Below are 144179 nucleotides of genomic sequence, written 5' to 3'. Positions count from 1 at the left end.
AAGTTCATTTTTCATTCCAGGAACAGTCAAAATTGGGTGTTCCTGCGCAGGAGCCGTGCTCCATTTAGTGATCTGTCCCAGGCTCTGTCTGTCTTGAGGCTCTGCCAGGAAGCCCTGGTGACTCATCATCTGCATCCAGGTGACAGAAGAGGAAAGCAAGAGTGAAGGAGGTATGGAAACTTCTTAACCCTTGGCCAGGACATGGCACACTTAACTTCCACTCAGTCTGATTGGCTGGGACTCAGCCGCATGGCCACACTCGACTGCAAGGCAAGATGGGAAATGGAGTCTACCTTCGTGCTCAGGGAGAAAAGGAGCCTTCATGTTTTAGGGAAGAGCTGGCAGTCTCTGCCAACAGGTGGAGCATGTACCCCAGGAAGCTGCCAGGTTCAGTAAAAGAGGAAACCTTGAGGGAAGAAGTGGAGGTTGGGAGGGTTTTCTCGCCACTGAATCGTGGTGTTTCCCTAATGGGGATTCTCTATTTCCCTCATTCCTTCTATACTTCTACACGTATTAATGAAGAACAGGTTGGTGGTTGCCAGGGGTACAGAGGAGGAGGTGGCTGTGGGAAGGAAGTGGATGTGTCTATAAGAGGGCAACATGTGGGATCCTTGCGGTGATGGAAATTTTTTGTATCTTTACCGAATTGCAGTCAGCATCTCCATCATGATATTGTACTACGGTTTTGCAAGATGTTATCATTAGGGGAAGCTGGCTAAAGGGTACACGGGATGTATTTGCATTATTTCTTACACCTGCGTGTGACTCTATGGTTAAGTCAAAAGTACAAGTTGAATTATACAATTCTCTGCAAATGATGCCCCTCTTTATTGCCTGCACCAGAGGTGACCTACTCCCACAGTGCCACCCTTGGTAGCCAACTACTCCATTCCAAGTTTTCTCAGCAAGAATGTGGCCAGAGAGTGACATCCACATCACGGCAGAGTGAACTTGCCCAGGACTCTCTCCCCTCCAACATACAACGAAAAGGGGCATCCATACTCCAACAGAGGACATACAAACAACACACAAACGTCAGAGAGACTCGAAGCCACAAGCTGGAAGGTGGAGAGTCTGGAGCCCCCCTTGGAGGAGCTGGAACGGGTTAAGAGAGAACTTTGCTCCCTCTGCTAAAGACTGTGATCGCGACTAGGGGTGGATCCGTGAGGGAAGGAACGGGGGAGAGGTCACTCGTTCATGGGATCACCAAGGACTCCCTAGGGCCCTTGCAGCCTAGAGGGAAGCCCTCTAATGGGGCAAAAGCTTTCACAGGGGGTGACTGCATCAAGCCAACACCCAAGGAGACCAGATAACGAGAGCAGAGGGTGAGAAAGCCCAGAGTGCACACACGAGAATGTGCCCCTCGCCCCCGCCCCCCACCCCCGTGCCACTTCACTGCCTAGGATCTCGGCTGAAGGCAGAGGGCTCAGAATACATGGCTCTCGGCCCCCATGCAGTGGCCATAGGTGGTAACTGCAAATGAATAATATCAGAATGCGAAAAACCTGACCCACCTCCTCTAACATCAGACAGTTCATCAAATCTCCAGACCAGAGAGAAAATGACAAACACCCAGAAATCAGTCCTGAGGGCACAGAAATATGTAAGCTAAGTGACAATGAATTCAAAATAGCTGTCATCAAACAACTCAGTGAGGTGAAAGAGAATGTAGAGAAACCATTCAATGAGCTCAGGAGCTACTTCACAAAAGAGATTGGAACTATAAAAAAGAATCAATCAGCAATATTAGAGATGAAAGACACAATGGAAGAGATAAAACAAAATACAGATTCCCTGAATGCTTGAGTGGACATCACAGAGGAGCATATTAGCGTCATCAAAGATAGGCATGTTGAAACGCTCCAGACGGAGGAGGAGAGTGAACTAAATTTAAAAAGAAATGAAGAAAGTCTCTGAGAAATATCCGACTCAATGAGGAAATGCAACATAAGAATGACAGGTATTCAAGAAGGAGAAGAGAAGCAGAATCGAGAAGAAAGCGTGTTCAGAGAAATAATAGCAGAGAACTTCCCAAATCTAGGGAAAGAGAGGGAAACCTGTGTGGAAGAGGCTTCCAGATCTCCTAGATTTGTCAATGTAAAAAGACCTACTGCAAGGCATATAGTAGTAAAACTGGCAAGAATGAATAACAAAGAATACTAAGGGCAGCAAGGCAGAAGAAAATAACCTACAAGGGAACCCCTATCAGGCTTTCAGTGGATTTCTCTGCAGAAACCTTACAAGCTAGGAGAGAAAGGAACGACGTATTCAAATCTTCAAGGGACAAAAATCTTCAGCCACAAATACTCTATCCAGCAAAAATATCCTTCAGATATGAGGGAGAAATTAAAACTTTCCCAGACAAACAAAAGCTAAGGGACTTTGTAGCCATGAGACACCCCCTCCAAACAAGAAATCCTCAAGAAGGCCTTCATACCCGGGGGGAAAAGAGAAAGGGAGAAAGAAGTCACAAAACACAGAGTAAGGAGATAAATAGGCAGACAGAATCAGAATAGGATAGCACATATTCAACTATAGCATTAAGCTACAGGGAAGGAAAATGCCAAAAACAAAGATAATCCTGTCATTTTAACCACCAACTCATAACACAAGTTGGAATAAGATAAGAGAAAAACAACCTAGGAGGGGAGGAGGAAAGGGACTGAATCGATTTAGAAATAAGGAAATAAGAGGCCATCAGAAAATGGACTATCTTATACACGAGATTCTGAATACAAACCTCAGGGTAACCACTAAATAAAAAAGCAGAACAGAGACACAGGGAATAAATAAGGAGAAAACAAAGAAACACGTCATGAAAAACTACATAATTCAATGGGTAGACCAAAACACACAGGACGAGAAACAAAGGAAATGCAGCAAAACTGGAAAACGAGTGATAAAATGACAGCATTAAGCCCTCAGACATCAATAATCACCCTCAAAGTAAATGGATTGAATTCTCCAATAAAAAGACACAGAGTGGCAAGATGGATCAAAGAACAAGACCTGACAGTTCGCTACCTCCGGGAAACACATCTCAGCTCCAATGACAAACACAGGCTCAGAGTGAAGGGATGGAAGACAATACTCCAAGCTAATGGCAAACAAAAGAAAGCAGGTGTCGCAATACTTATATCAGAAAAAGTAGACTTCAAGATAAGACAGGTAAAGAGAGACAAAGAGGAGCAGTATATAGTGATCAAAGGGACACTCCATCAAGAAGAAATAACGCTTATAAATATCTATGCACCCAACACAGGAGCACCAAAGTTCATGAAGCAACTATTAACAAACCTAAAGGAAAATATTAATAATAACACAATAATAGTAGGGGACCTCAACACTCCACTCACATCAATGGATAGATCATCCAGGCAGAAAATCAACAAGGGAACAGTGGAATTAAATGAAAAGCTAAACCAGTTGGACTTAAGAGACATATACAGAACACTCCATCCAAAAACAGCAGAATACACGTTCTTCCCAAGTGCGCATGGAACATTCCCAAAGATAGACCGTATGTTGGGAAACAAGGCAAGCCTCAATAAATTTAAGAAAATTGAAATAATAACAAGCATCTTCTCTGATCGTAATGCTATAAAGCTAGAAATTAATTACAAGAAGAAAAGCTGAGAAAGGGACAATGATGTGGAGACTAAACAACATGCGATTTAACAAGCAATGGATCATTGGAGAAATCAAAAAATATCTGGAGACAAATGAAAATGATAACATACCATACCAACTCGTATGGGATGCAGCAGAAGCCATATTGGGAGGGAAATTCGTTGCAATACACGCACACCTTAACAAACAAGAAAAACCCCAAATAAGCAATCTCAAGTTACACCTAACTGAATTAGAAAAAGAAGAACGAACAAAGCCCAAAGTCAGCAGAAGGAGAGAAATAATGAAAATCAGAGCAGAAATAAATGCTTTTGAAACAATAAAGGCAGTAGAAAGGATCAATGAAGCAAAGAGCTGGTTCTTTGAGAAGATAAATAAAATTGACCAATCCCTAGCCAGACTTACAAAGAAAAAAAAGACAGAAAGCTCAGATAAACAAAATCAGAAATGAAAGAGGAGAAATAACAACAGACTCCACAGAAACACAACGGATTATAAGAGAATACTATAAAAAACTATAGGCCAACAAAATGGATAATCTAGAGGAAATGGACAAATTCCTAGACTCTTACAACCTCCCAAAGCTGAATCAAGAAGAAACAGACAAGCTGAGTAGACCAATCACAAGGAAAGAGATTGAAATAGTAATCAAAAGCATCCCAAAGAAGAAAAACCCCAGGACCAGACGGCTTTCCTGGGGAATTCTACCAAACTTTCAGAGAGGATTCAGTACTTATCTTTCTCAAGCTATTCCAAAAAATTAGGGAAGATGGCACACTTCCTATCACATTCTACGAGGCCAACATCACTCTGATCCCAAAGCCTGACAAGGACAGCACAGGAAAGGAAAACTACAGGCCAATAACGCTGATGAACACAGATGCAAAAATCCTCGACAAAATTTTGGCAACCCGAATTCAGCAATACATCAAAAGGATCAAACATCACGATCAAGTGGGATTCATACCAGGGACACAGGGATGGTTCAACATCCGCAAATCAATCAACGTGATACACCACATCAACACACGGAGAAATAAAAACCACATGATCATCTCCACAGATGCAGAGAAAGCATTTGACAAGGTCCAGCAGCCATTTATCATAAAAACCCTTAACAAAATGGGGATAGAAGGAAATTACCTCAACATAATAAAGGCCATATATGACAAACCCACAGCCAATATCATACTCAATGGGCAAAAACTGAACGCCATCCCCCCTGAGAACACGAACAAGACAAGGATTCCCACTATCACCACTCTTATTCAACATAGTACTGGAGGTTTTGGCCAGAGCAATTAGGGAAGAGAAAGGAATAAAAGGACTCCAAATAGGGAGTGAAGAAGTGAAACTCTTGCTGTTTGCAGACGACGTGATCTTATATATAGAAAACCCCAAAGAATCCATCGGAGAACTGATAGAAATAACTAACAACTACAGTAAAGTTGCAGGGTACAAAGTCAACTTACAAAAATCAGTTGCTTTTCTATACTCCGATAACGAACTTACAGAAAGAGAACTCAAGAATACGAGTTCCATTTGCAATCACAACTAAAAGAATAAAGTACGTAGGAATAAATTTAACCAAGGAGGTGAAGGACTTATACAATGAAAACTACAAGACATTGCTGAAAGCAATTGATAATGACGTAAAGAGATGGAAAGAGATTCCATGCTCATGGATTGGAGGAATAAACATAGTTAAAATGTCCATGCTACCCAAAGCAATCTACAGATTCAATGCAATCCGTATCAGAATCCCAATGCCATTTTTCACAGAAATAGAGCAAAGAATCCTAAACTTCATATGGGGCAACCAAAGACCCAGAATTCCTAAGGCAATCCTGAGAAAAAAGAACAAAGCTGGAGGTATCACAACCCCTGACATCAAAATGTACTATAAAGCCATAGTGATCAGAACGGCATGGTACTGGTACAAAAACAGGCACACAGATCAATGGAACAGAACTGAGAGTCCAGAAATAAAACCGCACATCTGTGGACAGCTAACCTTCAACAAAGGTGCCAAGAACATACAATGGAGAAAAGATAGTCTCTTCAATACATGGTGTTGCGACAACTGGACAGCCATATGCAAAAGAACACAGGTAGACCATTACCTCACGCCATACACAAAAATAAACTCCAAATGGATCAAAGACTTGAAGACAAGTCCTGAAACTATGAAAGTCCTGGAGGGTAGTATAGGTAGTGCACTCTTTGACATCGAACTGAAGAGGATCTTTTCAAATACCACGTCTTCTCAGATGAGGGAAACAAAAGAAAAAATAAACAAGTGGGAGTTCATCAGACTAAAGACCTTCTGCAAGGCAAAAGAAACTAGGATCAAAACAAAGAGACAACCCACCAATTGGGAGAAAATATTTGCGAATCATATATCTGACAAGGGGTTAACCTCTATAATATATAAGGAACTCACACAACTGAACAATAGAAAAACAAACAATCCGATCAAAAAATGGGCAGAGGATATGAACAGACACTTTTCCAAAGAAGATATACAGATGGCCAATAAACACACGAAAAGATGTTCAACATCACTAATCATCAGGGAAACGCAAATCAAAACTACACTAAGGTACCACCTTACGCCTGTTAAAATGGCTACAGTCACTAAGGCTAAAAATAACAAATGTCGGAGAGGGTGTGGAGAAAAGGGAACCCTCATACACTGCTGGTGGGAATGCAAACCGGTGCAGCCGCTGTGGAAAACAGTATGGAGACTCCTCAAAGAACTGAAAATAGAACTACCATATGACCCAGCTCTCCCACTACTGGGTATCTACCCAAACAATTTGAAATCAACAATCCAAAGTAGCACATGCACCCCTATGTTCCTTGCAGCACTATTCACAATAGCCAAGACATGGAAACTATCCAAGCGCCCATCGACTGATGACTGGATAGAGAAGATGAGGTGTATACATATACAATGGAATACTACTCAGCCATTAAAAAAAGGACAAGGGGCCAGCTCTGTGGTCGAGTGGTTAAGTTCACGCGCTCCGCTGCGGTGGCCCAGGGTTCGGATCCTGGGCGCGGACATGGCGCCGCTCGTCAGGCCACGTAGAGGTGGCGTCCCACATCCCACAACTAGAAGGACCTGCAACTAAGATATACAACTATGTACCGGGGGGGTTTGGGAGATGGGGCAGAAAAAAAAAAAAGAGAGAGAGAGAGATTGGCAACAGTTGTTAGCCCAGGTGCCAATCTTTACAAAAAAATAAATAAGTAAAGACAAATTCATACCGTTTGTGATAACATGGAAGGGCCTGGAGGGAATTATGCTAAGCGAAATAAGCCTATGCTAAGCGAAAATAAGTTTGAGATAGACAAACACCAGATGATTTCACTCATATGTGGAATATAAACAAACACATGGACAAAGAAAACAGTTCAGTGGTTGCCAGGGGAAGGGGGGTGGGGGCTGGGCACAGGGGGTGAAGTGGAGCACTTATGTGGTGACAGTCAAGAAATAATGTACAGCTGAAATCTCACATTGATGTAAACTATTATGAACTCAATAAAAAAATTTTTAAAAAGAAAGTGGCCAAATCGGTGTTGGATTGGTGGTGTCCAAAGACTATCGTTTTAGTGCTTCAGATTGCTCTCGGTGACTTTTAGCACAGCAAGGATTTTGGTCCTTATGAGTGCCTTACATCTTAGGACTGGATTCAACAAACACTACTATGAGGTAGGTGGCCTGCAGGCAATTACTTTGTGTGCCTTTTTGGAGACTGGCACTGCCACCCCACAGAGGACACCTCTCCCCAACTAGGTCCACACCCCCCCCCCCCACACACACACACAGACACAGAGAAACACCAAGTCCTTTTCCTCTTCTCCCGTGGGAAGTTTTTCTTCAGTGCTGAGTCCTGGCCCAGTCCTTATCCCCCCTGTCAGGCTAACTGGACCTTCTGGTCTGACCCCCGACCCCGCAGGACTCACCTCCCTCCCCCTCACACAGCTGCCTCTTCCCTTCCTTCCCCGCTCCCCCCATGAGAGAACTCTCAGAGACACACACATTTTCACAACAGGTCCGTTTTATTTAAATCACCATCAGGGCACCCTGCTGCTGTCAAATGACGTCAACACCGTTGCCCATTTCTCAGGGGCCAGATCTCAGAGACTTCTCAGATGATTCCTCTCTGAGGTCTGTGGCCTCGCTCTGAAGTTACCGGCGGTGCAGGTAGGCACGTGAAGTGCTGGGCTTCTCCATGCTCTCTCCGTCCTCCTCTGGCTCATCTTGATTCAGCTCTTCATTCAGCCTGTGATAGTGACCGAATAGGGTTGTTCCTCTCGCTTCCTTAGATTTGACTGAAGAGGTGGGACGTTTTCTAGAGGCTTTTTTAGTGGATCTCCTTCGAAGGGGTCTTTCGGCCCCCGTGGTTTTCTTGGCCGCCTGGAAAGACAACAGGGTGAGCCCAGAAGGGCGCTGGTTTGAGGGAAGAGTGGGGGGGATGGGTGGGAACAGGGGCTTCCTGAGAAGGGACTTGGGCTGAGGAGGGGCTGTGGGCCAGGCAAGGACAGGGGAGGAGTCTTGGTGGGGGGAGTCAAAGGGGAAGAGGAGGAGCTTGGGCGGGGTCATCTCACCTTGACACTGCCTCCGGACCTGGGTTGACTTGAGGACTTCCTCATCTTCCTCTCTTTGTTCTTTGGCGACGGTTGTTCCGCGACTGTGCTAGAAGCTTGGGATTTCCCGGTCGCCTTCGGCATGTCAGTGCCTCCCAGTGGTCTGTCTACCCCAGGCAGGCTGACCTGCCTATATATACCCCTCTCCAGGACAGCGAGGGGCCACACCCTTCAGCTTTGTTTGGTCAGCAAGGCTCTCCTTTAGCCAATGGCAGCCGTGGGTGGGGCCTAGACATCACAAAGCCCCACCATGATGTCTCTTGGGGAGGATGGGGAGCAACCAAGTTGTTCTGATTGAGGAAAGGGGGCATTTTTTGACACCCCTAAAGAGCCTTCCAAACTGACCAGCTCCCCCCCACCCGCCCGCCCCATCTTCCCAGTCAATGCTGGTGGCGCACATGGCAGGGAGAGGGTGTTTCCTCCAAACTTTGCCCCACAGCCACCCTATTCAGTGCTTCATTCTCTTCTTTCCCCCTTCACCACTGCCTAGTGTTATCCGCAGCCCCGAAGGGCAAGGAATGACAGGTACCGCCAAGGCCACTTGGTTGTTTAAGCAAGCAGAGTTTATTGATAAAGGGGAACAGAGCGAGGAGCGGGGAAGCAAACAACAAATCGGTACTTACAACATGCACACCACAATCAGCCTGGGAAGTCCCAATAGTTTGTATGGCGGGCGGGAGTGTCGATTGTCCGGGTCTGAGGCAAAGAGTCCTCTCCTCAGTGAGACTCCCGCTTGTTCTATGCCTGTGACTCCCTTTTATCCCAATGTTTTTTGACTCAGGGTTTCAGACATTTAGATACTTTGAGTTATTTCTTCTTGTTCCCATGGGTGGGAAGATTTTATCTTTTTGTTCCCACGGATGGGATGTTTCTATAGTCCGGTCGGGCTATAGAGCCCGTCGGGGGTGGCCAGCCCAGACAAGGAACACGATGCAGGACATTTTCTTATTAACCTGTGCCTTGGGGTCACGGTCGAAGTGGCCATCTCCAGCTCCAAGCCCTGACACATTCTTTCACGTAGGCCCCAGATCCCAGTGTCCCTGGAAGGTGGGGAGGTCAATGAACTCTGTACCCCTAGTTTCTGTATGACTTGCCTAAAATCGACCCATGGTGCTGTGGCTGTGTTTAAGTCTCTGTGGAGATGTGAATCATCCCGCTTCCTGACTGCAAATTACTCTCATGCAGCTTGAAGACCCTTTACGTCTGCCAGGGACCTTTTCCATCCCACCTCCTTTTCTCGGGGTCCACGTTGCTCTCCTCAGTTTTTTCTTTTCCGGTTATAAATCACTGCCTTCATCCTGTCAGACTTCCATGAATAGACTTGCTCTACTCAGAATCGAGTCCCGTTTCAAATCTGGGACCCATGCCCACCTCAGTAGGTGGAGTACCCAGGCTTGGGTTTTCACAGGGTCAGGGGGATGAGGCAGACACACGCTACAAGTTGTGCTGGATGTTTGTATGCAGGAAACTACAACCTAAGGCTGGTGAGTTCACAAGGGGGAGGGAGGCGTTCAACATCGTGCTTGGTGTCCAGTGCAACAAGGAAGAAAACGGCATCCAGGCAGGAAAGGGAGAGGTAGAACTGTCTTTATTCACAGACCACAAGATGGTCTACACAGAAAATTCTATCAATCTAAAAACAAATGCTTCCAGCAGGAATAATTGACTTTAGCAAAGTCTCAGGATATAAGATCAACATATAAAAATAAAGTGTATTTTTATATACTAGCAATGAATAATGGAAAATTGAAATTAAAAACAGTGTGTTTTAAAACAGGATGAGAAAGCCTACAAATCTGACAAAATATGTAGAAGCTCTCTACACCAAAATCTACAAAACATTGCAGAGAGAGATTAATGAAGACCTAAACATATGTAGGTATACATCTTGTTTGTGGTTTGAAGGACTCAATATTGTTAAGACGCCAATTCTTCCCCAGCTCATCGATAGAGTCAACACAGTCCCAATCAAAACCCCAGAAGACCTTTGTAAAAACATAGAAATTGACAGGCTGGTGTTCTGTAGTGTAAGCCCTGACATGTATTTTTTTTTTCTTTTTTGTAATGCACGTGCCTGACTTAAGCTTTGATTGCCAAGGCGTCTACTTCAAAGAGAGATCCACTTCAAGAGGGCCGTCTCGAATAAACACATTGCCAGCCACAGGACTAGATAAAGAGCCAGGCCCCCTCCCCCCACGGAGGCTCCTTTGACTTAGAGAGCTTGGGTGATTTCAATAACTGATCACTGCAGCCACTTGCTTTTCTTCTCTTCCCGCGCTTTAAATTCCTGCTCTTATGTTTTACATTCACCAATAAAGAGTGAGCCCATGAAACCCTAGGCACCCACCCTCAACCCCAACGAAAGCAGAACCCCAGGCACCTGTGCTCTCTCTCTCCGGGCGACCTCATTGTGTGGCCCCAGGTATGCTGTGTAATTTCCAGGTCCTATGAGTAATAAACCTCTATTCTTTCAAAGTTTCCTGATGGTTATTGCTGAAGGGCATCTTGCAATCCTAATAAGAGCCACAAGGGCTGGTCCAGCCACAACACTGGTAAATGATAGGCTGAGACCAGCACAAAACATGTTCCCATTCATATGGAAATGCAAAGGACCTAGATTAGCCAAAATAACTTCTTTTTAAAGATTTTATTTCTTTTTCCTTTTTCTCCCCAAAGCCCCCCCGGTACATAGTTGTATATTCTTCGTTGTGGTGCCTTCTAGTTGTGGCATGTGGGCCGCTGCCTCAGCGTGGTTTGATGAGCAGTGCCATGTCCGCACCCAGGATTCGAACCGACGAAACACTGGGCCACCTGCAGCGGAGCGCGCGAACTTAACCACTCGGCTATGGGGCCAGCACCCCCCCAAAATAACTTTTAAAAAGAGAACAGAGTTAGAGAGTTTGTTCTACTTGACTGCAAGGCTTGTTATAAAGTGACAATAACCAAGACAGTGAGGAATCGGCATAACGTAACAACAGAAATATATTCATGGAACAGAGGAGAGAGTCTAGAAATAGACCCACACATACATGCATACACAGGCAACTGATTATCGAGAGAGATGCAGAAGATTAGAGGTGAAAGGGCAGTCTTTTCAACAATTGGATCTGGAACAACTGGATAGCCACATGCAAAAAGCACAGTTTAATCCGAACCTTGCTCCATATAAAAAATGACACAAAATGGCTCCCAGACCCCCGTGTCAAAACCAAAATTATAAAGCTTCTTGGAGAATCCATAGGAGAAAATCTTTGTTACCCTGAGCTAGTGTGGTAAGTTTGAGGATTTCGAGGTTGACCAAGGAAGAGACGGGACCACGAGAGGCCGGAACACAAAAGCTTTATTGAGCGGCACTTGGACAGGGCTGCATGAGAGGAGAAGTCCCTCCCAGGAAGAGACCTTCCAGAGACAGAGGCACAAGGCCACCACCCAGAAAGGGAATAAAGTAAGGGCCCTCCCAGGAGAGAAGGGGAAATGGGAGAGGGGCCTTCACGTATCTGGGAGATGGTGCTCAGCAGTATGGGGAGGAAGCCAATTCCTCTACCCTCTAGGTCCTTCTGGCTGGCCTAAGAAATAAATTGACATGAGACAGAATAACAGGAGAAAATCAAAGTTTAGTAACATGTATACATGGGAGAAACCCAGGAAAACTGAGCAACTCACCAGAATGGCCAAAACCACCACCTTAAATACCATCTTCAGCTAAAGACAAAGGAGGATGTCGGGGGTAGTGGTTTGGGTCTTCAAAGGGGAGGAAAGCAATTTACATGGAGATGGAAATGCAAATGTTTGTTAAACAAGTGTTTGCTATGACCCGAGAGACGCATTTTGGGGTGGCCAATTCTGATCCTCCACAGCAGCAAGGCGGGAGTCTCTGGGTCAGAGAACTCCAGAGGGCAGTAGCAGTCAGGGATATTTTATCGCTGCAGGCTTTGTCCTATCTACGGTCAGCAGGTGTTGACTGCATCTTTGTGGGACACGCAAAGTAGGCAGGCTCTAAATGGCTACAAATATGTTTGTTTGAAGTATATTTAAAGAAACTGGATCCATAATAATTTGACTTTGCCACCAGTAGACTTTGGGCTAAAGACCCTAGCCTGCTGTGAAGAAGTAAACAACACGGGGGCCAGTTTAGGCCAATACGTAGGGGCCATCGTTGGCCCATTTACATAACTTCTTAGATACAAGGAAAAAATCCATTAATGAAAAAAATTGATCAACTGGACTTCATCAAAACTCAAAACTCCTTTTCCTTTAAAGATACTGTTCAGAGAGTAAAAAGACAAGCCACGCATTGGGAAAATATATTTGCAAATCACATATCTGATAAAAATCTTGTATCAAGAATGCGTACAGAACTCCCAAACTTCAATAAGAAAGAATCAAACAACCCAATAAAAAATGGGCAAAGATTTGAACACTTTCCCAAATAGACATACAGATGGCAAAGAGTCATACGACTAGAAGCTCAGCATCATTAGCCATTATGGAAATGCCATTAAAAACCGCAATGAAGTACCACTACACACCTATTAGAATGCCTAAACTGAAAGACTGACCATACCAGATGCTGGCCAGGATGTGTAGAACACTGGAATTCTCACACCCTGATGGTGAAAGCTGACAAGAGATTTTCACATATTGAGGTATATGGGGTAACTATTCAGAAAGTAGAGTAGTGTTTCCGTGGGGCGGACGGTGAGAACAGGGTTTAATGACAAGCGGCACGAGCTATCTCATGCAGGTGAAGGGTATTTTCTAACACTTGCTGCGATGGTGTGTAACTCAGTAAATTTAGTACAAATACTTAACTGAACATTTAAAATGGGTACATTTTAAGGCAGACACCCCCAATCCCTACAGGGCCATTTGGCAGCTGGCTGCCGGCCTCCTAAGAGAGAGGCGTCACAGTCCTGAGGGGACTGAAGGGTGTAGCACAGGGGCCTGAAGGTGCAGGTGGCAGGGGGGGATTCCTGCAGCCAGCTTCCTGTGGGGCAGCTCCTCTTTTGAACAACTCCACACAATCTGGCATTTGGACACTAAAGGTCCAATGTGCATGGCTTAGGTCTCTCAGTGAGGAAACAAGAGTGGTCTGTGTCCTGTGTTGTCATGGCTTGAGAATTAATCCATGGCCCCCGTGGTGACCTTGCTTCCACTCTCAAAATCAACCCTGGAAAACTGTAAAATGGAGAAGGAAATTACCTACACACACACAACAAAACTCACAAAGAATCTCAATATCTGCACACCTGTTAAAATGTGCAAAATCTGGTACACAGGCATCACCAAATGCTCTCAAGGATGTGGAGCAGCAGGTGCTCTCATTCATTGCTGATGGGAAGGCAAAATGGTATAGCCACTTTGGAAGACATTTTGGCAGTTACTTATAAAACCAAACATACATTTTCTTACTACATGATCCAGCAATCCTATGGGTATTTGCTCAAGAGAGGTGAAAACGTATGTCCACACAAAAACATACACACAGATACTTAGGTCATCTTTGCTAATTATTGCCAAAACATGGAAGCAACCAAGATGCCCTTCAGTAGGCGAATGGGTAAATAACCTGTGATACACTCATAGAGTGGAATATGATTCAGTGCAAAAGAGAAATGGGCTATCAAACCATGAAAAGACATGGAAGAACCTTAAAGGCATAGTACCAAGTGGACAAAGCCAATCCGAACAGGCTGCCTACTGTATGATTCCAACTATATGAACATTCTGGAAAAGGCAGATGATGGAGACAGTCAAAAGAGCAGTGGTTGCCAGGGATTGTGAGGGGAGGGCGCAACAGTCAGAGCACAGGGGATTTTTAGGGCAGTGAAACTCCTCTGGATGACACTCTAACAATGAACACATGTCATTATACATTTGTTGAAACCCATAGAATGTAGAACAGCAAGTGTGAACCCTAATGTAACTCATGGACATTGAGGGATATGATGTGTTAATGTAGGTTCATCGATTATAAGAAATGTCCCATGCTGTCGGGGATGTTGATAATGGGGGAGGTGATGCATGTGTGGGGGCAGGGGGTAAATGGGAAATCTCTGTACCTTCCTCCTCATTTTTCTGGGCTCCTAAGAGGCTCTAAAAAAAGAAAGTCTCCAAAACCAACACACAATATGAATAACAATATCTAAACAACAGAACAGGAGAAAGCCCTGGGGGAGACTGAAGACTGTGGTGAGCTGGTGCTTGTGTTTGGGTGCGGATGTGGGCAGGGGCAGCCACGTCGGGAAGGGCTGTAGGCTGCATGCATGCAGATGACAGGATGGGGAGGAGGAAAGTTTTCAAACTTTTGCTCCTGCTTCACCGTACACATCTGAAGCAGACCCTCAGTCCACATAAGCCTGTGGCCTTGGGGCAAAACCAGGACAGTGGGAAAGACAGGTTGGTTGAGGCATTTGAGTCCAGAGTCTGTGCTAACAATCACCTGAAACCATCTTAGTGGGTGAGGACTGGTCTTTCAAAAGATTCTCATTTTAATAGAATATAAAGAATAGACAATACCAATTGGGATAAAACATCCACAAATCATTTATCAGGCAAGAGGTTGATCTCCAAAACATATAAAGAACTTATGTAACTCGACAAAACAAACAAACAAACAAACAACCCGATGAAAAAACGGGCAGAGGAAATGAACAGACATTTTTCCAAGGAAGATATACAGATGGCCAACAGACACATGAAAAGATGCTCAGCATCACTAATTATTAGGGAAATACAAATAAAACTACAATGAAATATCACTTTACACCAGTCAGAATGGCTATGATTACCAGGACAAAAACCAACAAATGTTGGAGAGGATGTGGAGAAAATAGAATCCTTATACACTGCTGGTGGTAATGCAAACTGGTGCAGCTACTATGGAGATCAGTATGAAGATTTCTCAAAAAAATTAAAAATAGAAACACCATATGATCCAGCTATCCCACTACTGGGTATTTATCCAAAGAAATTGAAATCAACGGTCCAAAGAGATTTATGCACCCCTATGTTCACTGCAGCACAATTCACAATAGCCAGGATGTGGAAACAACCCAAGAGCCCTTCTAAAGATGAATGGATAAAGAAGATGTGGTATATATATACAATGGAATACTACTCAGCCATAAAAAGGACAAAATTGTCCCATTTGCAACAATATGGATGGACCTGGAGAGTGTGATTTTAAGCGAAATAAGCCAGAGACATAAAGACAAAATACTGCATGATTTCACTCATATGTGGGAGATGACAAATACATGGATAAAAAAAACAGATCAGTGGTTACCAGAAGGGAAAAGGGTAGGGGTGGGGTGGGCGAAAGGGACAAAGAGGCACATATGTATGGTGATGGATAAAAATTAGACTACTGGGGATGAGCATGATGAAGTGTCTTCAGGAATTGATAAACAATAATGTACACCCGAAATTACACAATGTTAGAAACCATTATAATCCCAATAAATTTACTTAAAAAAAAAGGATAGACGAAACAGAATAGGGAGTATCAGAGCAAAACACATGAAGAGAAGGTTTTCTTTCATCAAATAAGCATACACACATATCTAGTCTTCATATAGCTATAAAGACCTAATAGGAACATACGTGCATATACACGTGCCTAGGTGCATTCTCCCGTGCCATGTCCACACACGCGTCTAGCAGCACATATCAGCTACAAATGTGTTCTAGATGTAGATACAGACTCCCGCAGCGGGCAGACATGTACACTGTATCTCTTACTAGGAAGGAGGATAAATGAGTGAAAATCCCTGCACTGAGCACGCAATAGGAGGTCACCATAAACCCGGAGGAGCATCCTGAAGCCCCCGCCGCTGCTCAGCCTCGTCAGCACAAACGCGATCCCGAAAAGAAATGGTTCGCAGAGTCCGGCTGGCTAGTGTCGAGACCCCACGGGAAGGGGGCTTCTCCTGTGACCCCCTCGGCCCTGGGTGAGGCAGCCCCCATCCAGCCCTTCCCCGGGACGGCAGCCCTTCTCGGCCAGGGTAGACGAGGACCCTCCCGAGGGAGGCCGGAGGGCTGCTCCCGCCCCAGAGCACAGGCCCACAGAAGCCCCGCGCCCCTCCTGTGCGCTCTGGGGGACCCCGGGCAGGGCTGTCAGCCGAGGGCTACCCGCTCCCTCCGCAGCCAACAGGGGGTCAGAGCCTGGGGGTGAGGGGCCTAAACACAGGGGGCAGGGGCGGGGGCCCAGGACCCGCCAGAGACAACGAGCAGAGCAGAGGGCTGGCAGAGGGACCCCCGGATGCCTCTCTGCCCGTGCTGTCAGCCCCGGGAGACCCGTGGCCATGGTGACCGGATGTGACGTCCCCTGGCTTCCGCCTCGGAGGCCTGGGGACGCCGAGGGCCTCGCTGAGGGAGGCCCGATTCAGGGCAGCAGAGGGAAGGAGCCCAGGCCCCTGCCAGGCGCCCAAGGGAGCCCCGGGGGGAGGACGCTGAGCGCAGGGCGTCTAGGTCGAGGACCCCAGAGAGTCCCTCCCGGCTCCTGTCATCAGCCCTTGGCGTCCCCCGGCTTAGTGGCCCGAAGTGACCTCCAGAGACTTCCCCGGGGGTCTCAGGGGAGTGAGGGCCTCGGGTCCACAGAGGGAAGATCCTGGGACCTGCCAGGGCTCAAGCTGAGGACCCCGAGGGAGGACACAAGGGGACGGCACAGAAACACGCCCCTGCTTTCAGCGCTGGGAGGCCCCAGGGTGCCATCACCAGAGGTGGCCTTTCCTGCCTTGGGCATCCAGGTCTGAGAGAGACTGGGGACTGGTCAAAGTGTTATAGGCTTTTAATTAATACCAGCCCTGATATCACCTCCTCTACATTAAACCCAGTGTATATGGGGTTAAAACCAAAAGCACTCATCCCCTTTCCCTGCTGCTTTAGTCACACTCATGTGTAAATATCTGTTTCTTTAATCCTTGACTAGCTGAGCTTTAGGACCAAATAGAAGCTGCAAATTGTTAAAGCCCACGTGGCCTCACACTGGGCTCACACTAAAATTTTGGCTAACACTGGGTCTTTGAAGTTTATTACAGGGAAACTGATGTCCAGAGAATATCCCAAAACTAAAGCTTCCCAGGCCCCATCTCCTCGGGTTCCTGGCTCTAGAATCCACCATCCACCATGGAAGCAGACAACCAAGGGCAGCCATCTGCGGATTCCCTTATCTCACAGGCTCCCCCTCGCTGCAAGCTGATTAAGGCTGATGGGAAAGTTCTGACCAGCAAGGTCACAGGCTCCACCCTCCCTACAAGCAGCATACCTTTAAAAACCCTGTAGCTATTTCTTAAGGGAGAGCCAGCAGTTCCTGAGGCACTAGCCAGCTGTGAGTTCCCTTTACCTGGTAAAGAAAGTAAAGCTGTTTTTCTTTTTCAACCAAGACTCTGTTCTCATTATTTGGATTGGCACCAGGTCCAGAGACTAAATTTTCGATAACAACTTGGTGACCCACATGGGACTCTTGGGTGGTCTCTGCTGAGACCCCCTCAGTTTGATTGGACGCTCCCAAGTCAATCTCCATGCCTGCCCCAAGTGGGGAAGTGGAGGGTTGGAGAAAAGCTCAGAGAGGAGAGATAGCTGAGGACCAATGTTTACTTGGCTGGACTCCACCCCAGGTCCAATCCAGGTCTGCTCCCTTGGCCAGACTCAGCGGAATGCCTTGGACAGCCAGAGAGACTGCTCCAGCAGCTGCAGAAGCCAGTTTTGCTTCGGGGTCCTTCCGTCCTGCTCCCTCCCCTTGGCAGTGCTTTGGATCTTGGTTACCAGGGAAACTGGTACCTTGGGGAAAAAGAAAGCAGCAAAAAGAGAAGTCAGGATGCCCAGGCCAGATTTTGGTAAGTCCCTAGGTGTGCACACTGAGGTCCCTTGTCCTTGCTCATTTGGGAAGATCTGTGGGGCAGATCTTCATTTGTTGGGTGCCGCCAAGTGTAGGACAGGGACTAAGCTGGGACTGGAAGCATTTTGGTTTGGGTTTTGGTTTGGTTTGGTTTTGGTTTCTGTGTTCTGGCTTCTATTTGGTGGCTGAGGGTTTTTGGGAAAGTGCACTTGTTTGGTCTCTGGTGGTTGTTTGTCTGTTTGTCTGCCCTCTTAAAAGTGTTAACATGATAGGCACCACATCTATTCCACCTAAGAGACCCTTGGGGAAGATTTTGGCTGATTGGTCAACCTGTAGTTATAAGCCAATGACAAAAAAATATGGTATTTTATTGTAACACCACCTGGCCGATGTGTGTCTTGGAAAGTGAGGAAAGATGGCCATTGAATGGAACTTTAAATTATAACACTATCTTGCAGTTGGAGTAGTTTTGTGAGAGGTCTGGAAAATGGGATAAGATTCCATACGTGCAGGCTCTTACGCAGTTGCGTAATCAGGAAGGTGACTGGCCAGGGACCAAGCTGATGGTCCAAAGAAAGCGAAGCCTCCAGCAGTCAAAGATGCTCAGACACCAGAAGAAAAACTTAATGAGGACATGGCTGCCCTAAGTGTGTTGAATCCTTTTAATACTAATCTCAATGTGACACAGCCGCCAATCGCAAGTGCCCCAGACATTAGAAGGAAGCTCAATAAGGTCAAAGGGGCCATAGCCATGAGTTCTGGTCAATTGCTGGAAATTGCTTTGAAAGTCGATAACGTTCAAGAGGAGCATGAGCCAAGCCAGTCAAGGTGCTTTACACAGCTCCCCCAGATGGGAGAAACAGAAAAGGGGATCCAAAGCCAGGGAGGAATTACACCAAACATTAGAGAAAAATCAATGTGCCTATTGCAAATAAGAGGGGCACTGGAAAAACAAGTGCCCTAAGTTAGGAAAAGGCATCAAAGAGAAAAAGTGCGATCCTCCAAAGAAGCTCATGACCGCTCAAGTCCAAGACTCAGAGGGGGAAGATGACAATTGATGGGGCCCAGGGTTCCTTGCCATGCTGGCGGCTCCCATTCCAATAGCCCTCCATGAGCCCCAGGTGCCAATGACAGTGGGGACACAATAGGCTGACATTCTAGTGGACCCTGGTGCCACTTATTCCGTGTTAAACTGCAAGTCGACATCATTAAGTAATTCCTTGGTTACCATTGGAGTCACTGGCGAAATGCAACCGAGACCCATGCTGCAACCGCTGGAGTGCAACTTGGAAAACAAAAGCTGAAACAGCCTTTTGTATATACTAGATTGTCCCATTCCCTTCCTTGGGCAAGATTCGCTTTGTAAACTGAATGCTCAGATAACTTTCTTACCAACAAAGAAGCAGCTCCACCTACAGGTGCCACTGGAAAATACACTCAGACTACAGGCCCTCCTGGGGGGGGAAAAAATGGCCATAAGAATGCCCTCACCAAAAATCTAGCATCTTAAGTGTCTTCTCCACAAATATTAATAAAAAAGGCTTAAAACAAAATTTGGATTCATAACTAGGGAGCTTTGTACTACTATGCCTGATTCATGGCTGTAATTTTAAAAACAATAACTATGGAAACTCTGTGTATATATGTCTATATGTATGCTATATATGTGTGACATTTTACCTCTGGATGGTATAGCCAAAATTAAAAGCTCTGTTTAATTAGCTTAAAGTAAACATATATATAAATTCTAAATGTAATAAAAAAGTAGTCCAAAGGTGTTTCAGGTTAAGATGATATAAAATGATCTTTGGTAAATAAGAACTTGTTTAAGTTTGTTGGTTTAGTTGAAATAAACATGTTTTGAGAGTTATCAACATTGGATGTGATACAAACGTTATCTCTGTTACAAAATTTATCAGCAAAAAGTAACAACTTAGAATAATAGCTGATTTTGTCTAATGCCTCATAAAGATTTCATTGGTAATCTGAACATAATTGTTAAAAATACGTAATTAAAATAAATAAGAGTTTTGGGATCCGATAGTTATGTTTTGCAGTATATATACTTGAAAAACAGCTTCCAGAATCTTTTTGAACAACTTAAAACTTTAAAATTTTGCTAAATTAAATGATAGAATTCTATTGAGTATCTAGGTCATTTTCACATAAGGTAAAATATTAGAAATTGATTACTAAGCATAGATTTGTCTGCCTTTGGTTTCTTATCCCAGAGAAACTGAAAGGTGATTAGGTTTATTGATAAACATGTTTTATGTATGCTGCAAAATTTTCTATGAGAAAGCACATATTTCTAAAAAGCCTGTATACAAGGAAAGTAAAACGTATGTTTCAAGTAAAAAAAGGTATAAAGAATGGAGATATTTTTGTTTGTTTTGTTAAGAAAGATAAATTTGTCCTAAAGTACTAGAAAAGAAAAAAAGGCAAGGCATGGAGAAAATTCTGAGTGTAAGAAGTAAGTGACAGAAAGTTTGTGGAAGTAAAATTCTGAAGAGTTTTATGCATGGTCAAGTTGGCTGAGATATAAATAAATTAAATTAAATAGATGAGTTTCAACATCAAGGGTAAGCTGGCGCAAAATTAAAATTTGGCATTCTCTCTCTTAAAAGGATAATCTTCTCAAACTTTTGGTCTGTTCTTGATAGGTTATAAAAGATTTTTCTTTATTTTTGAGTAATTTTTGACAAGCTCTCTGCCTAAAAATATTCAAATCCAGAATAAAGGCTTTCTTTTGACCTGGAAGAGGAGGGAGAGTTTCTCTGGGGATTTTCAGAGGGCCCCTGGGACTTCTCAGAGAGCTTTACTCTCTTCCTTTAAGGAGGGAAATACTAAACTAATTAGGCTTATTTGGTATGTTAGAATACATGAGAAACATTTCAAATAAGTAATAATAAATTTTCTTAGATGGTATGATGTGGATAAATGTTATTGATATAAAAGTTTAAAAATTATATAAAATTCCTAAAATTCTGATCTGTCTTGGTTATCAGTTGTAATTCTGGTTATTATCTCAAAGTGTTATATGTCACAGATATGGTTGAGTATCTTTGTCATTTGCCATTTTTGAATGTTTTGTTATTTCCAGACAATAATTGTTTTACTCTGATGTTTTTACAGATGTATTTCATCTTCAGAAAAATTCATGGAAAGGACTCTGACACTTGCTCTAAAATGTGAGTTTCTGATAACCTTTCAGGTTGTGAAACTAAACTGGGTAAAAAAAATTACAGAAATGTAACTGAAAAAATGATGGACTCATAAAATCACCAACAGAAGACCAAGAGTTGGTTACATGAAACTAAATGAACTGATAAAAATATTTATAATTTTTATTAATTTTGTTTAAAATATTACTAAATTTTAATGTTTTGTTTTTTCAGATTTCAGGAAATCTTTTTCTCTTAAGAAACTATAACATCACAATTTTCAAGCAAGATTGAAGCATTTATCTTCTTCTCCCTATCTTATCCCTCCAGAATTAAAAAGCTCTTGATAAGCAAGTATTCTTATTTTCATGGCAATACAGTTGTTTGCATAAGTTCTGGGAATACAGAAGAGAATGTGTTTAAACATAATATATGTCCCTGCCACCAATAGGAGTATAGATAAACCAAAATGTAAAATGTTAGGCATTATGGACTGGATTCCTCCTGGTATTCAGGAAAGTAAACTTCAAAACCAGTCACCAATACTTGCTTTTACACCATTCAGTATCAAAGTGTGATGGTCTGACGTTTGTTGTAACCAAGTATTTAATAAGAAGCATTTCTTTTTGAGGGGCTTATACAGCAGCAGACATGACTCTCTTAGTTTATTTCAAGTTCTCCACCTTCAGTTTGTAAGCCTTCAGGAAAAAGGACAGGTTCAGTTTTCAATGATTCCAAATGAAAACAGTGGGGAAAAAAATTGAAAATGTTAGTTTGGAGATTTCTAGCCAGATATTTCAGGAGATTAGAAGAATTCAGGATGCAGTCCAGTTAACAGATATAACAAAAACCTCGAAGGCAATTAACATAACCAGAATCCAACATTCAGAAATGTGTATTATAGTTTTCATTGAAACATAATTTTTTCTCTCTAAAATCACCCTCAATTTTTATAAAAGATAGCTAAGTTAAGACTTATTGGTTTACAAAGTAAGTCTAGTATTAATAACTTGGCCCAATTATTTACATAAGTAGATCTAGAATAGAAATTGATTATATATGTCTTTTTTTGTTTTTGTTTTTGTTTTGTTTTGTTTTGTTTTTGAGGAAGATTAGCCCTCAGCTAACTACTGCCAGTCCTCCTCTTTTTGCTGAGGAAGACTGGCTCTGAGCTAACATCCGTGCCCATCTTCCTCTACTTTATACGTGGGACGCCTACCACAGCATGGCTGCCAAGCGGTGCCATGTCCGCACCCGGGATCCGAACCAGCGAACCCCGGGCCACCGAGAAGCGGAATGTGCAAACTTAACCACTGCGCCACCGGGCTGGCCCCTATATATATGTCTTTTTTTAAAGCTGCTTTGCTGGAATTTTTTATAAGGAATCTCAGATTCAACTTTAAAGGCCTCTTTAGGCCAGGAAAGACAGACCAAGGACTTGTCATCAGACTCTGCCTGCAATACCTACAGATTTGGGTGCATTCCTCTATTTGTGAGGTCCCCCAAAGTATCCTGGGGTTCATTGCACCTGGAAGAGGGAGCGACATTCTTTATTCAACCTTACCTGGTTACTGGGAACCACAGAAGCAAGTACCAGGTCAATGTTTCCAAGTGGAATTGTTCCAGAAAGTCAACCTTCATTCCTCAAGAGCTGTCTGGCCATATCTGAGCCTGTATGTTTTTCTCAAATATGACATCCCAGTCAAAGCCTTGGTGGTATTATAACCAATGTTTCCAATTGTGTCCTGTTATGAGAAGAACAGATTCTTATTGAACTTATGCAAACAACTGTATTGCCATGAAAATAAGAATACTTGCTTATCAAGAGCTTTTTAATTCTGGAGGGATAAGATAGGGAGAAGAAGATAAATGCTTCAATCTTGCTTGAAAATTGTGATGTTATAGTTTCTTAAGAGAAAAAGATTTCCTGAAATCTGAAAAAACAAAACATTAAAATTTAGTAATATTTTAAACAAAATTAATAAAAATTATAAATATTTTTATCAGTTCATTTAGTTTCATGTAACCAACTCTTGGTCTTCTGTTGGTGATTTTATGAGTCCATCATTTTTTCAGTTACATTTCTGTAATTTTTTTTACCCAGTTTAGTTTCACAACCTGAAAGGTTATCAGAAACTCACATTTTAGAGCAAGTGTCAGAGTCCTTTCCATGAATTTTTCTGAAGATGAAATACATCTGTAAAAACATCAGAGTAAAACAATTATTGTCTGGAAATAACAAAACATTCAAAAATGGCAAATGACAAAGATACTCAACCATATCTGTGACATATAACACTTTGAGATAATAACCAGAATTACAACTGATAACCAAGACAGATCAGAATTTTAGGAATTTTATATAATTTTTAAACTTTTATATCAATAACATTTATCCACATCATACCATCTAAGAAAATTTATTATTACTTATTTGAAATGTTTCTCATGTATTCTAACATACCAAATAAGCCTAATTAGTTTAGTATTTCCCTCCTTAAAGGAAGAGAGTAAAGCTCTCTGAGAAGTCCCAGGGGCCCTCTGAAAATCCCCAGAGAAACTCTCCCTCCTCTTCCAGGTCAAAAGAAAGCCTTTATTCTGGATTTGAATATTTTTAGGCAGAGAGCTTGTCAAAAATTACTCAAAAATAAAGAAAAATCTTTTATAACCTATCAAGAACAGACCAAAAGTTTGAGAAGATTATCCTTTTAAGAGAGAGAATGCCAAATTTTAATTTTGCGCCAGCTTACCCTTGATGTTGAAACTCATCTATTTAATTTAATTTATTTATATCTCAGCCAACTTGACCATGCATAAAACTCTTCAGAATTTTACTTCCACAAACTTTCTGTCACTTACTTCTTACACTCAGAATTTTCTCCATGCCTTGCCTTTTTTTCTTTTCTAGTACTTTAGGACAAATTTATCTTTCTTAACAAAACAAACAAAAATATCTCCATTCTTTATACCTTTTTTTACTTGAAACATACGTTTTACTTTCCTTGTATACAGGCTTTTTAGAAATATGTGCTTTCTCATAGAAAATTTTGCAGCATACATAAAACATGTTTATCAATAAACCTAATCACCTTTCAGTTTCTCTGGGATAAGAAACCAAAGGCAGACAAATCTATGCTTAGTAATCAATTTCTAATATTTTACCTTATGTGAAAATGACCTAGATACTCAATAGAATTCTATCATTTAATTTAGCAAAATTTTAAAGTTTTAAGTTGTTCAAAAAGATTCTGGAAGCTGTTTTTCAAGTATATATACTGCAAAACATAACTATCGGATCCCAAAACTCTTATTTATTTTAATTACGTATTTTTAACAATTATGTTCAGATTACCAATGAAATCTTTATGAGGCATTAGACAAAATCAGCTATTATTCTAAGTTGTTACTTTTTGCTGATAAATTTTGTAACAGAGATAACGTTTGTATCACATCCAATGTTGATAACTCTCAAAACATGTTTATTTCAACTAAACCAACAAACTTAAACAAGTTCTTATTTACCAAAGATCATTTTATATCATCTTAACCTGAAACACCTTTGGACTACTTTTTTATTACATTTAGAATTTATATATATGTTTACTTTAAGCTAATTAAACAGAGCTTTTAATTTTGGCTATACCATCCAGAGGTAAAATGTCACACATATATAGCATACATATAGACATATATACACAGAGTTTCCATAGTTATTGTTTTTAAAATTACAGCCATGAATCAGGCATAGTAGTACAAAGCTCCCTAGTTATGAATCCAAATTTTGTTTTAAGCCTTTTTTATTAATATTTGTGGAGAAGACACTTAAGATGCTAGATTTTTGGTGAGGGCATTCTTATGGCCATTTTTTCCCCCCCCAGGAGGGCCTGTAGTCTGAGTGTATTTTCCAGTGGCACCTGTAGGTGGAGCTGCTTCTTTGTTGGTAAGAAAGTTATCTGAGCATTCAGTTTACAAAGCGAATCTTGCCCAAGGAAGGGAATGGGACAATCTAGTATATACAAAAGGCTGTTTCAGCTTTTGTTTTCCAAGTTGCACTCCAGCGGTTGCAGCATGGGTCTCGGTTGCATTTCGCCAGTGACTCCAATGGTAACCAAGGAATTACTTAATGATGTCGACTTGCAGTTTAACACGGAATAAGTGGCACCAGGGTCCACTAGAATGTCAGCCTATTGTGTCCCCACTGTCATTGGCACCTGGGGCTCATGGAGGGCTATTGGAATGGGAGCCGCCAGCATGGCAAGGAACCCTGGGCCCCATCAATTGTCATCTTCCCCCTCTGAGTCTTGGACTTGAGCGGTCATGAGCTTCTTTGGAGGATCGCACTTTTTCTCTTTGATGCCTTTTCCTAACTTAGGGCACTTGTTTTTCCAGTGCCCCTCTTATTTGCAATAGGCACATTGATTTTTCTCTAATGTTTGGTGTAATTCCTCCCTGGCTTTGGATCCCCTTTTCTGTTTCTCCCATCTGGGGGAGCTGTGTAAAGCACCTTGACTGGCTTGGCTCATGCTCCTCTTGAACGTTATCGACTTTCAAAGCAATTTCCAGCAATTGACCAGAACTCATGGCTATGGCCCCTTTGACCTTATTGAGCTTCCTTCTAATGTCTGGGGCACTTGCGATTGGCGGCTGTGTCACATTGAGATTAGTATTAAAAGGATTCAACACACTTAGGGCAGCCATGTCCTCATTAAGTTTTTCTTCTGGTGTCTGAGCATCTTTGACTGCTGGAGGCTTCGCTTTCTTTGGACCATCAGCTTGGTCCCTGGCCAGTCACCTTCCTGATTACGCAACTGCGTAAGAGCCTGCACGTATGGAATCTTATCCCATTTTCCAGACCTCTCACAAAACTACTCCAACTGCAAGATAGTGTTATAATTTAAAGTTCCATTCAATGGCCATCTTTCCTCACTTTCCAAGACACACATCGGCCAGGTGGTGTTACAATAAAATACCATATTTTTTTGTCATTGGCTTATAACTACAGGTTGACCAATCAGCCAAAATCTTCCCCAAGGGTCTCTTAGGTGGAATAGATGTGGTGCCTATCATGTTAACACTTTTAAGAGGGCAGACAAACAGACAAACAACCACCAGAGACCAAACAAGTGCACTTTCCCAAAAACCCTCAGCCACCAAATAGAAGCCAGAACACAGAAACCAAAACCAAACCAAACCAAAACCCAAACCAAAATGCTTCCAGTCCCAGCTTAGTCCCTGTCCTACACTTGGCGGCACCCAACAAATGAAGATCTGCCCCACAGATCTTCCCAAATGAGCAAGGACAAGGGACCTCAGTGTGCACACCTAGGGACTTACCAAAATCTGGCCTGGGCATCCTGACTTCTCTTTTTGCTGCTTTCTTTTTCCCCAAGGTACCAGTTTCCCTGGTAACCAAGATCCAAAGCACTGCCAAGGGGAGGGAGCAGGACGGAAGGACCCCGAAGCAAAACTGGCTTCTGCAGCTGCTGGAGCAGTCTCTCTGGCTGTCCAAGGCATTCCGCTGAGTCTGGCCAAGGGAGCAGACCTGGATTGGACCTGGGGTGGAGTCCAGCCAAGTAAACATTGGTCCTCAGCTATCTCTCCTCTCTGAGCTTTTCTCCAACCCTCCACTTCCCCACTTGGGGCAGGCATGGAGATTGACTTGGGAGCGTCCAATCAAACTGAGGGGGTCTCAGCAGAGACCACCCAAGAGTCCCATGTGGGTCACCAAGTTGTTATCGAAAATTTAGTCTCTGGACCTGGTGCCAATCCAAATAATGAGAACAGAGTCTTGGTTGAAAAAGAAAAACAGCTTTACTTTCTTTACCAGGTAAAGGGAACTCACAGCTGGCTAGTGCCTCAGGAACTGCTGGCTCTCCCTTAAGAAATAGCTACAGGGTTTTTAAAGGTATGCTGCTTGTAGGGAGGGTGGAGCCTGTGACCTTGCTGGTCAGAACTTTCCCATCAGCCTTAATCAGCTTGCAGCGAGGGGGAGCCTGTGAGATAAGGGAATCCGCAGATGGCTGCCCTTGGTTGTCTGCTTCCATGGTGGATGGTGGATTCTAGAGCCAGGAACCCGAGGAGATGGGGCCTGGGAAGCTTTAGTTTTGGGATATTCTCTGGACATCAGTTTCCCTGTAATAAACTTCAAAGACCCAGTGTTAGCCAAAATTTTAGTGTGAGCCCAGTGTGAGGCCACGTGGGCTTTAACAATTTGCAGCTTCTATTTGGTCCTAAAGCTCAGCTAGTCAAGGATTAAAGAAACAGATATTTACACATGAGTGTGACTAAAGCAGCAGGGAAAGGGGATGAGTGCTTTTGGTTTTAACCCCATATACACTGGGTTTAATGTAGAGGAGGTGATATCAGGGCTGGTATTAATTAAAAGCCTATAACACTTTGACCAGTCCCCAGTCTCTCTCAGACCTGGATGCCCAAGGCAGGAAAGGCCACCTCTGGTGATGGCACCCTGGGGCCTCCCAGCGCTGAAAGCAGGGGCGTGTTTCTGTGCCGTCCCCTTGTGTCCTCCCTCGGGGTCCTCAGCTTGAGCCCTGGCAGGTCCCAGGATCTTCCCTCTGTGGACCCGAGGCCCTCACTCCCCTGAGACCCCCGGGGAAGTCTCTGGAGGTCACTTCGGGCCACTAAGCCGGGGGACGCCAAGGGCTGATGACAGGAGCCGGGAGGGACTCTCTGGGGTCCTCGACCTAGACGCCCTGCGCTCAGCGTCCTCCCCCCGGGGCTCCCTTGGGCGCCTGGCAGGGGCCTGGGCTCCTTCCCTCTGCTGCCCTGAATCGGGCCTCCCTCAGCGAGGCCCTCGGCGTCCCCAGGCCTCCGAGGCGGAAGCCAGGGGACGTCACATCCGGTCACCATGGCCACGGGTCTCCCGGGGCTGACAGCACGGGCAGAGAGGCATCCGGGGGTCCCTCTGCCAGCCCTCTGCTCTGCTCGTTGTCTCTGGCGGGTCCTGGGCCCCCGCCCCTGCCCCCTGTGTTTAGGCCCCTCACCCCCAGGCTCTGACCCCCTGTTGGCTGCGGAGGGAGCGGGTAGCCCTCGGCTGACAGCCCTGCCCGGGGTCCCCCAGAGCGCACAGGAGGGGCGCGGGGCTTCTGTGGGCCTGTGCTCTGGGGCGGGAGCAGCCCTCCGGCCTCCCTCGGGAGGGTCCTCGTCTACCCTGGCCGAGAAGGGCTGCCGTCCCGGGGAAGGGCTGGATGGGGGCTGCCTCACCCAGGGCCGAGGGGGTCACAGGAGAAGCCCCCTTCCCGTGGGGTCTCGACACTAGCCAGCCGGACTCTGCGAACCATTTCTTTTCGGGATCGCGTTTGTGCTGACGAGGCTGAGCAGCGGCGGGGGCTTCAGGATGCTCCTCCGGGTTTATGGTGACCTCCTATTGCGTGCTCAGTGCAGGGATTTTCACTCATTTATCCTCCTTCCTAGTAAGAGATACAGTGTACATGTCTGCCCGCTGCGGGAGTCTGTATCTACATCTAGAACACATTTGTAGCTGATATGTGCTGCTAGACGCGTGTGTGGACATGGCACGGGAGAATGCACCTAGGCACGTGTATATGCACGTATGTTCCTATTAGGTCTTTATAGCTATATGAAGACTAGATATGTGTGTATGCTTATTTGATGAAAGAAAACCTTCTCTTCATGTGTTTTGCTCTGATACTCCCTATTCTGTTTCGTCTATCCTTTTTTTTTAAGTAAATTTATTGGGATTATAATGGTTTCTAACATTGTGTAATTTCGGGTGTACATTATTGTTTATCAATTCCTGAAGACACTTCATCATGCTCATCCCCAGTAGTCTAATTTTTATCCATCACCATACATATGTGCCTCTTTGTCCCTTTCGCCCACCCCACCCCTACCCTTTTCCCTTCTGGTAACCACTGATCTGTTTTTTTTATCCATGTATTTGTCATCTCCCACATATGAGTGAAATCATGCAGTATTTTGTCTTTATGTCTCTGGCTTATTTCGCTTAAAATCACACTCTCCAGGTCCATCCATATTGTTGCAAATGGGACAATTTTGTCCTTTTTATGGCTGAGTAGTATTCCATTGTATATATATACCACATCTTCTTTATCCATTCATCTTTAGAAGGGCTCTTGGGTTGTTTCCACATCCTGGCTATTGTGAATTGTGCTGCAGTGAACATAGGGGTGCATAAATCTCTTTGGACCGTTGATTTCAATTTCTTTGGATAAATACCCAGTAGTGGGATAGCTGGATCATATGGTGTTTCTATTTTTAATTTTTTTGAGAAATCTTCATACTGATCTCCATAGTAGCTGCACCAGTTTGCATTACCACCAGCAGTGTATAAGGATTCTATTTTCTCCACATCCTCTCCAACATTTGTTGGTTTTTGTCCTGGTAATCATAGCCATTCTGACTGGTGTAAAGTGATATTTCATTGTAGTTTTATTTGTATTTCCCTAATAATTAGTGATGCTGAGCATCTTTTCATGTGTCTGTTGGCCATCTGTATATCTTCCTTGGAAAAATGTCTGTTCATTTCCTCTGCCCGTTTTTTCATCGGGTTGTTTGTTTGTTTGTTTGTTTTGTCGAGTTACATAAGTTCTTTATATGTTTTGGAGATCAACCTCTTGCCTGATAAATGATTTGTGGATGTTTTATCCCAATTGGTATTGTCTATTCTTTATATTCTATTAAAATGAGAATCTTTTGAAAGACCAGTCCTCACCCACTAAGATGGTTTCAGGTGATTGTTAGCACAGACTCTGGACTCAAATGCCTCAACCAACCTGTCTTTCCCACTGTCCTGGTTTTGCCCCAAGGCCACAGGCTTATGTGGACTGAGGGTCTGCTTCAGATGTGTACGGTGAAGCAGGAGCAAAAGTTTGAAAACTTTCCTCCTCCCCATCCTGTCATCTGCATGCATGCAGCCTACAGCCCTTCCCGACGTGGCTGCCCCTGCCCACATCCGCACCCAAACACAAGCACCAGCTCACCACAGTCTTCAGTCTCCCCCAGGGCTTTCTCCTGTTCTGTTGTTTAGATATTGTTATTCATATTGTGTGTTGGTTTTGGAGACTTTCTTTTTTTAGAGCCTCTTAGGAGCCCAGAAAAATGAGGAGGAAGGTACAGAGATTTCCCATTTACCCCCTGCCCCCACACATGCATCACCTCCCCCATTATCAACATCCCCGACAGCATGGGACATTTCTTATAATCGATGAACCTACATTAACACATCATATCCCTCAATGTCCATGAGTTACATTAGGGTTCACACTTGCTGTTCTACATTCTATGGGTTTCAACAAATGTATAATGACATGTGTTCATTGTTAGAGTGTCATCCAGAGGAGTTTCACTGCCCTAAAAATCCCCTGTGCTCTGACTGTTGCGCCCTCCCCTCACAATCCCTGGCAACCACTGCTCTTTTGACTGTCTCCATCATCTGCCTTTTCCAGAATGTTCATATAGTTGGAATCATACAGTAGGCAGCCTGTTCGGATTGGCTTTGTCCACTTGGTACTATGCCTTTAAGGTTCTTCCATGTCTTTTCATGGTTTGATAGCCCATTTCTCTTTTGCACTGAATCATATTCCACTCTATGAGTGTATCACAGGTTATTTACCCATTCGCCTACTGAAGGGCATCTTGGTTGCTTCCATGTTTTGGCAATAATTAGCAAAGATGACCTAAGTATCTGTGTGTATGTTTTTGTGTGGACATACGTTTTCACCTCTCTTGAGCAAATACCCATAGGATTGCTGGATCATGTAGTAAGAAAATGTATGTTTGGTTTTATAAGTAACTGCCAAAATGTCTTCCAAAGTGGCTATACCATTTTGCCTTCCCATCAGCAATGAATGAGAGCACCTGCTGCTCCACATCCTTGAGAGCATTTGGTGATGCCTGTGTACCAGATTTTGCACATTTTAACAGGTGTGCAGATATTGAGATTCTTTGTGAGTTTTGTTGTGTGTGTGTAGGTAATTTCCTTCTCCATTTTACAGTTTTCCAGGGTTGATTTTGAGAGTGGAAGCAAGGTCACCACGGGGGCCATGGATTAATTCTCAAGCCATGACAACACAGGACACAGACCACTCTTGTTTCCTCACTGAGAGACCTAAGCCATGCACATTGGACCTTTAGTGTCCAAATGCCAGATTGTGTGGAGTTGTTCAAAAGAGGAGCTGCCCCACAGGAAGCTGGCTGCAGGAATCCCCCCCTGCCACCTGCACCTTCAGGCCCCTGTGCTACACCCTTCAGTCCCCTCAGGACTGTGACGCCTCTCTCTTAGGAGGCCGGCAGCCAGCTGCCAAATGGCCCTGTAGGGATTGGGGGTGTCTGCCTTAAAATGTACCCATTTTAAATGTTCAGTTAAGTATTTGTACTAAATTTACTGAGTTACACACCATCGCAGCAAGTGTTAGAAAATACCCTTCACCTGCATGAGATAGCTCGTGCCGCTTGTCATTAAACCCTGTTCTCACCGTCCGCCCCACGGAAACACTACTCTACTTTCTGAATAGTTACCCCATATACCTCAATATGTGAAAATCTCTTGTCAGCTTTCACCATCAGGGTGTGAGAATTCCAGTGTTCTACACATCCTGGCCAGCATCTGGTATGGTCAGTCTTTCAGTTTAGGCATTCTAATAGGTGTGTAGTGGTACTTCATTGCGGTTTTTAATGGCATTTCCATAATGGCTAATGATGCTGAGCTTCTAGTCGTATGACTCTTTGCCATCTGTATGTCTATTTGGGAAAGTGTTCAAATCTTTGCCCATTTTTTATTGGGTTGTTTGATTCTTTCTTATTGAAGTTTGGGAGTTCTGTACGCATTCTTGATACAAGATTTTTATCAGATATGTGATTTGCAAATATATTTTCCCAATGCGTGGCTTGTCTTTTTACTCTCTGAACAGTATCTTTAAAGGAAAAGGAGTTTTGAGTTTTGATGAAGTCCAGTTGATCAATTTTTTTCATTAATGGATTTTTTCCTTGTATCTAAGAAGTTATGTAAATGGGCCAACGATGGCCCCTACGTATTGGCCTAAACTGGCCCCCGTGTTGTTTACTTCTTCACAGCAGGCTAGGGTCTTTAGCCCAAAGTCTACTGGTGGCAAAGTCAAATTATTATGGATCCAGTTTCTTTAAATATACTTCAAACAAACATATTTGTAGCCATTTAGAGCCTGCCTACTTTGCGTGTCCCACAAAGATGCAGTCAACACCTGCTGACCGTAGATAGGACAAAGCCTGCAGCGATAAAATATCCCTGACTGCTACTGCCCTCTGGAGTTCTCTGACCCAGAGACTCCTGCCTTGCTGCTGTGGAGGATCAGAATTGGCCACCCCAAAATGCGTCTCTCGGGTCATAGCAAACACTTGTTTAACAAACATTTGCATTTCCATCTCCATGTAAATTGCTTTCCTCCCCTTTGAAGACCCAAACCACTACCCCCGACATCCTCCTTTGTCTTTAGCTGAAGATGGTATTTAAGGTGGTGGTTTTGGCCATTCTGGTGAGTTGCTCAGTTTTCCTGGGTTTCTCCCATGTATACATGTTACTAAACTTTGATTTTCTCCTGTTATTCTGTCTCATGTCAATTTATTTCTTAGGCCAGCCAGAAGGACCTAGAGGGTAGAGGAATTGGCTTCCTCCCCATACTGCTGAGCACCATCTCCCAGATACGTGAAGGCCCCTCTCCCATTTCCCCTTCTCTCCTGGGAGGGCCCTTACTTTATTCCCTTTCTGGGTGGTGGCCTTGTGCCTCTGTCTCTGGAAGGTCTCTTCCTGGGAGGGACTTCTCCTCTCATGCAGCCCTGTCCAAGTGCCGCTCAATAAAGCTTTTGTGTTCCGGCCTCTCGTGGTCCCGTCTCTTCCTTGGTCAACCTCGAAATCCTCAAACTTACCACACTAGCTCAGGGTAACAAAGATTTTCTCCTATGGATTCTCCAAGAAGCTTTATAATTTTGGTTTTGACACGGGGGTCTGGGAGCCATTTTGTGTCATTTTTTATATGGAGCAAGGTTCGGATTAAACTGTGCTTTTTGCATGTGGCTATCCAGTTGTTCCAGATCCAATTGTTGAAAAGACTGCCCTTTCACCTCTAATCTTCTGCATCTCTCTCGATAATCAGTTGCCTGTGTATGCATGTATGTGTGGGTCTATTTCTAGACTCTCTCCTCTGTTCCATGAATATATTTCTGTTGTTACGTTATGCCGATTCCTCACTGTCTTGGTTATTGTCACTTTATAACAAGCCTTGCAGTCAAGTAGAACAAACTCTCTAACTCTGTTCTCTTTTTAAAAGTTATTTTGGGGGGGTGCTGGCCCCATAGCCGAGTGGTTAAGTTCGCGCGCTCCGCTGCAGGTGGCCCAGTGTTTCGTCGGTTCGAATCCTGGGTGCGGACATGGCACTGCTCATCAAACCACGCTGAGGCAGCGGCCCACATGCCACAACTAGAAGGCACCACAACGAAGAATATACAACTATGTACCGGGGGGGCTTTGGGGAGAAAAAGGAAAAAGAAATAAAATCTTTAAAAAGAAGTTATTTTGGCTAATCTAGGTCCTTTGCATTTCCATATGAATGGGAACATGTTTTGTGCTGGTCTCAGCCTATCATTTACCAGTGTTGTGGCTGGACCAGCCCTTGTGGCTCTTATTAGGATTGCAAGATGCCCTTCAGCAATAACCATCAGGAAACTTTGAAAGAATAGAGGTTTATTACTCATAGGACCTGGAAATTACACAGCATACCTGGGGCCACACAATGAGGTCGCCCGGAGAGAGAGAGCACAGGTGCCTGGGGTTCTGCTTTCGTTGGGGTTGAGGGTGGGTGCCTAGGGTTTCATGGGCTCACTCTTTATTGGTGAATGTAAAACATAAGAGCAGGAATTTAAAGCGCGGGAAGAGAAGAAAAGCAAGTGGCTGCAGTGATCAGTTATTGAAATCACCCAAGCTCTCTAAGTCAAAGGAGCCTCCGTGGGGGGAGGGGGCCTGGCTCTTTATCTAGTCCTGTGGCTGGCAATGTGTTTATTCGAGACGGCCCTCTTGAAGTGGATCTCTCTTTGAAGTAGACGCCTTGGCAATCAAAGCTTAAGTCAGGCACGTGCATTACAAAAAAGAAAAAAAAAATACATGTCAGGGCTTACACTACAGAACACCAGCCTGTCAATTTCTATGTTTTTACAAAGGTCTTCTGGGGTTTTGATTGGGACTGTGTTGACTCTATCGATGAGCTGGGGAAGAATTGGCGTCTTAACAATATTGAGTCCTTCAAACCACAAACAAGATGTATACCTACATATGTTTAGGTCTTCATTAATCTCTCTCTGCAATGTTTTGTAGATTTTGGTGTAGAGAGCTTCTACATATTTTGTCAGATTTGTAGGCTTTCTCATCCTGTTTTAAAACACACTGTTTTTAATTTCAATTTTCCATTATTCATTGCTAGTATATAAAAATACACTTTATTTTTATATGTTGATCTTATATCCTGAGACTTTGCTAAAGTCAATTATTCCTGCTGGAAGCATTTGTTTTTAGATTGATAGAATTTTCTGTGTAGACCATCTTGTGGTCTGTGAATAAAGACAGTTCTACCTCTCCCTTTCCTGCCTGGATGCCGTTTTCTTCCTTGTTGCACTGGACACCAAGCACGATGTTGAACGCCTCCCTCCCCCTTGTGAACTCACCAGCCTTAGGTTGTAGTTTCCTGCATACAAACATCCAGCACAACTTGTAGCGTGTGTCTGCCTCATCCCCCTGACCCTGTGAAAACCCAAGCCTGGGTACTCCACCTACTGAGGTGGGCATGGGTCCCAGATTTGAAACGGGACTCGATTCTGAGTAGAGCAAGTCTATTCATGGAAGTCTGACAGGATGAAGGCAGTGATTTATAACCGGAAAAGAAAAAACTGAGGAGAGCAACGTGGACCCCGAGAAAAGGAGGTGGGATGGAAAAGGTCCCTGGCAGACGTAAAGGGTCTTCAAGCTGCATGAGAGTAATTTGCAGTCAGGAAGCGGGATGATTCACATCTCCACAGAGACTTAAACACAGCCACAGCACCATGGGTCGATTTTAGGCAAGTCATACAGAAACTAGGGGTACAGAGTTCATTGACCTCCCCACCTTCCAGGGACACTGGGATCTGGGGCCTACGTGAAAGAATGTGTCAGGGCTTGGAGCTGGAGATGGCCACTTCGACCGTGACCCCAAGGCACAGGTTAATAAGAAAATGTCCTGCATCGTGTTCCTTGTCTGGGCTGGCCACCCCCGACGGGCTCTATAGCCCGACCGGACTATAGAAACATCCCATCCGTGGGAACAAAAAGATAAAATCTTCCCACCCATGGGAACAAGAAGAAATAACTCAAAGTATCTAAATGTCTGAAACCCTGAGTCAAAAAACATTGGGATAAAAGGGAGTCACAGGCATAGAACAAGCGGGAGTCTCACTGAGGAGAGGACTCTTTGCCTCAGACCCGGACAATCGACACTCCCGCCCGCCATACAAACTATTGGGACTTCCCAGGCTGATTGTGGTGTGCATGTTGTAAGTACCGATTTGTTGTTTGCTTCCCCGCTCCTCGCTCTGTTCCCCTTTATCAATAAACTCTGCTTGCTTAAACAACCAAGTGGCCTTGGCGGTACCTGTCATTCCTTGCCCTTCGGGGCTGCGGATAACACTAGGCAGTGGTGAAGGGGGAAAGAAGAGAATGAAGCACTGAATAGGGTGGCTGTGGGGCAAAGTTTGGAGGAAACACCCTCTCCCTGCCATGTGCGCCACCAGCATTGACTGGGAAGATGGGGCGGGCGGGTGGGGGGGAGCTGGTCAGTTTGGAAGGCTCTTTAGGGGTGTCAAAAAATGCCCCCTTTCCTCAATCAGAACAACTTGGTTGCTCCCCATCCTCCCCAAGAGACATCATGGTGGGGCTTTGTGATGTCTAGGCCCCACCCACGGCTGCCATTGGCTAAAGGAGAGCCTTGCTGACCAAACAAAGCTGAAGGGTGTGGCCCCTCGCTGTCCTGGAGAGGGGTATATATAGGCAGGTCAGCCTGCCTGGGGTAGACAGACCACTGGGAGGCACTGACATGCCGAAGGCGACCGGGAAATCCCAAGCTTCTAGCACAGTCGCGGAACAACCGTCGCCAAAGAACAAAGAGAGGAAGATGAGGAAGTCCTCAAGTCAACCCAGGTCCGGAGGCAGTGTCAAGGTGAGATGACCCCGCCCAAGCTCCTCCTCTTCCCCTTTGACTCCCCCCACCAAGACTCCTCCCCTGTCCTTGCCTGGCCCACAGCCCCTCCTCAGCCCAAGTCCCTTCTCAGGAAGCCCCTGTTCCCACCCATCCCCCCCACTCTTCCCTCAAACCAGCGCCCTTCTGGGCTCACCCTGTTGTCTTTCCAGGCGGCCAAGAAAACCACGGGGGCCGAAAGACCCCTTCGAAGGAGATCCACTAAAAAAGCCTCTAGAAAACGTCCCACCTCTTCAGTCAAATCTAAGGAAGCGAGAGGAACAACCCTATTCGGTCACTATCACAGGCTGAATGAAGAGCTGAATCAAGATGAGCCAGAGGAGGACGGAGAGAGCATGGAGAAGCCCAGCACTTCACGTGCCTACCTGCACCGCCGGTAACTTCAGAGCGAGGCCACAGACCTCAGAGAGGAATCATCTGAGAAGTCTCTGAGATCTGGCCCCTGAGAAATGGGCAACGGTGTTGACGTCATTTGACAGCAGCAGGGTGCCCTGATGGTGATTTAAATAAAACGGACCTGTTGTGAAAATGTGTGTGTCTCTGAGAGTTCTCTCATGGGGGGAGCGGGGAAGGAAGGGAAGAGGCAGCTGTGTGAGGGGGAGGGAGGTGAGTCCTGCGGGGTCGGGGGTCAGACCAGAAGGTCCAGTTAGCCTGACAGGGGGGATAAGGACTGGGCCAGGACTCAGCACTGAAGAAAAACTTCCCACGGGAGAAGAGGAAAAGGACTTGGTGTTTCTCTGTGTCTGTGTGTGTGTGTGGGGGGGGGGGGTGTGGACCTAGTTGGGGAGAGGTGTCCTCTGTGGGGTGGCAGTGCCAGTCTCCAAAAAGGCACACAAAGTAATTGCCTGCAGGCCACCTACCTCATAGTAGTGTTTGTTGAATCCAGTCCTAAGATGTAAGGCACTCATAAGGACCAAAATCCTTGCTGTGCTAAAAGTCACCGAGAGCAATCTGAAGCACTAAAACGATAGTCTTTGGACACCACCAATCCAACACCGATTTGGCCACTTTCTTTTTAAAAATTTTTTTATTGAGTTCATAATAGTTTACATCAATGTGAGATTTCAGCTGTACATTATTTCTTGACTGTCACCACATAAGTGCTCCACTTCACCCCCTGTGCCCAGCCCCCACCCCCCTTCCCCTGGCAACCACTGAACTGTTTTCTTTGTCCATGTGTTTGTTTATATTCCACATATGAGTGAAATCATCTGGTGTTTGTCTATCTCAAACTTATTTTCGCTTAGCATAGGCTTATTTCGCTTAGCATAATTCCCTCCAGGCCCTTCCATGTTATCACAAACGGTATGAATTTGTCTTTACTTATTTATTTTTTTGTAAAGATTGGCACCTGGGCTAACAACTGTTGCCAATCTCTCTCTCTCTCTTTTTTTTTTTTCTGCCCCATCTCCCAAACCCCCCCGGTACATAGTTGTATATCTTAGTTGCAGGTCCTTCTAGTTGTGGGATGTGGGACGCCACCTCTACGTGGCCTGACGAGCGGCGCCATGTCCGCGCCCAGGATCCGAACCCTGGGCCACCGCAGCGGAGCGCGTGAACTTAACCACTCGACCACAGAGCTGGCCCCTTGTCCTTTTTTTAATGGCTGAGTAGTATTCCATTGTATATGTATACACCTCATCTTCTCTATCCAGTCATCAGTCGATGGGCGCTTGGATAGTTTCCATGTCTTGGCTATTGTGAATAGTGCTGCAAGGAACATAGGGGTGCATGTGCTACTTTGGATTGTTGATTTCAAATTGTTTGGGTAGATACCCAGTAGTGGGAGAGCTGGGTCATATGGTAGTTCTATTTTCAGTTCTTTGAGGAGTCTCCATACTGTTTTCCACAGCGGCTGCACCGGTTTGCATTCCCACCAGCAGTGTATGAGGGTTCCCTTTTCTCCACACCCTCTCCGACATTTGTTATTTTTAGCCTTAGTGACTGTAGCCATTTTAACAGGCGTAAGGTGGTACCTTAGTGTAGTTTTGATTTGCGTTTCCCTGATGATTAGTGATGTTGAACATCTTTTCGTGTGTTTATTGGCCATCTGTATATCTTCTTTGGAAAAGTGTCTGTTCATATCCTCTGCCCATTTTTTGATCGGATTGTTTGTTTTTCTATTGTTCAGTTGTGTGAGTTCCTTATATATTATAGAGGTTAACCCCTTGTCAGATATATGATTCGCAAATATTTTCTCCCAATTGGTGGGTTGTCTCTTTGTTTTGATCCTAGTTTCTTTTGCCTTGCAGAAGGTCTTTAGTCTGATGAACTCCCACTTGTTTATTTTTTCTTTTGTTTCCCTCATCTGAGAAGACGTGGTATTTGAAAAGATCCTCTTCAGTTCGATGTCAAAGAGTGCACTACCTATACTACCCTCCAGGACTTTCATAGTTTCAGGACTTGTCTTCAAGTCTTTGATCCATTTGGAGTTTATTTTTGTGTATGGCGTGAGGTAATGGTCTACCTGTGTTCTTTTGCATATGGCTGTCCAGTTGTCGCAACACCATGTATTGAAGAGACTATCTTTTCTCCATTGTATGTTCTTGGCACCTTTGTTGAAGGTTAGCTGTCCACAGATGTGCGGTTTTATTTCTGGACTCTCAGTTCTGTTCCATTGATCTGTGTGCCTGTTTTTGTACCAGTACCATGCCGTTCTGATCACTATGGCTTTATAGTACATTTTGATGTCAGGGGTTGTGATACCTCCAGCTTTGTTCTTTTTTCTCAGGATTGCCTTAGGAATTCTGGGTCTTTGGTTGCCCCATATGAAGTTTAGGATTCTTTGCTCTATTTCTGTGAAAAATGGCATTGGGATTCTGATACGGATTGCATTGAATCTGTAGATTGCTTTGGGTAGCATGGACATTTTAACTATGTTTATTCCTCCAATCCATGAGCATGGAATCTCTTTCCATCTCTTTACGTCATTATCAATTGCTTTCAGCAATGTCTTGTAGTTTTCATTGTATAAGTCCTTCACCTCCTTGGTTAAATTTATTCCTACGTACTTTATTCTTTTAGTTGTGATTGCAAATGGAACTCGTATTCTTGAGTTCTCTTTCTGTAAGTTCGTTATCGGAGTATAGAAAAGCAACTGATTTTTGTAAGTTGACTTTGTACCCTGCAACTTTACTGTAGTTGTTAGTTATTTCTATCAGTTCTCCGATGGATTCTTTGGGGTTTTCTATATATAAGATCACGTCGTCTGCAAACAGCAAGAGTTTCACTTCTTCACTCCCTATTTGGAGTCCTTTTATTCCTTTCTCTTCCCTAATTGCTCTGGCCAAAACCTCCAGTACTATGTTGAATAAGAGTGGTGATAGTGGGAATCCTTGTCTTGTTCGTGTTCTCAGGGGGGATGGCGTTCAGTTTTTGCCCATTGAGTATGATATTGGCTGTGGGTTTGTCATATATGGCCTTTATTATGTTGAGGTAATTTCCTTCTATCCCCATTTTGTTAAGGGTTTTTATGATAAATGGCTGCTGGACCTTGTCAAATGCTTTCTCTGCATCTGTGGAGATGATCATGTGGTTTTTATTTCTCCGTGTGTTGATGTGGTGTATCACGTTGATTGATTTGCGGATGTTGAACCATCCCTGTGTCCCTGGTATGAATCCCACTTGATCGTGATGTTTGATCCTTTTGATGTATTGCTGAATTCGGGTTGCCAAAATTTTGTCGAGGATTTTTGCATCTGTGTTCATCAGCGTTATTGGCCTGTAGTTTTCCTTTCCTGTGCTGTCCTTGTCAGGCTTTGGGATCAGAGTGATGTTGGCCTCGTAGAATGTGATAGGAAGTGTGCCATCTTCCCTAATTTTTTGGAATAGCTTGAGAAAGATAAGTACTGAATCCTCTCTGAAAGTTTGGTAGAATTCCCCAGGAAAGCCGTCTGGTCCTGGGGTTTTTCTTCTTTGGGATGCTTTTGATTACTATTTCAATCTCTTTCCTTGTGATTGGTCTACTCAGCTTGTCTGTTTCTTCTTGATTCAGCTTTGGGAGGTTGTAAGAGTCTAGGAATTTGTCCATTTCCTCTAGATTATCCATTTTGTTGGCCTATAGTTTTTTATAGTATTCTCTTATAATCCGTTGTGTTTCTGTGGAGTCTGTTGTTATTTCTCCTCTTTCATTTCTGATTTTGTTTATCTGAGCTTTCTGTCTTTTTTTTCTTTGTAAGTCTGGCTAGGGATTGGTCAATTTTATTTATCTTCTCAAAGAACCAGCTCTTTGCTTCATTGATCCTTTCTACTGCCTTTATTGTTTCAAAAGCATTTATTTCTGCTCTGATTTTCATTATTTCTCTCCTTCTGCTGACTTTGGGCTTTGTTCGTTCTTCTTTTTCTAATTCAGTTAGGTGTAACTTGAGATTGCTTATTTGGGGTTTTTCTTGTTTGTTAAGGTGTGCGTGTATTGCAACGAATTTCCCTCCCAATATGGCTTCTGCTGCATCCCATACGAGTTGGTATGGTATGTTATCATTTTCATTTGTCTCCAGATATTTTTTGATTTCTCCAATGATCCATTGCTTGTTAAATCGCATGTTGTTTAGTCTCCACATCATTGTCCCTTTCTCAGCTTTTCTTCTTGTAATTAATTTCTAGCTTTATAGCATTACGATCAGAGAAGATGCTTGTTATTATTTCAATTTTCTTAAATTTATTGAGGCTTGCCTTGTTTCCCAACATACGGTCTATCTTTGGGAATGTTCCATGCGCACTTGGGAAGAACGTGTATTCTGCTGTTTTTGGATGGAGTGTTCTGTATATGTCTCTTAAGTCCAACTGGTTTAGCTTTTCATTTAATTCCACTGTTCCCTTGTTGATTTTCTGCCTGGATGATCTATCCATTGATGTGAGTGGAGTGTTGAGGTCCCCTACTATTATTGTGTTATTATTAATATTTTCCTTTAGGTTTGTTAATAGTTGCTTCATGAACTTTGGTGCTCCTGTGTTGGGTGCATAGATATTTATAAGCGTTATTTCTTCTTGATGGAGTGTCCCTTTGATCACTATATACTGCTCCTCTTTGTCTCTCTTTACCTGTCTTATCTTGAAGTCTACTTTTTCTGATATAAGTATTGCGACACCTGCTTTCTTTTGTTTGCCATTAGCTTGGAGTATTGTCTTCCATCCCTTCACTCTGAGCCTGTGTTTGTCATTGGAGCTGAGATGTGTTTCCCGGAGGTAGCGAACTGTCAGGTCTTGTTCTTTGATCCATCTTGCCACTCTGTGTCTTTTTATTGGAGAATTCAATCCATTTACTTTGAGGGTGATTATTGATGTCTGAGGGCTTAATGCTGTCATTTTATCACTCGTTTTCCAGTTTTGCTGCATTTCCTTTGTTTCTCGTCCTGTGTGTTTTGGTCTACCCATTGAATTATGTAGTTTTTCATGACGTGTTTCTTTGTTTTCTCCTTATTTATTCCCTGTGTCTCTGTTCTGCTTTTTTATTTAGTGGTTACCCTGAGGTTTGTATTCAGAATCTCGTGTATAAGATAGTCCATTTTCTGATGGCCTCTTATTTCCTTATTTCTAAATCGATTCAGTCCCTTTCCTCCTCCCCTCCTAGGTTGTTTTTCTCTTATCTTATTCCAACTTGTGTTATGAGTTGGTGGTTAAAATGACAGGATTATCTTTGTTTTTGGCATTTTCCTTCCCTGTAGCTTAATGCTATAGTTGAATATGTGCTATCCTATTCTGATTCTGTCTGCCTATTTATCTCCTTACTCTGTGTTTTGTGACTTCTTTCTCCCTTTCTCTTTTCCCCCCGGGTATGAAGGCCTTCTTGAGGATTTCTTGTTTGGAGGGGGTGTCTCATGGCTACAAAGTCCCTTAGCTTTTGTTTGTCTGGGAAAGTTTTAATTTCTCCCTCATATCTGAAGGATATTTTTGCTGGATAGAGTATTTGTGGCTGAAGATTTTTGTCCCTTGAAGATTTGAATACGTCGTTCCTTTCTCTCCTAGCTTGTAAGGTTTCTGCAGAGAAATCCACTGAAAGCCTGATAGGGGTTCCCTTGTAGGTTATTTTCTTCTGCCTTGCTGCCCTTAGTATTCTTTGTTATTCATTCTTGCCAGTTTTACTACTATATGCCTTGCAGTAGGTCTTTTTACATTGACAAATCTAGGAGATCTGGAAGCCTCTTCCACACAGGTTTCCCTCTCTTTCCCTAGATTTGGGAAGTTCTCTGCTATTATTTCTCTGAACACGCTTTCTTCTCGATTCTGCTTCTCTTCTCCTTCTTGAATACCTGTCATTCTTATGTTGCATTTCCTCATTGAGTCGGATATTTCTCAGAGACTTTCTTCATTTCTTTTTAAATTTAGTTCACTCTCCTCCTCCGTCTGGAGCGTTTCAACATGCCTATCTTTGATGACGCTAATATGCTCCTCTGTGATGTCCACTCAAGCATTCAGGGAATCTGTATTTTGTTTTATCTCTTCCATTGTGTCTTTCATCTCTAATATTGCTGATTGATTCTTTTTTATAGTTCCAATCTCTTTTGTGAAGTAGCTCCTGAGCTCATTGAATGGTTTCTCTACATTCTCTTTCACCTCACTGAGTTGTTTGATGACAGCTATTTTGAATTCATTGTCACTTAGCTTACATATTTCTGTGCCCTCAGGACTGATTTCTGGGTGTTTGTCATTTTCTCTCTGGTCTGGAGATTTGATGAACTGTCTGATGTTAGAGGAGGTGGGTCAGGTTTTTCGCATTCTGATATTATTCATTTGCAGTTACCACCTATGGCCACTGCATGGGGGCCGAGAGCCATGTATTCTGAGCCCTCTGCCTTCAGCCGAGATCCTAGGCAGTGAAGTGGCACGGGGGTGGGGGGCGGGGGCGAGGGGCACATTCTCGTGTGTGCACTCTGGGCTTTCTCACCCTCTGCTCTCGTTATCTGGTCTCCTTGGGTGTTGGCTTGATGCAGTCACCCCCTGTGAAAGCTTTTGCCCCATTAGAGGGCTTCCCTCTAGGCTGCAAGGGCCCTAGGGAGTCCTTGGTGATCCCATGAACGAGTGACCTCTCCCCCGTTCCTTCCCTCACGGATCCACCCCTAGTCGCGATCACAGTCTTTAGCAGAGGGAGCAAAGTTCTCTCTTAACCCGTTCCAGCTCCTCCAAGGGGGGCTCCAGACTCTCCACCTTCCAGCTTGTGGCTTCGAGTCTCTCTGACGTTTGTGTGTTGTTTGTATGTCCTCTGTTGGAGTATGGATGCCCCTTTTCGTTGTATGTTGGAGGGGAGAGAGTCCTGGGCAAGTTCACTCTGCCGTGATGTGGATGTCACTCTCTGGCCACATTCTTGCTGAGAAAACTTGGAATGGAGTAGTTGGCTACCAAGGGTGGCACTGTGGGAGTAGGTCACCTCTGGTGCAGGCAATAAAGAGGGGCATCATTTGCAGAGAATTGTATAATTCAACTTGTACTTTTGACTTAACCATAGAGTCACACGCAGGTGTAAGAAATAATGCAAATACATCCCGTGTACCCTTTAGCCAGCTTCCCCTAATGATAACATCTTGCAAAACCGTAGTACAATATCATGATGGAGATGCTGACTGCAATTCGGTAAAGATACAAAAAATTTCCATCACCGCAAGGATCCCACATGTTGCCCTCTTATAGACACATCCACTTCCTTCCCACAGCCACCTCCTCCTCTGTACCCCTGGCAACCACCAACCTGTTCTTCATTAATACGTGTAGAAGTATAGAAGGAATGAGGGAAATAGAGAATCCCCATTAGGGAAACACCACGATTCAGTGGCGAGAAAACCCTCCCAACCTCCACTTCTTCCCTCAAGGTTTCCTCTTTTACTGAACCTGGCAGCTTCCTGGGGTACATGCTCCACCTGTTGGCAGAGACTGCCAGCTCTTCCCTAAAACATGAAGGCTCCTTTTCTCCCTGAGCACGAAGGTAGACTCCATTTCCCATCTTGCCTTGCAGTCGAGTGTGGCCATGCGGCTGAGTCCCAGCCAATCAGACTGAGTGGAAGTTAAGTGTGCCATGTCCTGGCCAAGGGTTAAGAAGTTTCCATACCTCCTTCACTCTTGCTTTCCTCTTCTGTCACCTGGATGCAGATGATGAGTCACCAGGGCTTCCTGGCAGAGCCTCAAGACAGACAGAGCCTGGGACAGATCACTAAATGGAGCACGGCTCCTGCGCAGGAACACCCAATTTTGACTGTTCCTGGAATGAAAAATGAACTTCTATTGTGGTTACACCATTTCACATGCCGTGGTGCCTTTGTTGCCTTGGCTTGGCCTACCCTCAACCGAGACAGCCCAAAGCCCTCTCAAGGGCCAGCTGTTTTGTCTCCCACCACCTCACCCTCTCACACACTAGGGCCTGGAGTAGGGGTGGGTGTGCCCCTTGCTTCTCATTGCCTCTTCCACACTGTTCCTCCTCCTTCTTTCTACAGGCCCCTGGTTCCTTAAAAGGACACGGTTATCAGAATATACTCCCTGCTACCCTCCTATCACCACCACCCATCTTCAGCACTGTGTAGAATATCTGGGTCATTGTCTTCTTCACCACTACAACTGCTGCCTTTCTTCTGGGCAACTGCAACAGCTGTAGAGGCGATCCAGCTGTAAAAACACCTTAGCCAAGGTGATCCACCTCTGCAAACACCCCCAACACTGGTAAACCTAATTAGCAACTTTCTCCACGATGGCACCTGAGCAGATGAAAGTCCCCATTTCAAGGAAAAAATACACCTCTGACAAGTTTAGGACTGCTTCAAATATGTGAACACAAAGCCCAGCAACCCCAGAAAACCTACTCACTGCTCTAGTGAATTCACTTCCTCACGGTGAGAGGGAGTATTTCAAAGCTTTCTCTCTCCTTGAGTCTCCAGCGCACTTTGCCCTCCACCTCTGCCTGATGACTTTGCCACATATTTCATAAGGGAAAGGGAAGCTATCGACAGCACTTCTCTTTTCCTCCCACCAATGATCCCACCAAGATATCTATGTTCTCTGTCCCTAATCCTCTTGCAGGGGAACAAGCTTCCTGCAAGGGTCCTATTTCAGATCCTAAAGTTCAGTCTTTCTCAAGGACTTTTCTCTTGAAATTCTCCCCTTTCTCCTGCATCATCTAATCTCTGCTCTCTACTGGATCATTCTTGCTCCTATACAGGGTGCCTTGATATCACCTTTCGAAATCAAAAAAACCTTCATTGGAGACGTCCGGTTTCTGCTCTGGCATGTAAAGAGCTTGGAAGTCATCACCCCTGTCCTCATAAAAAGAGAAAAGCTGAACAAATTGGAAATCAACAATTCTTCTCAGATTCGTCAGAGAATTGAGGTCACAGGGCAAACTGCTGTCCCTCAAACTGGAGAGACGGAGAGGCAGATGCAGAGAATTACAGCTTACCAGAACAGAAGCCGCCTTTGGAGCCAGTAACGGGGTAGAACATTTAAGTCGGAATTGAAGAATTACTGGAGCTTCAGTGTGGACAAGCTTAGAAGTTAAAAATTCTAGGGGGATGGGAGCACAGTCTTTGTTCGTTTTTGTGGTTTCTTTTTTTTAACTTTATCAAGGTATAATTTACGTACCATGAAATTCACCCGTTTAAAATGTACAATTCAACGATTGTTAGTAAATATACTACGTCATGCAACCATCATCACAGTCCAGTTTTAGAACATTTCCATCACCTAATAAGATCACTTGTGGCCGCTTACAGTTAATCTGTGTTTGGAGCCCACTACCAGGCAACCACTAATCTACTTTCCATCTCTGATGAAATTCCATGTAAAAGGGATCGTGTCATATGGCTCATTTGGTTGATCCATGCTGTACCATTTACCTGCAGCTCTTTCCCTTTTATCTCTAACTAGTATTCCATTGCAAGGATACGTGAAAACCATTTTAAATTTTGATGAAGTGCAATTTATTGATTTTTTTTTCTTTCGTGGATTGTGCTTTGGTGCCGCATTTAAGAAAGCATTGTCATGGTCATGAAGAGTTCCTCCTATGATTTAATTCTTGTGTATGGTCTGAGATAATGGTGTAAATTCATATTTATGTAGGTGGATATGCAATCTTCCCAGCATCATTTGTTGAAAAGACTATCCTTTTCCCATGGAACTGGCATCGTAACACCTTTTTAAAAATCTGCAAATACATGAGCTTATTTATGGACTCTAAATTCTGTTACACCGATCTGTATGTCTGTCCTTATACCAAAACTATGCTGTCATGATTGCTATATCATTATTTTAGGTTCGGAAATCAGGAAGTGAATGTCCTCCCACTTTTTTTTTTCCAAAAAGTTTGTGGCTATTCTGTGCCTTTTGCATTTTAATACAAATTTTAGAATCAGCTTGTCAATTTCTACATAAAAGTCGGCTGGGATTTTGAGAGGGTTTGTGTAGAATCCGTAGACCGAATTGGAGAGAACTAGCCTCTTAGCAACATTACATCTCCTGACTCACGCACACAGCGCATCTCTCACTGTTAGTTTTTTTAACTGGTCTCAGCAACGTTCTGTAGTTTTCAGCGTATAAGTCGTGCCCTTCTTTTGTTAGCCTTCTTCCTAAGTATTTTATTCGTTTCGATCCTATCGCAAATGGAATGGTTTTCTTAATTTTACTTTGGGAATATTTATTGCTAGTATATAGAAACGCAATTGATTTTTAAAAATATTGACCCTGTATCCTACAACCTTGATGAGCTCATTTAATAATTCTGGTAGTTGTTTTGGTGGTTTCCGTAGGATTTTCCATATACAGGATCATGTTGTCTACAAGCAAAATCAGTTTCACTTTTTTTCTTCAGAAGTGTATTTACAGTAACCATTTAAATTTCACCAGCTGCCATTTAAATTTCACCCCTGCATGATATGGGGTTTCTAGCCTCTTGACAACATGACCTGGTTATTTCTTAGAATTCCCAGAGCTGCCTCATGTGTGCTCACCAATAGTGCTCCAGTGAACTTTACACTTGCTCCCTGGTCCAGACCATGGGAAGCCACAGGAGAGCAGTGCCCACAGAGGAACCTGTGGCCAGTGCATCCTGGGATTGGTGGTGTCGTGCAGGTGTTGACTACAAGGCTCTGTTTCTTGCAACTGTACCCCAAAACCCCAAAACTGGAAGTTTTTGGCCACTTGTCCCTTCAAGTCAAGAGGTGGCACTTAAATTTCAAAAGCAAGGTAATCATAACTATTGCAATATGCAGCAAAGTTGAAGTAGCATCCAGGGGGACTGACCTGCAGAGAGGTATAGAGATCGTTAGTAGAACACAGTGTTCTGAGGGTCAGGCTATCTGGACAGTCGGCAAGTATGTTGCTTAATGTCTTTAATCAAAAGAAATCAAGGATGAGTGAGCAAGAGGCTAGGGCAAACTGTTCCAATAAAAAGTCACGATTTCTTCCCCAGTTTCCAGACCTGAGCCAATTCTCAGACACAGAATCCAATGACTGAAGAAAAGGTGGGGTCCCTATGAGGAAAGACCCTGCAACACCATGGCAAGTTTACATAGTAATGGTTCCCCAAGCCTATCCTCCAAAGAGACCTGTGTCCATTCACCTCGGTACTTCAAGAGTGGGGAAAGAGGAAATAGCCAAAGCTGTCGAGTACTGCTGGAAACAGGATCTGCATTGACACTGATACCCAGTACCTGAAGCTTCATCAGTGCCCCCTGCTAGAGTGGAAGCATATGTGGACCAGGTACGCACGGAGTTCTGGCCTAGGTCTGACCTAGAGTGCTCATTCCTCCAATCTCCAAATGTGTAATTAAAACATACATGCTTGATAACGGGCACAAGCCCCAGTTGAGTCCGTGGCCATCAGTGTAAGAGCCATCAGAGTGGAGAAAGCCAAGCGCACTCCCTGCACCTTGACCATGATACTAAATAAGAAACCATATCTCATCTGGGGAGATGGCAAACATTAATGGCTACCTTACGACCTAAAGGATGCGGCGATGGTGGTCCTCATCGTAGCTCCTCAACAGTCTGGCCCCTACTAAAACCTGATGGAACCTAGAGGATGACCATGGACTACTGCAAACTCAATTGCAACTGCGTTACCAGATTTGTTATCTTTGCTAGAACAGATCACCATAGCCTGCAGCCACTGATCATCATGAGCCAGGTTCTGTTAGACCCACACTTCCAACAGGAATCCATCAAAAGATGGAAGTGGTGTGCCTGCGATGAGAATCAAGCAGAGCCACAGACCACAAGCAGGTGACCTAAACCCCAATATCATCTGCAAATGTTGCCCCAGCATCTCTCCCTTAGATCATTCCTATAGATTAATGGGCCAGGGAGTTCTCTTGCAACCAGCTGCTGAAGGAGTAGAAATGCTGAGCTTAGATAATGGATGACTTGGCTGGATTTAGGGTGCAAGCTGAAACTGGACTCCCGTTGCAGTACTACCTTCATCAGGTATGACCATGAAAGACAATAGTGGGTGGAAATACGCCCGGTGGGCAGAACTTCACATGATGCATCTAGTGATCCACTTTGGATGGATAAAGGAAGTGGCCCAGGCTAAGAACATACATGGACTTATGGACGATGGAAAATGGATTGGCCAGCTGGTCAGGGACCTAGAATGAGAAGTATCAGAAGAATGCAACAAGCAGGTTTAAGGAAAAGGCATTATTGACAGACGTATGGGAAGGGACACTAAATAGGAAGATACTTGCATCACATCTTAAGGCTCACAAAAGCATCACCACAGGAGAGGCACTAAACAATCAAGAAGACAGACTGACCTGACTAATCGACATCAGCCAGCCATTGTCATTGGCCACATCAGTACCGCACAATGGTCTCATGTGTGGAGGAGCCACGGTGGCAAGAATGGATGCTATGTCTGAATTCAACAGCATACACTCCTACCCACCAGGGCAGACTAGCTACCACTGATGCCAAATGTTTATCGTGCCAGCAACAGAGACCAATGCTGAATTCCCCAGTATGGCACCCTCCCTGGAGGAGACCAAGGAGCCGCTTATGGCTACCTGATTACGTCAGGTCACGTCCATCCTTGAGAGGGGTGAGCTTCACCTGTCCTGGAATTTGTACGCATTCCGGGTATGGCTCTGACTTTCCTACGTGCAGTACCTTGTCTGGCACCCCTAACTGAGGGCTTGCAGAATGTTGGGTTGACTCACACAGGATATTTCACATGATCACCCGGGACAAAGAGACCCACTTAGAACAAACAAGGTGCTCAGAGGGTACATGACCATGAGATCCAAAATTGCAATCTCGACTCGCACCATCCAGAAGTTGGCGGTCTTCTCGAGCAATGAAATGGCCGCTGCAGAATACAAACAAGGTGCAAATTTGGAGATGTTAGCCTGTGAGGATAGGGTGTCATCCTCCAGGGTACTATATACACTCTAATTCTGTTATCGTTATCTGCCACCAATAGATAAAATACATGATCCACGAACAAGGGCTAGAGTGGCCCCACTTCCTCTCGATCCCTGTGGCCTACATGGGCATTTGTGCTTCCTGCCCCGCGAGTTTAGCTTCTGTAGGTCTACACCTGTGCTGTCCAATGCGGGAGCCACTAGCCACACATAGCTATTTACATTTAAGCTTAAATTATTTAAATTTGTTTTAAATTAAAGGTTCAGGCCCTTGGTCACACTAATCACATTTCAGTACTCAATAGCCACATGTGCCTGTGGTTACCGGATGGAACAGTGCTGGCTGCACATGTTGGTTCCCAAAGTGAGAATGCTTCCACCAGGAGACACAGTAAGAGTCCCACTGAACTCTAAGCCAGGCTTCCCTCCTGGGCACTTTGGGCTCCTCATGCTACGGGACCAGCAGGCACAGAGAGCAGTCACCATGCTGGCAGGGGTAATGGACCCTGATCATAAGGGTTGGGCGGAATGGGAACAGAGAAGGATACGTTTAGTACTCAGGTGATTCACTTGAATGTGTCTTGGTATTGCTGCCCAATTTCTATGGTGAACGGACAAGTGCAAGTGCCACAGCCTGACGAGGGCATTGGGACCAGGGGCTTAGAACCCTCAGGGGCAGAAGTCTGCATTCCTTCACCAGGCGAGCCACTGAAAACAGCAGAGGGGCTGGCTGAGACTAAAGGGACTCCAGAATGGAGAGTAGACAGGAGAGAGGGATCACGAGTTGTGGAGTAGAAGCCTGACGCAACAGAGGGTCCACTATCCTTTCTCATGTGAGCCTCTTTAGAGAGAGACCAACCAGAATCCTCAAGGAGCTGTCCTCAAATGAGGTGGACTTTCTGTATGTAGGTAGCAGATTTAATGCACGGGGTGCATTATCGTGGATGGTGTGGTACCACCCAGACCTCCTCTGGGACCAGCTGCTGAGGGTGGGGGAATGATGCCTCACAGCCAAGGTCTTCTGCAGAATCGCCCTCTGTTGAAGGCAACTGCCTCCTTGGGCTCAGCTCTCTTCGAAAGACTAGTCGAGGGATCAATGAGGGGAGGATACAAAGGCCTGACCCCCTTGCTTTGATTAGCCTTATCTCTGCAGGGCCTTCCCAGTCGATGTCTGATTTCCAATTATTGCCGTGACCGCTGTGCTCTGAAATGGCAGCAGAAGTGAATGGCAGAATGAAACCCAAGGTCGACCATGACTGCGCTATTGGAGGCTTAAGTCGTGGGTAGGGGGGCCATCTGTGTGTCCTGCAAGAAACTCCCGGAATAGGGCACCCTGGGTATTTGGCCCGGGCTCAATCAAAAGCCAGAATCTGGAGCCTATTGTTGCTTGTTTTGGCAAATGAGATCATCTCTGTGACCGAGTGCACACACTGAAAAGTACTAGTGAGAGGTTGCCTTTATTATTGTGATGACAGTAATATGTGCGTGCCCCAGTAAGCAGTGTAGTCATGGGCAAGCAGTGCACTCTGCAGTCAAAACACCTGGGTGACATTAGGCTCCAGGGAGAAAACGCCTGTGACCCACACACGATGAACAGCACTGTGTGACGATGGCAGGAGCTATTCAGGATGTTAAGGGATTTCACCAGAACTCGTCACTGGGTGGTTGCCAAGACAGTAAGAACATTTGACAGGTGCAATAGCGCCCTCTGGAGCGTCGGAGGATCTAATGGCTTCAGGGCCAGCCTCAAGGGTGAGGATAAGCCTAACACCGTGTCCTGGTTGTTTACTGTGCCGGGCAGAGGGCTCAGCACTTCAAGTTCATCACAGCCCTGTGGAGTACAAGTTTCACCCTGTTTGAAACCTTCCATGAGCTGACTGACTTAATCCTGAGGTCACTCACCAGTGAGTGGTGAGGTCAGAAGCTGTTGATTTCATAAACACTCATGAGACACTTACTGCGTGCCAGGCTCTGCTGTGTGTGCCTTACAGATAGCAACTGGTTTAGTCCTCGTTACTGCCCCATGAGGTGGGTACCATTGCTATCCATTTTTGACAGATAAGGGAACTGAGGCACAGAGAGGTCAGAAGCTTAGCCCAGGTCACACGGCTAGGAAGTGGCAGAGCCAGGATTCAAATCCAGGCTGTAGAGCCCCAACTGCCTCCCACGAACCTAAGTCTGGCTAACTATTCTTACTTGGAAACACACCTATTTTTACTTCTAAATTTTTGTGGTACGCACACCTTGGCTCTTCCAGAACCACACAGAAAGAATTTCCTATCGAGGCTATACAAGCAGTGCACTCTGCGATCAAAACACCTGGGTTATCAGAGCAGGGGTTGAATGCCGTGCTCCGAACCCCTGGTGCCCACCATGGGCCTTAGTGCCCAGCAGGAGATCTTGATATGCTGGTTAAACAACACTGTACTCAAAAATCAAATAATCTTATCGGATCACGACATTTGGCCTCCAACATGAATGCAGGCTCAGGCTCTGGGTGATGTGTGTTGGCACAAAAGGCTGCTGCTGAGGATGTCGGATCCTGAAAATGCCTCTGAGAAAGGTGGAGAGGCCGCTTGGGGCATCCAGGCTGCTGCAGCCCTGTCTTCCAGAGCCGCCCTGGGCGAGCGCTGTCCCACGCCAGTCAGTTTGAACCAGGAACGGGCACGCGGTGTTCTGCTTCCATCCCGGAGTGCCCCACAGGGGTCTGGTCCTGGGACTTGTCCCAAGAGCGCCCATTTCATGATGTGGTGCAGGGCTCCAGCTCACCTCTGGCCACATCTGCTGCCACGTCCCTCCCCTGGCCAGCCCAGGGCATTTCAGATGGGATCTGGCGGGTCCTCCGCCTTCCCCGACTCCTGGGAGCTGACCCTCTTCACAGCCTGCCTCCTGGGACCCCAAAGCCCTCTCCTGCCCGGCTCCTTTCCAAACCCACCTTTGAGTCTGGGGGAGCCTGGGGCCTGGGGAGCATCCTGGTGACCACCCCTGCCATCTGCTAGAGCTTCTCGTCTGCTCAAACTGCCTGTTTGGGGACCCCAAGGTCCTGGCTGGTTTTGTGGGTGGCAGAGATGACACTCCTTCCCCCTGTCTGGCTCAGCCTCAGAAAGCAAAACCTCATAGTCACCCTGAGCAGGCCATCATCTTAATCAAACCCTTGGGATTACATGGGTAATTATTTGAAAATAACCCCTAGCCACAGTGATTTGGCTCACACCCACATGGCAGTGATTATTACTTACCAGCGACCAGGAGACTCAGCAAAAGGCTACATCACGTCCTGCCAGCTCTCCCTGAACTTCAGCTGTGCTGAGAGAGGATTCTTCTGCGGGGACCTCCAAATGCAGATACATGCACAAGAACAGCGGCACCGGGGACTGAGTGGTTGTCAGCGGGGAGACAGGCAGGGCAAAGCCCCACGCTGGGCAGACCCAGGAGGCCAGGCTGGGGAGAGAGTGGGCAGAGCGGACAGCAGGGATGATGGGGCTTCCGGGCTGGCCTCCAGGAGGAGGACACCCCCTTTCCCAGCAGGACCATTTGGACCACTGGCCTGAGCCTTGCCGGACATTATGGCTCTCAGGAGATTGATGAGTGCAGCTCAGGGCTGTCAAGGGTGTGCATAGCATCCCAGGCATTTCTGGAGTCAGCTTGCTGTGGGGCAGCTCCTCTTTTGAACATCCCCACCCCTGGCCAGGGCCTTAAAGGCTCAGAATCTGGCATCTCACATCAAAAGGGCACATGTGCGTGGCTTAAGTCCCTGGGTGTGCATTCAGAGTGGCCTGTGTCTCCGGTCTCATGGTGTGGGAATGAAATCTCTGGCTCCTGAGGCTTCTTCTATGGAAACAACATCATGCAGCTTCTTGTGCCCTCGGCTTCCTGCTCGCCATCCCTGGACTGTCAGGTGCCAGTTCCCCATCCCTGTCACTCTTTTCCTCCTGACCAGGGTGGAGAGAATACTCGATCCTGGGGACAGGGAGGTGGAGAGAGGAAAACGCTGTCCTCATGGGGGTCTTGTCTTGCCAGCTCAGCCTGAGTCTCCAGCACGTGTCCTGTCTGGGCACCTGCCGAAGGTGTCCTGAGGGATGGTACAGCCAGAGGGACTGTAGAGTGGCCAAGACTCCTGGAAGCAAAGAGGCAGGGAGGTGTCTTATTTCCTGACCCAGGGTCCCACGTTGCATGTAGTCATCATCACGTCCCCTTGGGGTCCTCCACTCTGTGATGGTTTCTCAGTATCTCCGGGTCCACCGAAAGTGTATTACTTCCCTGTTGCTGATGTAACAGATTACCACACACTTTGTGGTACAACACAAATGTGTTCTGTAACAGTTCTGGAAGTCAGAAGTCCAGAAAGAGGCTCACTGGGCTAAAATCACGCCATCAGCAGGGCTGTGATCCTTTCAGATGTCTCCAGGGGGAAAGCTATTTTTGTGAATTTCCAGCATCCAGAGGTTGACCGCAATCCTTGGCTCCTGGACCCTTCCTCCATCTTCAAAGTCAGCAGTGGGCAATTGAACCTCCTCACATGGCCTCCCTCTTCCGCATTTGGACCATAGTATTAACATTGGGTCCACCTGGAGAATCCTGAATTACTACCTATCTTAAGGTCAGCTGATTAGTCCTTTTAATTCCAGCGGCAGCTTTAAATCCCACTGTGATGTGGAACTTAACATATTCCAGCGCCTGGGGATTAGGATGTGGACATCTCTGGGAGGCCATTGTTCTGCCTACGTCAGTGGCCTTGACACTTCTGAGGAGTACTGCTCTGGTTTTGGCAGAGTGTCCCTCAGTTTGCGTGTGTTCAATGTCTTCTCACAATAAGACTGGGCTTACACATTATCGTGAAGGACACCACAGAGAGAAAGAGCTCTTCTCATCGCAGGTACGGTATCTCCAACACTTCCAGATGCAAGGATCAGTGTGTGCAGAGGCAGGGAGGGCACCCGTATTCTGGCAATGGGGAGGAACGCTAGAGGTCGGAGCATTTTCAGGTTGAAAGTAATCTTGCAAATACTCTTGGCCACTCCCCCTCCTTTCTCCGGGGAAGCATCATCAAGGTCATTGGTGAATAAGGGCATGCTCTCCAGACCCTGCCCAGGAATCTATGGACATGTGCTGCTTGAACTGGCTCTTTGTAGAATCCTTTGGGGCCCAGCCCAAACCCAGGGACATGTGAGTCCTTGACTGTGGTGACTTACAGATCCAAGCCGACCAGGAAGAGGGGCAGGGCATAGGGCAAAGGCCACAGCTGCCTGCCGGCGGGAGAGAGCGTGCAGTCAGCCACGGGTGTTCAGAGTCTTGCCATGCTGACTTCCCCAGGATGCCAGGAGCAGAGACCAAGGCTGGGGCCACGGCTCTCCAGAGTCCTCAGTAAGCTCGGTTGCTTACCTGGCCCACCATCCAACAATTAGAGGATGGTGGGAAGCATTCAAAGTTTGCCTGTTTGGGTGGTTGGGGGTTGGAAATGCCAAGGGGGTCTAGGGCAGAGAGGCTCCAAATACCAGCACCTCGGAGCAGGCAGTTCTTCATTCATTCCTCAGATGAGTAGTGAGCATGCACTGTGTGCCAGGCCCTGCTCTAGGCTGTAAGGATCCAGCAGTGAACAAATTCCCTGCCTCTGTGGAGCTTAGAGTCTAGTGTGTGTGGGAGGGTGTAGGCGGAGTGACCCGTGGAACAAAGTAAAAGGTGACGTTGGTTGGATAGTGGTAAATGCCATGGAAACAAATGGATCGGCAGACCTGAATAAGGAATGTAGGGGATGGGGTGGGAGGACGGATTGCAATTTCGGATAGTATATCCATAGAAGGACACTCGGAGAAGGCCACATTGAGGGAGAGAGACTTGAGGATAGCTCAGGAGGAGCACTAGCAGCATGACAGGAGCAAATGCCCAGGTGAGAACAATGGCATGTGGTAGCTCAAGGGCCTGCAGCAGAGAGGAGGAGGCAGAGGTCTAGAGAGGCCAGTCTGGGAGCCCGGTGGGCCAGCTCAAGGGGAGAGACTGATCCTCTGAGCCAGGGACACCCTCGGAGCAAGGTCAGCTGCGCTGTGCCATGAACTGGCTTGTGGGATGCAGGTTTCTGACTTGACCTGAGGGGTGGGGAACGAAGGCAGGTCTAGCCATCCAGAGACCCTTCTCCTGTGACAGAGGGAAGAGAAGACACCATGGTCCTGGAATGGGCAAGGCTGTTGGCCTGTGCTGTGGCACCACTGAGGTCGGCAGGAAAGTGTGCTTGCCTCAAGCAGACCCAGTGTAGGGCAAAGCAGACACCTCTCTGCTGATGCCTAGAGCCCCTGTCACAGAGCAGACCCTGTGTCTTCACTGAGGGGCATGCTCACTTGAACAGAGAGCTGTATTTCCTGTCACTGTAGGCTCACCCAAGGGGGAGGCAAGGAGCAAGTTCAACGTTCTCAGGGGAAAAGTACTCCTATGTGGTACTATGTACCTCCTACTGCATTCCAGCAGAAGGCATATAACTCCTGGCTCTTCCACTCTGGATCAGAGTGGTGCTGAGCAGCGGGCTCAGGTGGTGACAGCTCGTGCCTCCATTTCAAAGGGTCTCATCAGCTGTTCTCCAAACGGTTTCATCCATCAATTATCCTGGGCTACATCAGTTATGTCCCTGGGACTTGAAAATGGTCATGTTCTTTTTTCTATTGCCAATTTAAAAAGAAAATTCGCCTTTATTTTACCCTCAAAAGGAGCTTACTCAGGAACAGCCAAAAGAGTTGCAATTCAGTATTTGCATACTATGGTGAACCACAGGCAAATGTGGAAAACAAAGGAGGAGAGTTGCTTTTTTTTATAGGAAAAGGGACAGTAAGGCGGGGCTATCCTAAAGGAAAGTCCACTGGGGATAAGGAACAGTTCAGGGCGGCAAGAGCTTCTCATTGGCTGAGCTGTGGCATTTCTCACTGGCTGGGCTGTTGCTGGGTGGGGAGAGAAATCTTCCTCCAGTAATAAAATAGGTTTACTTCCTCTGGAAGCTGCAAGGTACCTCTCTTCCTGTTTGATAAGGCGTGAGAGCTCCCCCTACAGGCCTTCCCGACTCCAATTCAGTTAAGGGCTCTTTTATGAATTTCCGCGCCATCCTACCTTGCACTTTCCTCAACTGGAACCCTCCAGCAAGGAGGAACTCTCCCGCATTTACTACAGCCATTGCGTTATCCAGAAATGCAGTCAGTACAGGGAAAGCAGGATAAAAGCTTAATTCCTTCCCGTGGGGGGCCAATTCTCAGAATGAAGAGTGGTTGCCCTTGTTACTTCCAATGGGGTCCAATGAGTCACTTTTATTAACATTTTTTTGTTTTAAAAGGCCTAGATTTACAAAATTATTGCAAAGATAGTACAGAGAATTCTCATATCCCTCACATGTAGTTTCCCCTATTATCATCATCTTTTGTTATTACTGTACATTTGTCAGAATTAATACAAGGGAGAAGACAAAAACAAAGAAACTGGAGAAATTCGAAGCCTCTGGCACTTAAAGGGACAAGAAATAAAACCCAACTTCCAGGCAGATTAACATAAAACTTCACACCTGTGACGTAATTATCTCTGTTCCTATGACCCCACACAACACATCTGGCTCCAAACAGAACATTACAAAGCACACCAAATGGCAAGAAAACACACAATCTGGACACACAAGGCAAGCATCAGGACCAGAGTCAAATATGACTCAAATATGTTTTGGGGATTAAGAGTCTCAAACATGACAACAATGTTGGAATTATCAGGCAAGAATGTAAAATACCCCTGTTTAAAATGTGAAGAGGCTCTGATGAGAAAGAAATGGACACCATGGAAAGACAGATGGATACCGCAAGGAGAGAAACGTTTCATTCCGTAGAATCCGACAAGGGGAAACTGGACAGAACACAAGGTGTGTTTTTCTATTCAACAAAAACATTGCTGAATAAGAGGGGTGTGGGACAAAGTGGAGATTTACAACGACAAGGGACGCGAACAATCAAAACGTATAGAACAAACTTTGACACCGATTTGAAAAACCTGCATTTTAAAAGGAGCATTTAAAAACTTCCAGCAAAGTGTGAAAAATAAGTGGACAGTCCACTATATTAGTGACTTATTAAATAATAATCATGTCGGCTTTATGTTTTATAAAGGAGTACTTATCTTTCAGAAATGCATACGGAGCTACTCAGAGATGAAGAGGTACGACGGCTTGGATGTGCTCGACCGCATCCCAGCGGCTGATGTATGGAGGAGGCAGGGGTGTGGCTGGAGCGGGACTGGCCGTGTATCGAAGACTCTTGGCCCTGGGTCTCAGGTAGATGGGTTTATTTTAGTATTTCCTACTGTTTCCATGTTTGAGACTTTAACAGAAAGTTTATATCTGCAAATATTATGCCATTGAATTTGAAATCCTAAATAAAATGTACCATTTTTCTAGAAAAAAATGTGACCCTGAAGAGAGAGAACACCTTAACTGTACATACAAACTGAACCTGTATCCCAAGCTCCAGCCGCCCTCGAATGTTCCAGGACAGGGCAGTCGTGGAGGCCAGTTCTACCAAACGGTCAGGGAGCACTGGTCGTCGTTTAGGTCAGCTCTTTCAAACCATCAAAAAAAGGGGCAATTGCTCAACTCATTTTCCCAAGCTAACTCTCCTCGATTTAAATCCCAGAGGAGGCCTCCACTGTGCAAAGAAAACTTAGGCCCAAATCACTCACATCGCAGCAGCTATCCTAAATAAATGAATAGCATATTCAACACAGTAGAGAATAAAATGGACAAACGGGCTGTGTCCAAGGAAGGAAAACGTGACAACAGAAGAGAACACTCTCAATTCTAATTCCCTGCATTAACAAATTAGTGGGGGGGGGGGCGGGGGGGGGAAGAGAAAATCTTTGATGCCAACAACGGGTACAGAAAAATCCTTTGAAGGAAATTCAGCACGAGTTTATAGAAAAAAACTCTTAGCAGTATAAGATGAGAAGGGGATTTCCCTTTCCTGAAAGCAACAGCAAACAAGCTGAAGTGTGCAATGCTGGAAGCATTCTTGTCAGAGACAAGACATAGATACATGGTATCACTCTCCTTTCTGAAGCTGCACTGGAACACAAAGCCAGAGCCATGGGTGTCCAAATAAGTGTCAGGTTTGAGCACTGAAAAGAAAGAGCTACTATTGCGTGTGACATGATCATCAACTTTCTAGAAAATTGAGAGGAATGGGCACATCAAATATTCAAATGAAAACCAGACATCAGAGAAAGAGTGGACGGCAGATCACGACCATAGGAAAACCAAGAGCCTTGCCACAACACAGCAAAAACTATTTAGAACGTGCAATAATAGAAAATACTCCATTCGTGACAGCGACAAAATCCGAAATTTAACTAAGAAGAAGCCGAACGGAAATACACAAGACCTTCATGAACACAATGATACAAGTTTACTGATCGATTCAGGTAAGAGAAGTCCTCCCAGAGGGAGCGGTATGCTATGTTCCTCGAATGAGAACAGAATAGTGCAAAGATGTCAATTCTGCTTCAAAACTGTAGGGGCCGAAATGACAAGCAAACTGGGACTTCTGTCTTCCACTCCCAAAATCAGCCCTGGGAAGCCCTAGAATGGAGAATGAAAGTAAATACACACACGCACATAATAACCATTCCCTTATTAGAATGGCCAGAATCTGGTACACTGACAGCACCAAATGCTGGATGTGGAGGATGTGGAGGAGCTGGAGCAGCAGGAACTCTCACTCATTGCTGATGGGAGTGCAAAGTGGTACAGCCACTTTGGAAGACGGTGTGGCAGTTACTTATGAAACCAAACATACATGTTCTTACTACATGATCCGGCAATTGTATGGGTATTTACCCAAAAGAGGTGAAAACTGTCCACACAAAAACATACACACGGATGCTTAGGGCAGCTTTGCTAATAATTGCTAAAACTTGGAAGCAACCAAATGCCCTTCAGTAGGTGAGTGGGTAAATAATCTGAGGTACATTCAGAGAATGGAATATGAATCAGTGCAAAAAAGAAATGAGCTATCAAGGCATGAAAAGACATAGAAAAACCTTAAGGACGTAGTACCAATGAAGAAAGCCAATCTGAAAAGGCTGCCTACTGTACAAGTTCAACTATACGAACATTCTGGAAAAGGCAAACGATGGAGCCAATCTAAAGAGCAGTGGTTGCCAGGGGTTGTGAGGGGAGGGCGCAACAGGCAGAACACAGGGGATTTTTAGGGCAGTGAAACGCCGCTGGATGACACTCTAACGATGGACACATGTCATTATACATTTGTGCAAACCCATAGAATGTAGAACACCAAGTGAGAACCGTAATGTACATGATGGGCATTGGGCATAGAATGTGGCAATGTAGGTTCATGATTACAAGAAATGTCCCAGTCTGGTGGGGGATGTTGATAACGGGGGAGGCGATGCAAGCGTGGGGGCAGGGGCTAAGTGGGAAATCTCTGTACCTTCCTCTTATTTTTCTGGGCACCTAAGAGGCTCTAAATAAAGTCTTCAAAAACAACACACAATGTGAAAAACAATATCTAAACAACCAAACAATCTCTCGGGGAGACTGAAGACTGCGGTGAGCCCGGTACTTGTGTTTGGGTGGGGGCGTGGGCAGCGGCAGCCATGTTGGGAGCCACATCTGGTCAGCAGAGGAAGGGGTCCCAGGATCTGCCGGGTGTCAGGGTGAGGACCCTTCCTGAGGACTGAGTGTACCCCCCACCTCAGCAAAGAAAGGACGGTGCAGAGGTCAGGCCGAGGGACCCCTGGACGCCCCTCCGCCCCTGCCGTCAGTCCTGGGAGACCCCTGGTCACGGTGTCTGGATGTGAGGTTCCTGGCTTCCGCCTCAGGGGTCTTGGATGCGCCGAGGGCCTCGCTGAGGGAAGCCGGATTTGGGGAGGCAGACGGAAGGGCTCCAGGGCCGGCCAGGAGTCCCAGGAGGGAGGACTCCGGGCACAGGGCGTCCAGGTCTGTCCCTGCCTTCAGCCCTGAGGGACCCTGGGAGACAGGGGATGGACAGGCTGAGCCCCCGTCCCGCTCCTCAGAGGAGCCTGCTGGGGAGGGCCTGCGGGGCTGGGAACAGACTCAAGGGCAGAGGCGGGGCCAGGCCCTCCTGGGGGTCGAGGAAGGAGCAGAGGGCGGCTAATGATCCCGGGGAGTCCCTCCAAGGCCCTGCCTTCAGCTGTGGGCATACCCGGGTTTAGTGGCCTGAGGTGACCTCAGCAGACATCCCCAGGGGTCTCACGGCGGTGAGGGCCTCGGGTCCACAGAGGGAGGGTCCCGCAACCTGCCAGGGCTCAAGCTGAGGACCCTGAGGGAGGACGAAGGGGACCCCGCAGAGACACGCCCCTGCTGTCAGCGCCGGGAGGCCCCCGGGGCGCCATCACCAGAGGTGGCCTTTCCCGCCTTCCACATCCAGGACAGAGAGAGACTAGGGACTGGGTCAGAGGAGCAGCGCCTGAGGGGGCGGAGAGGGCGGCCCAGGGCCTGCTGGAGTCCCGGGGAGACGCCGAGGGAGGGCTGAGGACCCTGGACCCCAGGACAGAGAGGGAGCCTGTGGCCCTGCGCTCGGGCTTGGGAGGCCCCAGCGAGGGCCACCTGATGGGGCGTTTCCAGCCTTCTGCCTCCGGAGTCTTCAGGGGATGAGGACTGTGACTTCAGATCAGCTGAGGGTGGGGTCCCCGGACCCCGAGGGAGGACTGAGCACACCCCCAGCCCAGGCATAGGCGACCCCAGCAGAAATCTGCCCCTGTGGTCAGTCCTGCGAGGCCAGGCAGGATGTCAGGAGGGGTGGCCCGTCCACTTCCTGCTCGGGGTCTCAGTGGCGTGGTGGCCTTGGCCTGCAGGATGCTACTTCGGGTTAGCAGAAGGGAAGGTTCCAGGCCTGGCCAGGAGTAACTAGGAATACCTTGAGGACACTGAGGGGACTCCCACCCCAGGCAGAGGGGGGCCCACTGAAATCGGCCCTGCCCCTGTCACCCCTGAAGACCCCAGGCAGGGGTGGCGGCAGGTGGTGCAGCCCACTCACCTCTGCCTCGGGCTCTGCCAGGTGAGGCCTTGTTCTGTGGGGCGACGGCGGGTCAGCAGAGGGAGCCACATCTGGTCAGCAGAGGAAGGGGTCCCGGATCTGCCAGGACTCCAGACAAGGAGCCTTTGGGAGGAACGGAGGGCATGGAGGTTCCCCCCACCCCAGAAGAGAAGGGACCTCACAGAGGCCAGCTTCCCCTGTTCTCATCCCTGGGAGGTCCCGGGGCAGGGAGGGCTGGATGTGGCCTTCTCAGATTCCTGACACATGGTTGTGGATGGGGGATCTCAGGGAGGTGAGGCCTTGGTCTGAGGGGCAATGGCAGGTCAGCCGCGGGCGGAGTCCCAGGATCTGCCTGGTGTCAGGGTGAGGATCCTTCCTGAGGACTGAAGGTACCCCCCACCTCAGCAAATAAAGGATGGCACAGAGTCCGGCTGTCCCCTGTTCTCAGCCCTGGAAGGAACAGTCAGTAGTGGTCCGAAATGGCACGCTCACTTCTAGCCTGGGCAGGAAGGTGGGGGGGGGGTCCTCAGGAGGAGAGGGCCTGGTCTAAGGGGGAGATGTCAGCTGTTCCAGGCAGGGGGCAGGAGGAAGGGCAGGACCCGGCAGGAGGAAAGACAACCTACAGGAGGTCTGGGGGAACCCACCCCAGGGCACGGGGCTGGTCCCAGCTGCCAGCCTTTTTGGATGCTGGCAGGGGTGTGGGCTTGTGGGCATGGATGTGGCGCCTCCTCCCGTTTCTCTCAGAGGCTCAGGGAGGTGAGGACCTTGGTCTGCGAGGACAACGTCAGGTCATCTGAGGAAGCACATCTGGTCAGCTGACACAGATTCCAGAAGACAAAGTGAGGACCCCAAGGGAGGAGTGAGTGTACCCCCATGGCCAGGACAAAGAGGGGGCCCACGGAAATCTGGCCTGGCCCTACTGTCAGCCCTGGCACCCCCGGCAGGGCCTGTCTGGCTGAGCCCCTCCTCATTTCCAGGTCGGTGGTCTGGGGAAGGGGGCAAGGCCCTGGTCTGAGGGTCTGGACTCAGGTCAGTGGAGGCAGGATCCCAGGCCCTGGCCGGGGTCACGGTGAGGACTGAGGGGACCCCACACCCCAGGACGCATGCAGCCCAGGCCATCCCTACCCTGCTGTCTGCCATGGGGACACCCGGGATCGGTGGGTGGATTCAGTCCCCCTCACTTCCTCTTCCGGTGTCTTGTCCTAAGGAGGGTGGCCTCATGTCAACAGAGGGAGTTGACCCAGGCCCTGCAGTGTCGAGGTAAAGACTGAGTGGACCACCCATCCCAGGACAGATGGAACCCGCAGAGTTTGGTCACCCCTTATTGTCCCTTGCTGCCTCCAGTTAGCCCCTCGTCAGGTGTGGCCAGATGTGGGCCCGCTCACTTCCTTCTGGTCGGTCTCAGGGGTGTGTGGTCTTGTTCTGAGAGGTTTGCCTCAGGGCAGCAGTGGGGTGAGACCCAGGCCCAGCCAGGAGAACGATGAGGACATTGAGTGAGCTTGGAGGGGACCATCCACCCAAGAAGAGTGAGGACCTCACAGAGTTCAGGTAACCTCTCTTGTCAGCCCTACGTGGCCAGGGCTGTGCTTGTAGTCTGCACCCTGAGGTGCCCCCTGTTTCCTCTTACAGGGGATCCGGGAACCTGGAGGTGAAGGCCTTGGTCTGAGTCTCGTGTCCTCAGGTCACAGAGCAGAGGAGGCCCAGGCAGTGCCAGGAGTCAAGGCGAGGGACACACCCAGAATGTGCATCCAAGGGTACCCCCACACCAGAACCAAGGAGACCTTGCAGAGCCCGAGCCCACCCCACCCCAGCCCAACATCAGCCCCGGAACCTTGGCCTCCGCTGCGTGCTCCCTTAGGAGCCAGGTCACTTCTTCCTTCAGATCCCTAGGGCACGGGCCGCCCTGGATGACAGAGCACCGTGAAGCCGAGAGCACCCCTAAGAGGAGACCGGTAAGTCACCGTTGTGAGAGCCACCAAGGGTGGGTTTCTCAGCTGAGGCCACTCATACTCCCTCTTTCCCCCACTCTCCAGGGTTCCCATGGGTCAGCTCATGGCCGCTCTCCTACTGGCTGCCGGACACATGTCGTGATGAGTCTAGGTCGGATGGGTGAGCTCTGCAAGCGTGAGGAAGACCATCAGGACCCAAGAGAGGCCCAGGGCCTGGTGGATGCGTGGCTCTCCGGGGCTGAGGAGGAGGAGGCCATATCCCCTTCCTCCTCCCTGTCTGTCCTCTTCCTGGGCACCCTGGAGGAGGTGGCTGCTGCTGCGACCCCGAATGCTGACTAGGGCCCTCAGAGTGCCTGGCCGTCCCTCACTGTCATGGCAGCCACTCCATGGAGCCAGTCTGGAGACGATGGCTCCAGTAGCCAAGATGAGGAGGGGCCAAGCGCCTGGGAGGATCCAGGAGACGCCAACTCCTCACTCCAAGACGTACTATGTTTGAAGTTCACTGACCTGGTGGGGTTCCTGCTGCTCAAGTATTGCACAAAGGAGCCGACCACAAAGGCGGAGATGCTGAATACGGTCCTCAGAGATTACCAGGACCACTTCCCTGTGATCTTCAGACCGGCCTCCTGGTGATGCTCCTGGGTGTGATCCACCTTCAGGGCGACTGTGCCCCTGAGCAGGACATCTGGGAAGCACTGAGTGTCATGGGGGTGCGTGCTGGGAGGGAGCACTTCATCTACGGGGAGCCCAGGGAGCTGCTCACCCACTTTTGGGTGCAGGAGCAGTACATGGAGTACCAGCAGGTGCCCAGAAGTGATCCTGCACGCTACGAGTTCCTGTGGGGTCCCAGGGCCCATGCTGAAACCAGCAAGATGAAAGTCCTGGAGTATTTGCTCAGGGTCAGTAGCAGGGATCCCAATCCCTTCCTCCAGCTGTGTGAAGAGGCTGTGAGTGATGAGGAAGGGGCACCTGAGCCCGAGGGCGGCCAGGCACAGTCCAGGCCCATGTCCAGCAGCTTCTCCTGCTGGGCATGAAGTGAGGCCGCTTCTTCACTGCGTATTTCATGAGAGAGCAGTGAGTGTCCTAAGTAGTGGAGGGGCGAGGTGGGAGGACACGGTGGATAGCGTCTGTGGGCTCTTGGTCTCTGTGATGGATCCTGGAGATGGATCTTGGTTTCTGTTAGGACTTTACAAATCTTGTTCTTTTAATAGAAGATTTAATTTGCTTCAGTGTCTTAAGTTTGTGAATGACCCTGATCACATATGAATTTGTACTTATCCAGTCCAAGAGTAAGAGTTTTGCTATTTTGTAAAAGTAATTGGGACATCTTCCATCATAGCCTCTTATCCGAACTGGATGTCATGGTACTGGAACAGGAATTTCCTTGGAAATGTGAAAGATCTTAGCCATCAAATCGATGGGATCAAGAAATAGAGAAATAAATGAGGAAGGTACTTAATTCTTGGCTTCTTATCTCCTCTTGTCTGTTGTTCTGTCAAACTAAAATATATATGTACACCTGGATATGCTTGCTTGATTCAAGAAAGTCACAGAAATTTAATCTGCATAAGTAAGACCCCTGCTCACTGGCTCTTTTCTTCCCCAATGTTTTGCTGAGTCTCTGCCCTCTGGAAGGCCCTGTGTCATTAGTGGGGACAGAGGATACGTGGGGCACTCCCCACCCGTAGAATGAGAGTCTGGGAGCCGCAGTCCTCGAGGAAGATGGTGAGGTGTCGGCCCCTGGACAAGTCAAAGTAGGTGGGTGGTGGTGCGGCCCCAGGGGAGCGCGCTCACGTGTAAACACCCGGAGCCGGGGCAGTGTGGGCTTCGGGAAACTGCGATTCCTTCTGTGGGAGTTGATTGTCATGAAGCTCGGTGGTGGTAATGGCCAGACTCACAGTGTGTCTTAGGGCTGAGGGGCAAGTCTGAAATGGAAAATTGCTCTGAAGAGTTTCTTTTGGATCGTGGGTAAAGCAGAGAAATCGTCACTTGGGCAGGAAGGGAGGGTGTCCTGGGCACTTGTCATGTTGCAGATGAACAACAGTGAAGAACAAGGTGTTTGAAACCCACAGTCTGCAACGATTCCTGAGAAATAAGTTTCTTGCTCCTTGTAGTGATGCCCAGGAGTGGCTGAACAGGCTCTCTCCTCCATGGCCTGGGAAATCCAAACTAACTACATTGAAATGACCTTTGATTTCCGCTACCTGAAGTTTATTTTGACCATCTGTAAGCAAGGGCTAGATTTTCCTGAGGTTAAATGAATGAACATACTTGGGTTGCATGGAAGAGGGGCGGCAACAGAGGAAAGGAGGCCGTCTTTGACGGGAATTCTGGGAGCTTTGAGTTAGGTGCCCCTGGCTGGGGAAGACCCCACACTGAAATGGAATAATACAGCCTCAGGGAGGGAACCATGCAGAGCAGCAATTGGGGCTGAGTTTCTAGTCAGTTTCCAATTGAGCTGCAAATTCTCTGAGATGTCATGGAAAGCAAAAATTTCCAGAGGAGAGAGTGGTAGGAGCCAGGGTCAAAATCATCCTGGAAATGACTACTGACCAGTAAAGATCCAGTATGCGCCCGTGTCCACGTGTTCGGGCCCGTTCAGCAATGTGGACGGTAGCAGAGACTCCCAGGCAAAGACTGTGCTGTGGAGTGAAGAGGGCAGTCTCTCCCTGCTGAGACCTGGAGGATAATGTGAAAATTAGACGTGACCTTGGATTTGAAGCACCTGCCACATTGTAGGTGGGCACGTGCAAAAGGTGGAGAATTTCAGGGCAAATTTGACTTTCTCAGAAACCCCTCCCAGAACTGACAGAGATTTTGTCATAATAAATTATAACAGCTGCTTTTTGTTGAGCATCTATTATGCAATGGTAGTAGACGTTGGAGAGATGTCAAGGGCTCCCCCACACCTTGTCTTCCTCTCTTCCCTGGACTAATGGGGACACTGCACTGCCAGTTCTCTTGTGCTTAGGAAGGGTCCTGTGAGGACCCTTTGCCAGCAATAGCAGCAGATGCCTTGTTTGTCACAGCTGTTTCTATAGAGGGCACCCTGGGGGCCATGGATTAATTATCAAGCTGTGACAACACAGGACACTGACCACACTGTTTCCTTACACATGGAGTTAAGCCATGCACATTGGACCCTTAGAGATGAGATGCCAGATTCTGTGCCTTTGAGGCCCTGGACCGGGGTGGAGGTGTTCAAAAGAGGAGCCACCCCACAGGAAGCTGGCTGCAGGAATTCCTCCATGCCACCTGCTCCCTTAGGCCCCTGTGCTACTCCCCTCAGTCCCCTCAGGACTGTGATGTGTCTCTATTAGGAGGCCGGCAGCCAGCTGCCTAATGGCCCTGTAGGGATTGGGGCTGCCCTCCTCCTGGAGGCCAGCCCGGAAGCCCCATCACCCCTGCTGTCCGCTCTGCCCACTCTCTCCCCAGCCAGCCCTCCTGGGTCTGCCCAGCGTGGGGCTTTGCCCTGCCTGTCTCCCCGCTGACAACTGCTCAGTCCCCAGTGCTGATGTTCTTGTCCATATATCTATATTTGGACGTCCCCAGATAAGAATCCTCTTTCAGCACAGCTGTAGTTCAGGGAGAGCTGGCAGGACGTGATGTAGCCTTTTGCTGAGTCTCCTAGTGGGTGTAAATAATAATCACTGCCATGTGAATGTTTGACAAATCACTATGCTTATGAGACATTTTCAAATAATTACCTATGTAATGCCAAAGATTTGATTAATCTGTTGGCCTGGTCAGCGTGACTATGAGGTTTTGCTTTCTGAGGCTGAGCCAGAGACGGGGAGAGCGGGGTCTTCTCAACCACCCACCGAGCCAGCCAGGACCCTGGTGTCCCTAAACAGACAAAAGGCTCTAGCAGATGGCAGGGGTGGTCATCAGGACGCTCCTCCAGGCCCCACATACCCCTAGACTCAAAGGTGGATTTGAAAATGAGCCAGGCAGCAGAGGGCTTTGGGGTCCCAGGAGGCAGGTTGTGAAAAATGTCAGCTGTCCCAGGAGTGGGGGAAGGAGGAGGACCTGCCAGATCCCATTTGAACTCCCCCAGGGGAGGAATGTGGGAGCAGATGCAGCCGGAGGTGAGCTGTAACCGTGACCGTATCATGAAATGGGCGCTCTTGGGACAAGTCCCAGGACCAGACCCCTGTGGGGCACTCCAGGGTGGAAGCAGGGACACGCGTGCCCATTCTTGGAAGGAACTGACTGGTGTGGGACAGCGCTCGCCCAGGGCGGCTATGGACCACAGGGCTGCAGCAGCCGGGATGCCCCAAGCGCCTCACAGGGTGCATCAGGGAGGCATTTCCAGGGTGCAGCGTCCTCCGCAGCAGCCTCTGTGTGGGCGCATGACATCGGGGCCTCAGCAAGTCCTGAATAGGGCAGGGCAGAGCACACAGCAGCTCCCCTGCCCATCAACAGGAAGTTTCTGACATTCTCTCTGATGCCCTGAGCCTACCCGCTGAGGGGCTTGTGTGAGGCGTCTCAGCCATGATCCTGCTTCTCTGAGAAGCCCCCATTCCCCAACCATGGCTGAAGCCTGCTCAGAACTCCAGCCTCCTTGGCAAGGGGCTGACCTCCTCCCTGGCTCTCACCTGCCCTCCTCTGTGGCAAATACCACTGGCAGCTTCCCCAGGGCCCTTCGTGAGCAAGTACAGGGTCCCAGGTTTCTGCCTGTTTTCAGTCCCTGAGCTGGGGTTGGGCACAGGAATATGGCTGGGCTAGTGGCAGGATGCAGGGTGTGATGCCAAGGGGCACCCACAAGACAGCATTGGGAGGCAAAGCCAGGTTTGCCCAGCACCCAGAAGGAGGGCTTGTGCAAAGGGCTCCACAGATACTTACCCCCGTGTGCATGCACGAGAGTCTCTGGCCCTGTGGACTCTGTGCAATGGACTGCTGCCCTGCCATGTGTCTGATGTCTAGCCTGCCCACGGGAGTGAGCCTGCAGGAGAACGTCGGGCCCCAAGTCAGCTGGGAGAGAAGGGGAGCAGACTGGGCATGTGACTGGGAGAGCATGGCTCATGCCTGAAAATAGGAGCAGCCTTCAGAGGGCCACACTTCCAACACGCATGTCCCACTAGAGCCTTCTCCATCGTCACACCCTCTGTCCTAGACCCTACCTTTCCTCCAACGCCCCTGTCTCCATGTCAGGAGAGACAGCGCCCGATGGCACTAGGAGAGGCCATGTGGGCTGTGTGAGGCTCTCTGTTTCCTCATCTGTATAATGGGAAGAACAACAGTACAACTTCTGAGCCTTGAGATTGTTTTAGTTTCCTAGGGCTGCCGAACCAGGTACCACAAATTTGGTGGGTGGGAGGGGTGGAGGAAGTTTCTTCTCTCACATTTCTGGAGGGTCAAAGTCCAAAATCAAGGTGTTGGCAAGGCTAAGCTCCCTCTGAAGGCTCTGGGAGAGGATCCTTTCTTGCCTTTTCCAGCTTCCGGTGTCTTCATGTGTTCCTTGAGTGGCTGCATCATTCCAGTCTCTGCCTTTGTTTCCACATGGCTGTCTTCCCTCTGTATATGTCTATGGCCATTTTTCCCTTTTCTTATAAGGGCACCAATCATATTACACTAGGACCCACTCTAATGGCCTCATCTTAACTTGACTGCATCTAAAAAGACCCTATTTCCAAATAAGTTCACCTTCCCAGTTACTGAGGATTAGGACTTCAGCTTATCTTTTGGGGGTGGGGGCATAATTATACCCCTAACAAAGATTATACAAGGTTTCCCTTGTATATAAAATGCCTCGCTCAAAGAAGGTAGTCAGTTAGAAGGAGCTATTATTACTGAGCATCCAAGATGTACCTTCTCACTCACATTTTAATATTTCTGAATCAGTATATATCTTATGATCCATACGTACATTGCTTGATGCAATTTTTCTTTTTCATTTGAAAATCTATTATCAAATGCGTGGCCCATCTCACATCTTAGAGCTGTGCAAACATGGTATAACTTGTTCTATAAGACACAAAAAGCCTCAGCTTGTCAATGACCTGGGAGAATCTGGTAGGAAAATGGGAGTTTGGCTGCCCACACATAATGCCTGCAGCTACTAGAAACTTAGGAAGAAAAATTCATTGTTCTGGCAGATGAAGGGTACCCAGTTTGAGGCATGGGAGAGGGAGAACTGCTTGTTTGAAGGGCCCTTGGGAAGGTCCGACTCCCATATTCATTTCATGAGCACTCCCTGAGCACTTACCATATACCGGGCTGCAGGGTTGCAGGGAGGTAGCAGGTAGCTCACGGGCCTCCTGAGCTGAGTCCTCAGGGCACAGAGGCCTAGGGGATCACCTGCTGGACCGCAAGTAGGCCAGGGCAGGGCAGAGCGTGCTTTCCATGGTACTGGAGAAAACAAACAATTTAGGAGGTCGCAGGATCCTAGGATAGACTGGACACTGTGACAAAGCAATCTACCTGTATTACAAATGTATGGAACAACCTCATTGAGCTGTTGCTTCACACTGCCTGACTCTGTGTACTGTTTGCACACAGTCTGGTACAGTCTAGGTTGAGTCCTCTTCTGTTGCAGGGGTGAGTCTAGAGAAAACAATTTTGCCATGAGCTCTCAGATCTAAGATTGGAGGACCTGCCTGAAAGGAGGGTGCTTCAGAAACTCTGCAGAGAATGAATGTAGATGACATTTTTCTCCAAAGAGGTCCACCTGCCTCCACTCCCTGACTTCTATGCCTTTGCAAGTGTTATTCCCTCTGCCTGAAATCCCCTTTCTTCTCTTCCTGGCCTGAAATCTTCCTTGTATCCTTTCAGATTTCACTCAGCGGTTCCCACGTCCTGGAAACTTACCATGTACAACATTACGTTTTGATTATTCCTATTTGTGTGTTCCCAGTGCCTCCCACAGTGCTTGGCACAAAGCAGACACTTTGGAAAGGTGATGGAAGGAGTGAAAGTTACAGGCTGCCCCAGTGCATTAGGAGAAGCTACGGGGAGGAAGGGGGCATCTGATTAGTTAGGGTAGAGGGTCCCAGAGGAAAGTTATAGAGAGCAAATGTGGAAGCAGAAAGGACAAGAGGCAAGCAGCGAGTGAAGACTCAGGAATGACATCAGGATGGGCATGAGGAGAGAGGGGAATTGCATGGGCAGTTGGTTGGTGACCTCTGGCATGCACGTTCTTTCCTGTCTGCCCCATATGCCTGGCCACATGCACTTCATCTGGGCTTTTCAGGCACATCTCACTGGAGGAGGGGGACCAGGAGCCTCTCGCTTCACCTGGGAAGCCTTCCTGGAGCGCCTGGCAGCAGGAGAGGCCCAGAGGGGAAGCACAAGGATACCCTAGTGGCACTGTAGGCCCAGAGACAGCCTCCCCATCCTGCTTACCAACAGGAAATAGCCCCTGCTCCCTTCAGCAGGAAGTTTGCTCCAGGGGGGATGCTGACTCGCTCACTTCCAGGGCCACCCTCAGTGACAAGTGGGCCAGTAGGGTCTTGGGACTGCTTTCCCTCCCTCTTGTCTCTCAACAGCTGCAGTTTAGGCCCCTGACGAGGGGTGGCTCTTTCTGGGCTCTGGAAGAATCTTGAGGACAGCTGCAAGTCCAAGAAGAACCATAGGTACCACCTCCTCGGTCCTTTCCATTGACCCCCAGACTCCTCTCCAAATTCCCCAGCCCCCAAATCCAGCCGTGGATTCTACCACACTCTTGTCCAGACTCCAACCACCTCCCAGTGAGATCTCAGGAACAGAAACCACACATTTACCAAAGTCAAGCTAAAGTCCCCAGAAACAGAGGGCCATCTCAGGAAGCGGGGGTGCATTTTACAAGTAGAGTCCCCAGGAGTCTTGGGGCCTCCAGTGATTCCCTAATTGGTGGCATTCAGGATGTGGACTTTCAGGAACTTAAGAGTGGAGATTTCGGGTCAAGAGGGGGTCAGCCTGCAGCCGGCATCTCACATTTCCCGGCTAAAGAAATTGTCAAGCTGATCCCCCAGGAACTCTGTAGTAGGCCCACCAGCCTTGCCCAGGATTGGATCCCAGCTGATCCTCCCTGCACTGGAGCAGTGGTGAAGCCAATCTGAGTCTTCTAATTCCATGCTCTCTCCACTCTGCTGCCATAGCCCAGGGGAGGAGTCCTGGTGGTGCGGAGAGGTGGGCCACAGCTACGTCCTTCCCTAACCCATGTCCTCTATGACCAAAGTATCTGAATGCACCAGGATTCTCTTCTTCAGGGCCCTGCTCTTCAGAAGCCTGCTCTCCACCCCATCACATTGGAGCCAATGTGAGTGTTGAATTGGACAAGCCACCAACTTATCAGAAGTGTGGCACAAATCCAAGGCAGTCTTTAAAACCATGGTCCAGATATGCACTGGTACTTCTGGAACACTGTAACATGTGTCCACTCCAACGTCACATGGATGTGCTTTCTGGCTTATTTGGGGGTCATGCTTTTTCAATTCAGAGCCATTCCATTTCTTTGTATGAAGAATGTTGGGAGCATCTAATAAGATGGCCCTGAAATTTGGTGGCAAGTCAAAGTTTTCTAGAGGAGATGATGAGGGTGTCATCCTGTGTGAGGCTCAGGGTCTTTCCTCAATGTCTGGGTCACTCACGGTTTTGTCCAAACAGGCCAGTGAAGCTTTGGGCCTCTGCCCAGTGTGGGACACTGAGCAAGGGGTCTGAGATGGGCAGCATATTGGCAGCAGGGTCTTTTGCACTTGCTGGAGAAAGGAAAAGAGGGACACCTGGATGTTCTGATTTTTATTTTCATGAGAGCACTAGCAGAGTACAGGGCTGGGCCTCCAGTGAAGTTGAGGCAGTCCAGGCACATCCACTTCTCAATGACTGGGGATGTGAGGGCTTGGAGTAGTCCAATTCTTCCCATATCTCCCCATGGACAGGCCTATATGCTCCCCTTGGCATTTTGGCTTGTCAGAGCAAAAGAATACATTGACAATTGGTTTGTATATTAGTGTCTTGTTCCCCAGGCTAGGCAGCCCCAACAGTCTAGTTATCTGTGGGGAGACTAGGGGCCTGCAGAGCAGTGGTTCAGCTCTGGGACTCCTTGGGACCTCACCAAAGTAGTGACTGCCCTCGAGGCTCTGGACTCTGAGCAGCTTGCCTGGTCTCTGTGAAGCTCTTGAAAGAGCAACAGTGTTTGTTATTCAAGTGTCTTAACTGACAAACAATCTCACTCTTAATGCCTGTTTGGGGTGAGCCCACCAGTAATTCAGATGGTGCTGGCCAATCTGGCCACTGGCAAGTAACTTTTTTTTTTAATATCTAGTTGTTTTGTTTTTTGTTTTTTGTTTTTGCAGGGAAAGATCCTCCCTGAGCTAACATCTGTCACTAATCTTCCTCTTTTTTTACTCCCCAAGGCCCCAGTACATGGTTGTCTATGCTAGTTGTAAATTGTTCTAGTTCTACGTGAGCTACCACCACAGCATGGCACCTGACAGATGTGTGGTGTGATTCCGTGATCAGGAAACAAACCCAGGCCCCCCAAGCAGTGAGCACCAAACTTTAACCATCAGGGCTGGCTCACAAGTGCCTCTTTTTTACAGCATGGGCTGCAGGTTCGGCAGGACTCCAAGTTGCATCTTTGCTCCTACATCCTTACTAGCTGAGAGGCTCAGGGCACGTTATATAAGCTTCTCTGTACCTCAGCTTTTTCTTCTGTATTTAAATGTTCGTTGAGAACCTTCTCACGGGTAGACACTGGACTCCACCCGGAGGATACGCAGGGGAGCTGGACCAAGACTGAGACAGGGTTCTCTGGTGCTTCAGCAGCTGACAAACTTGATTCAAGTTACTCATCCTTAAAACCAACTCATATAATAATATCCATTCCCCAGCGGGTTTGGGAAGCCTAATTACCACTTGTGAAATGTTTTCAAGTTCTCAGAAGAAAGGTGATACATCATGGCAAAGTATGACTATCATAGTTGTGATCTTCTCAAGCTGACCCCAGGGGTAACCCTTATAAACCCGCACAAAACTGCCATTCATGAAACTCTGCTATTGTAACAAAGTACAACTATTATCCATAATGATACTAGACTAATGTCTAAGGTATTGCTGTGCTCATGCAAAACTCTTAGAACAGGCGGAAGTGAAGAAAAGAGACTAGGTCACTTGCTGTGAGCTTATCCTGTGTTCCAATTCTGAAAGTAAATAGACTCCTTGAGGAGTCAGGCACCTGAAAGAGCACCAGATCGCAACAACATTCTTTGAGCACCTAATGTTCACCAGGTAGTGAGTTATGCATGTTATCTCATTGAATCTTCCCAAGTTTAGGAAGTAGGTTTTATCATCTCCATTTTGCAGAGGAGAAAAATTGAGGCTCAAAGATGTTGACTTGCCCAAGGAAGATGAACCTGGCAGTTATAAATAGAACGGCCTGGAGTGGAGGAGGAGGCCAGGTGTGAGGTGACCACAAAGTCTAGGCAGGAGCCAAGGAGTCTGTGAACTAGGTTAGCAAAGTGAGGATGACTCCCAGATTTCCAGTTGGGCATCCCCCTGTGAATAAGTCTACCTCCAATGGAGAGAGGCAACCCAGGAGGGCAAGGTGGTTGAGAGGAAACATGACTTTCGCGCAGGGTAAGCCTGCAGCATATCTTCATGTGCTGGCCTAGGCCTTGGGAGGGAAGTTGAAATGCAGACTTTGGAGTCACTGACAGCTTTTGACGGGTGAAGCCTGTGATGAGATCGCCAAATGCAACGTGTCACCCGTGGCCACTACCCGCCACAGCTCAGTTCTCGCTGGGGGAAATCTCCAGAAGGCAGTGCGGGCCAAGGAGACAGGTGTCTGCGAAGACCTCACTGCGGGATTCCTGGGCGGCGCGCTCCGTCCCCGCAGGCCTGCACCCAGCCAACAACGCCCCTCGGCTCTCCTGCGTCTCCCAGCCTTCACCCCTCGCGCCGTCTCCTCCGCCCCCCGCGCAGCGACGCAAGGTCAGGGCCTCCAGGCGCCGCGAACCAGGAGGGCGGCGGCGCGCACGACCTCGGCGCTTCCAGGGCCAGCCTGCGGGTCTCAGGCGCATGCGCGGCCGCCTTACGGAAGCCCGGAAGGAGGGGCGGGAGGCGGTGGCTCAGGTTTCTCGGGGCGGCGGCGGCGGCGACGGCGACGGCGACGACGCTGTTCGCGCTGGCACCATGAACCCGCTGTAACGCGCAGACAGCGCGGCGCGGGGGGAGGGGGGAGGAGGAGGACGCGGCCGCGAAGTTCTCCGCCATGAACCTGAGGGGCCTCTTCCAGGACTTCAACCCGAGGTGAGGGCCGTCGGCTTAGCTCCGGGGAGGCGCGGCTTGCGTGATGCTGCGGCGGGCGGCGGGGCAGCTGCGGCCCCGGGCGCCTGCCCGAGCCTCCCTATTGGAGCCGGCCATTCTCCGGGAACCCAGTCAACCTCGGCGCCGGCTCGCTACCTTCTCCTGCGCCCGGTGCCTACAGGCACCACTCCTCCCCTCCCCCCGGTCCGCCGCCCCTCTGGAACCTCCCGGCCACGGCCCCAGCACCCCGCGCCCAGCCCCGAGCCCTGCCCCGCCCCGAGGGAATCCTCTGCCTCTCTGCTTGCCCTCCCTCGTTGCTGTCCCTACTTGCCCCTCTCCATTCCCCCTTCTCGCACTCTGCTGCTTGCCCTCCGTTCCCCGCTCCAGTGCTTTTTCGCTTGACCCTCCCACCCCAGCTGTTTCCTCCAGTTCTTCTCAGCCCCTGAGGTTTTCCTTGGATGTATGCCCATCCCTCATTTGTTTGCTTCTTTGTTGAACTGGTACCTGTAACATCGAGTCCTTGGAGTAGGTGTCAGAGTATGCCACTACCTTACATAATGCCTTTGGGGGTGAACCTGACAATTTTCCATATGTGTTTTCTCATCAGACTTCACTGTAAATTTATTTACAGGAAGTAGATGTTGCTGTCCTGTTTCCCACATGGAGAATATCCAGTGGACAGTGTGGCGAGAACACTGGCTAGGGAATCAAGCGTCTGTTCTTGCACTTGCCCAAGTGTTGTGGAACTCTTTTCCCTCCCCCCAGGCTTTGAGCTCCCTGAAGTAGAGACCATCTCCTGTTCATCTCACTATCCCCCGCACCTCCCACCATCTGACACATAGTGGACACTTATAAAATGTTTCTGGAACTAAACTGAGCCAAAAGACCTGCGTTGGAGACCAGGCCATGTGTAACTGGGTGATTCTCTGCTCGTCTGAAAAATAAGGAGTTGGCCTAATCTCTTAAAGCCACTACTCTTCTTTGAAGGGAGTACCTATTTCCCTTATTTGCTGGTGGGACGCTATGCACTCAGTAAACTTTTTTTGTGTGCTAGGTCCTATGCTAGGTGCTTCAGATGCTGGGAGGTCCCAGCTTGGGAGTGGAGAAAGGTATGTAAATAGATGATTTACAGCACTGTGCAGTACTGTACTCTGGGCACCCAGTGGAGACCACTCTCTGGGCTGCTTATGGGGGATGAAACGAAGTCTTGGCATAGTCTGTGTGTGTGTGTTTTGGGAGTGCAGTCTCCTTAGGGACAGTGACATTTTAAGGTATGAGCCATTGTGACTGCTTAGGTGTTCGTATTCCTCTTTGAGCACTACCCAGTTCATACTCTAGAGTGCCAATGTCCCAATCAGTGCAGTCACTATCATTGTTGGCCTTGCAGGCACTCTGCATAGAGGAGCTTGTTGAGAGCAGCTGACGGAGAACTCACTGCAGCGCCTTCCTCTGCTGCTCCTAGGGGTTAGGATTGGTCTGCAGAGTAGCAGGACTGGTGCTGGAGTTGGACAGGCCTTGTGTGTCTAAATTGTTTGGTGAGGGTGATAAGAAAGATAAGTAAAAGCTGAGTTGTTTTGTGTCCTTGGGCCACTCACTTATCTGTCTGTTTTATCTGAGGAATGAGTATAATCCCTCAGCAGGATAGGGAGGCCAATTAATGATTGATTACAAAGTGCTTTACAACAGAAAGTTCCAGGACTGTTTTGCAAGGTGACAGATAATTCAGAAGTCACAACGAACTGCCTCAAGTAATATAACCAGCTTACAGAGTTGCCAAAGCAAAATGGTGCTGCACAGATGACATCCTTAACCATTTTCTCCTGTAGCTTTCCCCCAAAAAAAATTTGTATATGAAAATTACAATGAAATATTAGGTATCAAAACAGATTTATAGTAATCATTAACATATTTATCAACGTCTCCATTCTACCAGGATTGAAATGCATCTCTACGTGAAAAGTTTAAAGACCTTTTATAGGGTGCCATTTTCCTGATTCAATGTTGAGTCAGTAGGAGTGAGTAGTGTTACCTCACAGTGGTGGCCAGGTAGTATTGGCAAGGCTGATTTGTTAGCTGGTGGTGTGTCATGTCTTGTGGGCACACCTGGTTTTTGACATTGTTCTTGTTGCACGCTGAGGAGGGCTTTCCAGAGAGCTAGAGAGCAAACTGAGGGGAGTGAGGAAGGTACCTTGTGTCGGGGCCTCAAACCTGCCTTGCTCCCTGCCGCTAATTCAGAGACAGTTCAACATCTCCCTCCTACTCCAGGACCTTGGCACGTACTGTTTTCTTCGTCAGGAATGTTTCCCTCTCCTCTCCTTGCCTCCTGACCTAGTTAACTCCTAGTTATCCTTGAGATCTCAGCTCACTTGTTACTTGCTGAAGGAAGCTTTTCTGACTTCCCTGACCGGGTCCACTGATCCCTGTTTGTACAATATCTGGAGCATGCCGTACTCCTCCATCATAGCACTTATTTGTACCCTTATATTTGTCTGTGTGCTTATTTGATTAATGCCTGTCTCCCCTACTAAACAATAATCTCCGTGGGGCCAGAGCTATGACTCTGTTCATTACAATATTCTGCATATCTGTAATAGTAACTGGCTCAGTAAATATTTGTGGAATGAGTGAATAAATGAATGAATTACTCTCCAGAGCCTATAAGAGAAATCTAGAGCTGCTTCTTTCAATCACTGCTTTCCTTGTGGTCTATGGCCTGGTTCTCTTTCCTCTCATCCTATTCCTTCCTTCAGAAAGCAGCCATTTCATTGGAGAGACAAGAAAGACTGTGACCCCAAGGCAGAATGTGGCTGCCTTTACTTTGCAGATTATGTCTGTGTCACAGAAATAGTCACTATCATGGTTTGATGGGGCCCAAGGCATGGGTGGTGGCTCCAGATTTCCTTTCCAACCTTTTGATCTTGGTAAGTCTGAACCCACTGCTGTATTGCCAAGGTTCTGGAAAACTGTGGTGACAGAAAATGATTCACAAGTGTCAGCACTCAGTTGCACAGGGCTGCCAGCTGACCCTCTGCCTACTTCCTGGAACAGAACTGGTTGATCATGAACTTCATTTTAGTTACACAGGTTAAGACTTGCTGAAACAGACATACTGGACCCACCAGGTCCTTCCCTGAATACTTGAAGCTTCCTAACAACTAGGCAGCCCTATTCATTGAATAGGCAAGCTATTAGAAGTATACAGACGTGGCAAACCTGATACCGAGGTATTTCTGGGAGATAGGGATTTGGGAGTTGGTTGCATTAAGCTGGCACCCTGCCCACACCATGGAACCTTGGGATTTTCTGCTACCTTTGTGGAGTGGCTGGCTCAGAGAAGGCCATTCAGCCCTGGTAACCAGGCAGTGCTGGAAGGCTGTGAGAATTCTACTAGGCCTTCTGAGTTGTCCCCAGTGAGCTCTGGCAGGTGTGCTAGACTGGGACAAAGGCTGAGGAATGCTGCTCGGGGGTTCTGCTATGTGGGTATGTAATGCTGGGGAGGTCAGTAGTATTTAGAAACTTCCATGTGCTGCAACTTCTAAAGCCATTCTGGAGTCTAAGTTATCTTGTCTCCTGTTTGAAGTCAGAAAAAAATGAATGTGATTGTTAGTAGTTGTTAACAAAAGGCAGCTACCTGGCCTTCAGCAGTCATTTGTAATGCATTTATACTGAAAGTGTTCATTCGTCAAACATCTCCCGAGTTCCTACTGTGAGCCGAGAGATTGCTAGGTGCTCTAAGTGCGAAAATAAATGGGATATAGTCCCTCTCCATGCTCAAGCCCAGCGGAAGAAGCAGAAACAGATAGAGAAATTAAAATTCAACACAGGATAGGGCATTCCAGAGACAGGAACCAAATGCTGTATGAGCACAAGGGGCAGAGCTATTAATTCCATCTAGAGCAGGCAGGGAAGGTTCTACAGCTCAATCTTGAATGACATAATTGCAGGGCTTTGTCAAACCAGGGGGCAAGAAAGGCATCTTAGGAGGGACAAAGTATGCAAAGGCACTGGGGCATGGGAGGGCCTGGTATGTTCAGACTGTAGTGAAAGGTCTGTGGTAGGAGCAGTGCCAGCAACACGTGTCATGTGATTTTAAAATACTACACGTAGTGTTAGCAATTACTGCAAATATTATTTACGTATTACTGTTCTTTAAAAAATAGCAGGCTCCAGATCCATCAGTAGTGAGTGTATGTTGGTATTGTTAATGAACTACTCACCACCCAAATGTCTGTTTATCTGTTGTTTTGTCATCTCAAACCACTTATAGTAAGAAAAGCCTCTTGGTTACACTGAGGTTAATATTAATAATAGCTGTGACTTATGGGGCACTTACCACGTGCCAGGCAGAATGTCGGTGCTTTGTATCCGTTATCATGAGTCTTTACAACAACTCTTCAAGTTGGATATCAGCCTTGTTTTGCAGTCCTAGAGAGCTCGTGACTTCCCTAAAGTTCCAGAGGGGACAAGGGGCCAAGTCAGGATTCTAATGCAAGTCAGTGTCCTTCTGAAGCCTATACTCTTTCCTGCATGCCATGCTCCCTCTCTAATTTAGTGACAGTCACCCCATGACACAGTAGATCCAATATACTAAGGAGCCTTCTATGTATGGGTTGTAAGTGATTAAACAAAGCAGACCTTCACATCCAAGTGAGTATTATCCTTCAAAGAAGTTACTTAGGGAAAAGAGAGATATATATATCTTTCCCATTGCTTACACTCCTTGTCACTCATCGGGAATTTCCTTTGGAGTCAGATTACAAATCATATAAGGAAATCCATCTTATTGCTTTATAATCATATATCATTTTTGAACCAAAATAGTGCCACCTCGTTTGATCACACATCTTATTCACTAAACTTGGCTCTGACTGACTTTTGGCCATTTCCAAAAATCAAATTCACTCTTGGTGAGGATTTGGCACCACTGAAGGTATTTAAAAGAACAGACTGCAGGCTCTCAAGGCAATTCCAGGAGGAAAGCTCCAAAGATGGTTTGAGCAATGAAGTGGAATTTGTGCATTGCCTCCCAGGGGGACTGTTTAAAGGAGACAAGTCTCATTTGAATCCATAATTTCTGGTTTTAAAGATATCATTCTCATTATTTGATAATTATGCACATATTTTTCCTGGCTGTGAGTTCTTTGTGGGCCAAGATGTTGAGATATTCAATAAATGTGCTGAATGAGTGGATGTTGAGTACAAATAACATGTACATTGGAGACTCTCTGTTATAGGGGAGAGACAGTGAGTTGGAGGAGTTTTAGATGGTGTCCTAGGACTCCAGAAGCTAAGCTTCCCATATTGAGCTTGGGGTTTCTAATTGCCTTGCCTGATCATAGATTGTACTGTAGAAAGTGACTAGAATTTAAGATGAAAGCCTTGAATTGAACTGTGTATATAGGCTCTTTATAACTGATGATTTGTACTTTGTCAGTTGTGACCTAATATTGAGAAAAATGATTGCTAAATGAGACTGTTACAACTTTTCTCTTCTATAATGCTAGTAGCAGCTAAAAGAGGTAAAATTGATCATTTACATAGGGCTTTCACATTCCCTTATCTTAATGAATCGATACATGAGCAACCTGATGAAGAGACAGGCTTAGGGAGACAGTGACCCATCCATGATTGCATAGCTGATAAATGGCCAGCTTCCTGCCTGCCTGGGCTCTTTCTAGTCTTCCTTAAGAGTGATATGTTTTTATTTGGCTTTTGTGCTTTCCTATATCTGCTGGTTAAATGCTCGTAAACATGTTTCATCTTGATAAAACCAGTTAAAATCGCCACTAAAAGACTTTAAATGTTGTCAGTAAGATTCTGCTCAGCATAAGAGGTACAGTCCCTTTAACAGTTTGGAAAAGTGTCACTTAGCAGTTTTTCAGTTGGAGCCATCTCTAAAGTTGTAGACAAAGAGGCGCTCACAGTCATGTGTCACCCAGAGCATGCGTGTGTGCACGTGTGCCTTCTCCAGTTAAGCCACCAGCTTTCACTGGAGAAAACTGATGGGTCTAAAAAGAGTCCAGTTGCATTCTTTTGATTTGCAGAAAACAGATACAAGAACTTACACACTCACAGAGTCATCCCTTTACTAGGTGCTTGAGCCTCAAGCAGAAACCTCCACATAAATTTCGGAGAGGACACTAGCTTTGTAGTTTGCCCCATGTGACACTACTTAGTAATCATGTACTAGCATTACAGATTCAGATGAGAGTGGAATAAATCCATTTTCAAGTTGTAATTGGAAAAGAGAAATTTAGGAAATAGTGGTTGATGCCAGAATATCCAGTGCAGCCTCCATGTGCTAGTTTGTGGAGAATTACGCAAAGTCTATTTTTATACTTGGACTCTGCTCTGAATGTTTCTTGAAAAGTAACTCAAAGGCTTTGACTGTAACTTTTCTAAAAATAAATTCTCTTATCACTGTGTTATTGCCCTGTCATATTCTCTTCTTGCCCGTCAGGTTTGGAATTGCCTATTTGATATGCAGTCTTCTTTTTTGCTTGTCTTTCAAATGTATTGGTATAGTTGAGATACTATTCCTTCTTCCCCCAATTAAAAATGTGAGTATAAATTACCTCTTTTAAAATTTCTGATTGTATTTGTTTTATTTGATCAACTTTGTATTTTGTTCATTTTTTTCAAAGAACCAGCTATTGGTGTTACTTATCAATTCCGTTTTATTTATTTAGTTTTATTATTTCCATATTTTGGCTCCTTTGGTTGTTTTTTTTTTTTCTCCTAAATTTCTTAGATAGAAACTCAGTTCACTAGTTTTCCCTTTGCCTTTTTGTTCTTTTCTTTTTTGCTTTTATTTGCCTTTTTGGGGTGGATACATTTTCTCTGAGTCTTGCTTTGCCGGCAGCCCAGGTGTTTTGCTGTTGCAGTTGTGTTTTAGTAGTATTTTAAATATTCTGTAATAGCGTTCTGTTTCATCCTCAATTTAGTCATTACTTAAGGGAGGAAACTAACATTTACTGAGTATTACCTGCTTGGTGCCAAGCCCTGCAGTCAGTGCTTTCTGATGGGTTCTTTAATCCTTACCTCAGCATTGCCTGATAGAGCTAGAAGTGTCTGCATTTTGCTCATGAGGAACCTGAAGCTCAAATAAAGTTCCATAAATAATCTCTTCAACTCCCCTACACTGCTCAACAAGTTAATTTTGAAAAAGATCCATATGGTTAGGCAATTTTCAGTCTATTTTTGCCGTTTTATTTTGAATTGTGTAGAATTTCTGCCTCCAGTCTCTGCCAGTTACAATCTACCTTAGACACTCTTCTATGCTTTTTGTCACTCTCGCTCAGAAAACCTTTAGAGGCTCCCTATTGCCTATTAATAAATTCCCAGGGCTTTACCTGATATTCAACGCCCCCTACCTTCTTACCCCAGCTTACCTTTCCCTTATTTCCTCCGGTGCCTTTTCTCCTGTCTCCTCAGCACCCAGCCCCCCAAGATTTGCAGAATGTACTCCACATGTTCCAGTCTCCTGGAATACAAAAAACTATCTCACACTTTTAAAAATCTTATCCCCTTTGTCTGGAATTCCCTATCCCCAGCCTACTGCCCAAATCCCACCTCCCCTCCCAGCGTTCCCTGGGAAATTCATCTGCCATGTCCCGCTTTACAGTGACATATATTTACTTGTTGAGGAATCCCCCTCTGCTCCTGTTAGTCTTTGAGCATCTTCAGGGCAGAGGCTTTTTCTTTCTCGTCTTTATATATGCCACACGTTGCCGGCACTCAGTTTTTTAAAATTTTAAATTAGATTTGTGTTTGTTGTGTATCGGTGCCCCAAGGCCTTTTTCTCCCTCTAGAAAAATCTTTATGCATGTAAAGAACGCAGATTTTGTTGTCCTGCTACTTAATTCTCTCAGTAGAACCATGCTATTTTTATCTACTCTAGTGTTTATTTCCATAGTTTCCTTAGGAACTTTGTCTACTTTATCTGTCATGATTTAATAGACGCATGTAGAAGCCCACAATGAAAATATCTGTTTATTCTTAAAAGAAAAATTGTCAGATATTTCCATATTCTGTGGCCATGTTGTGAGGTTTTCATTATTTAGATTTTCCTTCTTAGTCGTTTTAGTATTTTAATACTTTTTGCTTTGACATCTAATTTATCAAATTACTGCTTCTCTTGCCCTTACCCAGGCACAATAAACCTTTGTTATCTCCTTCCTTGTGGTTGGTTTTTGACATTGGTTGCAAGTGTGACTCTTGAATGCAACAGATTTAGTTTTTAGTTTTTCATGCAGTAAGTGATCTTTCTTATTATAGGCCTTGTGGTAGGCAGAATAATAACCCTCCAAATATGCCCACATCCTAATCCTTGGAACCTGGGAATATGTTCTGTTACATGGCAAAGAGGAAATAAGGTAGCAGATGAAATTAAGGTTGCTAATCAACTGACCTAAAAATAGGGAGATTATTCTGGATTCTCTGGCTGGGCCCATGATCACAGGTCTTAAATGTAGAAGAAGGAGGCAGAAGAGGGGAGGGCAGAGTGAGTCGATGTGAGAAGGACTCAACTCTCCACTGCTGGCTTTGAAACTGGAGCAAGGGACCATGAGCCAAGGAGCTAGGAGGTGGCCTCTAGAAGCTGGTAAAACAGGGAAACATTCCCTCCTGGGGCCTCCAGGATCACAGCCCTGGTGACACCTTGATTTTAGTCCAGTGAGACCCATTTCAGACTTTTGATGTCCAGAACTGTAAAGATAATAAGTTTGCGCATTTTAAGCCACTAGGTTGGTGGTAATTTTGTATATGGCAACAATAGAAAACTAACACAAGTATATTTCATCCAATTTATGTTTTTCCAACCCCAGTTTTTGATTTAGGAATTATATTTTTGTACTATTATTTGTCCTCTTGTAAGTTTATCTTGTTTCCTTTCTGTTTTTTTTATTTTTCATCTAACAGACCAGAGCTCTTAATTTCCTTTTAAATTATGTCAAAAATTATAAAATAATCACTTTTCCAACATTTTAAACATTTTGATACTTCTATCTTCATTATTTCTACTACTCTTCTGTTAAATAAGAAAACTCTTTTAGGGAAGATAATGAATTTAGCTTACAGGGTTTACTGTCCCCCCACCTCATCTATTTTTTGTTTATAGTCTGAAACTCCTTTAGAAAAAATTTACCTCTACGTGTTATCTAATTTCCGTATGAATCCTATGTGTACCCTTGTCCTTGCATTTGTTAATGTTCTAATTCACTTATTTCTTTTCAATATTCTGTCTGTTTTCAAATCCATTGTTTCTGGTAATATTATCTGTAGCCGAGGGCTTTGGGTGACAAATTGGTTCTGATTTTCTAGATTTTGCAATATGCCCCTCTGCTTTCAGAGGGAAAAGGTTGTCTCAGCTGGTTACTTTTCTCTCTGTGGTGATTGATCCATTTCTCTTATCTTGTGAATCCCCCCTCAAGCCCGTTTCTCCTCCAGAGTCTAGGGATGAAGTCATTCTTATCTTGGCCTCTTTCCGTGATGGCTCTCTTTTTCTTTGTAAAAGCTTGTAAAAGCCTCCCCTTGTTTTTGAGTATTAGAAATCATAACTAACATGTATTTAGCTCAGCGATTATCACACTATTTTTCGCAGACCTTGGGGGGCCTTGAGAACCTTCCCAGGGGTCTTCGAGGTCAAATCTATTTTCATAATAATACTAAAACATTCTTTACCTATTTCTCTGGGTTGACATCTGCACTGATGGTGTGAAAGCAGTGGTGGGTAAACTGCTGGCACCTGAGCATGAATCAAGCTGGTGACATGAAATTATACTAGTGGTCATTTGATTCTTCACTACATTGTGCTTCAGTTAAAAAAAAAAGCCAGCTTCACTTAAGAATGTCCTTGATAAAGCAGAAAAAATACCAGTCTCATTAAATCTTGACCCTTTAGTACACATTTTTTAATATTCCATGTGACAAAATAGGAAGAATGCATAAAGGCTGTCTGCTGTCTACTGAAGTACAGTGGTTGGTTGACTGGAGGAAAAACATTTGTGTGCCTGAGTTACAGGCTGCTTTTTTCATGGAACACCTTTTTTAGCTGAAAGGACAACTAATAGACAAGGCTATGGCTATTTGTATTAGGGTATTTGGCAGGCATTTTCTCAAAAATGCAGGTAAACCTCTCACTTCAAGGAAAACAACTTATGGTATTTTTTGCAAAGGGTAAAATTTGAGCTTTCAGGGGAAGATCAGAATTTTTGAGAAGTTGTATCTACCACCATGAGCTTGACAGACTCTTAATACTTAAAATGTTTCTGATGAAGTGGGTTGTGATAACTAGTGTGTGTTTTTTTTGCTATTGTATAGTGAAATGTGTCAACAGTTTTTGAAAGATCTTCATTACTCAATGAACCAGTATTCTCCAATGCACCTTACATGGTGTTATGACCTTGCAGGGGTGAAAGATTCATTCAAAGGGCAAGAGAGACCAACAGATTTCAGTGTAGCAGACCAGAAAAAGTTCATTGATAGGGTTTCATATTCTTCGTCACAGTTAACCTTCAAGAAACTACCACTTGTTGAGTTTTAGTGTCCTGTCAAAGAACAATATCCACAGTTATCTGAAAGAGCTATTAAAACACTCACTTCTTTTCTAATTACATATCTCTGTGGGGACATATTTTCTTCATATGCTTTGAACCCAAACAGCGTATTCCAACAGAATGAATGCAGATGTCGACATTAGAATCTAGGTATCTTCTATGAAGCCAAACATTTAAAAAATTTGCAAAACTCTAAAAACAATTTTGGAAAATAGTTTTTTTTATTAAAATTTTGTTACTTATGTTAATATATATAAGCTTATTATTTTAAATGAATTACTAAAAATATTTAAAATAGTTTTAAAAATCTGATGTAGTAAATACTAATAGGTATAACCCATGTAAACAAAGCTCTTTGGGGTTCTCAGTAACTTTTAAGTGTTGTAAAGGAGTCCTGATACAAAGCATTTTGAGAACCACTAATTTAGTTCTGTACATAAAGTACTTTTCATATTTATTATTTTATATTCACAACTACCTTCTGAGGTACATATTACCCTGATTTTATAGACAAGACTACCGTAACACAAAAGTGCTATATAGATATTCTAGTTAGCAACTTCACATCTGATGGTCCTCCCACTGTAGGTTAAACTCCTGGAGGTTTGCTTCTGAGTTGAGTTTTGTAGGTCCCATCTCTTTACAACCTCCTCCTTTTTTTCCAATTGAAGTTTCTTGTGTTGTTTTTTACAATACAAAAGTGGTACATGCACCTTATAGAAAAATCAGCAATCATAAGCAAAAGAGTGTAAAGGCTGCCCTTAAGCCTCCCCGCTGTAGATGACTGTTAATCCTTAGTGCATATCTATCCAGATGCTTTTCCGAGAACGTTGAATTATCAGTATAAAGTCAGTATTGTGTGGTACTCAATTAAACAGAGTTTGGAGTCAAATAGATCTTAGTTTGAATCCCAGCTCTGTGAGCTGCTAGCTGCTTGGACAAGTTATTTACCATCTTTGGCTTCATTCCTCATCTGTAAAATGGGAATAGTGAAAATGCCTCCTTCATAGGGTTGCTGTGAGGCTGAAGTGAAATAATGCATGAAAAGCAGCACAGTACCTGACGTTCCATAAATATCCAGTAAATAATTAGTTGTTGATGTTGTGAATGTATAGATAGATCAATAGATATGCCACGTTTATTGAAGTATAGTTTACTTGCAACAAAATTTACCATTTTTTAGTGCACAGTCCTGTGAGTTTTGATAAATCCATACACTTGTGTAACCACCACCCAAAGATGTACATAGAGAACAGTTCCATCACTGCCAGAAATTCCCTCATGTCCCTTTGTAGTCATCCTTTCCCCCAGCACAGCCACTGGTAACCACACTCATCTGTTTTCTATATCTATACTTTTGCCTTTCCCAGAATGTCAAATAAATGGAGTCATCCAGTATGTTGTGTTTGCAGTCTGAGTTATTTTACTTAGCATAGTGCATTTCAGGTTCATCCATGTTGTTGCATGCATCCCTAGTTTGTTCCTTTTTGCTGCTGGTTAGTATTCCATTGAACAGATAACCACAATTGGTTTAACCATTCACCAGTTTATGGACATTGGGTTGTTTCCAGTGGCTATTAGACATAAAGCTACTTTGAACATTTGAATACAAGTCTTTGTGAGGGCATATGTTTTCCTTTTTCTTGAAGAAATACATTGGCATGGGATTGCTGGGCCATAGAGTAAGTATGTACTTAAACTTTGTAAGAAACTGCCAACGTGTTTTCTAAAGTGGCTGTGCTGTTTTGCATTCCCACCAGCAATATATGAGGGTTCTGGTTGTTCCACATCCTTAGCAACAGTTGTCAGAGTTAATCATTTTAATTTTAGTCATTGTGGTGAGTGTGTAGTTTTATCTCATTTTTGTTTTGATTTGCATTTCCTGAATGTCTGAAAATTTAGAGAATTTTTTCATGTGCTTATTTGCCTTTTGTATAACTTCTTTGATGAAGTGTCTGTTCTTATTTTTTGCCGTTTTTAATTGGATTATTTTCTTGTTTTTTCATTGTAAAAGTCCTTTATCTATACTGAATACAGGTACCTTGTCAGATATATGTTTTCAGAATATATTCTCCCAGTCTGTGGCTTCGTTTTTCATTTTCTTAATTGAGTCTTCTGGAGAGTAAGAGTTTTTAATTTTGGAAAAGTCCAATTTTATATTCCGTCTAAGAAATCTTTGCCTAACCCTAGGTGGCAATTATTTCCCCCCCCTATGTTTTCTATACATTTTATAGTTTTGGCCATTATATTTAGGTCTGTGATCCATTTCACATAAATTTTTGTATATGCTGTGAGCTTAAGAGTCTTGATGCTTTTATCCCATCTTTGCAGTTGTTTCAGCACCATTTGTTGAAACAATCCTTTCTCCATTGAATTGCCTTGACACCTTTGTCAAAAATTAACCGACCATGTGTGTATGTGTCTGTTTTTGGACTCTCTTGTGTTCTCTGTGTCTCTTCTGATGCTAATACCACATTGTCTTGATTATTTTAGCTTGATAATAAGCCTTGAAAGCTTGTAGTATGAGTTCTCCAACTTTGTTCTTTCTCGTAATGGTTTTGCCCATTCTAGGTTCTTTGCATTTTCATATAACTTTTAGAATTAGTATATCAATTTCTACAGAAGAGGCTGCTGGAATTTTCATTAGGATTGCATTGAATCTTTAGAATAATTTGATGAGTGTGGCAGGCTAAATAATGGCCCTCAAAGATAGCCACTTCCTATTCCTTGGAACCTGTGAATATTACCTTCTATGGCAAAAAGGTGAATATTAGCTTATATGGCAAAAGATGTGATTAAGTTAAAGATCTTGAAATGGAGAGAGTATCCTGGATTATCCACGTGGGCCCTAAAAGCAGTCATGGCTTTCCATATAAGAGGGAGGCAGAAGGAGATACTGTTAAGAGGAGAAGGCAGTGTGATGAAAGGAGAGAAAGAGATTTGAAGATGCTGTGCTGCTGGTTTTGATAATGGAGGAAGGTGCCCAATAAATGCAAGGAATGCAGCTCTAGAAACTGGAAAACACAAGGAATCGATTCTCCCTTAGTCTCCAGAGGGAGCAGGGCCCTGCTGACACCTTAGTTTTGACCCAGTGAAACCTGTTTTGGACCTCTGGTCTCCAGAACTAAAAGAGAATAAATATGTGTTGTTTTAAGGTACCAAATTGTTGGCAATTTGTTATTGTAACCATAGGAAGCTAATACACAGAGGATGTAAATATTAACAATATTGAATTTTCTAATCTATAAACATGGTATATCTCTATATTTATTTAGATCTTTAATTTTTCTTGGTAGTGTTTGATAGGTTTCAGTGTACAAGTCTTGCACATATTTCGTTACATTTAGATCTAAGTATTTCATATTTTGATGCTCTTGTAAATGGTAGTTTATTCATAAACTTTTAATTTTAGAATAGTTTTAGATTTATAGGAACGTTGCAGTAAATGATATATATATATCTATTTTTTATTTTGGCCATAGTAGCTTATAAAATGAAATTCAGTTGTACATTATTATTTGTTATTTTTATAATAAATATTATTATATTTATTATTTGTTATTATTATTATTATTATACACCAGATAAGTGCATCCCTTCACCCCTTATGCCCACCCCCCTTCCCTCGGTAACCACTAATTTGTTCTCTTTGTCCATAAGTTTGTTTATATTCCACGTATCGGTGAAATCATATGGTGTTTGTCTTTCTCTGTCTGGCTTATTTTGCTTAAAATAATGCCCTCAGTGTCCATCCATGTGGTTGCAATTGGGACAGTTACATCTTTTTTATGGCTGAGTAGTATTCCATTGCATATATATACCATATTTTCTTTATCCAGTCATCAATTGATGGGCACTTGGGTTGCTTCCAAGTCTTGGCTATTGTGAATAATGCTGCAGTGAACATAGGGGTGCATAATTTTCTTTGTATTGTAGATTTGAAGTTCTTTGGGTAAATAACCAGTAGTGGAATAGCTGGGTCATATGGTATTTCTATTGTTAATTTTTTGAGAAATCTCTATACTGTTTTCCACAGTGACTGCACCAGTTTGTACTCCCACCAGCAGTGGATGAGGGTTCCCTTTTCTCCACATCCTCTCCAACGTTTGTTGTTTTTTGTCTTGGTGATTATAGACATTCTAATGGGCATAGGATGATATCTAAGTGTAGTTCTGATTTGCATTTCCCTGATGATTAGTGATGTTAAGCATCTTTTCATGTGTTTATTGGCCACCTGTATATCTTCTTTGGAAAAATGTTCATATCTTCTGCCCACTTTTTGATTGGGTTGTTTATTTTTTGTAGTTCATTTGTCTGAGTTCTTTATATATTACGGAGATTAACCCCTTATTGGATATATGAGTTGAGAATATTTTCTCTGAGTAGGTGGTTGTTTTTTCATTTTCATCTTGGTTTCCTTTGCCTTCCAGAAGCTCTTTTGTCTGATGAAGTCCTACTTGTTTATTTTTTCTTGTTTCTCTTGTCTGAGTAGACATGGTACTCGAAAAGATCCTTTTAAATCTGATGTCAAAGAGTGTACTGCCTATGTTTGCTTCCAGCAGTTTTATGGTGTCAAGTCTTGCCTTCAAGCCTTTCGTTCATTTTCAGTCTATTTTTGTGTATGGTATAAGATAATGGTCCACTTTCATTCTTTTGCATGTGGCTGTCCAGTTTTCCCAGCACCATTTATTGAAGTCTTTCCTTTCTCCATTTTGTGTTCTTGGCACCTTTGTTGAAGATTAGCTGTCCATAGATGTGTGGTTTTATTTCTGGGCTTTCAATTCTGTTCCATTGATCTGTGTGCCTATTCTTGTACCAGTACCATGCTGTTTTGATTACTATAGCTTTGTACTATATTTTGAAGTCAGGGATTGCGATGCCACCAGCTTTGTTCTTGTTTCTCAGGATTGCTTTAGCTATTTGGGGTCTTTTGTTGCCCCATATGAATTTTAAGATTCTTTGTTCTATTTCAGTGAAGAATGTCATTGGGATTCTGATTGGGGTTGCATTGAATATGTAGATTGCTTTTGGTAGTATGAACATTTTAACTATATTTGTTCTTTCAATCCATGTGCATGGAATATTTTTCCATTTCTTTATGTCATTATCTATTTCTTTCAGTGATGTCTTATAGTTTTCTTTGTATAGGTCTTTCACCTCCTTGGTTAAATTTATTCCTAGATACTTTATTCTTTTTGTTGCGATTGTAAATGGGATTGTATTCTTGACTTCTTATTTTGTTAGTTTGTTATTAGAGTCTAGAAATGCAACTGATACTTGGAAGTTGATTTTGTGCCTTGTAACTTTGCTGTAGTCGTTGATTATTTCTAACAGTTTTCCAATGGATTCTTTAGGGTTTTCTATATATAAAATCTATTGTCTGCAACAGTGAGAGTTTCACTTCCTCCTTGGCAATTTGGATTCCTTTGTTTCTTTTTGTTGCCTAATTGCTCTGGCCAAAACCTCCAGTACTATGTTGAATGAGAGTAGTGAGAGTGGGCACCCTTGTCTTGTTCCTCTTCTCAGAGGGATGGCTTTCAGTTTTTCCCCATTGAATGTGATGATGGCTGTGGGTTTGTCATATGTGGCCTTTATCATGTTGAGGTGCTTTCCTTCTGTACTCTTTTTATTCAGTTATTATCATGAATGGATGGTGGATCTTGTCAAATGCTTTCTCTTCATCTATGGAGATTAAAATGATACATATTTTTAAAAATTTATGTCCAATTTCTCATTGCTAACATACAGAAAAGCAGTAATATTTTTTATACATTTACCTTGTATCTTGCAACTTTGCTAAATTCACTTATTAGATTTAGTATCTTTTTTGATAGATCACTTCGGATTTTCTACATAGTCATTTTGTCTGCAAATATCACATTTACTTCTTCCTTTCAAATCTTTATCCCTTTTATTTCTTTTCTTGTATTATCAATGTTGAATAGATGTATTGAAACAGGCAGACTTACCTTGTTTCCAGTCTTAGGGGAAAAGTATTTGGTCTTTCACCATGAAGCATATTTGTAACCGTAGGTTCTTCATAGACACACTTCTGTTCCAAATTTGTTTAGAGCTTCTATCTTAAATGGGCAGTGAATTATGTCAAATGCTTTTTTCTGGAACTATTCAGATAATCATATGGTTTTTCTTTTTTAGTCTATTAACAGTGATTTGCATTAATTGATTTCAAATGTTAAGCCAAGAGTGCAATTTTGGGTAAACCACACTGGTCATAATGTAGTATCCTTTTCATATATTGCTGGATTCAATTTGATAATTTTTTAGGGTTTTTACGTCTATGTTCATGAAGGATATTGGTTTCTAGTTTTCTTTCTTGGTCAGGTTTTGGTATCAGGGTAATGCTGGCCTCATAAAATAAATTGGGGCATGTTCCTCCATCATCTTTTTGTGCAAGAGTTTGTGAAAAATTGGTGCTATTTCTTCTTTGTTTGGTATATTTTCTCAGGGCGTCACATTTTCTTTGTGAGAATGATTTTAACTACAATTTGTTTCTTTACTAGATATAGGGATATGAAAGTATTTCTTTTTGTGTGAACTTCAATAACATCTTTCTTTCAGAAATTTACGTGAATAAAGTTATTCATAATATCCTCTTCTAATCCCTGTCATATTTATAGGATTTGAAGTGATGTCCCTGCTTTCATTCCTGATATTGGTATTATGTGACTGGTTTTTTCCTGATCACTGTAGCTACTGGTTTACCAATTTTCATGATCTTTTCAAAGAACAAGCTTTTATTTTCATTGATTTTTCTCTAATGTCTTTCTACTATATTTCATTGATATCTGTGCTTATATTTATCATTTCCTTCCTTCTGTTTACTTTTTAAAAGTTTCCTTTTGTTTCTAGTTTAAGGTGAATCTTAGATTGTTGACGTGAGATCTTTTCTAATATAAGCATTTGATGCTATAAATTTCCCTTAAGTACTGCTTTAGCTGTATTTCACAAATTTTAGTACATTGCATTTTCACTTTCATTTACTCCAGAATTTTTCAAATTTTCCTTGTGTTTATTTCCTTTTATCAATAGATTATTTAGAAGAGTGTTATTTAATTTACAAGTATTTTGATAATTCTCCGGATATCTTTCTGTTATTCATTTTTAGTTTAATTTCATTGTGCTTAGAGATTTACTTTGTATGATTTCAAACCTTTTAAATTTGTTGAGGCTTGTTTTACGGCCCAGAATTGAGTCTGTGTTTGTGAATGTTCCATGTGTACTTGAAAGAAATTTGTATTCTGCTTTCGTTGGATGGAGTGCTTTATCAGTATCAATTAGGTCACATTGGTTGATAGTGTTATTACAATCTTGTATATCCTTAGTAATTTTCTATATCTTCTATCAGTTACCGAGAGGGAAGTGTTAGTTTCCAATAATAATTGTGGATTTTTCTATTTGCCCTTAATATGTTATTTCTCCCTCATATCTGAAGGATATTTTTGCTGGATACAGTATTCTTGGCTGAAGATTTTTGTATTTTGAAGATTTGAATGTGTTGTTCCATTCTCTTCTGGCTTGTAAGGTTTCTGCACAGAAATCTGCTGAAAGCCTGATAGGGGTTCCTTTTTAGGTTATTTTCTTCTGCCTTGCTGCCCTTAGTATTCTTTGTCATTCATTTTTGCCAGTTTTACTACTATATGCCTTGCAGTATGTCTTTTTACATTGACAAATCTGGGAGATCTGGAAGCTTCTCCCACACAGATTTCCCTCTCCTTCCCTAGATTTGGGGAGTTCTCTGCTATTATTTCTTTGAACATGCTTTCTGCTCGATTCTGCTTCTCTTCTCCTTCTTGAATACCTATCATTCTTGTTTTGCATTTCCTCATTGAGTCGGGTTTCTTGGAGAGTTTCTTCATTTCTTTTTAGGCTTAGTTCTCTCTCCTCCTCTGTTTGCAGCATTTCAACCTGTCTATCTTCGATTCTGCTGATACGCTCTTCTATGATGTCCACTCCAGTGTTCAGGGAATCTGTATTTTGTTTTATTTCTTCCATTGTCTTTCATCTCTAATATTTCTGATTGATTCTTCTTTGTAGTTTCAATCTCTTCTGTGAAGTAGCTCCTGAACTTGTTGAATTGTTTCTCTACATTCTCTTTTACCTCATTGAGTGTTTTGATGATAGCTATTTTGAATTCATTGTCATTTAGATTACATATTTCTGTGTCCTCAGGACTGACTTCTGGGTACTTGTCGTTTTCTCTCTGTTCTGGAGATTTGATGTAGTGTCTGATATTGCTAGAGCTGGTCAAGTCTTACACATTCTGATATTATTTGGTTTCAGTTACCGCCTATTGCTACTCGGTGGGGGTCACAAGCAGCATATTCTGAGCCCTCTGCCTTCAGCCTAGATCCCATGCAGTGAAGCAGGTGCAGGGTGGGTAGTGGGAGGGGTGCTATTTCCTGCATGCTCTTGGGGTTTTCTTGTTCTGCTCTCACTATCTGGTCTCCTGAGGTGTTGGCTTGATGAGATCACCCCCTGTGAAAGCTTTCGCCCCATTAGAGGGCTTCCCTATAGGCTGCAAGGGCCCTAGGGAGTCCATGATGTTCCCGTGAACAAGCATCCCCTCACCTGCTCCTTCCCTCACGGAGCCTCCCGTGTTCGTTGAGTGCAGTCTTTAGGTGAGGGAGCAAAGTTCTGTCTTACCCTATTCCAGCTCCTCTGAGGCAGACTCCAGCCTCTCCACCCTCTGTTGTATGGCTGCATTTCTCTCTGACATTTTTGTGTTGTGTTAGGATGTCCTCTGTTGGATGTATGGATGACCCTTATTGTTGTATGTTGGAGGGGAGAGAGTCCTGGGAAAGTTCACTCCACCATGATGCTGACATCACCTGTCCTTAGTATTTTAAATATGAATATTTTCTACACAAATTTTGAAGCTTTGTTATTAGGTACTGTTCATAAATATTTATAGTTGTTACATCCTCTTTTACAAATTCACCTCTTTATCATTATGAACTGCCCTGATTTTTCCCTCATAATATTCCTTGGTGAAAAATATACCTTGTCTTATATTTTGCTAAGCAGAATGGCCCCTCAAAGATATTCAGACCCTAAGCCCTGGAACATGGGAATAAGTTATGTTACATGGCAAAGGGAACTTTGCAAATGTATTTAAGGTTATGTGTTAGTTTCTATTGCTTCCATGACAAATTACCACAGATTTAGTGTGTTAAAGCTACACGTAGTTATCTCACAGTTCTGTAGTTCAGAAGTACAGGTATAGCATGGCTCACTTGGATCTTCTGCTTAGAGTCTCACAAGGCTGAAATCAAAGTGGTGGCAGGGCTGTATTCCTTTCTGGAGGCTCTGGTATTAATCTGCTTCCAAACTCATTTCGGTTGTTGTCAGAATTTTGTTCCTTGTGGTTGTACAGCTGAAGACCCCATTTCCTTTTTGGCTGTCAGTCAGGAGTCATTCTCAACTTCTAGAGTCTGCCTGCATTCCTTGGCCCATGGCTTCCTTCCACCATCTTCAAGGCCCGCAAAGGCAGTTGAGTCCTTCTCATGTTTGGAATCCCTGACTTCCCCTTCTGTCTCATTGCTCATCTTTTTAGACATCTCTCTGACTTACTCAGAGTGTAAGCCTTCCTCTTCTGCTTTTAAGGGCTCATATGATTACATTGGGCCGACCGGGGATAATCCAGGATAATCTCCCTATTTAAATATTAGGTCAGATGATTAGCAACCTTAATTCGATCTGCCAATTCCTTTCATGGTCATACTTATATTAGTGTTTGATTGAATAACCAGACAATAGGAACATCTTTAGAATTCTGCCTACCACAGTTATGGTCTTTAAGATAGAAATAGTATCCTGAATTATCCAGGTGGACCCAATATAATCACATGAGCTCTTAAAATCAAAGAACTTTCTCTGGAAGCAGGGGCATTTTGGCAGAAGTAGTCAGAAGAATTCCAAGCGTGAGAAAGATTTGATATGCTGTTGCTGGCTTTGAGATGTAAAGGCCTATGTGAAGGGATCAGACAGAGACCTCTATGATTTAAGGGCAGCCACCAGTTGACAGCCAGAAAAGAAACTGGGATCTCAGTCCTTAAATCACCTGAAACTAGATTGCCAGCAACTTGGATGCACTTGGAAGCAGATTCTTACCAGAGTCCCCTGATAAGAGCCCAGCCAACTGACATCTTGATTTCCACCTTATGAGACTCTGAACAGAGAAACGAACCAAGTTTGTCTGGACTTCTGACATGTACAACTGTGAGATGATAAATTTGTATTGTTTTAAGGAGCTAAGTTTGTGGTAATGTGTTACAGCACCAATAGAAGACTAAAACAGATATTAATATAATCACTCCAACATTCTTTTGGTTAGTGTTGGCTTGGTATAACTTTTTCTGTTTTTTTGCTTTTATCTATCTGTGACTTTATAGATAGTTAAGTGTGATTCTTACAGTATATGGTTGTCTTGTTTTTTTAATCTCATCTGACAATCTTTGTCTTTTAATTGATATTTAGACCATTTACATTTAGTGTAGTTGTCAATAGGATTGGTGTTAACTACATTCTTGCTGCTGCCTGGAAACTGCCTCCAGCCAGTAAGCTAGGACAATAATAGAGTTTACCTCCTTTCTTTTCTTTCTCTCTGCCATCATGGTCTTTCACTGCCTGTTGACCAGTGTCTGAAAACTGTTGTTTTGTATATTTTGTCCAGTTTCTTATTTAAGGTGGGAAGCAAAACCCTATTCTTATTACATCAAAGCTAGAAGTAGAAGTCCTCAACAATGTAATTTCTGATTAATATTTTAAGGACATCCTCTTCAGGAAGTCCCTCTTATGTGAAATGCATGTGTATGCATAATTTATTCACTCAGGAAAAGTATAATACATGTACTGGGGCTGGCCCCATGGCCGAGTGGTTAAGTTCTCGCGTTCTGCTGCAGGCGGCCCAGTGTTTCGTCATTTCGAATCCTGGGCGCGGACATGGCACTGCTCATTAGACCACGCTGAGGTGGCATCCCACATGCCACAGCTAGAAGGACCCACAACGAAGAGTATACAACTATGTACTGGGGGGCTTTGGGGAGAAAAAGGAAAAAAAATAAAATCTTTAAAAAATAAAAAAAAGAAGAAAGTGACTCCTTCACTGGCGTCTTTCTTAAAAAAAAAAAATACATGTACTGTAATTCACTGTATGTGAACATGACAGATGCCTGCCTTTTTAAAAGTAGAATCAAATAATTAGTCAGTGACAGAACTTGACCATATCCTGAACATGTCAACATTTTCCAGTCTCCATGCCTTAGTATAGCTAGCTTTTCCTGCCTGGAATGCTTCTTCATCTCACATCCTTTCCTGCCTGGCAGGTTTCCATGGGTCCTCTGGAACCAACTCCAGGGTCATCATCTCTCTGCTTCCCAGTGCCCCCAGAGAGAATCCGTATTTCTTCTTCTGGGCTGCCATCACACTCTGCTCATAGGACTGTGATGGCACACATCATGCTGTTATATGTTTCTGTGGTGTGGACTTCCTCCTACCAGGAAGCCCTGGAAAGCAGGGAACTTATTTTAGTCTTCTTTATGTTTCTCATATCCCCTAACACAGTATGTCTATTACACAGAACTTTTCAATAAATGAGTGTTGAATTAAGGGCTCTTTTCATGTGCTGAAAAGTGCTACTGTTGTTACTCCCCATTTCAGTATCACATATTTGTAAATGTGAATCCTTTTTAATCATTTTACTTTTTTCCTAGTAAATTCCTCATCTATGCCTGTCTGCTGCTGTTCTCTGTGCTGCTGGCCCTTCGTCTGGATGGCATCATTCAGTGGAGTTATTGGGCTGTCTTTGCTCCAATATGGCTCTGGAAGTTAATGGTCATTGTTGGAGCATCAGTTGGAACTGGAGTCTGGGCACGAAATCCCCAATATCGGTAATACTGCTTTGTAAAATCCATTGGTCTCTATCCTGAGGGAGCAATATCATGTTTTTCACTTTTGATAAAGTAAGGACTATTTTCATTTCTACCTATCTGGGGTTTTATAAGAACTATAATACAGGCAAACTGAGTTCTACTCTGTGTTTAAAAAAAACTGAGTTCTAGTCTAGTCTGATATGCATTTTCTTGCAAAAGCCATGTTATTTTGGGTGATTCCTTTTCTAGCTAGCCCACAAATGCCTGTGTAATCTAAAATACATCCAAAACATGGAAGCATTCTACAGTGCTGGACGAGGAGGTGAGAGACCCTCATGTTTGTAGGAGCACTTCTGCAAACCAGTGTTCCAGCTTTGGTCGTTGGGGATATATCCTTTTCCAGTTCCCTCCTGGACCTGGGGCTCCCCTTGTCCCGACCCTCTAGTGCTGGGTCTTTAGGACTGCGAGCAGGGGGCGGGGGGTCAAGCTTGGCCAGGAAAGTGAGTCCCCAAGACAGGGACAGATGAGGCCCAAGTGCTGTGGAGGAGAGTAGAGCCTTTAGGGCCAGCAGAGGCAGGGCCTTTGCCTTCACCTCCTCTGTGCCCTTGTGCCTTCCTCTCAGATAACTCACTGCTCCTGGTTCCTGTGTGTGCAGCCTGGTGCTGCTGGGACCTCTGAGAGTCTCTCCTCTCTCCCTCGCAGAGAGTGGAACTGCAGGAGGGAGAAAGGGGGACTTGAGAGTGGGGGGCTATTCCAAACGTTCACCAGGAAGATGGGAAGTAAAGGACTGCCCACTGGGCAGATGGGGAGGACAGGCAGGGACACATACAGCTGCTTATGTGAGAAAAGTTGAGACCACCTCAACTTGTTGAATTCTTGGTTATTAACTTTAAAAACAGGATTTAGATCATGTAAAATACATTACCACATAGATATCTAAGAACTTTAAAATAGCCACACAAAGAACCTTAGCAAGTGAGGGATATTCATGTGTCATTGTTTTACTAGAGGTTTTTTTTTTTTTTAAGATTATCTGTGTGGCTGCAAATTTTTTTTATGAGCTATTTTCAGATATCTAATGTTTGCTACTCAAAGAATGAAAAGTTAACTAAACATTTTAGGTTCTACTAATTGATATTTAGAAGCTATTTGAACTTTTCTCTCTTGGTTTAATTTAAGATTTTTAGAGCAAGGAAAGGAATTGTATGTGTCTAGTTGAATGCACTGAATCTACAGACGTTGTCATTCTGGTGTCACCCATATCCAATGGAATGTTGTTGGGCCCTACAGAAACAACCACTGACCTCATTTTCTCTGTGTCCTAAACACAAGTGTATTTAACACTAACAAGATACATCATCAATGTTCATCTCTATTTTGGATGAAACACTGTAGGCCTTCCAAATGCATCATTAAGCATTTTCCTGATTGGTGGCCTTATTATTTTTCAATTGTTAATCTATTAAGTTCATGCATGATACTTAAACAGCTAATTCAACTGATTTTGTTTAAGAACAGTTTTAACTCTTTTGCCCTTCTCTCTTTCATCTGCAGGTGTTAATTCATCCTAAAGGAATAGAAAGGAAAATTAAAAGGCGTTCATACTTGTTATTTCCGTTTTAAAATAGCATCTAACAATGTTGTTGTATTTTCTTGAAATATAACCCACACTTGTTCATAAAGCTAGAGTTGTTTATATAGCATTGCATGAAATGTGATTTACGTGGTTTTAATTCACTGAGATGAGAATCATGAGATTTAAGGAATATTTATCAGTTTCTAGCAGTAGAAGCAATCAGCTTGAATAATCTTGGAAGTAGTTGAATTTAAAGTTATGTACAAGAGTGCTTACGTATGCCGTCAGGGGAATAATAATTGGCTATTACTTCTGAGAATATCCTTATACTGTTAAAACTTTGAGTCTGGTTTGGTTATAATGTTCATTTCTTGTCATGTAGTAGTTCTTTGATGTTTGAAAGATTGCTTATTAAAGATTAAGTTAGCTTCCTATCTGATTTTCCTTTGCTTTTTGTCAAATTTATAATACAATTCATAGTATCCACATAAATTGGTATTTGCCCTGGACTGCTTGCTTGCTATGGATATTCTGAACTGAGGGTGCTTTTCTTCTGCCCCTTTTTAGAGCAGAAGGAGAAACATGTGTGGAGTTCAAAGCCATGTTAATTGCCGTGGGCATCCACTTGCTCCTGCTGATGTTTGAAGTTCTGGTCTGTGACAGGATTGAGAGAGGAAGCCATTTCTGGCTTCTGGTCTTCATGCCGCTGTTCTTCGTTTCCCCGGTGTCTGTTGCAGCTTGTGTTTGGGGCTTTCGACATGACAGGTCACTGGAGGTGAGATTTCATATATTTAAGAATGTTTTAAGAAGTAAAATCTTCTGGTCAGTTATTGTAATGTAGATTTCTCACCCTTTGTTAGGAAGAGATTGATCTTTAACTCTAGATCATAGTATATAAGGAAACCAACGATGATGGAAATAATCATGTTTCTCTTTCTTGACTTAGAACACTAGTTTTTCACCAGGCCATCAGGCTTCTTCCAGCTTCATGTCTTTCCCTGTCCACCTGTCAGGCTTCTTCTGAGAAACAGAACCAATAGGGTAGATGTCGATGTAGATACGGATACAGATAGAGATACAGACACAGGTATACGTGTAGATATAGGTATGAGGAGATTTCTTTGCAGGAGCTGGCTCATGCCGTTGTGAGGGCTGGCAAGTCTGAAATCCATAGGGCACGCTGGCAGGCTGGAGACTCGGCAGGAGTTGATGCGGCATTCTGGAGGCAGAATCTCTTCCTTTCCAGGAGACCTTGGTTTTTGCTCTTAAGGCTTTTTAACTGATTGATGAGACCCACCGACATTATTGAGGGTAATCTCCTTTAAAGTAAGTACCTTCACAGCAATACCTAGATTAGTGTTTGATTAAATAAGTGGGTGCAATAGCCCAGCCAAGTTGACACATAAAACTAACCACCACCCCACCTCAGACTCTGGGATCTAGCACTTCATCAGCTCTCTGGTTAGCTTATCCTGATGTGCCCATATGTTTATTTATTCATTCAGTAAACATTTATCAAGTATTTACTATATGCCAAGCTCCTTTTGCCTAAACATGGGGGATATACAGATGAGTAAAAAAGCAGCACTAGTAATAATAATGCTAGTAATGAAAATAATTGCAGATACATTTATTGAGCAGTGCCTGTGTGCCAGGCATTGGACTGGGCGCTTCACATGCAGTAGTATCTTACTCAAGATTGACAACAACCCTGTGAAGTAGGTGCATTGCTATCCCTGTTTTCCAGAGAGGGTCAGTAATTTGTTCTGGCCGCTCATTCAGTGACAGGGCTGGGATTCCATTTCAGTCAGCGTGGCTCCAAAGCCCGTGCACCGAACTGCATGGAAGCTGAGGGCCCACAGCCCTGTACAGGTGGTTTGAGAGAAGAACTGGACGCTGTGGATGCTTTGTTTTGAACTGCGTGGATCAACAGTGGAGGAACGAGACAGCAGTTGGGTTGGAAGGGAGCATAGGAGCTGGAGAGTGGCTCACAGTATATGAACCTTGAGAGGAAGGTACCTATAGAGAGGGAGGGTGATAGAGCCTGGCCCTGTGGGAACCAGAGGGAACAGGACCCTGAGCACCAGGAAGGGCTTGACTTTGAACAGGTAGAGCATTTCCTGCACTCTGGTGAGACTCTGGTGCTGGTGGAGAGGGTGTGGGTGTGACTGGTGGTCGGGGTGGACTGTGAAGGGGGAGCACCTCTGAGGGCCCACTCTCACCCTCCCTGCACTTCCCCTCTTTCAATATTCCAGCCCCTTCTCTGCACCGCCCCCTCTGGCTGCTTGCCCGTGGTAGTGGTATTAAAATTTCACCAGGAAGTGCGATTAGGAAACAAATGTCTAAAAGACTCCTTGGGGGTCAGTCCTGAGAGCAAGGTTGAGAAGCACTGAGCTAGGCCCTTCTTGCCCCCACACAACCCCTTACCTGTTACCCGTGTGTCTCTGCACGGTGCCCTTCCTGACCCCTGTTCCCCAGGAGTTGTTGGAGACCTTTGCCTGTCCGTCCTGCCTGCTAGAGCAGGCCAGTCACACTCCTGCTTCAGAACCTCTCCCCTTTTGTTTCCTCTAAGCATTAGCTCCTGAACTTATCCACACTCTCTGTAGCAACTTCAGTCTCTCATCTGAAAGTGAAAACAAAATCCCAGCAGCAAAACCCTCTCGGTCCTCTTTGGCTATTGTCCCTTATCCTTTCATTCACAGAAAGGATCCCTGAAACAGTGCTGCTCTGACCTCATGCTCCCTGCTCAGCCCCTGTGCTCCCTGGAAGCTGGCACTGAGTGCCCTAGGGCCAAATCGAGCTGGCCCTTTCCAGGCCTCAGCTTTTTTTTTTTTTAAAGATTGGCCCTGAGCTAACATCTGTTGCCAATCATTTTTTTTCTTCTTCTCCTCAAAGCCCCACCCCCCAGTGCATAGTTGTATATTCTAGTTGTAGGTCCTGCTGGTTGTGCTGTGTGGGATGCCAGCTCAGCATGGCTTGATGAGTAGTGCTAGGTCTGCGCACAGGATCTGAACCACTGAAACCCTGGGCCGCTGAAGCGGAGTGTGCGAACTTAACCACTCAGCCATGGGGCGAGCCCCTGAGTCCTCAGCTTTTCTGGCCACTGTGATGCTCCTGACACTCTTGTCCCCTCTGTTTTCGGCTTCTTCACTGAATTTGTCTTTCTCCATCTGCTCCTCATGAGTTCCTGTTTCTTAGGATCCTAGTCGTGGGCATTTTCTATCTTCCCTATGCATACTTCTTCTGAATGATCTTGTTCACACTTCCTGCCTCCACCTCCTCTTATGTGCTCTTGCCTTCTAAATTCACATCTCTAAACTCACATTTCTCCACTAGCGCCAGACTCCTGATGCACCTTCCCCTGAAGCTGTATTCCCTACATTGGTTATAGTCATCTTTACCTCTCTGCTTTATGCCTCTGTCACTTTGCTTGTTTTTTTTCTATTACCTGCACAAACTAAGTAAAACCAAGCTTTAAAAGTCATTCGCAGGGGCCTGCCCAGTGGCTTAGTGGTTATGTGCATGTGCTCCACTTCAGCAGCTTGGGGTTTGCAGGTTTGGATCCCGGGCACAGACCTAGCACCACTCGTCAAACCACGCTCTGGTGGCATCCCACATAAAATGGAGGAGGATTGGCACAGATGTTAGCTCAGTGACAGTCCTCCTCACGCAAAAAGAGGAAGATTGGCAACAGATGTTAGCTTAGGGCCAGTCTTCCTCACACACACACACACACACACACACACACACACACACAAATCATTTGTGAAAGCTCACAGTAAGCAAAATCACTGAGATCAAACATTCTAGATATTACCTCTTTGGTTCAGCATTTCCCAGTAGGGATGGGGTAGGCTGTGTGCTTTTGGCCTTTTGGATAAGAACTATTTTATTGGACAGGACTGTCCTATGCATTGCAGCACACTTATTCCTCACCTCTGCCCACTAAACACTAGTGGAGGCACTCGCCCCTGCCCCCAGTCTTTGTGATGTCCATTAGTACCCCTGCCTGGTTCCTAGCTCTTCCCAGGACAGCAGTGTTGCCCAGATTGAAAAGCACTGAGAGAGTTTTCTAAATATGCTTGGATACGAGGAGGTTTAAGAAAACTAAAAATTTGGAACTTTGTTTATTATAAAGTAAAAGCATACACGAAGGCTAGGAGTGCACTGAGTGTGAAGCCATATTCTCCTAATGCAGCGCTACAGAAAGTAAGTCGTTCAGATAGTCATGCTCCTGGCATTCCTACCTACGAGGAGAAACACCGTGCTGGGAGTTGGGCTCCCTCTTGGCTCTCATGTCCCGAGAGGAGGAAGCACCTGTGTTTGCTAGGGTTTGGTTGGGGACAGGCTCACACAGAAACTGCAAGAGGAGTCAGGGTTTGCCAGGGTGCCCCATGCAGGAAGGGGAGCGGATGGTGTTTTCCAGGCAGAGGGAATAACTCATACAGAGACATAGAGGCAGGAGAAAATCTGTCGTGTTGAGTGCACTATGATGGCTCAGATAGGAGTGGAGCACAGTTTTGCTAGATGCAGAGTTCTGGAGATGAATGTTGGTGATGGTTGCACAGCAATATGAATGTACTTAATACCACCAAACTGTGCAGTTAAAGATCATTAAGATGGTAAGTTTTATGTTTTGTGTATTTTACCACAATAAAAAAGATACGCCGAGAGCATAAAGTGGAAAGGAGGGAACTGTGGGATTGGGGGAAAGGGAGGCTGTATAGAGGGATAGAGCTGAGGAGGGGGCCAGATCTTCAGTCCTCCGAGCATGTGCCAGGCTGCCCCAGGGCACTCTAGTGAACTCACAGGGGCACCATGGCACGTTGGACATTTTTGAGGGAAAAGCAGTGACACCTGACATCATATGGTGGGGACACCATATGAACTACTAGCTCCATGTAGTTTCATGGTTTTGTTAACTGGTCAAAGTACATTCCTTTCGATGATGTCATAGAAGAAGCTGGGTTGTCAGCAGTTGCTGTTATGAGAAGGTGGTACTGTGCAAAAGTCCGCCTGGAGAACAGGTAACGAGGGTGGAAGTGTCTTGAGAAATGGTGCAGTACCCAACAGGCACACACATCCCCTTCAGAATTAGTTGTGGTTATTTAAGAATGAAATAAAAATAATATTTTTCTTTCAATTTATGTGAGTTATTTTCTTTTTAGATGGCTACTCAGGACGTAAATACTAAGTTTAGATCTAATTACTTAAATCAGTGGAACAGTTAGATATTTCTTTTGCTCAGAGGCCTATGAAAGAACTGCTGAGTCACTAAATGCCCTGTGAACTGAGAGCTTTGGGAAGCTCTGGGCCAGATCAGATGGTTTCATGTGGTTTTCATTCTGTAGGTGGTGGCAAGCACTGTAGCCAGAAGGAAGACCGTCTGGAGGGCGTTTGGGAGCAGAGCGCCTTTAAGACTGGAGGCTGGGGGACTAGTCAGAGGGCTGTTGGAGTGCTTTGGGAGGATTGGTGATGAGGAAGGCCTGACTAGGCAATAGTAATGGGGATGGAGAGAAGGTAGGGGATTCAAGAGAAGTCTGGATGGTAGAGAAGACAGGACATGGTGACTGATTATGAGAGTGTGGGAAAAGGAAGATAGGGTGCTCTCTGGTGTCATGGCTTGGGTAATAGGCCACTTGAAATGGGAGGCTGTCGAAAGGGGTGAGACAGGGTAAAGGTGTGTATGTGGGGTAGTGAAGTCAGTTTGGGACTGGCTTCATCTGAGGTGCCTCTTGGAGAGCTGGGTGTGGGCAAGCCAGCAGTGTGGATGACATTTCTTCTTCCCTAGTCCCAGGGTGGAGCGATTGAGTGAAAGCTTGTGTGTTTGTGTCCATGTCTCGCTAGTGGGAAGAGAAGCCTGAGTTTGAGGCTCTGGGGAGCATCACCATTTAAGGAGAAGAAAAGGAGACTGAAAAGAAACCATGAGAGCACCAGGAGGAGGGCAGGGCTGCATGCTGGGCTCCTAGCAGGAGGAAGGAGTGCTCAGTGCCATCAGATGCTGCAGAGATGCTCCAGGAGGATGTGAATTGAAATGGTGTGATGTTGCAGAGGTTATTGGCAACCTTGATGAAAGCAGTTTCTGACTGGTCATGGGCACGAAGGCCAGATCACAGTGTGTGGAGCTTTGAAGGGCAAGGGAGGCCATAGGGGCTTAAGTATCCATGATGTCTCACAAAGTTTGATGGTAACAGAAGGAGCTGGGGCTAGGAGGGGATACTGGGTCAAGGGAGGGGGCATTCCTTTGGTCTTAGGGTTCCTTTGTGTTTAATGGGAATGAGTTGTACTTGTTTCTGTGCTTCTGGGAAGAATCAGTAGAAGAGGCAGGGTTAAAGATGCAGTAAAGAACCTATAATTGATGTCTTGATGTGACAGGGCCCTCAAGGAGCCAGAACGGAAGGGGTGGGATGCAGGGCCGAGTCCTGGGTACAAGAAGAAGGAAGTACAGCGATGGTTAGGAATAGAGATGTCTGTGGGTAGGGGCAGGAAGGAGACTCGGGGAGTCTACTGCAAATTGCCTCTATACTTGGCGAGCCTGGAAACAAGGTTGTTGCTTGGGCCAGCATAAAGGGCAGGGAAGCCACTAAGCAGAGAGGACGAGACCAGAGGCCAGGGGCAGGTTTCTCTCCTTGGCACAGCACTGGTTCCCTCCTCCAGTGCTGAGAATCACGAGGTCCCAGTGTAACTTCATGAAACTTCTATGGCATTACAATTTGCAGTGCCTTTTAGTGTGTTAACCAAATAATTGCAGTATCGAAGACAACTTGTACTTTGTTTAACTGATTCTTCTCTTCATTTTTAGTTAGAAATCCTGTGTTCTGTCAACATTCTCCAGTTTATATTCATTGCCTTAAGACTGGACAAGATCATCCACTGGCCCTGGCTTGTATGTAACTTTTTAAATCCCTAAATAAACTTTTATTTTTTATTATAAAAGTAATTTGTGTTCATTGTAGAAAACTTCGAAAAGACAGACAAGCATAGGTAATAGAATAATAATCACGCATAATCCACTGGGACATAACAGGTTAGTGGTTTTTGCTTTTTTGTTTTGGGGTTTATTGTTTCATATAGTTGAGATCATACTGCATATATAATTTTTTATCCTGCTTTTTTGTTCTAACATAAAGTTTAACTGATGCAAAATATTCTTCAAATGTGTTTACCAAACCATCCCCTTATTTCTGAATATTGAAGTTGTCACCAGTGTTTTGCAATTATAAATCATGCTGCAGCATATATTTTTGTGCATAAAAAAATCTTTGCCTGATTTTTTTTCATTGTTTTCTCAGGAAAGACTCCAGAAACAGTATTACTGGGCCAGGGGGTGGGGACTTTTTGAGATTTTGAAATACAAACTGCACTGCCAACTTGCTTTTCAAAAAAGTTGTGCCACTTGACACTCCTGCCAGGGGTGAGGTCTAAGTCATGCTTGTAACCTGTGGCTTCGGTTAGTGGGTGTTTGGTTAAAATTGACTGTGCATAGATAGATGGATGGATGGATAGATACATACATACATACATATATATGTATATATGGCGAGCTGCAAATTAAGAATACAGTATGGTTTCAACTATTAATGCGTAGAAAGATGATGATAACAAAGGTGGAAGAGTTACAGTGCCTTTAGGGGGTGAGCTCTTGCTGGTAGTTTGTGTTCCCCCTGCCGTTGCTTGATGTGTACTTTTTCATACAAGACATTTTCTGTAATGAACATGGTTTACCTTTTAAAAAAACAAAATTAAAAAAGAAAGCATTTGGTGACAGGAATGAAAATAAGGGGACATGTGTCACCTCCATTATAAAGACAAGACTCATGAGGTCTGCCCAAAGTCTTTGATATAACATTCATAATAAAAAATATTTTTCAGGCACCCATTCTATGTCTTCAGGGTGCTGTATCTGGAGAATAGTAATTGGGTTCAAAACTTTCTGTTATGATTTGGAGGAGACCAATCTGGATAAGACCAAAATTTTAGTGTAAGGTACAATCAGAAAAAAAGATTGGGAATTTTGAATGTTTTCTGTAGGTGAACAGAGGGATTTTTCCAGCCCTAATCCTGTGCAAGTTGCAGCACATGAAGCAATCTGATTGCATGTTTCTCACAATGATCAAGAGAGACCAAGTGAAGCCGTTATGGTCACTAACATTCCACCCACGAGGGGCATGCCACTGTATGAGAGTCTGATTGCAGAAGTGTTTTAGGGACACATGGAAAAGGCTGTGCATAGACTTTACAGCAAAACCTATCATCAGGAGCTCCAACTACTCAGGAGGATTAAAAATCATATACCAACTCAAGTCATAGGTCTAAAAATAAAATGTAAAACAAAATAACTTTTAGAAGAAAACAGGAGGAAATCTTTGGACCTGGGCTTATGTGAAGAGTTCCTGGAAATGATGCCAACAACATGGTACATAAAAGAAGCTCAAAATTGAAATGAAATTAATGAAAACACCGGCCACCGACAAGGAGAAAATATTTGCAAAGCATATATCTGGCCAAGGACTTGTATTCAAAACATGTAAAGAACTCTCAAAACTCAAAAGTGAAAACCAAACAAGCTAATTTAAAAATTGACAAAAGACTTGAACAGACAGTTCACAAAGAGGATATACATCTGGTGAATAAACACATGAAAAGGACATCACTACCCTTTAGGGAAAGACAAATAGAAACCAGAATGAGGTGCTGCAGTGTGCTGATCAGAATGGCGAAGATAAAAAGCACAATACCAAGTGCTGGGGAGGATGCAGAGGGACTGGGATACTCGCATGTCACTGCTGGGAACGCCAAATTGTACAGGCTCTCTGGAATACGGTTTGACAACTTATAAAGTTAAACATGGAGTTACCATATGACATAGCAGTGCAAATTCTGGGCATTTCCCCTAGGGAAATGTGAATGTACAGCCACACAAAAACCCATGTGCAAGTGTGTATAGCTGCTTTGTTTGTGATAGCCAGAAGCAGGAAAGCACCCAGATCTCCTTCCCCAGGTGACTGGATGAACAGGCTGTGGTGCATCCATCCAGTGGAACACCACTCAGCAATAAAGAGAAACGACCTGTGATACACACAACAACCTAGATGAATCTGAGACATTCTGCTGATTTCGAGAAGTCTTAGAAGGTGACATGCCATATGATTCCATCTACATTACGTTTTTGAAAAGACAAAAATGTAGTGATAGAGAACAGATTAGTGGTTGCCAGGGGTTATGGGTAGGTTGAAGGTGTGACACAGTGAAAGGACAGCACGAGGGAGTCTTGTGGGGTGAAGGAGCTGTCTTGTGCCCTGCCTGGGGCTATGCAGATCTCCACATGCCTGCGTGAAAAGTCATAGAACTGTACACCAAAGGAAAACAGCCAATTTTACTGTTTGATAAGACAAAGGGCTAACAGATGTATTCAAGGGGGCAGTGCAGGAGGGAGAAAAGGTCTCACAGGGGAGCCTAGTGAGGCCCCCAAGTCTTATCCTGTGGGCTTGTGTGGGTGCAAAACAAGGTCTTTCTAGTATGACAGCAACAGACACAGAACCCGCCTGGGTGAGAAGGCAACGACCAGGTGGTGGAACCCTTCCAGCATCAGAGTGCAAGTTAGTGGAGAGCCTGTGTACCCTGGGCAGCCAGCTTCCAGGGGGCACACTCCCCAAAGTCTTTGGCCAAAGTTCCTCTGGCAAGATGTTGAAATGGCCTGTGAAGAGGGTATGTCAGGATGAGGTGGGGCAAGTGTGCCTGAGGTGGCAGCACTGCCCTGTTTCCCTCCAGGGCTGGTGATGTGATGCTGGCAGAGCCAGCGTGGGCTGAGTAAGATCATACCTGAGTGAAGAGCAGTTGCCAGGCTTGTCACCCCAAGAGTGACCCATGCCAGGGCACTTCCTGGCCTGGCAGCAGGTCCCCTGGTAAACGCACTGTGTACTCTTCCCCATGCTGCCCTCACAGCAGTCCTCATTTGTGCTGTCTTACTCACAGAGATCAGCAAGGGGTTGGCTATGCCTACCTCAGATGCTGGGGTGCAAACTAGAGAGACATTTCTTCTCTGCTCCTGCCCTCAGGTCGTGTGTGTCCCCCTGTGGATTCTCATGTCCTTTCTGTGCCTGGTGGTCCTCTATTACATTGTGTGGTCCGTCCTGTTCCTGCGCTCCATGGATGTGATTGCAGAACAGCGAAGGACACACATAACAATGGCACTGAGCTGGATGACCATTGTTGTGCCTCTCCTTACTTTTGAGGTAAGTTTTCGACAGCAGAACTCTTCAAACCCTGCTGCCCTGTGACAGCACCCTATACCGGCAGCCCACTCTCCCAGGAAGTCACTGTATGCCAGCTCTTGGAGAGTGTGCCGAGAGAGAATGAGAGGAAAATTAGAACATCCTTTCCTTTGGGGGGCCGGGGGCTGGCAGGGGGAAGTGCACCTTTCTAGCCATCTGTATGTATCAGGTTTTCTGCTTCTAGAAAGAGAAAGTTGGATGTTGTATTTTCATATTTTACTTCTGTGGAGAATTACAGAAGAGGCCCCATTGACCCCTCCAGGCGAACACCAGGAGGAGTTCCCCGTACAGTCCTGGCACTGAAAATTTCCAGGTGGACAGATTTTGTTTAGTCCTGAGGGAGGATGTCAAAGCTTGTCCCCTCCCTTCCCTAGAACAGAGGGTTTCTGTAGTGTCCTGTGGAGCTGACTTGCCCCCTTATGAGACCTGACGAGGGAGGGGTGGTCTGGCTTCAGACATTGTTTGTTTTCAGGTGCTGCATCAGCAGAACCTCTGACTGTTTCTTTTCCTTTAGATCCTGCTGGTTCACAAACTGGATGGCCACAACGCATTCTCTTGTATTCCAATATTTGTCCCTCTTTGGCTTTCTTTGATCACTCTGATGGCAACCACATTCGGACAGAAGGGAGGGAACCACTGTATGTACTCAGCATTTCAGAAGCCCTTGGTCTGTGTGTGTGTGTGTGTGTGTGTGTGTGTGTGTGTATTTGTGCTTGTCTGTGTGTGTGTGTGCATGTGGCCTCACTCTGTGAAAGGATGAGCCAGAGGGCCACAATTGAGGAGTTTGCATTGGAAAGCTAAAGCTGAGGAAGGTCTGGAATCTTCCAAAGGAAGGGCATGCTGTCAACCTTGCTTCCCCTGCCCTGTACCACAGCCTCCCTAGTGGTGCACTGTGTGATTTGAGGTGGGACTGACCATGGCAGGTAGCCTCTCTGAGCCCCATGGGGATCCACTTTCCTGAGAGCTCCTGAGGATTAGATGAAAATCCACATCACCTCCCAAACCCTGGCAGTCCTCCTAGGTTCTGTTTCCTCCTCTCTCTACCCAGTGTCATTCCTGATGTCACCAAGTGTTATCAGTGGCACCCTGCTTGCTCTCTCTTCCTCTCCACCTGCATGCTGTTATATACCCAGTTTTGAAGCGATCTTTGACAAGGGTCCCTTCCGCACTAGCCTATGAGCTCCTTTGCATATAGCCCCAGAGCATGCCCTTGGAACTCCATGGGATGGGGGGTCTGTGCCCCCAGAGAGCCAGCACTGAGCTGGCGGTCCCATGGTACACAGAGAGGAAGAGTCGGCCTTGGAGAAGTAGCTTTGAGGAGGCCCCAGAAACTCAGGCTGCCTCCTGGCCTGGACCAACATCTGTCTGCCATCCCCCTGGATTCCAGAGGATGACAGAAATCCTTTTCTTGGATGAGATTCTTTGTCGTACATGAGTTTATCCCAAGTGGGGAAGATTAGAGGATGTTGACATAGTGCAGACATTGCAGGTATTTGAGACTCACACAGCAATAGTTCTCAAACTGGAGCACCCATGAGAATCCCTGGGAGGGCCTGTGTGCAGGCGGACTGCCCACCCCACCCACAGTTGCTGATTCACGGAGGTCTGGGCCAGGGCCGAGATTGCATCCCTAACAAGGCCCCAGGGATACAAACTGGTCGCTGCCAGTCTGGGAACCCCACTTGGAGAACCACAGAGCCACAGGTCTTACTTCTTGCCCTTAGTGGGTATTTAGGCCTTGCTCAGTCTCCATTCCTGAGACATCAGGGTAAAGCATTACATTGTTCAAGTAAAACTTACTCAGGAAAGAAAAGTAACATGAAATTCAGTGGAGGCTAGTGTTTAATAAGTACATTCTTCTTTTTCAGGGTGGTTTGGTATTCGCAAGGATTTCTGTCAGTTTCTGCTTGAAATATTCCCGTTTTTGAGAGAATACGGAAATATTTCCTATGACCTCCATCATGAAGATAATGAGGAAACCGAAGAAACTCCAGTTCCAGAACCTCCGAAAATCGCTCCTATGTTTCGAAAGAAGACCAGGGTAGTTATCACCCAGAGTCCTGGAAAGTATGTCCTCCCCCCTCCTAAATTAAATATTGAAATGCCGGATTAGATACCATTTCCTGGGACAGAACGTAAGTGGACTGGGACACATGCTCTCTTCTACCTTCCTCTGCCTCTTTGTTCACCCCCCCCCCCCCAGAACTGGAACTGGAGCTGGGTCTCCAGGAACTTCCATCTCATGCCTTGTTTGCACTCAATGCCTACCAGTGACTCACCACGACGGGACACACAGGTGGCAGGTGACTGGAACATGCGGTGTGGTATGGGGTGTCTGTCAGTGGATGTGGATGTGATGGAGGGAATGTGTGTGTGAGAGGGAGAAAACCATCTCCCTCTAGGAGGGCGGCTGAGGAGCGGGCTTGGATGCACAGAGGACGGCTGATTACGCCAGAGAAGGAACGTCTGCGTGGCTGGCTTTCACAGTGCTAAAATCCCATCAAAAGTGTTATTTGAAAATGTATTTTTAAACCAGGCCGGCCTCGCTGTGCACCTCAGATTCTCCTGTTGTGGCATAGTCAGTAGGAACTGTACATACACCTCTCTGGCACCACGTGTGTATCCACGCCGTCATTACTGTCTGTGTTCCTGCTGTGGAAGTAGTTTCTCCTTGGGCATGCTGACAGCAGTTTTTAATGGCCCCGTTGGTGAGCCCTTTCTAATGAAGTGACTCCGTGCCTGTATAGTATTTATATGAATATTTTAGCATTGTAATATACCGTGTTAAATCCTAGTTCTGTACAGTATATTCTGTTAAAGTATTTTTTTACAAGCTTGTACTAGAGACATACGTGTTCTGTTGCAGAAGTCGAAGCCGGTGGCACACCTGTCCTGCCCACTGGGGTGCCACCCATTAAGGGGACATCACCATTCCCCCTTGAATTTCTCCACATACATAGTAGCTGCTACTGCCAGAACAGCCACAATAAGCAAGAAATGGTTTGTGCTTTTGTAACATTCTGGGAATATTGACTTGCAAGAAATCTATAAAGCACGACTTGAAACTGGAACACTGGAGAAAGTTGCCAAGACTAGAAACAGCCAGCAGAATTGTATGTATGTTAAGGTCCGAGGCTTTCTTCCACCAACAAGAACGCATCCAGCTGGGCGCATGCCTTTATCTAGGAGTACAGTTGCTCCAAGAGCTGGTGGTACAGCCCTGAGGCAGAGCAGAAGAAAGCAGATCCTACAGGATAAGAGCCTTCTGCCTGGGAACAAGTAGCCCATTTTTTAACAGAGGATGAAAGGAACATTGACACTCTCACCCAGGAGAAGAGTGGAGGGTTTAAAGCAGGCAGCTGTTAACTTGTCTAAACCAAGCTCAGCTGACATCCACCCGTCCATGACACCACCCTGGCAGTGGCCCCCAGCAAGCCTGTTCTCTCTGGGGGAGAGGGGGGACATATGGAACGGTGTAGCCTTTCCTGCTTGGTGTGTAACAAATGTAGCTCAATCCACTATTTTTGTTCCCTTTACCTGTTCAATAAACCGGTTCCTCATTTTTCATGTGCACTGTGTGGCTCTTGCTTTAGATACAATCAGGACCCTGGAATTGTTCTCTACCAGCAAGAAAGGAAACCTCTAGCTGCCATGGGTGGCCGAGGCGAGCAAGGCTGGGGAAACATCTCTAATGAGTCTTCAGGCAGAGCTAGAACATACAGCAGAGAGAGGGAAAGGGGTGTCACGGAGAGTCTACGTTGGCTGGGGACGCTGTTTTGCACTTGTCACAGCTTAGGAGCCTTTCGAGAGTGTTCTCAGGTTCCAAGATGGTCTAAATCCCAAAGTGACCTTTTAGTGGTCCTGAGGCATTCCCCAGTCACATCAGTGGCTGCGTATTGCTTACATCTAAATAAAATACTCTGTGATTTCTGTGTAGCTTGCCCTAGCTGTTTCTACGTTTTCAAGGGCACTTAACTCAGGTGGCATTTCAGCCCATGGTTTGCAGCAATTGACAAGGAAGTCTGACACTTGCTGCTGATGGAATGATTTCCTGCAGGCAGTCAAAGGCCACAGATGGGTCGTTTCTTAAGCTCATTAGATTTCAGACTTGCCGTTAGACAAACACCCTTTTCAATAACCACAGTAGCTCTGACTTAAGTGTCAGGTACCTTGCTACCTGCTGCATGTCCCATTGAAGGCTCAGGACCCTGTGAAGCAGGTGCTATTACCCCCATGAGGAAACAGAGGCCCAGAGAGGTTGAGTAACGGGCCCAAAGTCACACAGCTGGGTAATGGCAGGACTGAAATGCCAATGTGGGCAGTCTGCACACAGAGCCTCTGCTCTCACCCACTGGGCCAGAGTGCCTGGGCCCTGGGCTGATAACGCCTCAAGTTTGGAGGCATTTCTGGTTCATGGAAACCTCTGGAAGATCATGGAGCTCCATGCCAAGGATAGAGTAGGGGATGTTGGTGGAGGTGGCCTTGCATGTGGGGAGAATGTGCTCGAGAGGCTGCTCTGCATGACCACCTCTTACTGATTGTCCCAGCACTACACCCCAAAGAAGGATTGCAGAGCTCAAACCCTGGGAACAAACCAGGATTGGTGTCCCTGTAGACGTCGGTCAAGGAAAGTAAGCCGTGGGTGAGGCCAGTGGCTAATACCCTGACACGGTGTGCCCGGGAAGGCAGAGGGTGTATAACGGGTCTGTCTGTGCGGTGAGGGGCATGGGTGCAGGCTGAGGAGAGGCAGGAAGAAGGCTGCCTTCTCCTCCGCATCAATCTGCCAGGTGGTGGTGGGTCACCTAGCTAACCCATTCACCCAAGCAGCAACCTGCCATGTGCCTTCTGGTGACCAACGGCATGGCCACGTTAGGGTCTCTGAGGAGGACCTGGCTGTGACAGCATGAAAAGGATGATGTGACGGTGCCCTTGACCATGGATGCCCGTCCTGGACTTTGCTGAGTGCTTAAAAGCACAAATCCGTCTTATTCAGAGCCCTCAAGGCCAATGGACTCCGAGAATGAGCTCTGACCTTCTCTAGTTGGTACGCGAGTGTAGGTCTGCAAACCCCAGGAGCCCGAGGACAAGAGAACTCATGGTTTGCACTGAATGTTTGGCTTGTTACTTTAAACCCATATACGAGTGTCCACTTTCGCAGTGAGATGACTGTGTGTGGACCAGAATGTTGGTGTGCTCACAGGTCATTGTGGGGCCTGGCTCTATATTAGGTCCCTTGCTGGTTATGTTGTGATGTCACCCCAAGAAGCATGAGCCCCTTTGTGATGTCCTGAGCTGCAATGTTATCAAGGGGCACTGCTGGCCACGCTGCCCTCTCATGTGCACATGACGGAAGGACATGCCGCCACTTAGTACAGCTAGAGAGGAGAAAAGTCATCCAACAGGCCAGGGGCCCGACATCGGGATGACGCCTTTTCCTCCAGAAACAAGGGCTCCCGCAATTGGCTCAGAGAGCTACGCTCCTCCAGTAGATGTCTCACTCACCCTGACCCAGCTGATGTCAGCTGGGCACCCTGACTTCAGGCTGCTGCTTGAAGAAATTGCTTTCCAAGCTTTGCACGAAGAGCCTTGGTTCAAAAGGCCTTGCATGCCTGTGATGCCCTATCAGGGGAGAAGGCAGTCTCCTCTCTCTGCTCTTTCCTGAGAAGCTGGACAGTCGTCCACAGCAATCAGTTTGCATCAACTTGGTGGGCCGCTGGTGGGACGTGCATAGGTATCAATGAGAAACTGTTTCGAAAGGAGATTTTGGAGAGAGATGGCCCAAACAAAGTGTTTGAAACAGACCGTATGAAGAGTTTCATCTGTCAGATTAACCTCTAAGGACCCAGCAAAATGCATCAGGACATTCACACGTCCATCTGCTTTACCCAATTTTTCACCCAGGAGAGAACCGTCTACGTCCTGAGCCAGGCAACTGCCGACAACCACCCAAGGGGCTGAGCCGCTGGGCTCTGGGGTGGCGGGGTCGGGTCAGGTGGAAATCCCAGGACTGCCTCTTGGGAATTGGGTGCCCATTTCCCCTCCTGGTGGTGGTGATGTTGACTAAGAGGGCTCCAAATGGTGCCCAGTGTGTCGGGAGTGCTTTATTAAGAGACACACGACTTAATGGACAACATGATGACTACAGTTCACATTGCTGTAGGGCGTATGCGAAAGCTGGTAAGAGTAGATCCCAAGAGTTCTCCTCACAAGGAAAAAACTTTTCTTCTTCCTTTTTTTGTATCTGTATGAGATGATGGATGCTAACTAAACTTCCTGTGGTAATCATTTCACAATACATGTAAGTCAAGTCGTTATGCTGTGCACCTGAAACTTAGACAGTGCTCTGTGTCAATTATAGCTCAATAAAACTGGAGAAAAAAGATGATACTGTTGAGACACTGTATCTTCCTGTCCTCCTGCTTGGAGACCAATGTCACTGGGGGGTTTGTGTGCACCCATGACTCCCATAGCTCGAACCTGTAACGTAGTGGGTGTCCAGGCCCCTTCCTGTGAAATAGCAGTGACCCCTGGCTTGTCCTGGGGAAGTGCTAGCCCCAAAGCACTTTTTGAAGACTGTTGAAGGTTGACTTGATGGGCGTACTTCCCGAGGTCAGCGGGCCACTGGCGGCCAAGGGCCAGTGGCTCCCAGCAAAGGGGTGATTCTGTTGCCAGCTGACACTTCTTTATAGAGCTGCCGAATCTTCTTCTCTCCCCATGTGCAAACTCCAGGTTGGCCCTGTGTAGTCATTTTCTGAGGGTGAAATGCCAGTCATAAGTTCGTGAATCTTGAGCATGTCAAAGCTAGTGCACGGCTTCCTGTCGGGATGGTGGCCTCCTGCAAAGAGGGCTCAGGACTGCTGGACTAGATCGCATAGGGGCCTGGATTGCCGTTGCTAGTTGCGATCAACTCCTTTGTGACTTGGAGTTTCTCTTTCTCTTTAAATGTTGAACCTCAGTTCCGGTTCGACTACAGTCCCTCGTTTAGGAGAGACTGCCCTCACCTTCTCGTGAGGGTGAAGAGGCGAGCAGGTATTAAACCTGCACCGAGGCTGATGGAGAGCAAGCCCAAAGCCCTGAGGATTCCTCAGCACCTACAGCCACTGAGCCACAAGACGACCTCCCAGACTCTAAGGAGCACAACCAGGAGACTCCGATCGACCGAGAACTTGACAACCCTACCTCTCAGGTCAGGAGTGACTCTGCCCTTCCAGCCACTCTTGGGACGGCAGCCAAGCCCACCGTGACAGATCCCAATGTTGCCATAGACCAGCCGGGCCAAGGCCAGCCTGAGGGCACCCAGGCTCCCGTCGTTCTCATGGCAGACATCGCCATGCCGGGTGAGTGCCCCTGGTCTGTTTCACCTTGCCTTCCATCTGGATGACTTCCTGTGGGCCTGTGGTGGCCTTGCAGCCATGCCTCCTGGGTTCCTCATTGTGCCAACCACGCAGCTCCCTGTGGCCGGATGGCTGCCTTTGTGCCACCCCTGGATGCCCGTCGTGGCTGCTGCACCTGCCACCCCCGTGATTGTGACTCCTCATCCCCCGAGTCTGTTCCACTGCTGTCCCGACTGCCATTGTTTCCCAGAATACCTGCCACCTGCTGACAGTCCCCCAGAGTACCCAGACCATGCAGACTACAACAGATAAAGGCAGTCATTTTGTCACAAATGTGCAGGTCAATAAAAAGTATGAGGGAATGAGCAACTTTCTGCTGAACAAAAGCGTTCGTCGCCTCTGTCATGTTTCTTTCTTGGCAGTTGAGGACTGCTCAGATATTCTCTGCTGGCATGGGAAAGAACTGAACGTCCCACCACTCCTGGCATAAGGCAGGCACCTAGGAGACACTCACGTGAGCCCCTCAGACACTTTTCATCCACTTTGAAGTGCTTGACAAGTACAAGAACCAAGCGTCGGTGGCCTAATGATCACAATGGCACTGCTTTCCTGGCCGTCCAGACACAACTTTCTGTCATGTTGGTGCCTTTGTCGAAGAGGATCTTCATCTCACAGAGGAGAAGAGATCCAGTCTCACCTTGTAAGAGGACTAACAAGTGCCCTCACTGTTCTGTGACAAGCAGACATGGAGCAGACAGTCACGGCCAGACTCCCACAGGTGTCACCTTAGAGGGGGCTCCTCGGCGTCTGCACCACAGGATCAACAATCGGCTTTTACTGCACGTACTGGATCTGGTGACTTCTCGGTTTTTCTTCCCTTTTGTTTGTTTTTTTTCCTTCTTTGTTTTTTGAGTTAAACATTTCAAGGGTGTCATGTTTCAATTTAGGGAGAAACCTCTGGTTGCTGGAGTGTGGGCTCATAATACATGCCCTTGTCGATGAGCCTCTTTAAAGAGTGTTTGTCTTCGGGATCATAAGAAATAAACTTCCATGTTCTTGCTGTAGAAATAATCGGGTGTAGACACCAGAAGAGCTCTGAAATCAGGTGGAGGGGAAAGTGCAAATGGCGATCCAGCAGGACCAAAAGACACCGCTCCCCCCTCCTTGTTTTGATCTGACAGCAGGTAGACAGTCCCGTGAGGAGGGGGAAGCCTGGTAAGAGAATGCACACGTGGCAGTGGAGCTCAGGAGCACTGGCATCCTGGGTCTAGCTCTGGTCTGCGGTGATTCTCCCTGCCCCACCCTGCTCACTGAGAAATCCACACTCACACATGGGTGCTCATCCCCTTTCCAACATTCGTTCATTTGGGACTCCTTGGCTTTTAAGAAGTACCTTTTTCATCTTTACCTTGGACTTCCATGGGCCTCCTGATCTTCAATCACACGGAGATGCTGCTAAGAGCCACTTACCTATAAAGTTAGGCCCATGTGAGTCTTGCTTACATGTAAGTCTACATAGAAAGGGGCAGATGTGCAGGATTGTACTGTCGAATTATCTGCCTTTCGAAAAGGGCATGGTTTTATTTACAAAATCTGGATGGCACCATGTCAGTAACAGACCAGTTCCGTACTTCATTCCTACCACTTGGTCATGTCTAGATTGTGAACCTCACATCTGTTAACTGTTAACTGAAATTGGCTGACCTTGAGGCCTTCTGGGCTTGGGCAGAGGCAGCATTCTAAGCTCACCCATGAGTCAAGGGACCCTGAAAGGCTTTCATGGGCTAGGCCATGACAGCCAAATAAAGTCTTGAAATCAACTCGTGCTAAGGGGACCAGAGGAAGGACCAGGCTGGTCCAGAGCCCTGGATTTTACTTTTGTTCCCAGGGCATCACAGGTGACAGTGTCTAGGAAAGTGAAAATGCAGTTCAACCAGAAAGGGTTGCAGAGAGTGGGCTGCATAGAATGTGCTCCAAAGTACATAAAATGTGACATCTGATGCGTAAAGTCGAAGAGCCAGGTGATTTTGGTGATGGCAGACTCACTTCCCACAAGGCATTGCCCAAGCCTCCTCTAGCTCAGGGGTCAGCTCTGTTCCCCAGTGCACCCCCACCATCTCCTCTAGGTTCCTTTTTTCTCAGTCCCTTCTTGGGTGAAGTTGTCTACGGCCAAACCATGACCGGAGGGAGGGTGGAAGTGTCAGAGGCTTTAACCCACTGAATGACCAACCCCAGGAAAAAGAAACACTGTCATTATCTGTCCTATAGTGTATTCTCTGGAAATGTGCACACCTCCTTCAGCCTGTGTGTCCATTAGGGATGGGGACAATTATGTCCACAGTCATTGTGATGGTCGTCATATGAAACAGGGGACACCCATGCCATAGGGACCACCCGGGTGCTCTGAGTCACTGCCCCAAAGATGGATATTGGTGGTCACGTGGTTATAGAGCAGTGGAGGGAGCAGCGATTCGTGAGAGAGCTTTCTTAGGAGAGCTGAAAACTGGTTCCCCAGTAAAGCCTTAGAAGTTCCCACGTAAGTCCCCAAGGAGAGTGCTTCTCACCTAGGGCGATCCCCCTCCTGGGGACATGTGTCAACGTCTGGACATATTTTTGGTTGTCCCGACTAGGGAGGTGGGGACGGAATGCTACTGACATCTGGAGGGCAGAACCCAGGGATGCTGGTAAATGGCCTCCAGTGCCCAGGACAGCCCCCATGCAAAGCATGAGCCAGCCCCCGATGCCCACGGTGCCACTGTGCAGAGCCCCTGTCCTAGAACGCCACTCGCATGTCCTCATCTCTCAACCTAGCTCCTCATCCTTCCACCAGATACAGGTCACGAGGCCTCAGTTTCTAGGCAGGATCAAGGGAAAAGCATTCATGCTCCCCTTCCATAGAAACACGAGTTGAAATGTCTGGGTAAACACGATGACAGTTCAGGCAAAAATGTGACAAGTTCAGGTGTCCGGGGTGGTAGAATCAATGGCACTAATAGGGACTTTATTTCAGGGAAGTATTGGGGCTCTTTAAGGCACAGGCTGACAGCACGTGAACATTTGAAAGACCCCTCAGCTCTTAGGAAACAGCTAAAGGGCAGGTGGCAAGGAAACATTTGTTTCTGTGTTCTTAGCTAAATTTCTTCAATGCTTAGATTCTTCTCTTAAATTCTTCAACTCTTAAATTCTCAGTTCCTCAGCTAAATTTAAAAACAGAGTTGACAGTACAACAACGTCAAGCATTTGGAGCACACTGGGCCTAGCTTGTGGTGACTGACACTCGCCAGTGTTTGGGTGAGCGAGCTCTCTGTGGAGGACAACTATTGCGGGGTTGGTGTGAACCTTTACGAGGGTCTCGTCCACGTCCACAACCAAGCAGAGTCTCTGGCCTGGAGACAAGGCGCAGAGACAGGCCCCAGTTTACCACCTTTAGACTGCAGGAGAACCTCAGCCATGGGCAGAGGAGGGGGCCCACATTGCCAGTGACAGATCTCCCAGATGGGGCCTTGGAGGTCTGGGCCAGTGTGCTCGCCCCCAGACCCCGTGCAAACACCCCAGCGGGGGAGCCTCTTCCCACAAAGTGGTCCTGGCGAATTCCGAGCTGCTCTTCGGGAGCACCCCAACTGCTCAAGTACCTCTAACATCCGTGCTGGTGCTGGGATCCTGCAAGGAGAGCTGGGGACCAGGCCATTGCAGGGACAGGAGTCACAGGGCTCAGCCGGGCCCCAGGTGAATCTCACTGCTAGCCTCCCAGGAGCCCCGGTGAAGGGGTGCAGCACAGCCACGTGCCCACCTCCTAGGCCTCTCTCCTCCCCTCTGACAGGGGCGTTTAGAACCAGGCCACTCCCGTGTTCTTGCATCCCCCGAGAGCACCTCATGCCATAATGTACAGACAGGGCCAGGGAAATAGTCTCGCCAGACTACTAGGGAGGAAAGGCCCCAGGGGATTTGTCCTCTCACCCTCCCAAGTGCAGTGGGAGACTCAAGGCTCGGCGTTGTGTGTTCTTGCTGACTGAGGCTTATGCAAGTTGAGACTGCCTACGTTCTCATCCTTCCTCCTGACCACCTGTTCACATATTAGTACCCTCCCTTCCTGCCTCAGTGAGTGTGAGGAGCACAAGTGAGGCAGAAGGCACCAGGGCGATACAAACGGGAAGAATTTTCCCCCACGACAGATGTGGGAGCCTGGGCTGAAGCCCTGCTGGGCCCTGGGCCAGAGCAAGAAGTTTGTTTTGGAATCTTTAACTAGCACGTCTGTCGACAGCGGCCCCCTATTCCACCCTGAAGGGGAGGCTTCTGTCCAGCCAATTGAAGCTGGTATTGTCAGCCTCTCGGATCCTCAGTAGACAGGCAAATACCACGTCACCTCACTGGCCTTCCTGGGTAGGGCAGAAGTGAATACTCACTAGGATAGCTGACACTTAAGCCTGTGACAGCTGAAACTTGTCAGTTCTACCTTTTTCATAGGCACGCTTCTGAGACCTTGACACACCTTCTTGCTGTCAAAAAGAGGAGCATCTGTACACCACGTCCTCACTCCTTGATGACCTGGGACCTGCACAACAAATGCTCACTTTGCTGTGGGCGATGATGGTTCAGGGATCCCCTCAGCAGCCACTGAGACACATCAGCATGCTGCCCTGATCGTCAGCCCAGGGTGCTAGACCCTTCCATCAGCTGCTGCCACGCTTCCCTCAGTGGCTGGCTGTTCTCATACAGGATGCAGCGTGGCCTCTGAGCTCCCAGCACATCGTCTACACAGAATTGACTGACTAAGCTGTCACTGTTCGATGGGGACGTTCTGGAAATGCACTGGGTCCCAGCTAGGGGCGACACTCCTAAGCCTGTGCTGAAATTAATAAAAGGAACCTTAACTAAAGTGGAGTCAGGAACACCTGAATGGGGAGCTCTCACACCCTATCATACATCCTCAATTACACCAAACAAGAAGAGATATCTGGCTTGCATCTTGGACAGGAAGTAAAGCTACTTTACTACTGAAGGAAGATTTCTCTCCCCACCCAGCAACAGCCCAGCCAATGAGAAATGCCGCAGCTCAGCCAATGAGAAGCCATTGCTGCCCTGAACTATTAAGTTCCCCCAGTTGACTTTCCTTTGCGAAACCCTCCCCCCCTTTCTCTCTATAAAAGCAGCTCCCCTCCTTGGTTTTCCTGACGTGCCTATGGTTCCCCATGGCATGCCCTTCCTGAATTGCAATTCTTTTGGCTATTTCCGAATAAACTCTGAGATAAAATAACAGGTGAGTTTGCTTCTGAAGTCGACACCTGCCTGCTCCATGAGGACAGTGAGCAGCAGAATTGCTGCACAGAGGTTGAAAGGGCACTGAAGGAGAGGATGCACCAACAACTGACAACGCGCTGCCTCCCGAGTGCAGAGGGGGAGGGGGAGAGCTGGCCAGGACTCCTTGGCCTTCACCGGGATACGGTGACAGTTGGGCCAGTCACAAACACTGCTACGGAGGGCGTGGGAGGAGGCGGGAGAGTTGAGCTGAGGTGCAAGGATTGATACAACCACCTCCAGCCAGAGGAGCCCCACGTCTCCCCTGGTGAGGGCTGGTCACATCTGTACTTCTGTTGGTCAGAATCCAATAGCTGGTGGAGGTCAGGGGGATCTCTTGAGCACCTGAACAACAGAGCCCCAAAATGAATGATCCAAAAACAGACAGAACTGGAGGAAGAAACCGACAGTTCTACAATAAAAGTTGGAGACTTCCAAATCCCATGTGATGGACTGAATTGGGTGTCCTCTTCCCAATTCACATGTTGCGGCCCTAACCCCTGATGTGACAGTATCTGGAGATAGGGCCCTTAGGGAGGTAGCAAAGGTTAAATGAGGTCATAAGGGTGGGACCCTGATCTGACATTACCGGTGTCCTTATAAGAAGAGGAAGAGACACCAGAGATCTCTCTCTCTCCACCCACGCTCAGAAAAGAGGCCATGTGAGAGACAGAACAAGAAGGTGGCTATCTGGAAGCCAGGAGGAGAGGCCTTCCCTCACCAGAGACCGAATTTTCTGGCACGGTGATCTTGGACTTCCAGCCTCCAGAACTGTGAGACAACACCTTTCTGTTGTGTGAGCCATGCAGTCTGCGGTATTTCATCACGGCAGCCCTAGCAGACTAACACGCCCTGCTTTAAACAATGGATAGAACAACTAGACGGAAGCGCAGTAAGGGAATCGGAGACTTGAACACCAGTATACAACAATTAGATCTAATGACATCTATAGAGAACTCTCCCCAACAGCAGAACGAACATGCTTCTCAAGTGCACCTAGGATTTTCCCCAGGATAGTGCACATGCTAGACCACAAAACATCCCTCCATAAATTAAGAGGATTCGAAAGGAGTGAAATCATACAAAGCATGTTCTCTGGCCAAAATGGAATGAAATTAGACATCAATAATGGAAGGAAATGTGGGAAATCTGCAAATAGATGGAAACCGAACAGTGCATCCCTAAAGAAGTGTATTAGCCTGCGAGGGCTGCCACAACAAAACACCACACACTGAGTGGCTTCAACAACAGACATTCATTCTCTCACACTTCTGGGGGCTGGGAGTCCGAGACCGAGGGCCCGGCAGGCTTGGGTTCTTCGTGGCCTCTCTCCTTGGCCTGCAGGTGGCTGCCCCCTCGCTGTGTTCTCACATGGTCACCCCTCTGTGCATGCATGCCCTGCCCTAGCTGCCCCCTTTTATATGTCCCAATCTGCTCTCCTTATGAGGATATGAGTCATATTGGATTAGAGCTCATCCTAAGGGCTTCATTTTATCGTAATTACCACTTTAAAGGCCCGAACTCCAGCAACAGTCACCTTCTGCAGTACCGGGGCTTAGGAATTCAGCACATGGATTTGGGGGGACACAGTTAATTCCATAAGAATAACCAGTGCATCACACAAGAAATCAAAGGGAAACTAGAAAATGCTATGGAATGAACAGAAACAAAAACACATACCGAACATGACAAAGCTTATGGGATGCAGCAAAAGCAGCACTCAGAAATTTAGGGCTGTAAAGACCTACATTCAAAGAGAAGAAGGATCTCCAATCAATAACCTAACCTTCCACATTTGCAAACTAGCAAAAGAGCAAAGCAAACCCAAAGCAAGCACAAAGGAAAGGAAACAAGAGTTGGAGTGGAAATAAATGAAATAGAGAACAGAAAAACAACAGAGAAAAAGGATGCAACCAAGTTTCTTCTTTGCAAAGATCAAGAAAAGTGACAAACCTTTAGCTAGACTCGCCAAGAAAAAAGAGAGAAGACGAAACTTACTAAAAATCCTCCAGAAAGGCTACATAGTGTATGATTCCATTTATATGACATTCTGGAAAAGGCAAGATTACAGAAATAGTAAAAAAGATGAGTGATTGCCAGGGGGTTGGGGGAAGGGAAGAAGGACTGGACAGGTGGAGGCAGGGAGTGTTTTAGGGCAGTGAAGCCCCTCTGCATGTTACTGTAATTGTGGGTATTTTGTCAAACCCATTTTACTTTACAGCATAAGAGTGACCCTTCAAGTATGCAAATTTATCAAAGTCATGTAGGAGTTCAGTGGAATCCCAGGAAGGAATGCAGCCTGTCTGAGGAATCTGTCTGACAATGTAGGGAAGACCTCAGTGGAGGGGTCGAGGAGGTGCTGGCCTAAGTCACTTTGGAAGGGAGCGAGTCTGTAAGACTACAGGCATGGGGAACTACATAACCACTGGGTTCTAGCTCATGGAGCTGTTTCCCAAGAGGGCACACATTTACAATTCTGATACTGCTATACAGGTCCACCTAAATAGAACAAATATGTAAATGGATGGCGGAGAGTGGGAGCCCCGTTCCTCAGTGTTTAAAGGGGCGTTTACTCTTAAATAAGGGCAGGAGGCTAGAATGACCCATGGTGTACTAGATTAGAGTTGGAGTCATCCGCATGAACTCAGGTTTAGCTTCGTATAGACACAGATGCTTACACATAGAAACAGTTGTAAGTAACTATATACAGGGGTGAGTACAACTGTACATGCTTCCTTGCTCTGTCAGCAGGGAGGGCCTATGACAACACCCAGGAGCAGTGAGCACACCTAGCACCCAGCACTTGGATTCTCAAACCATTCATGAAGAAAAGGAACCAGGGCTCCTTAGATGTGCGGATGATTCTCCGGCTGGGGCAGGAAAGATGCAATATGAGTGAGTAAAAAACTCACTCTTCCTCCTGTGTGTTCCTCCTTTACTTTCACACTTCTACCACACTCACAACATTTCTGACACCAGATGTGTGGGCTTTTTCCCATCCCAGCAATTCTGTGACCCCAGCTGAGTGTCCTACAATTTAACTGCATCCGGACACTGTCAACCTGGACACAGCATCGGATCCCACAGGTTAAGGGCTCAGTCCCATGAGACTGCCTCCCACTTCAAAGGCCAATCACAAGTAGGAGGTCTCCAGGTTACCCACAGCCTCTGTCTGAGTGGGCTACAAATTGGAGGTTCCCATGACGCTCCTGCCTTGGATTTGAGTATTTGCTAGGAAGGCTCACAGAACTCAGGGAAACACTTACTTACATTTACCACTTTATTAAAGGGCAGGATGATGGACACAGACGAACAGGCAGGTGAAGAGATACACAGGGCGAGGTTTTGGAGAATCCTGAGCACAGGAGATTCTGTCCCAGTGCCACTGGGGTACACCACCCTCCAGGTATGTGGATGTGCTCAACCTGGAAGCTCTCCAAACCCCCATACTACTGGAATTTTATGGAGGCTTCCACACGCTGGCATGATTGTTATTAACTCCACTTATAGCCCCTCTGCCCTCTCTGGAGAATAGGGGGTGGGGATGAAAATTCCAAGCTTCTAGTCCTGGCTTGGTCTTTCTGGTGACCAGCTGCCATCCAGGACCCCACCTGGACTTGCCTAAATGATATTAGGGCTATGGCTGTGAGAAGCCTTATGTTGCTTCTCCCTTCTACAAAAAAATGCAATCAGAAACTCCAGGAAAAACAAAGACTATAGAAGAAAGTCAAAGTTTAATAGAAAGCAAACTAGAACATGGTAACATTTGGGACAAAAAGTAAAGTGTATCAGAAAGGAGACTCCATTTGAACATTCTCATTTAAGCATCATGGGGTCTTGGCGTGCAACTATAGAAATGGAAATGGTAGATAGATTGTACTGTAATGAATAATATGACCATAGTCATAACACTGCAAACTCAGTGGGTTGCCTTTCAACTTTGAGAACCAATCGGTAAGAAAGCCCAGGAGACTTAATTATGGTTAAAGAAGAGTGGACAATGGGAAACTACAAATACGGCTATGATGGTGCTATGGCACGCTGTTCAGAACTCCCTTCAAGATGCAAATTCCTATTTCCCTAGCTGGCTTGAGTGCTGTCAGCTCTCCTCAGGAACTGCCTTGGATAAAGACAGTCAGCTTCACCAACGTCATACCCATACTCAGCAAGCCCACAGCCAATGATTCAACTTGGCGGTATAAAGGTCCAGCCTCTTGCCCCAACGTGGGACATCTCGGAAAGGCGATCCCAGCTTCAGTGCTCCCTGTGGGGTTGGCTGGAGCTTTTTGAGACTGCATCACAGCACACCTTCTCCATCTGCCCAACCCTGATTCCTTCCCGCCCCGCCCCTTCCTCAGGTGCTGGTCCTAAGAGCACTCCCTAAGAAACTCCCGCACATGGATCGCCATCCTAGAGCCTGCTTCCCCGGGAAACCGACCTGCAACAACACTCGACAGACAGTCGGGACGAGGAAGGGAGGAAGAGAAGTGGAGGGAAATGCAGGTATATTAGTATCATCAGTACGAAGTAGAAAGTCAATACTTGTGTCCCTAGTTGATGGAAAGAGAAATAGAGGTATAGGGATATTATTTAAAGGCACTAAATTAGTGCCTTTAAATAGAAAACCTGAAAAATAGTGATCTATCTACCTATTAATAGGAGAGGGGAAAATGGTAGGGAGAGATGAAAGAAAATTGGTCATGAGTTGATAACTGATGAAATTTGGGCATGAGCATGTGAGGCTTATTATACAATTTTCTGTATTTTTGTATATGTTTGATCAATTACCATAATTAAAAGTTAAAAACATAGACATGAAAAGAGCAAAGGATCAGTGAAATCGAATCTCATCTATCATAGCAGGAAGTCAGCAGATAACGTCTACAGTTGGCAACGACACAAAAGAGTTGATGTAGATATCAGCATAATATTTACAAAGATAGAGGCAGACTACCAGAAGAAGTGAAACTAGAAACATTTAAAATGAGAATGGGGTGCTGAGGGGTAAGGCAAAGGACTTTTGCTTTGTATTATATGCCTTTTGTGCTTTGCCTTCTGTTAGGGGTTGAACTGTGGCCCCTCTCAGAAAAAAAAAAAAAGGTTTGTTGGAGACCTAACCTATAATACCTAAGCATGTGAACTTATTTGGAAATAGGCTCTTTACAGAGGTAAGCAAGTTAAAATGAGGTCATCAAAGTGGGAGCTAATGTAATATGACTGATGTGCTTATAAAAAGGGAAAATTTGGACGCAGGCACAGGCACACACAGAAGGAAGATGTCCACGTGAAGCTGGAGATTGCAGGGCGGCATGCGCAAGCCAAGGTATGGCAAAAATTGCCAGTAAAACATCAGAAGCTGGAAGAGGCAAGGAAGGACCCTTCCCCTACCAGTTTCAGAGGGAGCACAGCTCTGCCAACACCTTGATTTCAGACTTCCAGCCTCCAGAAGTGTAAGACAATACGTTTTTGTTGCTCTGAGCCACCTAGTTGGTGGTACTTAGTCACAGTAGCTCTCGCAAACTAATACAACTTAAAAACATTTCAAAACGTCATGAGATTGATGGGTTATGCAGAAGGTCAGCTGAGAGAGAAAATTATGCACCAGTTACCACAGTTCCGTTCCGTTTTGGTTTCGTTTTTTTCTGCTGGGCTGTAGCAGCAGTAGCAGCAGCAGGACAAGAGTGACAGCAAGTGGAGAGAGCCAGCGAGGAAGCAGGTTGGGTGAAGAGTGGTGAAGAGTGAGGCTTTGAGAGAGCTCGTTAGTCAGAGAGTGGGACCCTGAGGTTTAAGACGTTTGAGGTGGAGCAGATCCTGATAATCAGAAGGGCTAGGATGCAGCCTTGAAGGTGGGGGGCTGAGGCTGAGAGAAAGAGAGATTGCTGGAGGTTAGGAAGAAGTCAAGGGGCTTGGAGTGGCATGGGCAGCCCAGGTAGAAATGAAATCACCCAGGATGATGGCAGGACTCAGGGTGCCAAGGAAGCCTGGGAGCCAGGTGCCTGAGTGTTTGATGAATGAGGGAGAGGGACTAATAAGCGCAGTGGAACAAATTACCACAATCTTAGCAGCTTGTATACAACACCCACCTATTACCTCCTGGTTTCTCACCTGAGGCTCTGGGTTCTCTTCCAAGCTTATTCAGGCTGTTGGCAGAATTCAGTTCCTTGTGGGTGTGGGACTGAGGTCCCCATCTTCTAGATGGCCATCAGTCAAGGGCCCATCTAGCTCCCAGAGACTGCTCACAGTTCCTTGCCAGATGGCCTTCTCACAACATGGTAGTTTACTTCTTCAAGGCCAGCAGGGGAAGCTCTGTAACTTCAGGGAAGACCTGGCCCTCCTTTGAAAGGTTTGCCTGATTAGCTCAGACCCACCCAGGATCATCTCCCTTTTGATTAACTCAAAGTCAACTGATTAGGGGCCTTAATTACACTTGCAAAATCCCTTCACCTTTGCCATATCCTATTGTTTACAAGCAGGTAGTCCATTCTGCCCACTCAAGTCCAAGGGCGGAGAGGGGATTCTACAAGGACATGTACATTGGGGGGCGGGTAGGAAATGTGGAGGCTATATAGAATTCTACCTACCACAGATGCACCCTGTCTTGAGCCTCAATGCCACCGGATGACAGAAAAACTAATCTAGTCCATCCCACACTTTCCCAGTTACTTCAGGGTTTTCTTTCTAAGTACAAATGATCATTATCAAGCAATTCAAGATTTTCTCCTCCTTGGCCCCTGGCTACCACCTACATTCTGTGAGGCTTACTCAGTTCCATGACATCTGGAGAGAGAGAGAAAGAGCAAGCGAGCATCTGATCCTTGTCATTGGCAACTGTCCCTGCCAGCATCCACTGCAACGTACAATCCCATCTGGCCCTAAGAGACAGCACCCCTTCGTGCTGACTTCCAATGAGGTGTCTTCCTCCTCAGGACATCAGGTGTGTCCTGGTACACAGTCCAAGCCACTTTCCACTGTGACATCCTTTGGAGGGTGGCTCTCTCTCCCACGCCACTTTAGTGCCATTCAAATTCAGGGGGCTGCCCCAGACACTTCCGCAGCTGAGTCATGCTGATCTAGTGTGAGGGGAGTTCTAGGACGCTGAGAAGTTTTCAGGGTACAGTCCAGCAAGGGAGCACAAGTCCCCTTGCCCTTGGACTTCTATTGTACTCCCACGTTTGACCCTAACTCCAGGGGTGGGGCAGAACACATCCGTCTATTGGGAAATATTCTGCAATTCCCTGCCACAGCAAAAGGATGAGGATTCGAGGAAGAATTGAAGGCTTGTCTCCCATTCCAGATCTGGCATCCTCAGATGGGCACTCCTTGAGAGCAGGCTCTGCCCCTTCCGTTCACTGCTGTATCCCCAGGGGGGGCACCCTCTTCTGGGTTTTGCAAAATCACTGGGATGAGAAGCATGAGCAGAATTACCTGGATGAGAAGGCAGAGCGGCCCAGGCTGTACTCAGGAGAGGCAGGCAGGGCTCTGGCCTCTGTGGGCATGTGAACTGGTTCTGAGAAGGAACCTGATGTGGGCTGTGACTGCCACCAAAAGTGCTGGGCACCAAGGGCCCTGTTCCCGGACGTGGCTGTCTGAAGATGTGCAAGGCAGGGCCGTGACACTGTTCTCCAACTGCCTGGGCAGGGCCAGATAGACAGCGCTGGATCCGGGCTGCCCGGAGGTTTGTGATGCAGCAGGAGCTGCCTCGTTCCTGGCTTGGGCCTGGAGGGGGAGTGAAAGGGAATTGGATCACAACCAGAATCTCATTCCACTGAAGTAGAAGTAAAGCCCCATGGAGCATGAGGGCACAGAGGAGGGGCTGGGCACCCCGGCAGCCTTGACATTTGCTGAGCTCCTTCTCTGGGTCACACACTGTGCCAAGGGCTTTACAAGCTGAGATGACTCATACAGAAGAGGTCAGTCGCAGTCCCCTTTGCCTCTGGACATCTTGCCTCGATCATCCTGCAAGTGATCTTTGCCTTCCCTTCCCTTTCCTCCTCTCCCTCCTCCTTTCTTTTCTTTTCAAGCCCAGGCTTTTTCATCCTGCCATTCATTGCTTCAGCCAGCTCAGCTCCAGTGGTCCCAAAGGCAGGGCTTGGAGCAGGCCAGCTCAAGGCTCTCAGAGCCGGGAAGTCGGGAATTTCTAAAAGCCTCCACCAGGGGTCGCCTAGGCACCAGTGTTTGCCAGCACTGCTTCACAGGCGATTCATTTCCTTAAAAAAAATGTATTATTTTGTAAAGCATAAGCTTAAAACAAAACAAACAAAACAGAAATGCCTCATTGGATCTCTGTAAGTACCGCTCTCTAGCTGAGTGAACGATGACGGCTTCCTTTTCCATTTGTGTGGCATCCATCTGAATGAGGACGTTCCATTTGGGCCCCCCTTCCCTCCTGGTTTTCCCTGCTCCTCTTGCATTTATGAAGGAGTCCTGCTTATTCCCCCAGATCTGTCTTTACAAAGAGCCTCAGGGAAGGGAAACAATGACAGGTGTTTGGGAATAAAGGAGGACTCTCAAGGTTGAGGGCTTCCTGTGCGAAGGGAGAGGCTTCTGGTCCCTTGGGCCTGCAGTCACAGCCCCAGGGCCTGTCCCTGTCCCGAGGTCCCATAGGCCAGACCTCACCTGCCTGCACTCTCAGTCTCTAACAAGCAGGTGTTGCTTGCAAAGGGGAGCCCACAGCTGGATTGCCAGAGCAACGCCCATTGCCTCCTGCACTTCTGAAGGCAAAGCCAGAGGACAAGTCGGAAACCCTGGGAAACACTGCAGGGCTTTGTGACGTTCCTCTTGGGTCCCTCTGAAATGAGTGCTATGAAACACACCTCGGGCACTAATTGATGCACCCAGAGAAGGAAGGGCTAAAGACAGACAGCCTGAAACACGACAACTTCCAGGGAAACAACAGAAGGGTAGGAGGAATCTTCCCCGAATGACCACATGCCTCCTGCCTCATCAGAGAGAGGCCCTCATGAAGGGAGCAGTTTATGCCAAAAAAGGCAGCAACGAGAGCAACCTTGCCGGCTTGGTGAGGAAAATCAGCCCTCCGTTGCTATGACACAGGAAAGCAGTGGATGTCCCCCATTGCAGAATTGGTGTGATGTGATATTTCTATAACATCACTAAACAGTCTATCGATATGGGAAACTTCTCCAAGAGTCTCGAAGGAGCCAAGAAAAAGACTCCAGTGGAGCCTGGTGGCAGAGTGGTTCAGTTCGTGCACTCCACTTTGGTGACCCAGGGTTCGCAGGTTCAGATCCCGGGCGTGAACCTACACACAGCTCATGGAGCCATGCTGTGGCAGCATCCCACATACAAAATAAAGGAAGATTAGCACAGATGTTAGCTCAGGGACAATCTTCCACAAGAAAAAAAGAGGATAATTGGCAACAGATGTTAGCTCAGGGGCAATCTTCCTTCCCAGAAAATAAATAAATAAATAAAACCCCACTGTGGTGGAAGGCTTACCAGTGGTGATTCTTGCTAAAGGGCATGTGTTGTTCACAGTGAAAGTGCAGTTTTCAAAAGCCATCGAAGTTGGGATTTCTCTCCATTGGCTCTTGGAGCCCAAGAGTTGCCTTTGAGTCCTGGGGAGGAGCAAAGCCTTGAGGCTCCCAGTCCTACCCTTGACCTTGTAATCCAGGCAGAAACCATTAGCTGCCACACCTCACACCCCTGACTGCTTGCTTGCCCCCAGCTGGATGCCAGCCCCCATCTCTCTGAGTGATCCTGCACTGAGCAGTCACACGATGGGCCAAAGAGCACGGGCTGTGCAGTCAGACAGACCTGAGTTCAATCCTAGCTCCACAGTGTGGCCCTGGCCCACTGCAAAACTCTCCTGGGGCTCATATGGAAAGGTGAATCCCACAGAGACGGCCTAGGGGCCCATTCCTAGCCTCCAGCAGGCACTCGAGAAACGGGGGCTCTAGGTAGCAGGTTCCGCCTGCCTGGACCGACTCTAGCCCTTGGAGTTCCCGGTCCCAGCCTGCCCAGTCTGCCCCAGCTTCGGCCCCTCTGGGGCATGGCAGCAGCCATCTCCAGCTCTCCTGAGCCCCACGCCATGGCTTGTGAGCTTCAGAGATGCCAGCTGGGCCAGTGAAGTGTTCCCAGTTAGGAAGCTGCAGCCTGTGGCATGGGGGGACTACAACCTTCCCTCAGGTGATGCCCACCCAGCTCCCTTACAGGCTCCAGGCAGCACGTGGGGTACTTCCCTGGTGCCCCTTTCAAGGCGCTATGATCAGGGCAATTCTGGCTTTCCATTTCCAGGGTCACGTGGCTTCTACATCATCAACAAGCTGCTAAAGGAATCAGTTCCCAGAGGGATACGATGGCAGGCTGGAGGTGGGCTGGCACTACCACTTCTCATGCCATTCACAGTGAGACCCGGGTGGGGCCCAAAGTTAGACAAAAGGCCCCAACGCCACTTTCTTGCTTCTCTTCGCCATCACGTCTTTGTGCATCGAATTCATTCCAGCCTTTTCAGCTCATTGAATCCTCACTGCTGTCCTTATCTCCAGTGCACAGATGTGCAAAGGGAGGCTTGGAGGACGGTCGTCACTGGCTCAAGATCTCACAGCCGGCACAGCTGGAACTTAGATGCTGGCCTCTTGGCCAGGATGCCACACTGCCACAGACAGACCCAGGCCAGGGCACTGGTCTGGGCTGCTCAGTACTGTGGTGTCACGGTGATCACCATATGTCTTCACAGGCCACCAGGACACGTGGAAGGACACGGGGGCACAGAAGCAGAGGTGGGCAGGTGAGAGAGATTCCAGATCCCGGGCTGGCTGAGAACACTGTTTTCCCAGGGAGAACGTGCACTTTGCAATTCAGGCTCCAGAGTAATCCCGAGGATAAAACTATTGGCTGCCAAGTATGGAGCCAGGGATACCTGTGTGCCACAGCCTGAAGGACAAGGCGTATGTCCCAGCACTGCTGGGTGTGGGGTCTACCACCCTCATTTTACAGGAGGAGAAAATGGAGGGGCGCTCAGGTCACACGACTTGTCAGTGACAAAGACTGGACTTCAGCCCAGCTCCCTCACTTACCCCTGCGCTCAGTACTGATGCAGTGAAGGACACGGGGCATGGACGTGTCAACATGACAAGCACAATGAAGCTTCCCTGTGGCCAGCACTTGCTATGTGCTAGGCCCTGTGCTGACTGCTTCAGCTTTGAGGCCAACGGGCCTCGTTAACCACCTTGCCTCCTTTGTGGTCACTTAAGACGTTTGCTAGAAAAGGTGAGGTGTCCACTCAGACTCCTCCAGGTGAGGGGAAAGAAACCCTTCGAGAAAAAAGTGGGGACAATGAATGAAAACAAGATGGTGAAGGCCCTTCCTTGGAAAGCTGCTTTCAGGCACCTTACCATGCTGTCCACAGTGAACCGACAGGCTTGTCAGGGACAGAGTGGGCCGCACAGCAGAGTTCCTCACATAGGCTGCAGCACGACACCCCTTCAGCTCACCTGCTGCAGCTGCGTTTTCCACTCAGGGATTGTGAAGAGCCTGCTAGGAAAGCAGCAACTGGGCTGGCCTGACGATGCCAAGCTCCCTGTGTTGTTGCCTACATCTCAAAATCAGACTCCTCAATCATGCAAGCCCCCAGAATTGTGTGCGAGGGCCCAGGCGTTCTGTGACTGCCCTGGGAAACTGCACAGGCCTCGGGATTTCCTGAAACAAGACTGTGGGCAGATCTGCAGGGGTATGAACGACTGACGTACACACACGCTTGCCAAGGGCCTTCCTAATTTTAGCTCCACATTCACCCCATTTCCACCACGGAAAACTGGGTTGGTACCAAGTGAGATTTCACACCCTGGGGCAGTTGGTTCGGCAGAGCTGGGGCATCCAGCCATCCAGGTTGACCTGGGGCAGGGACTCAGTCCTGCCTGTCCCAGGAAGGGCATCCCTGCTGGCTGACGGCTGGAGGAGAGACATACCTCCAGCAACTCTGGCCCTCCGTTAGTCCTCAACGAATGCTGGCTCTTGCTGGTGATAGCATCACGTGCACAAGGCCGCCTCGGGGCCACGTGAGTTTCAGAATTCAGAAAGCTGACAGAGGGCACAGACCGCATAGCACAAACACCCTTGCAGGCTCCAGCGAACGCGTTGATAGCTCTACAATGACACATGACTACAAACGCCAAGGGGGACAAAGACAACTCAGGATTCTACAAAGAGCTTCTTGTCATCCATTTTTGGTTTTGCCACCAACAGACTTTAGGCAAAGCTGATGAAAACACTTTTGGTTGCCAAAGCTCTGTGGATGAGGGAACTGAGGACAGCAGATCATGGACCTGTATCCCCAGACGCAGCAGACTGACATGGACGTCCACACACATCAGGGAAGAGGCTCCCAGCTTTACAGATCCCTGGGGGCACTGATACAGGCCCCACTTCTCAAACCCTGTCAGTTTGAGTGGGTCCACATTGCCTCCCCACTGGCCCCAGGGGCCGCTATACTGTACATTTTTGGTCAAAATCCATGCACGGCACCTGAGGCCCCAATCCACAAACCTGGGGCCACATCCAGTAGGACCTTTGGGACTGGGGGCCAATGGTGTCACTGCTCTTCCTCTTCCTTGCCAAGCTGGAGGCTTTTCCATGTCTGTGCATCTCCCATCTGCAGTCTTCGAGGCACAGGCCAGCACCCCCACGCTCTCTCTTACCTATCAAAGCCTAATCAGCAAAACAGAGATGCCTCTCCAGCCACCACTAGCAGTGGAGTGCTTCATGGTTTACAGGCCACTCTCACAGAACCATCCTGTGTCATCCACGACCCCAGGAGATAGGCGGAAAAACAGCATGACTCCTCAGGGGGAGATTTTCATATTGTGCCCATCTTTCAGATGAGGAAATTGAGGCTCGGGGAGGTACAGTGATTTGCTTAGACTCACACTCCAGCAGTGGTCGCACCAGGGATCAATCCCAGATCTGTAACCATAGAACAAAGCTTGCGTTTTCTGCCATGCTCCCCCTGTGGAGGACAGGAGCGTGAAGGGGCCAGGTTGGGGGCGCTCCCCAAACACATCTGCCTCAGCCAGGAATCTTCTCCCAGCTCCCTGAATGTATCTGGCCCTTTCAGGGGGCCTTTCCCCCATTTCCCACCTAAGGAGACCCTTTTCACCCTCAAGACCTAGATGAAATGGTCCTTCTCTCTGAGGCCTTCCGCAGCCCCTTGCCCCGAGTCAGTGGTTCCTTCCCCTTCACGTTTTCCTGACCCCATAGGGCCTCGATTCAGATCAGGTGGTTTACAGGACTGCCTGGAAGATGCCCCCACCAGCCCTGAGGGACGCAGAGCTGAGTGCGCCTGTGGACCTGCATCGTCAAGGAGCCTCTTACAGGACGGGTGGCTGCTGACAACTCTGCTTTGCCCTGTGCTGTTCCCTACCCAGGTCTGCCCTCTCCCATCAGCCTGGGCTTACAGCGATGCTAAGAGACGCCAAGCTGGCAAACGCCCTGGAAGCACACCAGCTTCTGAACCCAGCAGTCTCCTGACACACAAGAGGCCGAAACACCCCCCACCAGGCCGGCCGCAGTGTGGAGCACGGTTTTGCCCGAGGAAAGGCACCTGGCGCCCTATGTGTGCTACTTGGTATGCACGCATTCCTGGGGCACCAATTCTGGGTGTTGATTGACCCGTTCGGTCCACCTGGATTGCAAGGCCTCAGGCACAGTGAGGGTCTGACCACCCGGCCGAGTGCGGGTCCTCAAAGGCCGATCCCTGCTCTGCAGCTCCCCGATGGGCTGGGAGAGACTGTCAGCTCGGCGTTGCAGGCTGAAGGGACACCCTGTCCAGCCCTGCTTCACCCTGCTCCCTTCGTGGGTGTTAGTCTCCAGTCAGCCTTTGGCACACCTCACTCCCTCTCGGGGGAAGCTTCCTGAAGTATTCCACCTGAGACGGTTGCTTCTGGAGTGGTCCAAAAAGCAGGTGCTAAGACAGGGTCTTGGTGCGGGATTGCTTATCACCCGCCCCACTGGTAATGAGGAGCCCATCCTGGGGGTTGGTGGTGTGCAGACAGCCCAGCAGCTAGAATGTTCCTGTCAGAACTCTTCGCTGGGCCAGCGGATGGAGAGGAATTTCCGGGCAGGCGAGGGGACCCAGGCGTGTGGCACGTACGGGAAGGAAAACTCGAAGGACAAGGGGAAGGAGAAGGGTGACCCTCTTGCTTTGATGACCTGCAGGGCGATGAGAAGCCTGGGGTGATTAACCGAGTGAAAACTAAGGAGGAGCCCCAGAGTCTCCTCAGTAGCTTGCAAAGTCGCCCCATCTCAGGCAGTGGACGAAGGGCAAACCCAGGATTTGATAGGAGTGGCTGAACTTCAAAGACGGCTGAACGTTCACCAAGGCAGGTCTGTCAGGCCAACATCAGAAGCCCCGTCGGGAAAACCCGCACCCCTGACACAAGAGACAGGCACATCCAGGCGAGGGCCCTGGAAGAGCTAGACTCCCCAGATGCCTCTGAAACTTCTGAGCCTGTGGCAGCGGCCCACCCCATCCCTAAGGGAGCAAAAAACTGCATGTCTTTCCCCGTGAGTGCCCTCCGTCCCAGGACGTAGGGTGACCAGCTGTCCCATTTTGCTGTGGGACTTGCAATGCTAAAACCAGGAGAGTCCCAGGAAAACCAGGAAGAGGTGGTTGGCTTCCTGCCAGGCCCCCAACCAGAGTGAAGTCACCACACAACACAGGCAGAATGTGCCAGGCCTGCTAAGGGAGGAAAGGAACTGCACAACCGCCTGACCCACAAACGGCAGTAGAGGTCCTGGGGTGGCACTGAACGGCCAGCATGCGGGGGCTGACGCTGATGGACACCACTGGCAAGGAGGCCTGACCCCTCCAGCGGCGGAGGTGGTCAATACCACACGGCCTCCCTGGGGGCACAATGGATGGGCAACCCACCAAGGTGCAGCCTAAAATGGACCCTCGAAAGAGCAAGAACACACGGCAGGTGGCTGAGGGCAGCCACCCCAACAAAGTCATGATCCCTTGCCCAGGTTCTGCCCCTGAGCCAGTTTTCTGACCTGGAACCGTGGACTAGGGAGGTGGGAAGGACACTGCAGTGCCATGGAAAGTAGGCACGGGAATGACCCCCCCAACCCCTACCAAAGGGACCTCTGGCTATGCACTGGGGGACTGAACGCTGGGAAATGGGATTACCAGACCGTGGGAGGCTGTTGGACACAGCGTCCAACCCGACATTGACACTGGAGTCTCAATAAACTTGCTCTCCGCGTCCACTTCAGGAGGACCCCCGTGCTGGAGTTTCTGACCAGAGGACGTCACTGGGTCCAAGGTGTGCTGGGCCATTCTCGAGCATTTGTCAGTAGCACTTGAGCGGAGAGAGCCCAGAATCCAATACACTCCACAGCAAGGTAACACTTAATGTTAAACAAAAAAACATAAGACAGAATGGTCACACAGCAGGAACTCAACTGAGTAAAGAGGAACCACACAGAAAAAGAACGGGGGGAGGGTCAGCCCCATGGCATAGTGCTTAAGTTCAGCACCCTATGCTTTGGCAGCCTGGCTTCACAGGTTTGGATTCTGGGGCACTCATCAGCCATGCTATGGCAGCCACCCACATATAAAGTGGAGGAAGACTGGCACAGATGTTAGCTCAGGGCTAATCTTCCTCAAGCAAAGAGGAAGACCAGCATAGATGTTAGGTCAGGGCTAGTCTGCCTCAGCAAAAAACAAGAAGTGGGGGAATAGGCCCAAATTGTGAGCATTCACACCTCCGAGTAGTTGTCTCCTGAGTGCCCTCTGTCTTGATTCTTCATATACTTTCTGTACTTTCCAAAGTCGCCACAGCGAGCATGCACATACTCAGGAGTTAGCCGAGTGGGTCTTCTGCAACAGAGTGCATTAGTCCACCCATTCAAGGCCCCATCACCATAGTTATGGGATGGCAACACCTGCTACAGGTCTCCCACACCTGAATCTCATAAACAAATAAGCTGGACCACACAGTGTCACTCAGCCACAGTGTGACGTTTGGATGCCGTCCCTCAAGCTGTGGAGGGCCTGGCGAGGGGGTCATTGCTTGTTTGCTCAGAGACTGAGGACAGTAAAGAAGATGTTACTGAGACTCAGGAGATGGAAACATGGAAATGAGCACTGATCCGCCCCCAACTGACGGTGCTATTCTGGCTTGTGATATGAATGCAAGTGAGGAGGTTGCCAGATGTTCACAGAAACTCCCAAAGTACCAACTCAACCAGGCCACCCTATGTGTGCAGGCACCACACCTAAGCAGTGGTGGCAAAGTAGCTCGTGGGTGACTGCAGGTGCCTTGTGATGCAGCTTCCTCCTGTGGACTTGGAGCGTCACTACACAAAGGCAGAAATAAGTACAGTTCTCAGTTTGGACCACGTGATCTGGGCCATACTGAGAGGGACCCACCCAACTGGAGCTACCTGGGGGACAGAGAGCAAGGAGGGCAGTGGAGTCTGCCTGTTGGAAGCAGGCCACCTGAGGATTGGGAGGAAAAGGGAGACTGGGGCCAAAGAAACAAGGCTCGCTGTCCTCTTGCTACTGCACGGCTGCCGGGCCTCCTCTTCAGCAAGGTCAGGACACGGAACTACAGCCAAGCGGTGACAGAGGGAATCACAGGGATGAGAAGGAGCCCATTCTCAGGGGCAGAGTGCTGGACGCAAGGGCACCTCCTCCTCGGGGACCACTCCTCCCAGGTGGTGGGGCCTGCGGGTAGAGGGCAGCCTCCAGCTGGAGGGGCAGTGGACACTCCCTGACCTTTGGGATCACTTACACTTCCAGAGTCTAGGTGAACGCTGAGTGCAGAGCAGGCCTGCAAAGGGAGGAGGAGAGCAGCCCCCGAGGGCCAGAGGAGGAATCTGAAATGCAAACAACGAAGGGGAGATGAGCACCCAGGCTTCAGAACCAGCTCCCACAACTCTGCACCAAAGAGACCAGCAGCTCAACAGAAAGCCGGGCAAAAGACGTTTCAGAGAGGAGGAAACCGGACCTGCGGAGAAGTGTATGGGGGAAACCGGGAGTTTGGGTCACGCCGGTCCCAGATCTGTGGTGCCGCAAAACACGTGGCAGGAGCCAAGTGGAACCTTCCCTGTACCTCAGAGTCAAAGAAGCACGTGGGGTGAACTCTGCACTTCTCGGCAAGTGAGGAGATGGGTGACAGGCTCAGCGGAGGGGAGGGGATGTGGAGAAATCACACGGAGCAGAGAGCATGGGCTGGGCAGGAGAACATCTAGGCCAGAGAGGGGGCCGGGAGAGCCAGAGTGTGGAGCACCGAGAGGCCTGGTGGTGGAAAGTTCCCAGAGGACAGCTGGGGGGAGGTGGGGCTGGATGGACACAGGTCACTGGAGGGGTGAAGGATAAGAAACTGCAAAAGCAAGGGCTCAGACAGGCCATCGGGGACAGTGAGTTCTGCAGGGTGCTGCCCGGAGGGAAGAGGAAGCGAGCCTGACTGAGGAGGTGCTGTGAGCTCTAAAGAGGAGGCCAAGTCCTGGGGGCATTCGCCACAAAGAGCAGTGGTGGACATGCTAAAAGCACTTCCTAAAAGGAAGATGGGCTGCATTATGGGGATGGAACCACGGTCTGGGGAAGAAAGCAGGCCCCTTGCAGCCCTGAGGCCTGAATCCCATGAAGGTGCCCTCTGCTCCTCACCTCACCTCAGGGCCAGCATTCGCGCTTCCTGGAGCTTCGGCAAGGAGCAAGCAGCTGCAGCTCACTGGAAGGTAAGGCAGTGCTCTGTTGATCTACACTGACTGAGCAACTCCTGTGCACTGGGGCCGCAGCTTGCAGAAACGAGTCAAGAGCCAGTCCTGGCATTTAAGGACCTCAGCGCTCCTGAGGGGGCCCTGGACTCTTGGAGAGCAGGTACAACCCTGGGAGACAGGAGCCCAGGGAAGGGAGGGAGGAAGGGAGGGCCAGAGTGCCGCCAGAACCCAGGGACAGGAGTGCCTGCCACCAGGCGTGGGGCAGAGAAAGGCTAGGACTCTCTTGTCTTGGCAGGCATTAGAGCCCACGGGTACCACGTACCAAAGCGGGGAGTCCTGACAGACTGCGTGCACTCAGGGGTCAGGGGCTCCCCAGCACAATGACCCACATGTTGGGCCACAACGGGGGAGAGAGCTGGCCCCCCCCCCGGAAGGCCCTCCCAGGGCCCCGAGGTTTTTGGGCTTCAACAGGAGAGGGCCCAGCAGGGTTTTCAGGAGGGCATTGATGAGGTCAGATGTGCTGCTGAGAATCGGGACTGGTGGCCTGTGCAGCTCCCACTGGACTAGAAAGAGCCGGCGCCCAGGCCGATGGGGAGGCTCAGGGAACAACCAGCACGGGCCCCAGACTATGGGGCCAGAACTCAGGAAGTGGCCATGGGGCAGGAAGAGGGGCCTTCATTCTGATCAGGCCTTTGGGAGGCAAAGCCCCAGGACTGGGTCATCCAGGCAAAGCCCAGGAAGGGCGCAGGGATGTCGAGGAGCACAGCGCGTGGCAGTGAGTGCCTTGAGCTACTAACTGAGAGTCAAGACAGGATGCAGCTTTGACAGAGAAGCGGGCTTTTGGGAGACATGTCAGGTGTGAGGGGCAGCAGAAAAGAGGGGGGACTTTCCTTCTCACCTGCAAACAAAGCCCATATCACGACTGCCCCTCAGGACGCCCAGGCACGCCCGCGGTGGCCTGGAAGAAGGAGACCCTGACTCTCCGGGCACAGGACTCAGCCTAGAGGTGCCGCCCTCTCCCGGCCTCCGCGTCCCCCAGGGTACCTTCGGAGGGTCAGTTAGGTCGCCAAGGACGCTGCGACTGCACCTTGACTGCTGCCTCTGAGGTCACCGCGCACCAGGCGCCTAGCCCCTCCTCCTCCTCCCTCCCTTTCCCCCAGCTCCTCCCCCACCTTTCTCCCAGCTCCGCCTCGTCTCCTGAAGCCCCGCCCTCAGCCCCGCCTTCTCTTCCAATAGCGGCTCCTCCCTCGGCTCTTTCCCTCAGGTCTGGCTTCCATAAGGCTCCCCCGGCCCCGCCCAGCCCCGGCCCTGCCCCTCCGCCTCCCCGCAGCCCCGCCCCCTGGCTCACGTTGTCCCCCGCCTCACTCTCCCCCAGCCCCTCTTGCCCGTTCCTGACGTGCTCCCAGCCGCTGGTCTCCAGGCCCCGACTGGGCCTGCTCAGCCCTCGTCCCTTGGGGCCTGGGGAGTCCATCGACGTCTCCTAGAGGCGGGGGACCGCGTGCACTCGTGCTCGTGACGTCAGCACGTGTCTTCGTAATGAACTGGCTGCGTGCCTGCGTGCCTTCGTACAGGCGTGCTGAGTTCCGGCGTGCTGCGTGCTTACGTACGTGATCCGTGCCCCTGTATTCCCGCAAGAAAGGGGCGTTGGCGCCTAGGCGAGCCTGGCCTGCGTACAGAGAGCCGGCGCCTGTCGCCTGTCGGTCGCCCTAGTCTCCGTTTCCCCCGGCGGTGGCGGCGGCGCAGCCAGGACTTGGGCAGGCGCTTTGTCTTTGCTCCGCGACCCGCGTCGTCTCCTCTCCTGGGTGTGGGAGGCGGCCCCGACGGGACACGGGGAGGCCGAGGACCATGCCGCCCGATGGTCGGAGCCGGGTCGGCGCAGCGCGCCCGCCACTCGCTCGGCCAGTGGATCCGGGAGACCCGCGCCGCCGGAAAGGCTCCAGGACTCAGCCCTCCGCGGGATGGTACCACTACCCTAGGAGCGCGTGAAGGGGGCCAAGGCCGCACTTTCCTGTCCCTTCCCCACCACCGTCACACGCCCGCCCTCCTCCTAAGTGTGTGGACCAGCGAAGTGCGTCTGTGCCTAGAAAGGCGAGTGTGCCGGTTCCCAGGCACCGGTAGGTCCGCCCTCGTACCTGCCCTCCTGCCTCCCGTGACCCTTCAGCTGTGCCCCCACCCAGGCCACGGGCTCCGCTGTGCCCTCAGAATACGATCCGCTTCCATGACGTGATGTGCTGTGCTGCTGGGGCGTTATGTGGTCCCACAGCCCGCCGGGGCCAGAGAGACCCACTGCCGTGATGAGCAGAGCCAAAGCGTGCGTGAGGGGTTTCCCTCCAGTTGGACCCTCCCGGGTCCTGCTGTCCTCCAGTCCCTGCTGAGTTGAAGACCGTTCTGGTACTTTAGCCCACATTGCTGTCTCGTACCTGATGACCTTGTCTCGTTATCCCTCTTGTCCTTGTGCAGGCGAAGGAGCTGAGACCAGAGGAACAGGCTTTCCTCTTCAGGCCACCAAGCAGGTACTGTCCGCATCAGGAGGCAGGAGGGCACTCGGCCCCCTTCATACCTTTACGGTTACCTCAGTTCTCTCTAGGGATCCCAGCCACACAGTTCAGGTCTCCTGGTTGTGATTTTGTGGTTCTGATGAGAAAAGGACCAAGACAGCGAGTGGCAGAAACTAGGCAAACCTGCAGTCCAGTCGTCTACCCCAGGAGAACAAAATTGACCAGGCCCCAGGGGGACATCCAGCCTCCCTCGTAAATAATCCAAACCCAGTGAACAGGGCGACCCTTGGTCACCCATCAGGTTGGCAAAGGTTAAGTGAAAGGAGATGCTCAGGGCCGATGAGTGTGTGAGGAGATGGCCCTTGCCTGTGGTTGGTGGAGTGTACGGAAGTGAGCCCCTGTGGAAAGCCTTCTGCTGGTGCAGATCAGCATCTCAGATGTGCATGCTGTGTGACCCAGGCCTTCTCCTAACTATATCTTCAGTCAACACCTGTTTGTGGGGACGTCCTTTATGGTGACAGAAAGTGCAGAGCAGTCTGTGACTCACCATCAGGAGGATAGTCAGTGAATTGTGGGAGAGCCAACTATGGGATAGCATACAGGCGGTGACGAATAGGACAGAAGAAGATGTGCAGACGTGAAAGAACGTGCTTGATGTGCTGTTAATGGAGAAATCAGCCTCCACCCTTGGAGACGTCCAGGCAAGAGCACACAGCTCTGTTAGTTTGCCAGGGCGGTCATGTCAGAGTACCGCAGACTGAGTGGCTTCAACAGCAGAAAGTTGTCGTCTCACACTTCTGGAGGCCGGAAGTCCAAGATCAAGGTGTCGGCCGACTTTGCCTCTGCTGAGGACTATGAGACAGAATCTGCTGTTCCGTCCTTGTCCCCGACTTCTGGTGGTTTGCTGGCAATCTTTGGCATCCCTAGGCTCGTAACTTTCTGCCTTCCTCTTCAAATGGTGTTCTTCTGTGTGCGTCTCTCTAAATTTCCCCTTTTTACGAGGACACCTGTCGGATTGGATGAGGGTGCACCATAAGGAGCTCATTTTACCTTGATTACCTCTGTAAAGACCTTTTCTGTGTACATAAGGTCAGGTTCTGAGGAACTGGGGACTGAGACTTCAAGACGTGAAACTGGAGGGACCACAATGCAACCAGTAACAACCTAGAAAGTCCCTGCGGTAGGAGGAAAGCCTTCGTGGCTGCAGGGTGGTGAATAAAGTGGGGAGGAGAGTGGAAAGCTGGAGGGGGGCGCAGATCACGTGGGGCCTTGCAGGCCATGGTAAGAAGTGTGGGTCTGTTCTGCTTTGGGAAAGAAGCCTCTGGAAGGCACTGGGCTGGGTGCCCTCAGTGCCTCGGTCCCCGTTCTCACAGTCTTGTGGAGGCTGAGGTTCCCCGAGGTGCCAGGACCCAGCTGAGGTTTGGGCCTGGGGCCCTGCACCTGCCAGTACACAGCTCTGTACCCTAGCAACAAGGAGGGATCCCCTCCAGGGACAGGGTAAGGAGGCAAGGACAGGGAGTGCATGCAGTTAGGTCCCCTGTAATGGTGAGCTCTCTCTTCATCCCTCAGTGCCTCCGTCTCAGCTATAGAGTGGGGTGACAGTAGCACTGCCCCTACCTGGTTATTTGAAGGTTGAATTCTATGATCTGTGGATCGTGCCCATCCCAGGGCCTGGCATGGAGATGGTGCGTGCTCGTCGCTGCTAATCGTTCTTGTGCCCATGATTCGTTTCTCTCAGCTTGGGACTCCTGCTGACAGCGGAGAGCAGTGGTGCAAGAAGGGGTTGGAGGAGGATAGCAGCCAAAGGGGTCAGTCGGGAGGAGACACCCAACGGGGCCATCTGAGATCGACGTCATCCCCTGGGCCCAGCTGAGGTTGGATAGCAAGGATTTCTGGTAGCAGCCCTGTGGTAGGGGCCGGGAGATCCGGGACCCATGGTGCCTTGGCAGTGGCAGTGCCAGGAAGCAGAGAGGTTTGGGGTGGGTGGGGGTGGCAG

The 144179-nt window shown here is 47.0% G+C and overlaps 2 protein-coding genes and 1 pseudogene across 4 annotated transcripts; all 3 read left to right on the top strand.

Annotated features, from left to right (window-relative positions):
* Positions 1–64223: 64223 nt before the first annotated feature.
* On the top strand, positions 64224–64885 carry LOC106839890 (melanoma-associated antigen 10-like; annotated as a pseudogene).
* A 9979-nt stretch (positions 64886–74864) lies between these two features.
* TMEM185A (transmembrane protein 185A) lies at positions 74865–112941 on the top strand. Of its 3 annotated transcripts, none has more exons than XM_014854977.3 (7): positions 74865–75080; positions 97366–97542; positions 99668–99875; positions 105903–105986; positions 109159–109335; positions 109889–110012; positions 111243–112941. In XM_014854977.3, exons 1-7 carry the CDS (start codon positions 75043–75045, stop codon positions 111485–111487), a joined length of 1053 nt encoding a protein of 350 aa, XP_014710463.1. In that variant the 5' UTR covers positions 74865–75042; the 3' UTR covers positions 111488–112941. The 3 variants fall into 3 exon arrangements, with proteins under 3 accessions (XP_014710463.1, XP_014710471.1, XP_070359351.1); XM_070503250.1 differs by lacking the exon at positions 74865–75080 and adding an exon at positions 81503–81637; XM_014854985.3 differs by lacking the exon at positions 105903–105986 and having other exon boundaries at positions 74876–75080.
* A 153-nt stretch (positions 112942–113094) lies between these two features.
* LOC106839882 (heat shock transcription factor, X-linked-like) lies at positions 113095–118981 on the top strand. Its single transcript, XM_070501796.1, is given in 4 exon segments — positions 113095–114987; positions 114989–115039; positions 115041–115209; positions 116250–118981. Coding segments are annotated over 4 exon segments (846 nt in total). The 5' UTR covers positions 113095–114730; the 3' UTR covers positions 116619–118981.
* The last annotated feature ends 25198 nt before the right edge of the window (positions 118982–144179 follow it).

The sequence above is a fragment of the Equus asinus genome, chromosome X (genome assembly GCF_041296235.1).
Source record: "Equus asinus isolate D_3611 breed Donkey chromosome X, EquAss-T2T_v2, whole genome shotgun sequence".
NCBI lineage: Eukaryota > Metazoa > Chordata > Mammalia > Perissodactyla > Equidae > Equus > Equus asinus.
This window is presented reverse-complemented; position numbering and strand designations above follow the sequence as displayed.

Bases quoted from the DNA above. Each gene is read 5' to 3' on its own strand.
- TMEM185A (XM_014854977.3), top strand. From the start codon at position 75,043: ATGAACCTGAGGGGCCTCTTCCAGGACTTCAACCCGAG. The intron at 75,081-97,365 runs GTGAGGGCCGTC...CTTTTTTCCTAG, and splicing joins TTCCAGGACTTCAACCCGAG to TAAATTCCTCATCTATGCCT. The intron at 105,987-109,158 runs GTATGTAACTTT...TCCTGCCCTCAG, and splicing joins TCATCCACTGGCCCTGGCTT to GTCGTGTGTGTCCCCCTGTG.